The sequence below is a fragment of the Vespula vulgaris genome, chromosome 8, assembly GCF_905475345.1.
Source record: "Vespula vulgaris chromosome 8, iyVesVulg1.1, whole genome shotgun sequence".
NCBI lineage: Eukaryota > Metazoa > Arthropoda > Insecta > Hymenoptera > Vespidae > Vespula > Vespula vulgaris.
The window spans coordinates 4325796-4469974 of NC_066593.1; the positions used below are offsets into that span (position 1 = coordinate 4325796).

At 33.7% G+C, this 144179-nt stretch overlaps 4 protein-coding genes and 1 long non-coding RNA gene across 6 annotated transcripts; 3 read left to right on the forward strand and 2 right to left on the reverse strand.

Annotated features, from left to right (window-relative positions):
* Positions 1–9263: 9263 nt before the first annotated feature.
* LOC127065595 (glutamate-gated chloride channel-like) lies at positions 9264–79602 on the forward strand. Its single transcript, XM_050998142.1, is given in 12 exon segments — positions 9264–9445; positions 9769–9836; positions 18589–18701; positions 30429–30496; positions 67606–67675; positions 67813–67966; positions 68123–68205; positions 68326–68460; positions 68561–68713; positions 69023–69303; positions 70241–70459; positions 70462–79602. Coding segments are annotated over 12 exon segments (2103 nt in total). The 5' UTR covers positions 9264–9439; the 3' UTR covers positions 71215–79602.
* Positions 79603–92045: 12443 nt separating this feature from the next.
* On the reverse strand, positions 92046–95041 carry LOC127065527 (uncharacterized). Its single transcript, XM_050997974.1, has 9 exons — positions 94866–95041; positions 94540–94703; positions 94063–94175; positions 93721–93864; positions 93480–93609; positions 93131–93408; positions 92747–92853; positions 92504–92681; positions 92046–92382 (listed from the first exon to the last, which is right to left on the reverse strand). Exons 1-9 carry the CDS (start codon positions 94886–94888, stop codon positions 92167–92169), a joined length of 1353 nt encoding a protein of 450 aa, XP_050853931.1. The 5' UTR covers positions 94889–95041; the 3' UTR covers positions 92046–92166.
* On the reverse strand, positions 94320–99652 carry LOC127065526 (uncharacterized). Of its 2 annotated transcripts, XM_050997972.1 has the most exons (6): positions 99338–99652; positions 98908–99068; positions 96572–98117; positions 95942–96322; positions 95326–95867; positions 94320–95237 (listed from the first exon to the last, which is right to left on the reverse strand). In XM_050997972.1, the coding sequence occupies exons 3-6, from the start codon at positions 98096–98098 to the stop codon at positions 95054–95056; spliced, it is 2634 nt and encodes an 877-aa protein (XP_050853929.1). In that variant the 5' UTR covers positions 98099–98117; positions 98908–99068; positions 99338–99652; the 3' UTR covers positions 94320–95053. The 2 variants fall into 2 exon arrangements, with proteins under 2 accessions (XP_050853929.1, XP_050853930.1); XM_050997973.1 differs by lacking the exon at positions 99338–99652 and having other exon boundaries at positions 98908–99070.
* A 333-nt stretch (positions 99653–99985) lies between these two features.
* On the forward strand, positions 99986–102789 carry LOC127065450 (probable cytochrome P450 6a17). The gene is made up of 6 exons (XM_050997788.1): positions 99986–100224; positions 100609–101005; positions 101111–101636; positions 101753–101974; positions 102178–102429; positions 102505–102789. The coding sequence occupies exons 2-6, from the start codon at positions 100664–100666 to the stop codon at positions 102675–102677; spliced, it is 1515 nt and encodes a 504-aa protein (XP_050853745.1). The 5' UTR covers positions 99986–100224; positions 100609–100663; the 3' UTR covers positions 102678–102789.
* A 7232-nt stretch (positions 102790–110021) lies between these two features.
* LOC127065452 (uncharacterized) lies at positions 110022–113308 on the forward strand. Its single transcript, XR_007782054.1, has 11 exons — positions 110022–110384; positions 110813–110874; positions 111045–111185; positions 111853–111925; positions 111986–112158; positions 112219–112349; positions 112407–112540; positions 112606–112739; positions 112805–112938; positions 113004–113120; positions 113207–113308. It is a non-coding gene; the product is annotated as an uncharacterized LOC127065452 (long non-coding RNA).
* Positions 113309–144179: the final 30871 nt, after the last annotated feature.

The following is a 144179-nucleotide window of genomic DNA, read 5'->3' on the forward strand; positions in this document are numbered from 1 at the left end:
TGAATCATATATCTACATCACATGGATTTAAATAGATCGAAATCTGACCTAACCACTTTCGACGATCCATTTTTCATAAAACCGCCGGGGATTTTTTCTGTCTCTCTTTTTTTTTCTTTTTTTTTTTTATTTAACGTTAATTCGAGAAAGAATATGATCGTGAGGAAAATCATTCGGGAAAGATACAATTAGGTATATACTATGTATATATATATATATATATATATATATATATATATATATATATATCTGACTCTTCATAATAATTTATTTCTCTGGAATCTTCGAGGAGGAAAATAGAGAAAGGTGAATCGCGATAAAAATAGCTAATAATCTTATCCGTGCGCGAGAAAGAAAGAGAGACAAAGAGAGAGAAAGAGAGAAGAGAAAGATAGATAGAGAAAGAAATCCCCTTCCCCACCCCTATTCCTTTCTCCCGCAATTTCATCACGCGTCGCGACCACGACGCGTTAAATCCCGACGGTAATTCTCCGCGATATTCGTATCTTCCTCGTTCTTTCTCTCGTTCTATCTGGCCCTTTTCTCTCTCTTTCTCTCTCTGGTCCTCTGCTCGACGACAAAAGTTCCGTACGGTATAATAAAAATCCCACTTCAGCCGTTCCCTTTATCAAAGCCTAGGCGCAGTTGTGAGCCATTTGACCCGAGAGACCAAAGTTTCCTCCTGCGTGAGGATCCTCGTAGGAACGGTAGCGTGGGCACCCCCTGGCATCTCTCCCTCTGTCTCTGTCTTTCTTCTTCTCTCTTACTCTCTGGTCAGCTACGGGAAAAGGTGGTTATTGGTGGAACGGGTGCACCGGAGAGGACTGTAGGATCCGTAAGTAAAAGGCTCGCTCGCTCGCTCGTTCTCTCTTTCTCTCTCTCTCTCTCTCTCTCTCGCTCTCACTCTCTCTTCATCTCTCTCCATCTCTCTCTTCCGATATAGAGGTGGACGGTTAGCAGCGGCTCGTGACAGGGAAGGTTGAAGAGGTGATAGTGACGGAGAAGCCAGAGGGAGACCAGGAAGAGTAGGACGTGGAGGAGAAGCTGGAATAGAAGGAGGTGGAGAAAGAGGAGAAAGAGGAGGAGGAGGAGGAGGAGGAGGATGTGGCAAATCTGGTGTGGAGGGATACGGGGTGGTGAATGACGTCACGTTGCTAAAGCGACGCGGCAACGCTAAGCGTCTGCGTGGGCCGGTGGTGTCTGGGCCGGGATCAATAGCGCGCCAGCAACCAGGTAGTATATGTGAGTGCCTGTGGGCTCCTCAACGACGGCAGTCCAGGAGACGAACCTCCCGAGGTAAGACCCTTTACGACGAATCGAGTGGAGCTCCAGTGACACACCGGACAGCACCATGCCAGAATCACAGCGACAGAGGACCCTGATTATTTAGGACCATCTTCATCTCCAGGTAAGACGATCAAATCCAATTCTATATGGATCTTTCTCGATCGATTTTTTATTTTTCTCTTCGAATATATCCTCTGTCAGTGCTACTGCTACTAGTATTATTACGACTACTACTACTAGTACTACTATTACTACTGTTATTGCTGCTGCTGCTGCTGTTACTACTATTGCTGCTGCTACTACTGCTACTACTACCGCTACCATTACTATTGTTACTACTACTACTACTACTACTATTACTACTACTACTACTACTACTACTACTACTACTACTACTACTACTACTCGTTCTCCTTCTCCATTTCATCCTTTCTCCACCTCTTTTCATCCCCCTTCGATGCGTTCTTTGTCGTCCATCCCGCTTCGAGAGTGGTCCAGGCTCCGGGCAACCCTCCATCGCCCTCTGGGCTCGGCTACCAGGGTAACAGCGAGTTTCATGGATTCTGCGAAATTCCATTGCCCTTCCTTCCTATCGGACTATCGAACGAACCTTGCCCCGATGTATTCCTTCGATCTTACCAACAAAATGTATTAACGATAAAATTTTCGACCGAAGTGAAGATATCGGAATAGAGCGCGGGAGACGTACATAGGTATATTACATATATACGTATATGTATATATATATATATATATATATATATATATATATATATATATATATATATATATACATGCATACACACACACATACATGTAAATATCTACCTGTGCGCGTATGTGTGCATGTGTCTCTGTGTACAGAGGGTGGAGAAAGATAGAGATAGATAGATACATAGATAGACAGATAGAGAGAAGAGAGGAGAGAGAGAGAGAGAGAGAGCTAAATTAAAAGAAAGACATTTATAACGAGAGAGAAAGACAGATAGAGATCCAAATGAAGACGGTATATAAAGGGTGAGAGACAAAGAGGGGAAATACATAAAAAGTTATACAGAGAAACATGAAAATCTGTACTGGACCAAAGGGTGACGTTTACCAACGAAAAAAATATGCCTGGATTCTTGCCCTCTCTGAGATGAAAGTACAATTACCTAGCAGCGGTAGCAGTAACAGTAACAGTAGCAGCAGTAATAGTGGTAGCAGCATCAGCAGCGGTGGCAGTGGTGGCGGTGGCTGCGGCCTCTTTCTCTTTGCTTCTCTCTCTCTCTCTCTCACACATACACATATACAGACATTCTCTTGCTCTCTCTCTCTCTCACTACTCTCACATACCTTTCTGGACTCCGATCAGCGCCACGAGGTGAAAAGTTTGATCCAGGGAGTGTCGTGTGCTCTCAGAGCTTTCGTTGCTCGTTGCCGGATGTATTCTTGCTCGACGAAGCGATACGAGAGAGGGAGGGAGGAAGGGAGGGAGATTTGAAAGATTATTTTTAGAAATATAAATTCTTCCTCTTTCTCCTTCTCCTTCTCTTATTTCTTCTCTTTTTGATAGTTTCTTCAATAGCATTTGTTAATCTTGCTTTTAAACGTAGAGCGCGGGATCCAACGATAAGAATTCTTCGATAGGGAAAGAAAGTCGATCGTGTTTGTTGCTTAAAAGGAGATAAATTTTCTTCCTATGTAGGAAGTTTGATAGTGTAAGAGAATGAGAGAGGGAAAGAGAGAGAGACTGATGTTGGCACCGACTATTCGACGAGTGAGACGATATGACGAAAATAGAATTAGAAATTGTAAACTCGTCGATTAAAACGATATACAGGAAGACGTTAACAATCCTATGGTTTTTAATTCTTAAAAGTCGTAAAAATTTTCATTGTAAATATTTCCAACGAGAATGAAATAATTTCCTTGTTGATATCATCGTCATTGATGTTATACATATGTATATATACGTACATACATATATACACGTAGATAAGAGATTACGAGTAGTTGCGTTACGCCTTTTTACCTTCATTTCATTCGATTAAGTCGGGTTTAATATGGAGTATCACGTAACGTGATTATATTGTTATCAGAGTTATAAATATTCGTAATTGCCGGATCAAAGGATTGATATTTATTTCATTATACGTAGACTTTAACATCGTCATGAATTTTTCCGAACTGTCACATTATCTCGTCCAATATTTCGTTTTTTATTTTTCTTTATTTATTTATCCATTTTTTAGAAAGCTCGATCATTTAATAAGGATACTAATGATGATATATATATATATATATAAATATAAAGAAATAAAGAAAGAAGAAACAGCTCGTGTTTTCTTTTTTTCTTTCATCTTCTTTTTTCTTTCTATACCTGTTCGTACCTATGTCAATCATTTTTAAACTTCTATTATTCAACTCCAGTCAACCGTTATGATTTGATTCAAGAAAGAATTTCCTTTAACGTAAGGACAAGCGTCCCGTAGCGACGTCAAGTCGAGTCTCGAGCATTCGCTAATTGAATTCCGGTTCATACCTTTCCTCCCCCCTATTACCCTCATACCCCCTTGACGTCCCTCCCATCCCCTCTTTTCCTCCCTCACCCCGGTCCCCTCGTTAATTTTTCTTCCTCTCGTATCTTCTTTTGTCAATATGATCGAAAGAATAACGAAGAAATAAAATAATGTAAAATAAACGATTTAGAAGAGGGAGGAGAGATTGGATGGGAGAGAGGAGAAGAAGAGAAGAGGATAGGGGTGGTAAGTGGGGTGGGAGGATAGTTGCGAGGATATGGAATAGAGGATTGAGAAGTTTCGTTTGAAATTCGTCGACGTAGTAGCGAAGATAACGTTTTCGCACGGTGTGGTATCGTTTTTCGTGACGTTTGCCGGTGAAAAGGGAGAAACAGGGAGAAACGGGGAAAAACGAGAGAGGAGGAGGAGGAGGAGGAGGTGGGAAACTGGGGGAGAAACGAGGTGGTGGTGACGGCGGTAGCGCCGAGAGAATCGAGGGAGTTTGCGAGGGGTTGAGATACTAGAGAGAAGAACGCGTTGAAATTACGGATGACGGACAGACGTTTAACGCGACAAATTGACGTTGGTAATGGAATAAAGGGACTTTTTTTCGAATCGGAAGAACGTGGCGCTGATTGACGTTACTGAGATTATTTCTAGGGGGTGGTGTGCATAGGACGGGGGGAGGAGGGGATCCTGGGTGATGGACGAAATATTTTTGGAGAATAAAATGAAGAAGCGTTGTTTGTATCTTCCGTGCGCATGCATTTTTTTTTCTATTTTCTTTTTTGTTTTTCTGTTTTTCGTTTTCTGTTTGTTCGTTCGTTTCGTATTTTATTTTTTTTTATCCTTCCCTTCTTCCTCACCTTCGTTCAAATTTTTTATTATTTTTGCTTTTTTGTCCAATCCCTTTTTTGCCCTTTACAAGCTGTTATATTTCGTTGATCCTATCGACGAGAGAAGACAAGCCGATGCATCACTCTATCTTCGTTGTTAAATCGAGACCATGTCTCTCTCTCTCTCTTTATCTTTCGCTCGCTCGCTTACTCTCTCTCTCTCTTTCTCTCTCTTTCATATCTTTTTCTTCTTTTTCTTTTTCGTCCTTCATCGTGTCTCATCCTCTTCATGGTGTCTCAAACTCGATTCTTCTTTGCACCGTGTTTGGTCTGGAGCATGCTATACCCAGAAAATATTCGACGTCGAGAGCGATGCCAGCCGATAAATCGGGCCGAGCTGAGTACACGTATCGACAAAGTTTGTCCTTTCATATTAGCCTCCTGTTTGAAGATTGATTATAGAAATAATGTCTCCATAAATCTATTACGTTTTAGACCTTCCATGTTGTTACTGTATCTATGCACGTACGTACGCTGATACGATATACGTTTCGTTTCTTTCGTTCGTCAAAATTTCTAAATAAACATTTTCTCTTCTCGAGATTAACATTTTTGAAAAAGTTTCATTTCTTCAATCACTTCCTATTTCTTATCAATTAAAAAAAAAATCACTCAACTATCCAAGTTAGATTCGTTTATCATGAACTCTGTTTAATGTTCGATCCCTACCTCGGTCGTATTGCCAAAAAATATAATCCTGAAATATAGTTCTTGTGTATGTAGGGGTGGGGATAAACTGAGGTAGGGGAAGAGAAAGCGGAAGGGGTAGGTAGAGGGGTGAGAAGAAACAGAAAAAATGTAAAGAGGTATTCCTATAGTTTGGAGCTAGCAGTCAGTCAGGCAGCCAGTCAGTCAGTCAATCAGTCAGTCAGTTAATCAGTCAGTCAGTCAGTCAGTCAGTCAGTCAGTCAGTCAGTCAGTCAGGCAGTTAATCAGTCAGTCAGTTGAGTAGGAGCAAGCAATCAGTATATAATCCCTTGTCTATTGCCACAAACAGTGAGACATTTTGTTCTCGAGTAAGGGATCTTTGTGAGTCCGATTCTCAGTTCTTTCGGTTCTTTCGGATTCGAACTTGCCACTTAGAAACGGTCATACAGTCCTAATTTAGCAAGCTTTCTCTCTTCGTTTTCAAACGATCCTCTCGAGTACGTAGGAGTTTCGACTACGTAGGAAAAAGAAAAAAAAAAAAAAGAAAAGTTGCGAGAGGAAAAGAAAGAAAAATCGTTTGAGAACGTCATTCGCATGGTAGGTATCGTTAGGTATTGTTTATTAGATAGAGTGCTTCTTCTTTCTTTTTTCTATATTCTTTTTACTTTCTTTTTTTGCTTTTTATTTTTTTGTAACTCTCTTATCACTCGACACGAATGTTGCAAAGAAAATTATTTTCCTTTCGTATTCTATGCAAAGAAAGATTCATCGTCGTTCTATTTCGACGTTCGAAGTGAATAAATAAAAAAAAAAAGAGAGAGAGAGAGAAAAGGAGAAAGGGAGAAAAGAGAGAAGAAAAAAATATGTATAAAATTCATCGAGTCGCCGAAGATATTTGTAAAACGAATCCATACGGAAGGAAAAAGGAAAGCGTTCCCGAATTCTGTATTTAATTCCTTGGAAAAATCAGATTTTCTACGTTCGAAGAGCCGAACGACAGGGACGTTCTGCAAATAAAACAAAATTCTACATGGCGAGTCGGATAAAGCGCGTCGACTGACTCGCTTTCTCGTTTTTAATGGAGTTAGCGTTCGCTCGAGGATTGAGCATACAAATGGAAGAGCAGCGTTGAAATAATTTTCAGAGATAACGTATCGGAAAATCTCGGTTCTACTTCTTCGCATTACTGTTTTCATCGTTGAAGCATTCTTTTTCTTTCTTTCTTTCTCTCTTTTTCTTTTAATTTTTTGCTCTTTGTTCCTTTTCTCGTTTCTTTCTAATAACATTACTTCCTTAGGCGTCGATTTCTCTCTCTTATTCATGTTCTTCCTTAAAATCATATATAAAAGATGTCATCATAAAAGGAAATCATATATAAATCATAATAAAGAAAAAAAAAAATATGAATTATATTAGAGAGAGGGAGAGAACTCGAGGAATAGCTTTTTTTCTTCTAGTTACACGATTCTTTTTTATTTCCTTCTTCTTTTTCTTTTTCCAAATTTCAACGTACGTTAAAAGTAGGATATTTCTTTTCTTAACAATTAAAAAAAAGATAACGTTTGCATTTTGGGCAGAAATGATCTTCGCACACGTTCTTACTTACTTTCATTTTAGCTACCGAACAAATAAAATATACCAAAAAAAAAAAGAAAAGTAAAGAAGAAAGAAAAGGAAAAAAAATACAAAAGAAAAGAACTGAGAAAATATTTAATCCTCTTCGAAAGTGGTTTAAAGTGATCGTCGAAGATAATATTATGAGAAAGTAAAGAGGGACGAGGAGAAAAGAAAATTCCTAGGCAAAAGAAGGGACTCGACGTTTTCACGAATTTCACGAGTTTTTACAATTAAGAGTTCTTTTGCTCTTTCACCTTCGTCATCATCGTTATCGAATCTTAAGATCTTCGAAGTTTTACTCTCACTTTTTTGATCGTTTTAATGTTCGCGAGAGACCCACCTCCTTCCTATCTCCCCCGTCCCTTTCTCTCTTACTTTCAGTGAACGCGATGATAAAACCATTTTGAGCGTTCCTTCGTTTGTCGCAAGAAATTAATACGTTTTTCTTTTTTCTTGTCTTTCTCTTTTCTTTCGGTTTTCTCATTTTCACTCACGAACTCTGGTGGTACACGTCTTCCAACTCCAAAGGACGTGCACCACTCGCCCTCGTTAAGCAAATTGTTTTTTTTCCCTTTCTTTTTCTTCTCTCTCTCTCTCTCTCTCTCTCACTCATGCGAGCTTAACTCAAACATGCTTTATGAAAGTTTACGAGGAATCGTGGTTAGTGGTGAAAATAAACGATGGCCGGACGAGCAAGAGACGGAATCGCAAGCGGATGGTTTTTGCGAGCCACTCGGAAGTTGCTACGGTGCTTTTACACTTGTACGCTTAATAAAGCTCTATTCCGAGAAAGATGTCGTCATCGTCGTCGTCGTCGTCGTTGTGTCGTCGTAGCCGTCGTAGCTTAGTCACAGTCGTCGTCGTCGTCGTTGTCGGCGTCGTCAAAATTCTCGACAACCACGATACATTCTGTATATTCACGGCTACATTACATCTAATAAATTCTACAGAAATATCTAATTAGATACTCGATACACGGAATTCACTCTTCTTCTCGAGTACGCGTACGTAATCTTTCAAGAGTATTAAAACTTCGTTTCGGGATTAGGCGTTTCATCGCAATGATATCATTCCGTTTATATACTTACTCGTGCCTTTATCATAGAGAGAGAGAAAGAGAGAGAGAGAGAGAGAGAGAGAGAGAGAGAGAGAGAGAGAGAGAGAGAAAGGACCACAGAAAGAGGATCGGATTACTTTAATCATCGTGTTCAACGGAGAAGAAAAGGAACAAAAAAAAAAAAAAGAACAGAAAAATGAAAAATGGAAATGCATTACCTGAATGGTGCTTGTATTGAGAAAGGATCAAAAAAGAAAAAAAAATGTATTTGATGGAATAATAATGTACCAAAAGAGTTGACGTTTATGTAACAGAGAAAAAGAGAGAAAGAGGGAGAGAGAGAGAAAGAAATAATTATTTAAAAATTTTTATCCATCGATTTTGTTCGATCCTTCTCTATAATCACGAATTCGAGGAACGGTAAGAGATCGTTCAACGATCCAATTAATCGTCTGATTTTTTAATCACAATTTTTTATGATTTTTATTAGAAATGAGCAATGTCTAAGTACCTAATACGTAATAATTTGATTAGAAAAGGTACAGGATATATATATATGTGTGTGTATTGGTTTCTCGTTGAAAGTTTTGGCACGTATAGAAGCCAAAATTGTTTCCACTTTCGATCGTCTTTACGGATATCGAATGTCGTCCGATTTTTGAATTAAAGTGACAATACGAATCGTAGAGAAGTAGAAAGGAAAATGAAGGAGGAGAAAAGGGCAACTATGGATGAGATTCACTTGGAGGGACACGTAAACGGAAATAACTTAATACCGGCCAATAGAGTTTCATTCGCGAGTGGCTATTATCGAGGGATAAAGGCATGCCTGTTTCTATTAGCCAATTGAATTACATCCGCAGTCTGCTACGTCCGTTTCGTTCGTTTCGTATCGAGCCAACTGTCAAAATTTTCATCGCTGATAGTTATCCCACCTGTTCTTTTTCTTTCTCACGACGAGTTCTACTTCTTTTTTTCTCTTTTTCATTCTTTTTTCAAGTTAATCCTTTTTGATTAATTCTCGATTAATTTCCTATTTTCCAAATTAACTTTCTATTCTTCTCTTTTCTTTTTTGCAATTTTACAATTTACTCGAATTACAAATTCGAAGAGGTCAAAGAATCTCCGTTGTCAAGAATTCTGGATTTCTTTGTAAAATTTTTGAACGATCTCTTTAAATCTTTCCTGACAATTCTCTTGGCAGTAAGAGATCACGACGCGTTTATAGATAGGTGTCGTTATAGAAGGTATTTCTATCGTCTGATTTATATGTGTGCGGGTCGTATATGAACGTATGTAACTAGTTTAAACATGTCAGAAAGTCACGGAAGGAGAAGACAGATACGTTCAGTAAGCCGCGAGACAAGTGTCATACCAACGAAATTCAAGAATTTCACATTGGCGAATTTCTCACGTCTACTATTTCTGTTTCCATGATGGTAAAAATGAAAAGAGAAGAAAGCAAAAAAGAGAAAAAAGAAAAATATTTTTCCAAGAAACTTTACCTTTACCAATTAACAATTTAATTTCTCTATTTAATTATTACGATATACGATAATTATAACAATATGAGATTTAATTATTATACGATGCACATCGTTGATAATCATTCGATGTCGATTACGCTATAATACAAAATAAATAATAAAATATTTCCCATCGTTTTTATGTTTTCTTTAAAAAAAGAAAGAAAAAGAAAAAAAAAGAAAAGAATCGTAATGAAAACGTTTACCGAAGGAAAGAAATTTTTTTCTGATTTCAGGCCGCCGCGATGTGGCCTGGAGTATTACTTCTACTACTGTTACTAGCAGTCCTGCTGCATCCATCAAGGTGAGTTCATTTGAAATTCCTTTTTGTTGATTAACTTTTTTTTTTCTTTCTCTCTCTTCTCTTTTTCCTTTCTTTCTTTCGTTATCTTCGCAATCGATGTATCATTTTTTTCAAATATATTCGACGAGAGACCTTGGTCTGTCAAGGACATCGCGTATGGAATGATATAACAAATTCGCTATTGGAACGGCGTCAAAAACCTCGATGGCGTAACGCCAATTACATTTTTCCATCGTTTCTGAAGCGTCGAGAGATCTCATAAGAGATTCCACCAATTCGATTGACCTTATCGATTATGTACATATCTATCGCGATATCATCGAAACGATAACGAACGTTTGGATGATTGTGTTTTTCGCGAAAAAGAAAGACAAAGGGAAGGAGAAAGAGAAAGAGAGAGAGAGAGAGAGAGAGAAAGAGAGAGATAAAATTGAGAGAAAAATGAAACGAGAGAGGATATTTTCAGCTCGATAAAAATTATCATGTTTACACGGGAAAAAGAATGTATCGTTCATATAAACAAATCGTTTCTTCGTATTTATAATTGAAATTTTTCAACTATAAATAGTTAATATCTTTTTACGATAGGTATTAACTAACGTTTCACGTTTTACTTTTTAATAAATAGTATTTCCAAGTATCGCAGAAAAATATATTATTTATAAGCACTTATATATAACACGTTTACACGTATTTTTACACGGACACATTCACTTTATATTTTTGTACTATACGTACGTAAATTCTATTTGTCTACTACACGTACGTAAATTATAAACTTTACGTTTATTCGTTAAAGTCGGATTTTATAATGAGAAGAAAATAATTGTCAGGAGTTATTTATTCGAGTCGAACTCATACCAGAAACAGAGGAATTTCTATGTTATAATAGTCATGCACATTTCTTCTCTTGGCAGCTTCTTTGTGCGTCTATTAATATTCAACGTCCACTTATCGCCAAGCGCTTCTCAAGTATTATCCGTGTAATTTATATTTCCACTTTCAATTTTCTAATAAAATGCGAATTTCCATTGGAAAATTTCAAAAGAGCAGAATAATGGGCTACGCGATACAATTATTTTGTCCATTATACGATAGAATACAATGTATCTCACGATGGGAGGATATTAGTCTGGTACATACATATATACATATATACATACATAAAGGAAAAAAAATAGATACGCGATAGAATTTCTTTACTCGGGTAAGGGAAAGTTAACAAATTGCTTCTTAAAGCTTCCCAACGTTTTTTTCCGTCTGGAGAATCGCGATGCTGAGATAAAATGAGGAAGGAGAGAAATCGAAAGAACGTTTGTTGGATATGTCAGTAAATGATCACTTTTAAAAGAAGATTAAAACTTAAAAGCATATACATTATCGTTCTCGTAAAACGAACTGTCTTCCATGTAAGTAAGTAAGTAAGTAAGTAAGTAAGTCAGTCAGTAAATAAGTAAGTATATACATATGTATGGAAGTACCATGTATGAATGAATTTCATATAGACGCCTAACATTTTCTTGTTTTTTCTTTTCTTTTTTCTCTTAACTTTGTTTTTCCCAAAAACTCAATATTTACCGAAAACAACAATTTTGATATTGTTGTTAACGATAGTAACAATGCAAAATAAATTTCATTAACGTTTGTTGCCATCGTAAAATAGACAAAAAAAAGGAAATAAACAAACAAATAAATAAATCGATATCTCGAACCACCTTAATCGATCATCTATGTTATTTTCAGAGCTTTACTTTCGAAACTTAACAGATTTGTCAGGGATGACGGTAATCGACGAAATTGTTTACGTTGTTACGACCCGTGTGACGTCGTCCCGGCCGTCATTAAATGTATCAACCGAATCAAAAGAATATAAAGCACCTCTAGTAACTCTAGTATTTGTTCTTTTTGTTTACTTTTTGATGACTATCAAATAAAATCAATTTGATGATTCTGCGTCGGGTAATCTCGAAACAATGTTATCGAACGATAAATAAAAAATTGGATAGAGGGTTGCACGTATACACGATGATTGAATTACACGAAAAAATCCAGACGTCTTTACGGAAATGCAAATATGCATGCATAGAGAATCAGAGAAAATCGAAAGATTGAAAAGAAGGTGTGTGCATATAAATATATTATATACACATACACATATATACGTACATGTATACGTAGACTCGTATCTAGCCGTCGGTGATTTTCACTTTGCAATTAGCATCGGTTTTTACCTTGATATGCGAAAAAGCAAGCAAGAAAGCAGTTGCAGTTGCAGTTGCAGTTGCAGTTACAGTTGTAGTGGTAGTGTCGGTAGTTGCCATCGGGCATTCATTTGCAACTAATGACGAACCAGTAACATTCCTCGAGTATCGAGTAAAACTGACATCGACAAGATACATATGAGGTAGGAGATACGTTCTTCTGACTAGATAGATAAATGGCTACGAAGTAACGAGGTACGGTAGGTAGACGCTGATGCGATTCCCTCTTTGAAACCAACGACGATTATATGTTAACGCTACTACCGACTTTCGTATATTTCGATTCAGCAACGTACTCATGTAGTTCACTGTCGCTGTCAGATATATATATAAAAGTCTCACTTCGACCATACAATTTACGTGCTCACAATTTCTTTTTCTCTTTCCCTTTTTTGCATTTTTTCTCGTCTTTTTGTTTTGTTCTCTTTTTTCGTTTTTTTTCTCTCTCATTGGAATAACTTTAATTCGAACCGTCTGTAAAGTTTACAAGTATATAAAAAATTCAGTGTATGTATGTATGTATATATAGTATAATTATTTATCGTTTAATAGAACTTAGAACAAGTAAACATTTCGTAAAACACATTATTACGATCGCGGGACATTTGATCGGAATATCGATCAAATATCGATAGAAAAGAAACGACTTATCAATCGTCTGTCTCCGACGATTCGTCATCGATTTAAGAAAGCGATGAGATGTTCCGGCACGCGCTCTCGAGTTTTACATTTTCTCTTTTTCCTTTCTTTCTTTTTTCTTTTTCTTTTCCTCTTTTTCCTTTTTTCTTTTTTGTGTGTAATAAGGTTAAAAACGAGCTCAAGCGGCAATATTTTCACCTTTGGTCACAAAGCACAATGGTACTTCTCGATTCGAGGTCTTCGTGTCGAAGGATCGAACAGATGGAATGAGACCGAAGAATAGAGTAAGACAGAGAGAAATATAACGAGAGAAAGAGAAAGAAAAAGAAAGAGAGAGAGAGAGAGAGAAGAAGAAGAAGAAGAAGAAAAAGAAATTGAAGCGAACAAGACATAAAGGTGGAGCGTGAGGAGAGAAAGAGAGAGAAAGAGAAAGAGATATATATAGAGAAAGAGGGGTAGTTTCGAGATAGGGGGTTGGTGTGTTGGGGCCGGGAAACGGGGTTGAAATTTTAATACGCGAATAGAGATAAAGATGGAGGGTTGTATGTTGATGCCCATGGCGCCAAAGTCCGGGCAGGGGTGAAACAGCTTTGAATAGCCTCGGTCCGAGGCGCCTCTCCTAACTTACGGCGCACACCCTTCTCACTCTACTTCTCTTCCACCTACTACCGACCCTTCCTTCCTCTTCTTCTTCCCCTATCTCTCCTCCTCCTCCTCCTCCTCTTCCTCCTCCTCCTCCTCCTCTTCTTCTTCTTCTTCTTCTTCTTCTTCTTCTTCTGGAAGTTCAGAACGCGGCTTGCCACTACGGCTTGAGGGGAGGGAAGTTTTTCATTAGAGATCAGCCTGGAGCTACAGACTGGTTTAAATATTTCACCGGAACATCGTCAAGAATCGTGGCACGTAATAACAAAAAATCTAGGATGTCAGGGCAGCGCGAACTTTCAGCCAACACACCACACCCGCGCGTCTCTTCTTCGCGCGTCTACGCGAAAAAAAATGGAAGAGAAAGAGAAAGAGAAAGGAAACGAAACGAAACGAAACGGTATCGTGTCCTCGTTTTACCCCCTTCTCCCTCTATGAAAAAAAAGAAAATAATAAAACAAAGAGAAAAAAAAATATGACAAAAATATTCACTCCTCGAAATGATTCGAATCGGTTTTTCTCTTTTCTTTTTCTATTTTTTCCCTTTTATTTTTTGAATTCCGCGCTTCCCGTCTAACTATTTTTTACGGATTTGTTTTTGCGTTTTTTTTCGGATTTTTTGTTTTTTGTTTGTACCTTCAGGTTTGAAATTACGGGTGACTCGGCTAGAGTTACTCGGGCGTGGCTGCGATTATGGTCTTGGATCGAATAATCGCTTCGAAATAATTTCGTTCGATCAGCAGATATTTTCTTTTAACGAGAGGTTTAATGAGAGGTGAACGAATCTTAAGAAAAGAAAAAGAAAAAGTAATACACAGATACTCGTATCGATAAATACATCAGGATCTATTTGTTGAGTTTGATTACTGATTTTCCAATAGTTTATCATTTTTTGAGTATACTGATTTTTTTTTAATTCTCTTATCATTCATAAATATAAATGCATAAATATAAAATATTTCCTTTGAATAATATTACGAGAAATGAAGGAATATAAATCTGTAATTTTACTTTAATTAAAAGAAGAAAAAAAAAAGAAATATATATATATATATATATATATTAAATAATTTATAATAATCTTTTACATTCGCGAATAACGCGCCTAAGTAATTACAGAAGTTACTTTCTAATTAAAATGTATATTATAATTCGAACAAATTTTTCATCATCTCATTTTACTTTCCGTGACGTATTTCACTAATACATTTTAATCGATTTAATTTAAGTGTCGCTTATTCGACGATCTCGATACAGTGTTTCGTATAGATACGAAACGAGATTTGAAGGGAGGACGAAATAAATAAACGTGAAATAATTAAAAGTTTTTTCTCGTTCATTCAATGACGTCACCTATTTCTCTCTCTCTCTTTTTCTTTCTCTTTCTATTTCTTTACCCCCGCCCACTTGATGCAGAGAAACTCGTTCGTAAACTCCATAAAGAAAGATAGTTTTTTTCTTTTAAATTCGAATCGAACGATTCTATCCGAAGAATATATAAAAAACATTAATTATATCTCGCAGGATACGTAATGCGATGGATGATCATACATATACTGTTCACTTTTCTTTAACAAAGAAGAAACGAAAGATTTTTTCAATTGAATAAATCAGCCTTGATCCTTACATGCGTTCGATTACTTAAAATCAAAAGGAAAAAAAGAAAGAAAAAAAATAAATAAATAAAAAAGAAGGAAAGAATTGATTTCACTCTTCTCACCTATCGACGAACATACCAACAACGTTACCATGCATATTATACGTATAAATTACGTTTACATACATATATTACATAGATATATTACATACATTATGTACACGTACAAGTACGTGTAGGAATATGTGTGTGTGTGTAAGTGTTAAGGGATGAGTATCGACGAAACGAGCGATAGATATCTTTTTAATATACACCCTTCTTTGGAAGAGAAAATGTTTCGAAAGTTTACAAAAGGATCCAGGTCAGGTCAGCTGCTGGATCATCATCGTCGTGTTTTCCGTTGACAACGTTTCGGCTCGACCAAGTTCACTCGTTATTCCTTCTGACGTGATCAAAGATCATGACTTGGTAGATTCTGTCGTTGTGCAATCAATCATCCCAACAAAGCTTTGAAATTTTCAACAAGGATACGAAAGTTTGAGAAAGATAGAGATAGATAGAGTGAGAGAGAGAGAGAGAGAGGGAGGGAGATTGTTGGAAGGAAAAAGGATAGATGAAGAGTGAGGAGATGAGAAGAGATAGAATGAAAGAAAGAAATGAGGTAGTTTTGATATATACCCAAAGAGGGTGATGCATTATTCCGTAATAACTCCGAATACTCGATGGTTATGCCTGAATCTTTTGTAATCTCGAATCAAAACGTAAGTGGAGATGTTACTCGTGGTAATTCAACCGAATTGCGATTTAAATTCTATTGTAAAAGAGGAATATTCTTCGGGATATATATATATATATATATATGTGTGTGTGTGTGTGTATGTATATATAAAAACGAGAAATGGGAGAAGGAAGAGAGGTCTGTGATCTTGACCGGAAGAAACTCGTCGTAGAAGGGTGTATTTTCAAGAGTATCCTTCAACGTGATTGGTACTCTCAGACGATGAATTTCGTGGCAATTTCATGGAAGATGGATTCTCTTTCTCTCTCTCTTTCTTTCTCTTTCTCTCTATCTCTCTATCTATCTCTATCTATCATCGATATTAATCTCCCTCCGTCTCTATCTCTCTCTCTCGCTCTCTCTTTATTATCGGTCGCGTGCGATCTTCCTCGTTCTCCTCGTACAGAGAAGTTAATTAGAATCTCTTTCGGGAATTTCAGATATAATATCGCTTTAATCGCTTCGAGCTATGGATACGAGCGAATAATTACAGATCGGATCTTCAACGTTTAAATGGTAGACGGATGAATTTATTTTCCCGAGTAAATAAATACTTAGTTAGTTAGTTACTATTTCTAGTTCGGTATTATTTTCTTAGTGTATTTTGTGTGATAGTGAGGAACAACGAGAAGAAGATGGGGGTGGGATTCGAGGGTGAGGATGGGACACGAAGAAAATCAGATACCACGGAGACTAGAAGATTTACGAGATTTACACCCCTTTTGTTAGTTCTCCAAAATGAAGTTAACTCCAGATCACATCTTACGAATTTAGAAAGGTTCCTCTAGGTATAAAGGGATCTCACGAGGGGATACACCGATCCCTAAAAAGGGATATCGCGTGTACGTGTAAAGGATTCCAATTTTCTAAGACGTAAACGACGGGAGATTTTATTATCGATACGCGTATAAGATGTCCAATGTAACAGGGGAACGGAAAAATTTCATTCTTTTTCTATTTTTCTTTTTTTTTTTCAAAGCACAACGATCTATTCGAGACACTTTTCTCATATTAACGATAAATCTCGTATAAAACTTTCTTATATTTATTAATCAACGTGTAAAACCGATTCATCGTAATTTATTTTCGATCTATCAAAGAACGGCAAAGAACGAGGACCTCGTTGGTAGTTTGCGAATAAAAAAAGGAAAACATGATAGGTCGAGATTTTTCAATCAACGTTGCTACCTAAAGAGAAAGAGAGAAAGAGAGAGAGATAGACAGAGAAAGACAGTGAAGTAGAGAGAGATTGAGAGAGATAGATAGGAGAAAGAGAGAGAGAGAAAGAGAGAGAGAGAGTTTCATCTCAATAATTACCCGAACGCAGAGTACCGAGGAACGCGTTCGCGTAGTATTCCTATGCACCCTGTGATTAAAGTTAAAATTGTCGTCGGTGTTGGTAGCATTCAAGACCATTTCGTGCTTCTTTCTCATCAAGATGATATAGGAGAGTCTCTGCTTAAGTGAAAGAAAGAGAGAGAGAGAGAGAACGAAGAGAGGAGCATCGCGAGGCAACTTCGAATACGGACTGGAGCACTCAGCCAACCAAGTTCCTGCTTCTTCTTCTTCTTCGTCTTCTTTTTCTTTTTTCTTTTTTTCTGCCCGTTTTTTGGCCGTTTCGTGCGCATTTTCTTGTCCCTTTGAAGGACGAGAGTTAAATCGAAAAGCATTACGACATTTCGACGAAATTCCATTTTCATTGGAATCGGTTCCAATGAAAATGGATTCGTTTATTATCGAAAATTACGATGGTTAAACGAGATAGTTATTTTTATGTATTCATAGATTTATTTATTTATTTTTTTTAATTAAATTCGATGCATTTGTCAAACGCATTGATTCTCCTTTCCATCAATATGTTTTCTACGTATGAAAAGCAAAGTACAGCAGAGATTTTATTTTTCGTAATCGATGAAATATTTGTGCGAATGATTTGAAACAACTTTTAAATTTGCGATGGCCATAAATAAATGAATAAATAAATAAAAATGATGGATGTAAAAATGCGGGCACATTCAAACATCGGGGCATAATAGGAAAGGTCAATAATGAAATAAATATATCGAAAATAAAAACTCACTCCTCTATCTCGCTATTTTCGTAACAGTGATCAAATAGGTCACAAGTGATCGAATCGATGTTACAAGTTATGATTTATATGCAATTTTCATTTGCATCAATCATCTGTCTACAAAATCGTACACTCGTATATCCATCATTTAATTAATATTTTAAATAAAATTCGAAGAGTTTCGATATATTACTTACTTAGTTAAAATAACCATTATGGTTCCTATCTCTAGATTAGGTTCTTTTGAAATATTCTCTTCCTAGGATCCGAATGTCTCCATTTTTTTTTTAGATTCTAGGGGATTGAACCTAAGTACCTATAAATTTCGTTTACTTAGGTCGGTAATTCGAGAAGCATTAAAGGGAGATAAGAAGTTTAGCCATTGTTTATAGCATCAAGTTTAACGATATCGCTGGCAACCAGCGATACAGATTTATATTCTTTGAAAATTCAAAATTTTATAATACGATTTATAACATTTTATAACGTTGAACTATATGACTTTACATGGCAAATTGTTGGACTATAAAAAGAAAAGAAAAAAAAAAAAGAATGAATTTGGCTTCGAAAACTTTTCCCTCCACTTGACCTGCAAAAGAAAAAACAGAAAATAGTTCGCTCTATATGATGATACTCTTCGTATTAGACAATTTGTAAAAAAAATTTTCTTCATAGATATATATATATACACACATAGGGAGAGAGAGAGAGAGAGAGAGGGGGACGAAGAAACTCAAATTTAAAAATATTCATTTTTGTTTCAGATGCTCGCAGGTAAAAGTGAATTATCGAGAGAAGGAAAAGCAGGTGTTGGACAACATCTTAGGGCCAGGAAGATACGACGCGCGTATCCGGCCGAGCGGGGAAAATGGAACAGGTGAATATAGAGTATCTCCATTTCTACACAAACACCTTCCTATTTTTCCATATATTTGTCGAACAGTGTAATATTATAATACTAAGACTTACACATCGAGAAACCGTAAATAAAAACGCGTTGATAGTGCAGTGCGGGCATAGGAATGAAAATCTCAACGAAGAAAGAAAATTGCAAGGAAATTCTCGATATGATACGATAAACGAGAACGGATCATCGATTAGAGAGCAAATAAAAAAAATTAACGAGAATAAGGAGGATTATGAAAAACCAAAAAAAGAAAAGAAAGAAAAAAGAACGAAAAAAAGGAAAACGAAAACACGACGAAAAAAAAAATGGAACGAAATGAAAAATACGAGAGAAAAAAGAAAACGGAAAGAACCCCGTACCCCTGTTACCCCCCTGCACCCCCACCAGCCCCGCCCACCGCCACCGATCGCTCTTCGAAAGCTTTTATTATATCGATACGTCGAGAGTATTCATCGAGAGTATATAAAAATAAAAAATAAAAAAGAATAAATAAATCCAAATAAATAGAGAAAAAAGGGACAACGAAGGGAAAAAAAAAGAAAAAAATATATATATTTATACAAAAGAAAAATCTGATTCTTGATTTTTCGATGTTTGCGATCTATCTATCTATCCATTTATATATATATATCTGATTTATCTTTTTATATCCAGCGATTTAGATATTTATGTGTAATATACTTAACTTACAACTATCAAATTTTTATTTTTCCTCGAAAAATTCTAGAAAAGTATTTTTCTAGGATAACATTTTTAGAGGACGTTACGTACTGGGCGGCGCAATTTCGCGAATACCACGATATTCGTATCGTTCAAAGGAAACTTACAGCTTTTTCCGTAACTGGTCCATAAACCTCCTCTCTCTTCTCTCTTCACCCTACCTTATCCATGCACTTCGAGACCGTCGATTCCCGCCCACACTTTTTTCCCTTCCTTTATCTATTTATCTATCCTTCTATCGCTTCGTATAAAATCTACCCCCTGTAGATTTCGTATAAAGCGAGCTTTTACGCTAGACCAAGGCTATACCCGGAAAAACGGACGATGCATCGAAACGCACTGATAGAATTGTTTCTATTTTTATTTTTACCCCAAGTCATTTCTATTTTCACTCTAGTTCCGCTCTTCGAAATTCTCTTTCTTCTATATAAACGATTTGTATCCTACTCTCTCTTTCTCGATTTGAAAAAAGAAAAAAAAAGAGAAAAAAAAAGAGAGAAAGAAAGAACTTTGAGATCGAACAGAACTAACTTTTTAATTACGTTATCCATTTGTAGCATCGAGAATATTCGTACATTTTTTTTTTGATATTTTCGACATATCGGGATATCCCATTTGCGAAAGAATTTATTTCTTCTTTACGAGAAATCCCCGAGCTTTTACAACGTCATACGTTTCTTTTGTATCCTTTTAAATTGTTTATCTTTTAAATTGTTTATTTTAAATTTCTTTATCATTCTCGTTCGTCGATATGATCTTCGATTTTATACTACTTTATTGTCTATAATGAATATGACGATTTAATTACGATAAGCTCTTTTTTTGGATTCGTTCCTGCACGTACGTCATATTTCCTCTTTCAAAAATTCATACAAATCGAAATGCTTCAAAAAAAAAGAAGGAAAATGAAAAAAAAAAAAAAATAGAGAAAGCAAAAAAGAAAACAAACACGATCGATTAGAATTAATCCAAAAGATTTATAAAAAAACGCATCGAGCAACATATTTTATAATCCTCAGCAAATCAAAAAATTTCAAAATATAAACTCTTTTGTCCTTTTTATAAAAACGAATTCGATCCTTAGATTAGAAATTTCGTCGTTTAATTTAAAAATAGAGTCGAGAAGGGGAAAGGTAAGATACGCGTTATGGGAGATCAAAGTATTTTCTGTCTTTTTTTTTTGTTTCTTATTTCTTTCTTTCGGTTTCTTTTTCTTTTTTTTTTTTTTGCTTTTTTCTTCGTGAAATCTTCAAGAGGCCTTATTTCTTATTACGACCGCGCGAAAAAAAGATTTTAACTATAACGAATGCGCGCATGTCGGATGATGCGCCCTAGGATTGAGGATTTTCCGTGGAAAAGATCGCGAAATCTCCGGCTTTCGTAGGGTTGGTCCTTTCAAAGAAATAACCTGCATGTAGTAATACGAACGTTATATACATACGTCGATGCTTCCGCATCATTGTCGTGCCAAGCACAGAATGAATAGCTCTCTTCTTCGCAGCTGGTGACCATGACACATAAGACGCAAATAACACACAGAAAGAGAAAGAGAGAGTAAAAGAGAGAGAGAGAGAGAGGGAGAGAGAGAGAGAGAGAGAGAGAAAGAGAGAGTGAGTGAGAAAGAAAGTGTAAACGTAAGCGTAAGTGTAAGTGTAAGTGTGTGTGTATACGTAGGGGTAGAAGAGGGTAGAATGGAGGAAGGGAGTGTATGTGTTTAAGAAAGATAAAGCTCGTAATGACGCAACGTGTAAATTAGAATATATCTTGTCGTGAAAAATCATTAAAACATTTCTTAATAACTGATATATGTGTATGTGTGGGTATTTCGTAGAATTGTTAAAGAAAAATCACGATGAAAGGAACGTTCGAAGTACGATATTTAATGAAAGGAACTTTCATTAATTTCAAAGCATCATCAGCGATGCCAAAGTTAAAGAAAAAACGATGTAGTAGTTAGTTTCGACTCAGGTTTTCTTTATCGTCCATTCGCGTTTATAAAATTTTAGAAATATATTTCTCGAAGGATACGGTCGATTAGTTTCTGTATTTTCGAGTATTAACGTAGGTACTTACTCGGATTAATTGCAGATTTAAATTATATTTTTATTTCCTTTTGTATTTGTTCTTTTCTTTTTCTTTTCTCTCTTTCTTTCTCTCGATCGATTTCTCGCTGATTTATCTCGAATGACAATGAGGAACATTTTGATCGATATTAATTCGTTATTAAACGTTGATCCGATAAAAATGAGAGAGAAAGAAATAGAAAGAAGGAAACAGAGAAAGAGAGAGGAAGATCGATAAGAAAATAATTCCTAAAAGAGCTAGACACCGTGGTATCGTTCGAAAAATGATGAATCGTGCATTTTTTATCGGGATGATTTACATTTATGTACATTGCAAATCGTTTATAAACAATGCACTACTCTTCCTACCTTCGACGACGACGATCGTGGTAGAGGAGCAATGAAAAGCGGAGAAGTAGGGGGTCGAAAGAAGAGCTTGTTCTAACTGAAGAGTCATCGCAATTTGTGTACTTCGCGCGTCCTACGACGAACTTGCGCCGTCCAACGTGTTTAGGTATCGATTGCATCCTATAAACGATCTATACCAAACTGGTTCAAAATTAAATAGGATTCGAAAATCTATATAAGATTTTCCTTTTTTGTGCTCGCGTGGTATAAATTTTTCTTTGATTTGTTTGACTTGTGTTTGACTTGTTGACGAGACAAGAGAAGGTTTCATTAACCTTCTTCCATTTCTATTTCTTTTTCTCTCTTTTTTTTTTTTCATCTTACCGCTTTCTTTTACTTTTCTTTTTATATGACTTTACTTACTGTTCTCTCTTCTCTATATACTATATATAAATTTTTTTCTTCTCTGTTAATTATTAATTCTAAAGCAACTTATAATTACTTTTTTCTTTTTTCGTTTCCTCAAGACGCAAAATAAAATATTTTTTTACTATATTTCTAATATTTTCTACGTGCGAATATGTACGAGTCAGATTTCCCCTATCCATCCTTACCCTCTATCCCATTGACACCTCATCCACTTCCACCCTTCTTTACTATCCCTTTGCTACTCTATTTTTTGCGTTGTCATCGATAAATTTTCAGAACCCTGTGTACGCATTACGTATATACGTATATACATACGTACGTATGTATATATTAGTGCATCAAAAAAAAAAGATTTTATAAGTTGGATAATAGGAACAATGGAACAAAACGACAAATGTTGTTTCTTTGTTAAATGAATGAAGATCATCCTGAAGGAAAGATCGTCAAAAAGAATACAAAGAATAAAAAAATAAAAAAATAGAAAACAAAGAAAAGAAAAATAAGGAAAATAAAATACTTGTTCGTTCGAATCATATGATAGAACGAAATATCGAATGAATGCAATAATTATAATTATTTTTCTAACTATTTTCGATTGAAAATTAATCTTTCAGAGGTTCTCGCTCGCACCATATATTTACTCATTTTTTTTTTTAATATATATAACTACGTATTTTTGCATACTGCTTTCTTTCTCGTACAAACATGTGTATATATATATATATATATATATATATATATATATATATATATACACATAAGTACGACCACCAAAATTAGGTTTAATAAACATCATCGTCCCTACCAACATTAATGATCGTCAACTCTCTGCTACTTTCTTACAGACTGCCCTCAATTTTTCTTTTTTCTTATTTTTTTCTTCATTTTCCTTTCTTTCTGTCTTTCTTTATTCATTAGCATTCATTTTCATAATTTGTTGGTTGCCTGTCAATTCTAGAATTCTAGGTCATACCATCCCCACTGTCCTTGACACCGTTTAGGTATTACTTAACTTGTATGTACCCAGAAGTACTTTTGCATCGCATTCCTCTTCCTAAATTTCATGCCTCGTTAACTTTCCGTTGATCTTTTAATTTTCTTATAATTTTCTTTTGATTATCTTTTCTTTCCTTTTCTTTTCTTTTCTTTACTTTACTTTAGTTTACTTTACTTTACTCTTCTTCTTTTTTCTTTACTTTGGCTTTCATTTCGTTTCATCCATGAAACCAAAAAAAAAGAAAGAAAATATCTCCCCTTATTTCAGACGGACGAACGACGAGCATATCGAGTTGTATATGCGTATAAGATGTGCCTTTTATTTTTGGAAGGGAGGGTTTTTACCATAACACAATTTCGATTTCATTATTTTATTCACGATATTATTCTTGCCTTTTTATTATACGATCGATATCGATGTCTGACAATTTTTACTCGTTCATCCTTAATCCCCCTCGACCTTATTCACTTGCTCGTCTTCGAAGCAACGAAATGAGTCATGTTTTTTGTTTTTTTCTTTCTTTCTTTCTTTCTTTTTTTTTTTTTTAATTTGTTCGAACGAGAGCCATAAGTAGGGAGATGCGATTAATCAATTAGATTTGTATTACAGAGAACACACACGAGTCTCAGGTAACGATCATTTAGAAATATTTTCTGAATGCTTTAAACACAGTTATGCCATATATATATATATATATATATATATATATATATATATATATATATATATATATATATTATATACACATTTAACGATCGCTAGTCTCGATCGAAAATTTTTTTTTTATTAAATTACCATAAGTTCTTGCATGTACCCTACCAATATATAAAATGATCCGGTCCAGCCCCGACCCCCTGGCCCTCAGCCCCCCTAAACCCTTCTTAACGAATTCAATTACGAGTATAGAAAAAACACGATAGTGAGAATAGTTAGAACTTATGAATCACTATATACATTTTATTTCTTGAAATATACAAAATTCATAGAAATCTTTATCTCGTAGAGATTGGTACTTTACGTTTAATTTTATACTTTTAATTATAAAAATGTATAGATAATATAAAACTAATGATTAAACTTGACGATAAATATAATCGTTCGAAAATATCGGAGTATTTTGTATTTCTCCGGCATTAATTCGAACGTGCTCATTTACGTTCGTATTGGTAACAATATTTTTCACGACGACTATTGTTCGCGTCGAAATATAAAAAAAAAGAAGATAAAAAAGGAACTAAAAAAAAAAAGAAACTCTATTTTTATATGAACTTTCATTTCCTGCGAGTGCATGCCACTACAAATGTATATATAAATATATAAATATATATATATATATATTTATATAAATATATATTATTTCAATTCCCATTCATTACGTTTAGTATGTCGACAATTACTGCTAAACGCTAATTTTTTGTACTTGGCTTAAAGTATATAAATTTTAGGAATACTATCACATTATTTTCACTTTTACGTTATTACTTTTTTAGCAAAAGACGAAGGACTTAGCCTTCTTATTATAATAACTAATACAATAATAACTAATAAATTTATTATAACAACTAATAAACAAGATATGTAACATTATCCGTTAGTCAATGGATAATTATTAACATTAAAATCTATCTATCCTTGGGAAGTGATAGGGAATAATATGAAAAATCGACACCGATCACTTAATGACTTTTATTTTTGGTTTACTTTCTTGCAAATGTATAATTTAAGAGCAAATACGCAGATGATAGTATACTACACGCCTCTGCCCGCCCTATACTTATTAGAACGTGATAACGTATAGTTAACAACAGTATAGTAATTCATTAAGTACATACATACACTCGAATAATCACGATATATTACTTGTCGACATAATGTACTCAATATCGATCTGAAAATTATTCAAGTGGCATTGACAAATTTGTCAGTATACTTCATTTTCATAATTTAACAAACTGTTTTATATCAATCGCTTAGCAATTACTTATATGTATTTAACTACATATATGTAATTTGCTAAGAGTACATACACACATGCATATATATATATATATATATATATATATATATGCATGTGTGTGTATAATTTAAATAGGAAAAGAAAGCTGATTGAGAAGGACTTTCGAAAACGAAATCTAAATGCTCTTTGCATCCATGCAAATCGAAATTCCGTAACCCGTTCTCATTTTCTTTCCCATTTCCCGATTAGAATTGCTAGTACAACGTCAAATGTCTTCCAATTTAAAGTCACCATCTTATCACGACTTTCTAATTCCGACGATACCGATTACGATCAACATTCAACTGATTCCGTTCGATCTAGATTTATCAGGAAATAGAAGTTCTCAATTGCTTCGATCGTACGCATCAATATTACGTAAACGTGAGTCCGCCAAAGAGCATATTCATTTTCCTTTTGCATTCACCTTCTACTCTACTTTCCAATTCTTTTCTTTTCCTCTCTCTCTGTCTCTTTCTCTTTTTTTTCCTTCCTTTTTTTTTCAATAATTCCCACAAAAACCTCTCATCGAAGGTATCTACATTTCTCCGTGCGAGAAATGGAACGAATTTCTACCTCGTTTTCACCTGGAGCAAGAGAAAGAGCGTGAAAGATGGAATATGAGAGAGAAAGAGAGAGAGAAGGTTGCCTTTTCTTTCGTTTTTCTTCTTTCTTTTTCTTCCACTCATTCTTCCAGCTCTCCTTTCCTCTTCTCTCTCCTCTTCTTTTCTTTTCTTTTCTCTTTTTTTCATTCTCTCTCTCTCTCTCTCTTTTTTCTCTTCTCTCTTAACGAGAGGGAGAGGAGCACTTTATACAACCCCTCGTAATCCTAGCTACGTGTACCGACGTAGATAGGGTTTGTGCGAAAAGAACATCAAACGCTCTTTCAGAAAATTGCGAAGCTAAATCTCGAGGGAGTCATGGTACAGCGCCATGGTTACCTTATCTGTGTATCAATGCAATGAAGCCGCCCCTTACTTAAGGCCTTTCGCTTTTCGCGATTATATCATTTATTATCTTAGACGACGATCTTTTGGCATAGTGCGAGCGTCGCATAGAACCAAGAATCGGGATCGAGCTTTGAGAAAGAAAGAAAAAAAAAAGAAAAAAGGAGGAGAGAGAGGGAGAGAGAGGGAGAGAGAGAGAGGTGCATTAGACGAATCTATTCTAACGAGATTAAGATCGATCTCTCTCTATCGCGATAAAATGTTCATTTTGAGTATCTATATTCGTGTAAACCGGGTATTAAAATTTCATTAAAATTAAAATTAAAATTATATATATGTGTGTGTAAAATAAAATAAGGGAAGCATTTTTTTAATAGGATTAAAACGGGATCTACTCCAGACGGATTTCTATTCCAACGACGTTAAGATCGGATCTTTTACAAGATAGTTAGGATGAATTTTCGCATGGAGATTACTTGAAAATAAATTTTGAAGAGCCCTTAAATTTATTTTTATTTTTAAGCACGTACGGTTCTTTTTGGTATCGTTTTATTTTTCTTTTTAACAATTCCATCGTTACCTTTTAATTTCTATTCGCTTTTTTTTCTTTTTCTTCTTTTTCATACATATATATATATATATATATATATATATATATATATATGTATTCGTACGTGGAGATAGATCGAACGAGAAAAAAAGAGATAAATAAAAAGAAACAAAAAAAAAACAAAAACAAAGAAAGAAAAGAAGAAAAAAGAAAAAAAATATAGAACGTACGTGGGCGCGCATAATGTTTGTAGAACTTTGTTTACCTAATATAGTCCGAACGTGTGCCAGATGTATGTATGTATGTATGTATAAATTTACGATATATAGCTACATACGTACAGTACAATAAAACACGTACAATGATACATACATACATACGAATTAAAAAAAAAAAACCTACATACATACATGCATACATGTATTACACATACGTACATACATATAATAAAATACAATAAAATACATGCATATATACGTGTATCACTTCGTCCCTAGGAGAGATCTTGCAAAATCCCGTAGGTGGAATGAAACACAACGTGAAATAGGCTCAACGCGAAATGTACATACATAAATAGATACATACATACATACATACGTAACGGTGGTTTATGAGAAATGACGTAAAAGTAGAAAGATCGTTTTATAAAGCATTAGGCAGCGTGCCAAATGCGATATGAAAGGCAAAGGTCTTATACTCTCTCGACCTTTACCGTCCGTTTATATTTCGTAAATATTTCAAAAAGGTTGAGAGAGTTTTCCGCGGGCTTGGTCCCTTTCCCTCTCTTTCTCTCTCTCTCTCTCTCCGCTTTCCTTTTGCGAACCCTAAAACGTATAAGGGCTCAAGTTTCCCCTACATCCGTCTTCCTACCTTTAATGCATTTTCATTCATATTTTAATAATTCTTTTAAGTAGAAAAAAGAACAAAAATAGATATTTGTCGCGACAAATCGACATTTTGACGGTAATTTCAAATTAATTACTTCGAGATCCTCGGAAGACATTAGGACGTTAAACAAGACCACGGTTTAATAGATCACGTAATCCAATCTTCTCTCCCCCCCCCCCAAAAAAAAAGAAAAAAGGAAAGAAAGATTCAGTCGATTGACGTTTTTTGTACGACCTATAAGTACGTTAAGTAAGTAAGTACTTTACTTACCTACCTATGTACGTATTATTTTTTGAGTTTGAATGTCGACGTGTAAAAAGAAAGAAAAAAAAAAAATCGTACGAAGAAAATCGCGAGAATTCGTCGTCAAATTAATAGGTTAGTCATTGTCATAGGACGAAATCGTGAAATTAGAGCGACCGTCTTCCCCTTTTAATTTTGTCCTACGAACCGTTGAAATTAGGCTAAAGTCGACGTGAAAGGAACTACGAATGCGTTATCTATCTCACATCTCTACGAACATATTAGCCTTTGGGTTATATAATAGGTAATAGATACCGTTAGACATTATACAGAATCATATTTCCGTTCCCCAATTGTTCGGACTTCCACGATCGGTTTGTTTATCGTTTCCTGTTTAATACTATTATATTTCATGGATGATCTATAATTTATGTATTGGATAAATCATCAACGATGCTTATCGAAGTTGGTTAACAAATTATCGTTAATACCTACGTACCGATCGATGATCGATGTCTCTTCCGTTTTTCAGTCGTTGGATTGTTTTTTTTTTCATTTTTTTTTTATCTTTTTTTTGCTCTCTCAAGTTCATCAAGCGATCTCGTCGTCCAGGAAAAACTAATGCAAGAAGAAGAGCAGGAGGAAGAGGACGAAGATGAGAAATAAGAAGAAAAAAAAAGAAGAAGAAGATGAAGAAGGAAAGAAGAAAAATTATTTTAGAAAAAAAAAGGGAGAAAAAAGATATACATAAATCTCGTACTTTACTTGGCTACTAATTAGATTCTACGACGAAGTTCATTTATCGATTTAACTTCGGTATTAATAATATTTCTAACATTAAATGGCAAGAAAAAGAAGATGAAGATGAAGAAGAAGAAGAAGAAGAAGAAGAAGAAGAAAGAAAAAAGGAACGAAAGAGGAAGAAGACAAAAATAAAATAAATTTATATCGTCCATTGACGAGTTAACATCGATCGAGAGATATTACGAGGACGACGATAACGACTACGACTATGACGACGACGATGACGATGACGATGACGATGACGATGACGACGATTTTTTTCGTTAAACCTTTGATTCGTTGTAAATCGGCTCGTCGATCGTGCTTTTGGAATAGCAAATAGAACGGAACACTCGACTAATTTTTCATCGTCACGATTTTGTGGAGCGGGTTTTCTACGCGATAAAAAGAGAAGGAGGAGGAGGAGAAAGAGGTATAAGAGGAGGAGGAGAAAGAGGAGAAAGAGGAGAAAGAGGAGAATGCAAGAAAAAAAAAGAAGGTGAAAGGTTTTTTCTCTATCCTTCTAATTAATGTCGAATCCAATGGGTTAATCCGCCGATACGAAATTCCAAGTACTACTTGGGATATCTACGTCATTGGGTTCCCTTATGACCGCCTAACCCGTTTTATTTTTTATAAAAATACAAGATGGTTTAAGTTATGGCAGGTCATGAAAAAAATAGAAAAAGAAAAAAAAAAAAAAAGAAAAGCTTGGAATAAATATCTATATATATTTATATATTGAACGAATTTGACGAAGGACAGTTTAAAAATTGTTTTTTTTTCTTTCTCTTTTTTTCTTTTATTTTTTTTTCTTTTTTTTTATACAGTATCGTATACATGATTATAACGGCCATGTGAATTCGTATGGATACAATGTATATATATATAAATATACATATATACATGTGTGTACGTATATATCTGTATATAGATATGTATATTTATTCTCTTCTCTTTCTTCTCTCTCTCTCTCTCTCTCTCTCTCTCTCTCTTTCTTTTTTCTTTCTTTTTTTTCCTTTGATTTTCTTTTTATCCGAGGCACACTTTTCAAGGCGTTTCTACTCGTCGCTTATAAAAACGAGAAAAAAGGAAAGAAAAAAAAACAAAACAAAGAAAAATAATAAAAGCCTCTGAGAGAATTGTACGCCATCTATTTTCTTTTTTTTTCTTTTTTTTTTGTCCGACAGTCTATATACATATATTTATTTACATATATATATATATATATATATATATATATATATAATACACAGATATTTTGTGCGTTTATAAAAAGTGATTACGTGCGTATTTTTAATTGTAAAAAAGAAAAATGAAAAAAAAGAAAAAAGAAGAAAGAAAAAGGAAAGGAAGGAACGATTTCTACGCGCACTTAGAAACGACAGAGAGAAAGATTTTATAATCGTTCGCACGAAGAATTTCGCGAGTTGAGTGAAAAAATACAGGACTTTTTAAGAGCCCGTGAACGAAATGGAGAATGTAAGAGAACTGAACAAACAAACAAACAAACAAACATACAAACAAACAAACTAAACTGAACTAAACTAAACTAAACTAAACTAAACTAACCAACCAACTAACTAACTAACTAACTAACTAACTAACTAACTAACTAACTAACTAACTATCTAACTAACAACCAAAAAACACCAAAAAGTAGAGTATGATATTGATTGAAAATAGAGCCGATTGAACTAAAAGGGGGTCTGTTTTATTGTTTTTGCCCTTAGATGGGCCGGCCATTGTCCGGGTAAACCTGTTTGTGCGAAGCATCGCGACAATTAGTGACATCAAGATGGTAAGTATGCACAAGACCAATATTCAAAAGAAATAAAAAACAATAAAAAAAAAACAAACAAACAAAACAAATCCTTAGAACAAACAACGAGTCACTTTATAAACCATCCTACGAATCGTCGTAGTTCGTTTCGCAAACGAATAAGCAAACACAAACAGGCGGCGAAACGAGACGAAACAAGACGAACACAAAACTAAAAATAACTAAAAAAAAATGAGATAAAAAAAGATAATACGGAAAACAAAAAAAAAAGAACAAAAAAAGAAATAAAAGGGAAAAGTAACGAAAACTGTTGACTTTCTTGGCGGGTGTCCTCCCTTTTAATGTCTTCCATTTATTTTTTCCCTTTCTTTCTTCTAGTTATTTATTTATTTATTTATTTATTTATCTCTTTTCTTTTTAATTCATTCGTTCGTTCTTTTTACTTATTGCTCTTTCTTTTTCTTTTTTCCTTCGAAACTTTACTTACTCACTCTTCGCAAGACATTTATCAACACGTAGGCACAAGAAGCAGCAAGCAAAAAGGAAAAGCATTACGTAGCAATATGTAGTAGGTTTTTTTGGGGCTCTACTTGGAGACGCCTTGACACCCCCAACTCCACAACAACAGCACAAGCCACCGGCCCGAAATATTATATAGCTTGTCCTCTTATGAAACAACTCCTCAGCAACTGCTACCCCTCGCAGCAATAACTCACCTGCCACTCTCTTTTTAAATATTTTTGATACTTTCGTAATTTTTTAATTTGTGTTTTGTTACTGTTGTTTGTTGTTTGTTATTGTTGTTTCGTTTTTCTTTCTTTCTTTCTTTCTTCTTTTTCTCTTTAAACAGGTGCACCATAGTTACTAGCGTTGCTACTACAGCCAACACCAATGCCAACACCATCACACCACAACCACCAACGTACTACCCTTATTTTCACGAATTTATATGCGTAGATATTATTTATCCTTTTACGTTAGATTCCACCACGATCGAAAATATAACACCCCCGCCCGAATAAAACCCCCTGACCCCTTCCGTTACTATTATTATTAATGAAGTTTAGCATTCTAGCATAGACGCAGGCATGTGGCGTTACAAGCTTATATAATATTACGTTATACGTATTATAGACAAATATCATAAATACGTTATATTGCAGGTATGTTTTATGTATAAACATATACATACATACATATATATATACATATATATATATATATATATATATATATGTATATATACACACACCATATGTGTACATATTTTCTGCCGCAAGAGGGGAAAAAACGTAAGACAAGCTACATAACACGTTCGTTCTTCCAAAGAGGAGAGAGAAGGGAAAGAAAAAAAGATACTAAATACTTAACTATTTTCTCATATTTTTATCTCGATGGATACCGGATATTAACCGTATATTAATGAAACACGAATCTCTTATTAATCATCTTTTCCATCATTATTTCCTTCAATTTTTTCCCCTTGATCGTCCCAATTCAAGATCTAACGTTCTACATATTCTCTTCTTCGATTAACTCACATCGATTATTTAATTTTTTTCCAAGAAACAAATTTTCGATCGATCGATCAATCAATCAATCAAACAACTTTATACTGTATGCTTTTCGATGATTAAAAAATCATATAATCTAATTGATATCAGTTTGATTAACGTGATTTTTCATAGATCGAGATCACGTATATTCTTCCCATCTTCAATTTAAATACTCCCAAGGACTTTTCACAGCTCTTAACACGTTTAAATGCTTGATGTTATTCTACAAGCTGCATCTAGGGAGAGCAATGAGCCACGAATGAGGAAAACCGTTCGTTCGGTCTCTCTTGATCAGTTCGCCGTAAAATATCCCATGTTCGACCGCAAAAATAAAACGGCAATCGATGATCATTCGTACGGAACATTTTGCATTCGACTCTTAACGATCGTAAGAACCGACTTCGTCTTTTCGTAATTACCCTCCCGTAATTTAACGTTAAGTTAACGTAATATCGCGTGGATTATTACGGATTTATTAACCGATAAAATTATCATTCTCGATTAACTCGAATAACTTCGAAGGAGAAAACGAAGGGACAAGAGATAGGGTGTTACGGGAGAAGGAGTGATGGAGGGGGGAGGTTCGTTATTAAAGTTAATTAAAAAGCAGGAGAACGTGTTACGTCTAAGGATTATGAAAAATGTCGTTCTCTCGCTCTAACGACGATTTCCGTGCTTTCTCCAAGCGGATATTTAAAAAAAGAAAAAAGAAAAAAGAGAAGAAAAAATACAACCCCTTTGATAATAACAATTAACCTGATACTGTATATATATATATATATTTTTCTCTGGTCGAGAGTAATATCGTTTAATAAACGATATACATATACATATATACATTTATATCATATATATCATTGAACGAAGAATCTTAAGGTTGGTTTAATCAACTCCCATTTTGTCTTCCTTTTTCTTCTTCTTCTCTTTCTATTTCTCTCTCTCTCTTTCTCTCTCTCTCTCTCTCTCTCTCTCTCTCTCTCTCTCTCTTTTCATTTATTAGAGTTCTTCAGAATTTGTGCGAATGGTCGGTCGGTCGAACGAATTTTCTGAAAGAAAATTCGAAAAAAAACAAGAAAAAAGAAGCAGAGCAAGAAGAAGAAGAAGAAGAAGAAGGGGAGAAAAGCAAAAAAGGAGAGAAAGAAAGGAGAGTTGGGGGAGCAGTAGAAAGGGGAAAGAAATGTGAAAGAAACGTCGTGAAACCGACACGTAGAGGGCAAAAATGGAGAAACGAAGCCAGTACGCGGGCTCTTTCAAAGGTAGCGACTTGGTTTTCCTTGATTTTCTTCTAGCTTTCGATGTTTTCGAACGCGAAAATTCACTCTTTCTCTCTCTCTCTTCCTCTCGTACTATATTTCTTCGTACGAGTCCGACAGTATTTGAATATTATATGCATATATATAGTAGCATGTTTCAGAAAAAGAAAAAAGTTGTGAAAAGTTAATAAAAAAGAGAGAGAGAGAGATCGTATTCATTATCAAGCTTATTACATTCGTTCACATTAAAAAACATATTTCAAAACATAATAATTTTACTATATTCGATAAGAAGATATTATTTAAATAATGACGAGTTTTGAATTGAAACATCTTCGAGATCTAGTTAGATATATTGCAAGCTGTAGATAATAATATTAGCAGATTGGTGTTGGTAATCGTCGAAAGAAGTGTAAAACACAGACTGGAAATGTTTTCGGACATGAAAACTCTCGAATCGTTGTCGTCGTCTTAGGCCGTCGTTCGGTAACTAGGTCGGATCCATTGACGCACGGTCGCTTATTCTCTCACTAGGAACATAACCAACATAGCCGGTTAAGCTTAGTCCGTATGCGTTTCTATGTGCATATTTGTGCTTGTGTGGGTGTATATCTATATGTATATATATGTGCGTGTGTATGTGTATGTACGTAAGGATTTCCGAGATATAGAGTTCCATAAAGTTCAATTTGCATACGATAGAAATTCTATTTTGCGATGGCTACATAGATATCTGTGTTATACACACACATACACACACACACATACACACACACACACACAGACACACACACATATATATATATAGAAAAAAATAGAGAGAGAGAGAGAGAGAGAGAGAGAGGGGAGAGAGGACGTCATTCCGCAAAGCGAAATATACGGAGACTTTAACTTAGTTTTTATTCCCAAAAGAATCGTTCTCTTTTTCGTCAAACGGTAATTTCTTATCTCACGAATCTCTCAAATTTTTCAAGGACGCCATTTAATTTTTCCTCGAAGAACCGATCCTTCTTATCGTCGATAAGGATTCTTCTCGATTCTTTTCTCGTTCGTGCTATGTTCGTAGAATTAATTTCATAACGTGAAATCAAATTAATGATTTTTTTAATTTCGATTGTTCGTCAAATCGTCGAACGATTTTAGTCGTGTTTCTATATTTTTCTTTTTGTTAATTAAGTATTGAGAAAAACAGTGTCCAAATCGATTTTTCTTCGAAATATGAAACCCTTCATTGCTCTTGTTAAAGATGTGTATTACCTTCTGTGATAGAATTTAGAACATCGAAGATTGTTGTTAAATTAGATTGTTAAATTAGATCCAGATTTATTGATTGTGTAGACCCAGATAATTAACACAGAAAATTTCGTGCACCGTAAATTAGTATGCAGCTTAAAGAGACTTCACAAAACGTTATTCTTGCACGATATTTTTCTTTGAAAACGGGCACCAAGCGTCAAAATTGTTCAATAAAAACGATAAACAAAAAAATGAACTACATTCTCATTAACATCTTTATAAAAATTCTTTCCCTGTCGTATTTCGATCTAATTCGAAGAATTAAATTAAAAAGTGTTTATTGGGAGAAAAGAAAGTCACGAAAAGATAATATTTTTATCTCGAAAATCATGCTGAAATCCTATACTATTATATCAGTTTCATATCTTTGATGATATTCCTATTTACAATGCAGAAATGAAAGGATGAATAATAATAATTTAAACAATAATATGAATTCTTCGCAAACGGGTCAAAAGTCTTTTTTTCATAATTATTTTTTACGAATTAGAAAACAATACGATACTATCCGAGGAATTAAGCGTTCGGCCATTTTTCTTTTCTCTCTTTTTTTTAATTCTACTTTCGGACCAAGAAAGAAAAGTGAAAAGCAGAAGTAAAGAAAGAAAATGTAAAAAGCGGAAAGATTCGATCATCAGGATTAAAGGATGTACGTGTGTTCCTCTCGTTATCGACTAAATTCGCGTGTCCGACGTCTTGTCCTGGTTCGTGTAGGGCGAAATATTATTTAAACACTCTGTATGGTTCAGGACGATACGCCTGGCTCGCATACACTGTGCACAGATTTCGAGAAAATCTTAGAACATTCATTTAATGTTAAGACGATGTACAAAGATTTAATATTAAATATGTAAATTGTCAGATATGTAAATTTGTGTATATGTACACGAAAGTAAATAGATAAAGAACAATTAATCTAAAATGACAATTAATTTATACGTATATTCATTAACATAAAATATAAATGATGTAAGACGCGTAAACGTGAATAATTTCAAACAAGTCTTAATTGGAAATCAATCGATCGTTAACTCCTATCTCTTTCGATCATATCGGTAAATAACTATAAGCTGTGCTGACACGACGCACGTCGTCTTAACGCATTCAATTTTCTTCCCCTCGATCGAAATGTAATTTAAAACGAGAACGTGAACGGTTATGCAAGTTTTCCCCTCAAGATTTTACGATCTTGCAGTTAATCCCGAATTTAATTCACGGAAAACGTCCCACGCTTCCATTTTCTGACGTTAATCAAAATCAATTGTCAATCTTTTCTTTTTCTTCTCCCCCTTCTCTCTTTCTTATTTTTTTCTCTCTCTTTTTTTCTTTTCGTCTCATCGAAACGCCATAAAGTTTTTAACGAGAGATCCTTTTATGCGAACGTAAATATCTACGTACTCCGTATATATTGAATAATAATGGAACGAATAGCGTTAATTTAAACGTTAAAAAACGTTAAAATCATCAAATATACATCGACGTTCAATTTATAATATCTACATCAAAATTAAAATCGTTAATGAACAATAATCGCTGCGACGAATTGACTATACGTTTAAAATGCATACGTTAATTTAACTATCGATTTTTCAATACATTCGACTGTTACGATTCGGAGTCTCCTCCAATCGGAAATAATATTTCCTCTCTCGTACGAACAACACTTACGTTCGTATATTTCTATCCTTCGTACTATATAAAATATAGGCAGAATAATATCGATTTGATACTCCGATTGAAAGATATTTGGAGATATTCGCGTAACTCGTACTACAACTGCGACTACAACGATTCGAAACGATCGTATTAGCGTAACCAAGCGACACTGTATATACACAATATGTACCGTCGTGCGTTCTATTTCTCGTTGAATGAAAAAAAAAAAAAGAAAAAAGAGAGAGAGACAAATAAAAATAACTTTCTCGATCGCGAATATTAATAAAGATTATAAAGTAGTAGCGCAGCAAACTGTTATCCCGATAAAACGTATATGACGGGCTCGTAGGACTCGCGATAAGATTTAATCGATCGTGTCACGTCGACACGAGCGAAGCCGAGTGATTTTTTTTTTCTTTCTTTTTCTTTTTCTTCTTTATTTTTTTTTTTCTTCTTTTTTCCCCTTAGCAACAAAAATATCGTCATCGAAAAAAAAAAGGAAAAGAAAGAAGAAAAGAAAGAAAAAGAAAACGCCGACAGGAATTGTCATCCCTCGTAAATGGTATTTGGCGATAAGGAGAAAAGGAGGGTGGAAGATAAAGAGAAAGAAAAAATACAGTTTCTTTCCCCTTACTTTTTTTTATTTCTTTTTTTTTTATTTCTTTTTTTTTCTTCTTAAAGAAAATGTAACATTCGCGTGTCACATACCACGAGTATATTTTATCATAACATCGGGAACACTGTACTGTTTCTTGTAAAATATTTTCCCGACACGCCATTACGTAGCTTTTTCTTTCTTTTTTTTTTCCTATTCACTTTTATCTAACGAATGACTAATGATAAATAAAAACGTGAGCACAAATTTATATCGTTTTCCGATGCGACAATCGCAATCTCTCGAGGTATAATATTCATAGGGTATAAATAATTTGCGACAATTGTCGACGATTAAAAAACAATCCTACAGAAGCATCGAGAATTTTTCTCGATCGACATTTTCTAAACGATAATCCTGATCGACTACTCTATTCGTAATCCGCGATTCTTTATCATTTCTCGAATCAACGAACGGCGTTTTAACGACCTTCGAAGGTCGTGCCATAAAAACGTGTTTCAACTTTTCCGCTTATCACATTTATCCTCGCTTTTTTTTCATCGATAAATTTTATCAAGAGAAGAAAATACGTGCTAGTAGAAAAATGGGAATAATTTAGTATCTAAATGCTGTTCCTTAAACATAGGTCACTCAGTCGATAACGGGAAAACATCCCTTAAATATTTTACGGATCCATATCCCTTCAGATAGTCATTTCCGGTGCGCTCGTACATAAAATATAAAAACTCTTCGAGCTTCGCTCTTTAAAAGGAAGAAAGAAAAGAAAAAGAAAAAAAAAGAAACACAAAAAAAAAGAAAAGATAGGGAAGGACGCAAGTTTTCAAGTTGGTAAATTTATAAACTCTTCGTTCCGACCTAGTTTGTTACTTCTTTTTTTGTTTAACATATACACATACATATATATATATACATTTTTTTTTGGAATACATCCCTGGATCGTCACTAGTAATCGCGAAAGTGATCGTCGATATCGACGAAACCCTTTTCATCACCTTTCTTGCTTTTTTCTTTATCTACCTTCTTGTTCCACCTCTCTCTCTCTCTCTCTCTGTCTCGCTCTCTTTCTCTCTCTCTCTCTCTTTCTCTTTATCTCTATCTCCTTTTTCTTACCAAGTCCATTCCCCCGAGTTTATATATTTATCAATTTGTCCTAGGTATTTAATTTATTCTGTCGATCTGTATCTTCTTCCTCCGGGCATTCGAGCAACGATTATCGATTTGTTCGTTGCCAGTTAATTTCCTACGGGATTATCGATTTGCTCATTGCGAGTTAGCGGAGTAACCTAGAATTCATTATGCGACGACGTTAGTGAACGAGGCGGCGAAGCCGCGCCAGCCCAGCCCAGCCTAGCCTAGCCTAGCCTAGCCCAACCCAACCTAGCTCAGCTCAGCTCAGCTCAGCTCAGCTCAGCTCAGCTCAACTCAACTCAGCTCAGCTCAGCTCAGCTCGACTTAACTTAACTCAACTCTCAGTTCAGTTCAGTTCAGTTCAGTTCAGTTCAGTTCAGCTCGGTTCAGTTCAACTCAGCTCAGCTCAGCTCAGCTCGACTCAGCTCAGTTCAATTCAACCCATCCTATCCCACCACTCAGCCCATCGTTACCTCTTACCACCATCGTCATAATCATCACCAACGACCGACAACATCACTTCTAACTACCACCAACAAGCTTATTCATGAATGAAACCAAAACGTCTAGCTAGATCCAAATCAAAATTTCATAACGAGCACGAACTTTTGCATTTCTCCGCCATCATCGTCGCGTCTTTTTTCCGCTATATTCTTCATCAACTCCCTCGCGTTCCATTTCGTACGCGTTATCGTTCAACTTTTCCTCCCTTTTTCTTCTTATATGTCTCTCTCACTCTCTTTCTCTCTCTCTCCCTCTCTCTCTCTCTCTCTCTCTCTCTCTCTCTATCTCTCTGTCTTATTTCCTGACAACTTTATTTTCGAATATCGAAAAGATTTTCGATTATTGCCGGGAAATCGATACTTACTACGCCGAGCGAAGCTCAAAGCGATTTCTTCATATTTTCCTCTTTTCACTTTACCTTCTTTTCCCCTATCATCATCACGCACAACGCACACATATACCCATTCAATTCACCATCGTACCACCCCAATCCTATATCCTCTATCCTATTGTACCCCTTTAGCCTGATCTTCTCTCGCACTTCCTTTTCTACTTTTTCTACTTTTTCTACTTTTTCTTCTTCTTCTTCTTCTTCTTCTCCTTCTTCTTCCTCTTCTTCTTCTCCTATTCCTCTTTTTTTTCTTCTATTTCTTTTTTTTCTCTTCCATTCGCGCTTCCTCGCCAGAACATCTTAATTTTCATTTCTCGCGCCCGAAGAAGCAGCTCGTTAAGGAGGGACATTAAATGGGACCACTTGACTTCTTGAGCAAATAAAAAGTAAAGCATCATAGGAAGAAAGTGTCGCTTCGTCGACTACCACGATAAAGAACGCGATGCATTAATGATGATGATGATGATGATGATGATGATGATGATTATATATGTGTACGTATATGCTATGTAGGAAAAAGATAAATTAATTAATTAATTAAAATGAAGTAAAATAAAAAAATTAATATAAAGTTAATTAAAGATATTAATATATTATTAACATATAAAAGAAAGAAACGAAAGATTTTCAGCATATATGTAAAAAAAAAGAAGTAAAAGAAAAAGCGAATCGTAAGTAAATGTAAACGCGTATGCGTTTTCCTGATGGTTTTAAACATGATACGTATAAAATATCACATGCAATCGCATCCTTTTTTTTAAATCTTTTTTTTATACTTCATCATCTTCATATTTCTTCCCTCATTATTCTTCTACTACTACTACTACTACTACTACTACTACTACTACTACTACTACTACTACTACTACTACTACTACTACTACTACTACTTCTTCTTCTTCTTCTTCTACTATTTCTTCTTCTTCTACTTATTTCTTTATTTCTTTTTGTATTTAGGAAAAAGCAAGCCAATAAGAAGAGCAAACACACTCGTTGAACGTGGTCGTTAAAAAATTATTTTCTTTAACCATATCGAATAATTCGATTGTTACTTGCTCAGCGATTGATTAATTCTTTTTGTTCTGTTTGCCATGTTAGATGGGCCCGCGGTTGTCCGCGTCAACATATTTGTTCGAAGTATCTCAAAAATAGATGACGTTACTATGGTAAGTTAACAAAATGAACCCCGAAATTTTCACACAGACACATTATTCTTATTATTATTATTCTTATTTTTATTATTATTATTATTATTATTATTATTATTATTATTATTATTATCACCGTTTTTATTATCATTATTATCAAATCATGCTGAGTATTGGTAATCATACAGTTTATCTATAAATATCTTATATACATACCCACAATGCAAAACTATAAACCACGATCAAATGACGTTCTTACATCAATACACGTACTTATAAACATGCGTGTCCTTTTGTATATGCGTCAGGGCTCGTGGCTATCACACATATTACTTCCCAATCTGTATATAGAGTTTGAGTTTCTCATTTTAGATCGAACACCTAAATATTTCTTTTTGTTTTTTATGAATCGCGTTGTAAAGAAAAAAATTTTAAGGAACGAAGCTTGCACCGTTCGTAAAAGAAGAATTACGATAGAATACCACAAGTCGTTTTTTTCTTTTTTTAAGGTAATAAAGTCATCGGTATCTTCTTTTTATTTTATTTTTTTCCTTTATTTTTTCTTTTTTTTTTTTAAGTCACATCTTATCATTCTGCAAATTGAATATAATAAATGTTCGAAATGAATTTCCTTTTGCGTCATCACATTTTCTAAACGAACCTTTTAAGATCGACTGAGAGTTAACTTTCCAAGTTCGCACGTTTTAACGACACAATATTTTTTTTCATGTCTTGCGCAAGATAATTGATCGTTAGTGAGGGACATAATTTTTTATCTTTCTCGACATAAAAGCATGAAAGAACAAAGAAAAAAGAAAGCAAGTGCAAAGTAAAAAACGAATCTAAAAGTATTAAGTCTAAGATGATCAAGGCAGGCCATAATGTCTTCGTGATGTTCAAAAAAAAAAAAAGGAGGAGAAAAAAGAGAAAAGAAAAAAGAAAAAAAATTCTCATTTAAAAATTCTTTTACTCTGCGGAATGAGTTTGAGAATCCATCATGATGATAGCACGTCGTAGTGCGAACAGCAGATGATACATTCTCTAACAAGAATTGTTAGCATTTTCGTCAATAATTTTAGATATTTCTCAGCGATTAATATCCCATCGATAAAATAAGATAATAAGATCCCCATTCCCGTTATCCTACTCTTCAATAATTCGACTATTCGCTATCTAGCAATTAAATTTTAATTATCCTCAATCTTTTACACTTTTACACTTCTCATTGCGGATTTTTGATCGATCGATAATGCATACTCCATTATACTCCTCCATTATAATCCCAATAGAATATACTGTGGAAACAATATCACAGTATGTTTTTATATATGTCTTAGAAAATATATTGATACGAAGGAAAGACATAATTACGAACATTTGTTATAATTTGGAAAATAATAGTTTCAACTGAAATACGTAAATATGAAACATATCGAATATGTTTCTTCTTTGGTAGGAATTTCATATTTTATGAGCTATCAAATTATGATAAAGAGAGAATACCGTTCCATTAAAAAAAGAGAAAAATATATAAATAAAGAAACACCGATGTCCTCGATATCATTAAAAAAATGACCCATTGTATTCAATTTTTTTTTTTTCCTTTCGAATGATGCAACTATGTCCATGTAATATTTTTTTCTTTTATAACGATGTAATCCAAAGGAAAATATTTGTAGGTATTCGGTTTTTAAATGAAAGACCATGTATAACTATATGTATATGTATTTTTATACATATTCATTTACTGTAATCATTAATTCGCTAATATATCCTTATAATACTATTATTCTCGTCTCACAAATGTACAGAAAACACATTTTTCTCTCATATCTCTGTTTATCTGTCTGTCTATTTATCTCTGTCTCTTTGTGTTTCCCTTTCTCTCTTTCTCTCTTTCTCTCTTTCTCTCTCTCTCTCTTTTCCTATTATTTCGTCACTTTCTTTCCCTCTCTGAATCTGTCTGTCTCTTTCTACTTTTCTATCTAAAATCATCCATCCGTATATTTCTCTCTTAAGATCCGCTTAATCTTAATTATATATACTATATATTAAATGAATCTTAAGTATGTGTATGTAAATATGCATATCGTACATATATACATACATACATACATATATATGTATATATACTATGGCAGTTTTTAATATTTCAAGATTGTATTACGGCATGCGAGTAGCACCATGGAAACTCGAAGAAAAGTAGAGATTTGAATCTAAATCGTGCGTTGTCTCATACATACAGACATATATATATATATATATATATATATATATATATATGCGTGTGTATATATATCCCAGTAGTTATATTTCAGATAAAATATAATAAAAAAAATCTTTTTCACCTTATTACTATGCACAGATAACGCGTGGACATTTCTTTTGTTTTTGTTTGTCTATTTTTCTTTTCCTTTTTATTTTATTTCAGTAAAACACGAGTAAAAGATTTGAATGATATATATATATATATATATATATATATATATATATATATGTGTGTGTGTACATATTTTTGAATTTGTTTTTCCTAATAGCGTTAGTCTTATGAAGATGAAAAGTAAATTCGTTGAAATTGTTGAAATCGTTTAAATATCTATGGCTAGTCATTTTGTTAAGGTTCTATTTAATTTCAATACATTCTCTTTTCTTTTCTTTTTGGTTTTATTTTTAACCTTTAGCAAGTATTACTTCCAATAGGTATTTCGTTGTTACGATATTTTTATTAGAACGTAACACGTTAACAAAGATTCCTCAAACCGCAAATTCAGAAAATTATGAAACTTCGCGAAATATGTGGAGCAATTTACTGTTTTCTTTTTGTTGCTGCTTGCTCAGGTTCATTCCGCGTGATAGAATTTTTATTTCAAACCTTTTTTTCTAATCGTATAAAGGACTTAGACAATTATACATCATCATTCATCGTAATTAAAGAAAATAATTTTCGTCGTCAAAAAATTCTCCTTTTCTAACACTCCTCCTCGACCGATTTACAAAATAAAATTGAAAATATAGTCGAACGTTTCATCGATCATTTTATTTTCCCTCTTTTGGAATGAATCTGTGTAGCGCAAAACAAAAAAGAGAACTTACGTAATACATGCATACCCACGTACACATACGTTCCAAATATGTATCTCTAAAAATTTCATAACATTCTAAATTTACGGATCGACAGTTTTTTATTTGTTAGTCAGTCACCTACTACTACTGTGTGATAGTTAAATAATTCAATGGACTCGCACTGTCTTTTTTATTGTTTTCGTTATGGATGGGTTTGTGTAAAGTATATTTGCATAGTGAGTGCACACACGAGCGCACACACGAGCGCACATACTTCAATATATGCGTGAATATATGTATACGTAAAAAGAAAGCAGAAGAAAAAAAAGAAAGGAAAAAAGCAGAACAAAAAAGAAGCAAAAAAAAATAGGGAAAGGAAAAAAAGAACAAGAGCAAATAAGGTTACCTCGTGTCCCCGTCCCTTTATACGTCTGAACGCATCAATCGTTGTCTCCCGACGTTTATCGCGCACGTAAATGTATTTATTTTTCACCCTACTGCCTCACACGCAAACACCCTTACTCTCGAAAGCAAACTCAGAAAGCAAAGTCGCTCGCTATACGTCTTCTTCGTCTCTGGACCCTTCTCGTTGATGCATCATATAACTCTTGCATCAGATCTCGCTGTCCTTCGTCGATCCTCACTTGATTTTCATTGTTCCGATAAGTTCACCAATTTCTTGTCAATAATGTTTGCGTAAAATCAAATCAAACCGTAATTTTTCTAAATGAATCATTATCAAAGAAGATATTTAAAAGGTTGATTACGATTTTGTTATAACATCGTAAGTACAAAACCAACCCGTTAACAAGATTGTATAATATAAGCACGTCCAAAAATATTGAACTTTATTAATAACTTAATTAATAACTTAATTAATAATTCTTTTTTTTTTGTTTTTTTTTTTTACGTCTTTTACGGATAAATTTTTTTTCTTTTCAGTTCTCCTTTTCTCTTCTTTTTTTTTCTCTAGGAAGGTTCAATCCAACGTCCGAGAAAATCGATCAGAAAGTTCGGTTAGTATTTCGCGATTAAAAAATTTCATCTAGGTAATCGTTAAATGATTTTTAAGGATTTCCTTATCAATATATATGTGTATATACATATATATATTTTTTTACTAATTTAAACACTGAGAACCTATTTTACGGTCGATGCAAATATGATCTTCATGTTATATTATTTTCCACTGGTAACATCTGCCAGAAATTTAATTAACTTCTTGCCTTTCATCCTTTAACTTTCTTTGGCATTATATCAAAGGTGTCAGGGTGTATTATCAAAATGGGTTTTGCGGAGTGTTGTTCTACAGAAAGTTTGTATGATGATAAAGAGAGATTAAGAAGAAAAAAAAAGAAAGAAAAGAAAAGAAATTTATCACGAATTCTTTGTGAAAAATCTCTTTCGATTTGATCTGATATCACTGGAAATTAATTACGGAAAGTTTACATAGAAAATTTATCATTTTTATTTTACTTTGCAAACAAAAATACGTTCACACGTTTTTCTAAAAATTTTCAATCTTTCTTCAAGAGGAAAAGAAAATAGGAGAAAATAGAAAAAACAGAGATGATCACGAAGTGTAATAGAAGGATTTGATCTCTCTCTTGCTCCCTCCCTCTCTCTCTCTCTCTCTCTCTCTCTCTCTCTCTCTCTCTCTCTCTCTCTCTCTCTCTCTCTCATTTCAACTTGATTCACTATCTCTTTTTCCCATTGATGACCGATTCGAGTGACTCTCACTCTATTTATTTACGATTTCATCGTAATTCTTGGCAAATAAAGCGAACAAATTAGTTTTTCACAAAGAATCAGGATATATAGCGATTAAAAAAAAAAAAGGAAAAAAGAAAATAAATGTGCAAACAATGGAAAAATGGGGAAGAAAGGATAAACGAATTGAGAGAAACCAAAGGTATCGTTTAAGGAGGAAACATTCTGCGATATTCGAGTAGAAACTTCGTCCTACGCGAAACTACGTTTAACTGCAATAACAAAGAAAAAGAGAGAGAGAGAGAGATAGAGAGAGAACGAAGAGAATGAACTTCTCGTTTGCCAGTTTCGATATTTCAAACAACGAAAGAGAAAGAAGTTAAGTATAAAGAAAAAGAAACAGAAAAAGAAAAAAGGAAAAAAAATTTATTGACAAAGAAAGCAAAAGATATAGGATTCTTAAGAGGATAGCAAAGAATCTATCGAATTTTTCTTTCTAATCGAATAGTATACGGAAAGAATTTGTTCGGGATCGGGGATTCGCTATGAGATAAGTTAAAAGGGGGATGGAGTGTGAGGGGAGTTAGGTAGGCACTTTTCAAGACAAACAAGACGCGAAGGAGTCGGAGAACTTGAGCTTGAACGATTTTCGTTCGTTAAAATTTAAGTTGAAGTTAGCTCGAATCAGACGAACGCTATCGAAAGCTATGTGCGAACGAATGTAAGTAAGTACGTAAGTAAATACCTATATTTAACGACGGAGGGATGATAGAAGTAGGGTTGAGGGTCGAGGGTGAGAGAATTGGAAATGAGAAAGTAGGATGGAAGAAAGTGAGGGAAAGGAGGGTAATTATGATATCTATTCTCGTCGTACAATCTCGAACCGTCGTCCGTCAGTAAGTTTGATTGGCGAACCGGAACATCAAGATCGTACACGTAATATTGACGTAGAAATAGCTACGAAGGGTTTTTTTCTCGATATTTTACGAAAATATGAAATTTCCGAAAGCCAATCGAACTTTTGCTTAACGTATAACATAACGTTGGACGTTCGAATGAAATTTTATAATTAGTACCTAGCGAACCTACTTACTCTGAATATTTCGATACATATAGAATACACAAACATGAATACGAAGTACGAATTCTTTTTCCTCCCTATTGTGCTTACGAATCATCTAGATATCCAAGTGAATTTAAGTGATACATTCGAAATTAGATCAACTAGAATCATCGCCAATGAAATATAGCTAATATGGAAATATCACTGGAGATAACATTTAAGATAACGATCCTGGGAGGAGAGAGGGTGAGAGAAGAGTGAAAAAAGAAAATTGGTAAAATCTATTAAAATAGAAGGAGATTTAGAAGGAAGGAGTATCCAACAAGGGGGATAAGGCAAAGCGAGGGAACGTAACGTCCTTTCCTCTCTATCTCTCTCTCTCTCTCCCTTCTTCCTTTTCTTGACATGTTGTTGGTTCGATGCCAAAGTTCTCCGATGTTCGCGTTACAGGATAAGAGATATCAATGGAGGAACGAAAGGAAAAAAATATAAAGAAAAGAAGGGAAAAAGGAGTGAGATTGATAGAGATAGAGATAAAATAAAAAAGAGAGAGAAAGAAAGAGAGAGAGAGAGAAAGAGAGAGAGAGAGAGAGAGAGTAGGAAAGAGGATGATCTCGTAAGGAAGGAAAGGTTGGCACGAACGATGCATAAGCTGATCTTGTCAACAGCCGTACTTTCCGATTCTCTTTGAACTTTGGCCGCCCTAAGGGAACGTCGGAATCGGCCCCACGCGATTTCCTTCCTTTCCTTTCTATCCCTCTTCCAGCAGAAGCTCATTCCTTCTATCCATACACCCACACGAACCATGCATTCGCATACGTATACACACACGTATATATATATATATATATATATATATATATATATATATACATATATACTTAAATACGTACGTGGGTACGTACCCTCCCAATACGTATGTACTTACATACGCGCTCCAGGCGAGCCAACTTGACCTCCATCACGAAAAGAGAGATGGACCACGAGAGGGTAAATTCAGAGTTATCGGTGCAGCCCGATCGATACACATCGCACGAATGGGTAACGAAGGACATATAGACGCGTTGGATTTCCTCCATCGTCTGTATGTATACACGTCTCTGTTATATCTATGTGTGTGCGTGTGTGTGGGAGGAAGGGAGTTTGTGTATATGTGCGCGCTTAATCTCTCTCTAGGAGTTCCACTAATGGATCGTCGATTATGGTGTAGTTATACGGCGTGATAAGGTCACCGAAGTTTCTCGGTGATACTACTTTTATAATTAACGCGAATCGACCGTCCTACAAGTGTTACATTTCATGATACTTTTCGTAGCTATTTTATCCGATGGTAATTCTCTTTTTAGGTTGATTAGGAATATATGTAGATAGCATAAAAAGTGTTCTGAGTTCGAGTTATTGACTCTGATGTTTAAACGATGTTCTTAAAACGACTTGTTCTTAAAATAGTACTCGATTATCGAGTCCTTTTTGGACAAGTGATTTTTGTCTTCTCTTTTTTTTCTTTCTTTGTTTCTTTCTTTTCTTGTTGTTATTGCAACATGTTGCAATTGTATTAATAATTATGAATATCATCGGAAGCATCCATCGTGTCATTACATATCGACAAATTTTTTAAAAGCTTTTTTAGGTTTGTTTTCTTTAAGGCTTAAATCATCTATGTATTGTACATTCACTGTATTATGAACAATCTCACGAATTGAATCAGTAAAAAAAAGAAAAAGTAATTAAGAACATTGTAGGACGGTGCTTGCAATAAGGATGATATTATTAAGAATATTAGCAAAAATCTCTAGAGTCCGAGAATAGATAGTATCAGGTCTATTTCTATCTACTAAATTTGTTGTTTTCTTCTTCTTTTCTATTTCCTTCCCAAAAATCGGGATCATCTCATCTCGAAGACCGTATTATCAATTACTACAATTAATATTTTCAATATATATCTTTACAATACTACTTATCCTATCTTTCGTAATATAAATAATGATTAATTGATTAAAAACAAAATTTTCTTTCCGAATTTCTTCTTTCCTTTTTTGTTCGTCAGTATCACGGAGCAAAAATCGAAATGAAATTCGTAGTTTCGGGCTTGTCATACGTCGTATTCAACATTCAAGCGAAATTACAAACCTAAGAGGCAATATCTTCCTCTTGACTCGCATGCCAGATTTCCTCTCTCTCTCTCTCTTTCTTTCTCTCTCTCTCTCTCTCTCTCTCTATTTCTATCTCTATCTCTATCTCTATCTACTCGCGAATAACCTTGTCGAATTCATCTCGATTCTTTCCACGATACTACGACAACCGCAAGAATATATATATATATATATATATATATATATATCCACGTTTCTGAACATTGAACAAATCGAAAAGTGACGAAGAACGTGTTGTTACCATTCTCGCTACGTGTTTCTTAGGATACTAAAAATCCATCGTACTGCGATAAAAAAAGTGAAAAAGAAAAGAAAGAAATAGAAGAAGTAGAAGAAGAAGAAGAAGAAGAAAAAGAAGAAAAATCTATCTGGCGTCTAGCCAAGAAGACGTCTCGCGAATCATTCTCCTTCTCGTCTAATTTTCAACTATTATTTATACAGGTATATACGAGGTTGACGTTTCGATCGTATCATCCATCGTTACGTAATACTCGAAAACCAATTAGAATTCTTCCGATATCGCTACCACCAACCCCTACCCCCAACTACCCCCAATATGATTCGTACGATTCATATGATTCATTTTCTAGCTTCAAACAATACCCTTTGCGTTTCTATTTCTATCTTTTTTCTTTTTTCTTTACATTCTTTCTCTTTCTCTCTCTCTTTCTCTTTCTCTCTCTCTATCTATCTATCTATCTATCTATTTATCTATCTATCTTTATTTCTATCTCTTTCTCTTTCTACTTCTATTTTTCTCTTGTTCGATACATCAGACATTACATCAGACATCGCATAATCATTAGAAGACCTTGTTATCAATGACGAGTTTTATCACAAATCGCATAAGGCTATTATAATGACGAATGCTAATATGCATTTGTTTTTATAGCAATCTGTTAAATCTCTTTCTCTCTCTCACTATCTCATTCATTTCACTCCCCCGCCCCTTTCTCTTTCTCTCTCTCTCTCTCATTCACTTTTTTTCATTGATCCTAGTCGTTATTGAAAACACCGATCGTACGAAGACGATGACTTCTACCTATGATTAAAATAAAGAAGATAGCATCGACGACATAGCATCGACGACATAGTCGAACGATCTCAGGAGGATGTCTGAAACTTTCAGAAGAGAAAATCGATTCATGATATCCGAAAAGTCGTTCCATCGCTCTATAAAATGACGACGTGCTATAATATAAAATGACGTGCGATTCGTAACGAGCGCGTTGCATACTCTTTTTTTTCCTTCTTCATTTTTTCGTTGTTCGTTTTCTCGCTCGTTCTCCCCCACATTTTATATTATCGTCCCATTTCGTTTACGAAGTGTCGCGCGACTTCGATTCAGATACCGCGAAAAGAGATTTTTCTTTTCTTTTCTTTTCTTTTCATCTTTTCGTTTTTTTTTACTTATGCAAGAAAACGTGCAACGAACGTACATGAAAGGGGAAATAAAAAAAGGAAAAAAAAACAAGGGTCGCAAGAAAGAATTTTCAATGAAATAAAAGAAAAGAGGAAATAAAGGAACGAAAGGAGAGAAGGAGGATATGCACGAAAGAAACGGAGAAGGATAATAATAGGGGAAGCTACAAAATATTAAAAAAAAAAAAAACTAAAAAATAAAAGAGAAAGTATATATATAAAACAAAAAAAAAACTACAGGAATTCGATGCGACGGGGGAAATAAAAAGTAAAGGCAAAAAAGTAAAAACAAACCAAAAAAAATAAATAAATAAATAAATAAAAAGATAAAATGAAAAGCAAATAAGCAAAGCTCGGTTCACGAGAAGCGACTGACTTAATTAATCGATTTGTTTTGTTCTGTTCCGGTCGACGTATTAGATGGGCCGACAAATGTGAAGGTCAACATCTTTCTCCGCTCTATCAGCAAAATAGATGATTATAATATGGTGAGTGCAATATAAATCATCATCAGCAAGGCCTATATATACCAGTCTGTATATCTACACATATGTATATCTATTATCGTCACGTATCTATGATGCCGTAAGATTTGCACTTCTCTGTATTTGTACCTGTATTACGTATACATATATATGTATATATATGTATATATGTATACACATAGGTATATTATGTACAGGATGACCCAAGATCGAAAAGCATTAATAAAGTGAACGTTCTTCGTATTTAAATAAGTTAAATGATATTATGGTCGAGAAAACGCGTCTCATAAAAAATTATTAGAGGAAAAAAACACAATCTTATAAATCTTCAAAATATGTCTGGTAAACATTGTCAAGACTCCGCTAAAAAATTGAAATGTATGATTCTATTTTTTTCTATATATACATAAAAAAAAAGAAAACGAAATAGAAATATATATATATATATATATACTTATTTACGTCTTCATCTCAAATGTATTAACAAAATGAAATATTCAGGTGTGTCGTCTCGTTTTTAAAACCATACATAGCCGTGTTCGATACGATTCCAAAGGGAGAAAGAGAGACAACAGTGAGTAGGAGGAGAAGAAGGCCAAGAGAAAATAAAAGATGAGCGAGAAAGAATAATGGAATCTCGAACGGTAGTCTCGTCCAACTTTAAAGATTTCAATTAGACTCCCTCGATTTTTTCCGAAAAAGAAAAGAAAAAAAAAAGAAACGAAGCACGTTTAAGCATGCAACGACCTTGGGACATCCTGTATATCGTAAATGCGAGCAACCGCACTAACAGTGGATGTGTGCTATTCAGTCAAAATCTCGTGTTGATTTTCTCGATGTCGTTGATTGCCGTATTATACATACATGTATATGTATATCTACGTATATATATATATATATATATATATATATATATATATATATATACACACACACACGTATGGAACACCGCTCGACGTGGTGATATATATAAATATATACATTTATATGTATATTATAATATATGTATATATATATATATATATATATATATATATATATATATATATAGGTAGATAGATACATGCATAAGATCAGCACATGTCTCTGTTACATAATGATTGTTAAAAGGATCGATTGTACGCTGCAACCACATCGTCGTCTGTGCCTTGCTGAAAAGCCACGCGTGCTAGAAAGACAGTACTAAACAATATGTATAAAAAGCAGACACGATATATATATATACATATATAGAATACCTCGCGAGAATTCGCATAGCTCGAGTATCGATGCGCTTTATCGGTGAAAATATCGCAGATCCGCGTTATCGGTAGAAATATCGCGATTCACGATACAAGGATGGTTTTACTTCATTTCTTATTCTTTTTCTTTCCCTTCTATATTCTTCTTTTTCTCTACTATATTCTTTTCTTTACTATCGGGAAAGACGAGCATGGAGAGCATACGATATGTAAGTACAATACGTCGTCTATATGTACGAGATACATTTATAAAGTTCAAAATCTCTTAGTTATTTGAAAATATGAAATATCATTTCACTTCAATTCTCATCGAGTTTTAAATATTGCTTCGCGTTAATTAAAAACTTCAATTTCTCAAAACATCGTTCATACTTATTAATTTTATTATTAACAAGAGTTAACGATTTTATATTTTTATTATTATTATTATTATTTTTTTTATAAAATAATCAAGCGATAAAATCGTATATATTTTAAATTCTTTTCGAAAAATAAAATTAAAATGAAGTGGATGATATGCATACATGAACGAAGAATTCATTAAATTTCAATCATATTAGTTTTTAGTCGAGTAACATTTATAAAGGTAACAATTTAAATACGATTAAATTCATATACTATTGTAATATTATATTGCCAATTAAATTTTTCGTCTAAAACGTTTTCATTCAATTATCTCTTCTTGTTTATTATAACATATCTATGTCTATTTAACAACGATAAATTTTCGGACTTTTTAAATATTTTCATTAGTTTCAAATTTCAAATTCATAAAATATCATCTCGAATAAAATCTTGTAGAAAAAGATTATTAACGATATTGATCGCATTTAATAACATAATAATAAATGACGATGTATTGCTATAAAATCTTTTTATATTTCTCAACTATTTATTAAAATATCTTCAATACAATCTATTTTAGATTTACACCCTATATACATATATATATATATATATATATATATATATATATGTATGTATGTATGTGTATATATAACATATATATATATGGGGATAATGTCAAGACGTTTGTGCAGCTTGAAGTGCATGGATCGTTCTGTCTAAATATCTTGTAACGCATGAAGTCATAATTCAGTGATTATGTAAAACTATTAATTTAATTTTTCAGTAATGACAGAATATATTCTTTTTGTTTTTTTACTTTCTTTCTTTTTTCTTTTGTATTTTAAGAAATAATATTAAAAAAAAAAAACAATTATAAGAAAAAATAAAATGGAAGTCATTTATTATAATTATCTTACATTAATCGTATTGCTCGTATTTCTTATTTCTTTTTCCAACGTTAAATTCATTAAAACGAATTTATAATTTTTCATACAATTTATATATATGTATATATAATCTTTTTTAATCACATTAAAATGAAATCGATCCTGCATTTTAAGCATCGTAAAAACGTTCATAAACCCATTATGGTTAACAATCCATTGCTCGTCGATTAGTACGGTTCGTTGGACTGGAATATTTTATTATCTACTTAGTGAAAAAAGAAGAAAAAAAAAATCAAAAGTCTCGTCCGTCATCACGAAACTTTTCCCGTATGGTATAATTCTTTTTCTTATTTCTTTCTTTTTATTATTATTTTTTTTTATAATTCTCTTTTTATCGTTCGATTTTCGCATTTCTTTATATCGATACAAACGTTATTTAATTCGACTTTGATCACGTGTCGTTTAATACTTTTATTTTAGTCGAATATTACAGCGGCAAAAGCTTCTTTCACTATATCTTAGTTTCTTTATTGCGTTCACACTTTAATTTCGTTTGCTTTCGTTCTGTAATAGCTTTGACTTTAATTTTGTCGGATTATGTATCGCTTCTATGTCACTTATGCTAATTTTAAAGTAACGATATCGCACAGTCGCCGATAATAGATAATAAATAATAAACGAAACAAATAAAAATAAAAAACAAATATATATATTAAAAAAAAAAAGAAAACAAGAAAATAAAGAAGAAAGGATTGTCTCGGGATAATCGTTGTCACGAGAGATCGATATATACGAGAAAAAATGAAATTAAAGAAGAAAAAAAAGGAAAAAATAAAAAAAAGCGACGGGACGCTTTCCTTTTCTCTTTTTTTTTTTTTACGATTTTAAATTGAATCATCGATCTAGCAGGAGAGAGAGAAAATAAGATCTATCATAATTGTCATTATATTATCTTTGAATAATATGTAATCTTTTTAACGTTTACGTTAAATACGTATAATCATAAATATGTACTTATTTCGCACAAATATATATATATATATATATATATATATATATATATATATATTCTTATCATCCTTTTCATAAATCATTCTCTAATCACGTTAATAATTTATTATTATATTATATAAAATATTCTACGATACTCAAATGGAATAGTCGAGATCTCGTTGATATATAATAAAATTATCGTGAATCACAATTCGATTAAATAATAATATGTCAGTCATAATAAAACAGAATCAATCTCGCACAAACATCATTTACATCAATTCCCCAGAAACAAGATCGTTGATTCAATTACCGTAATCATGTCACTTTTCTACGATTTCAATCAGAAACTTTGCGACGATAAAAATCCTTTGAGCTTTCAAGTATATATCTACATATATATAATATATATACATATATATGTATGTACATATACATATATATGTATATGTATAAGTGTATATACATATATCCATAATTCCATGTCGCGTGACTGAGTCTGAGGATATTTACCGTGAAATCGATTAGAAAATACGACGTTGACGTGACGTTTTACCGTGAAAAATCGTTGTTTTTCTTTCGACACGTCACTACGTTTTAAGAAAATAACACATGCATACATACATGCATACACATATACATACATACATATCATACATACATATCATAGTTAGCTACGCTCAATTGGACGTCGCATTTACATCGTACATGGAAATATATGTATATGCGTGTGTACGCGTTTTATTCATACCTATTGGGTTTCAATATTTTTTCTTTTTCATTTTTTTTTTTATTTCTTTTCTTTCTAAAAATATTAAATATTGTAACTTTTCGTCGAACTTATTTTATTATGGATGAGATTTGAAATTTTGACGCGTAAAGTTTTTTCCTTTCTTTTATCTTCATTCCTTTTTTCCAATAAAATTTATATTTATTAAAATTTATTTCTAACGTTCGAGTGTGATCCCTTGAACAATCTTTCTATTACATTAGATTAAAAACAATTTTTTAATCAATTTTTATTATCGAATACGATCTTGTCTTTACGTTGTTCTCATATTATCAATGTTCAGCTATCATGATAGACTTTCTCCAATTAAAATATTTGCGTACACATGCGAACAGAAATGACGCGAGTAAAGAGAATGTTCTCTTACTAGTCGGCCAAATTTTTGTTTTATAGTGAAAATAAAAAAAAAAGTAAAAAGTAAAAAATCCCTAAACCAATGACGTTTATCTGAAAAGCTAATTAGGACAAATCAATGATGGTGATTTTACTCCATCGTCATGATTAATCGTAAACAATAAAATCTAAAGAGGTAATCTCTTTCTCTCCGAATTAAAAAAATTTTCAATCAATCACTCACGATTCTGCAATAATTGCATTTAATTAATATTCAATATTCATATGATTCGAGTGCAGCTCGTACAAATTACCTTCGATTATTCATTATTTACGAATAATCGTAACGACGAGAGAATTAACATCGAATGTCCATCACGTTTAAAAATTACCAGCACGAATCGATTAATATTTTTTCTTGTTTTTCCAATAAAATCAAAGGGTTGACAGATAAAATGTACAGTACAAAAGAAATTTGGCCGAATGTATACGATATATCTCAACTCATGCGCCATTTTTATTCATGAATATACATACACGCGTAATTATTGTACATAATGCAAAATAATATCGAATGAAATGGAAAAAGTGAGTAATAGCGATAAGCAAAGAAAAATAAAAAAGAAAAGAAAAAAAATAATAAGATAAAATCTCTCCACGCAATCGTCTTAAAGCGACGAACGGACTGCAGTCGTCGTTTACAATCAACAGAAACATTGTTACCACTCGACACCACTCATGAGCTCTTATTCTCTCAACAATTGCATGTCATATATACATACATATATCTTCCCTTTCATAACGTCTCTCTCTCTCTCTTTCTCTCTCTTCTTTATTTATTTTTTGTCTCTCTAAATCTCAAACAATCTAAGATAAATCTCTTCTCATGCTCGAAAAAGAACTCTTAAAAAAAAGAAGAAATAAAAAGTTTCCTCCAATCAGCATCTTCTTCGAGGATCGAAATGATTTTTCTTGGAAACCAATTACCTCTTTTTATCTTTCACTCTCATTCTTTCTCTCTTTCTCTCTCTTTTTCTATTTCTATTTCTATTTCTACTTCTATTTCTATTTCTCTCTTATTCCATCGTCCATCCAATCATCGGATCGTTTTCCATGTAACTTCGTTGAAAAATAATCTAAAAAGTATCGCTCGAGAATCGTGCAAAGAAAATACTTTACAAGGATAAGATATAGAAATGAAAAATATTTATTTTATAACAAAAATATTTATATATATATTATATATTATATATATATACACACTTACGATGCATTGTGATAATATATATAAGTATATATTATTCTATAAATTAAATATATGTACATTACATAATATATATCGTATCATGTTTGATTCTTATTTTTTCTTTTTTTTTTTTTTATTTATTTTTTGACGTCAGCTTTCAAAGCATCCAATAATATCTTTTTGTGAATGAAAGTGAGAAAAGAAGAAAAAGCTATTCGGCGATGAGCTAAGACGGGCACTACGAATTTGATTGACAATCTCTCTATTGTACTGTATTCTATCTCCTACTCGTAAAAGAAAGACCGTTCGTTTCCGTTACTAACGATTCATACTTTTTTCTTTTTCTAGGCGATTGTTTAGGTGACATTCGTGTATTTCTCCGTGTGAATTCGCGCCATCATTTTCTACTTTCTTTGTATAATTTTTGCCTAATTATCAAAATGTCCTTTCTAAAAAAGGAAAACATTCGTAAATGTATTATCGTTACGGTTGTATAATCACAAAATAATGATAATCGTAATCTACAAGTTATTTTCATTATCACGTAGAGAAAAAGAGAGAGATGGAGTGAAGTTCTTAAATTGGATGTTTTCTTTTTCTTTTTTCTCTTTCTTTCTTTTCGTTCGATGAAACAAACATTCGAACGCTGCAATGATACACCATCGTGTTATTCGTCGATCAATGCAACGATGATCGTACGCGCACGTCATACTTAGTGATCATTGAGATATTTTGGGGTTTCTCTCTTTTCTTTTTTCCTTTCTTTCATTTACTTTTTTTCCTTTTCATTTTTCACATTTTCGTATCGAAACGGTATGCGATGACTATGCTCCTTGATACTACGCCATGTACGTGTATAATAATACTAAAGATAATAGTATTCAGGTCACATGAAGATTATTTTATGAACGCTGGTGTAGAAAGGTATTCTCGAAAGATGATCTCGTTAAAACTATCTCGACTTTTTTTTATTTTTATACTCTTCATAGAGTATAAAACTTTCAATATATTTTCTTTTCTTTTTCCATTCGTTCATTCATTATTACGCTATATCAAAGAAAAAAAAATAGAAAGAAAGAAAAAAGAAAGAAAGATTTATTCAATTCATTAGCATCTATAGATTGCTCCTTCAAACAAGTTCATTGTTGCACATATATATTTATAGAGAAAAAAAAAATCGAATCATATCGTTCATACATCGATTATAGATACAGTCAATATCTGGTTATATAATTTTATTTTCTTTATCTTTGTGATACCAAACGAGAACATAGAAAAAAAGAAACGACTTGAGATCTGCATTTATCCAAATAGAGAGAACGGTAGAAATGTGTCCGATAAATTTCTTGAATCTCTTTCTATATGCAATAATAAGAATGTGTCGTTCAAGTTAACACACGAGACGTAAACGTACGCGAAAATAAATGATAGGAAAACTTAACAAAGAAAAAAAAAAAAAAAAAGGAAAAACAGGATCTGTTCGGACTGAATGAGACACGGGATTGTCATACTACATTACTCTTCCTTTATTTACGAATAACCGATACAAACGCGAACGAGGAAATTATTGTTTTCTCTTTTTCTTCTTTTCTATCGTCGCGTTCATCCGACGCGTTGTTTCTTTTCTCTTTTTTTTATTTATTATTTTTTCTCTTTATTTTTTACCTTTCCTATTACACACTTTCTTTCGTAATTGGTACATATATGTACTTCTATACGTATATACATATGTACGTACGCTTCGAAGAGAAACCACGTATCACGTTATCTTTCCGAGAGTAGACATTAAAGGGAAAGAAGAAGAAGAAGAAGAAAAAAAAAGGGAAAAAGGGCCAGGAGGTGTTAATAAAAAGATCGAAGAGCGACGCCGCCATCGCCATTTCGTACTTGACTCCTCCACTTCGGCGAACGATTGGCAGCGTTCTACTTTACGTTTGATTTTTACCCGCTGACGCAGCCCTCGGCACTGGGCACGTAGAAATTAGGAGAAAAGTTTTTCGGTTATTTCTCTGTGTCTGTGTGTGTGTGTGTGTATGTTTGTACAGCTGTGTGTGTGTAAATATGTTAGCGCGAGTGTGTGCATGAACGGAGATCCACTTGTCACCGCAAATCTTCTGATAATAATACTTCAAGAATTGATATTATAATCCGATGTGTATGTGTGTGTATGTGTGTGTATGTGGAACAATTGGATAAATCGAAGGATACGTGTGATGATACGCAGGATTATTGAAAAATATCTCCTATTTATGATTTTATTCGTAATCGACGTTTTAAATCAGTCTCCATTAGCTTCAAATTCATCTCGTGCGTTTTACTTGACAACGAATATTATTTAATTTGAAGAATATTTTTATTATCAATTAGGATCAATAAATATTTGGGTATACCTATATCGAAATATTTCATCGACCTACGATATCTATGTAGCAGAAAGAATTTGAAACTTAATTTCTTTAAAGCAAGCCATCCGAACAACTAACTTAGTCGATTATTTTCGATGATAATTTTCCAATCATGTTTCTCCGATTCTTAATGCAATGGAAAATAATTTTCGATGGAAATGCATTAACGATTTATTTATGGAATTGAATGATGATGATTCCCCCTCTCACTTCGCTATTCTCCCCAAAAAGCTTCTTTCGCGACAAATTCGAAATGTTAAAGGCGACTTAGAAAATAGAATCTCATTCGTACGACAATGGAAAACAGACAATGGAAAATTCGTTCGATTTATTTTCTTTTTTTTTTACCTTAGTTCACTTTCAATGTTATAATCACGTTTACGTGATTGTATAAGAAACGAGCAACGTAAAAGTCTATACCAGTGTCCACCTACATTTGCGTTCTCCTTTAATTGTTTCATTTCTACGACATGTTGCACCATTATTTCTAACAACTCGTACGTACGTACGTAATGTAAGTAAATACGTACCAATACGCATGGACACGCGTCGAACGAATAATAAAAAGGAAGAAAAACTATTCGCGACGTCGATTATACATACATATATGCCCGGTTTGATTCATATTTATGCGCGCTCCTATGTACCTACCTATGTACAAGCAAATGAATAATACAAAAGCAAGGGAGAAAGGGAAACGTGATTTAATACGGGTTTTTATACCCTCTCGTATTGATATTTAAGATTGAAGTATGCAACGGCACGTAATTAAAATCGCATCGATTTTTTAATCACCGCAAGACTTCGGCTCATTTTTTTTTCCAGGTTACAGGCAATTTTCTCAAACTTCTGTCACGTGCACCGACGTCTTATCGTTTATTATATTTATTCTACATTTCTCTATTTAATTCGTATCGTTCAATATCTTAAATATTTTTTTCTTTTTTTCCTTTTCTTTTCCACCCTTCGACAAATAATAATAATAAGTAATATTGCATACGTGTACCGATTAAACGAGGACAGCAAACATCTGATAAATCATGTGGACTGAACACGGTCAATGTTAATGCAGCTTATGTTGTTCACCCTACATCAATTCTGGGAACTAACCTTGGTGAGTTCAAACGACTAGTACGTGAACAAAAGAAAATAGAAAAAAAACGATATTAAAAAAGATGAAAAAATAAAAAAAAAAATGAAAAGAAAAATATTAGCGTGTCCTGCGACACGTAAGTAGCATAGAGTAAAGTAGTCAGTAGCGATAGATAGTATAATTATAGTTGTAGTATACAGTACTAGTAGTAGAGACGGTAGATCGATTCTTTTTCTTTTTACGAACGAAAGTTCGTGGAATCATCCAATCGATCAAAATATATCTACTTACGTTATGTATTTTTCGAAGTCGATATATTCACAATGTATAATCGCGAAAAATCTCTTGAGAGATGAGAGCGTAACCTTTATCACAGTTTTTCTTATATATATATACATATATATAGTAATATATAACATTTCTAATCTTTCCATACGAAGTCTCACGGTCAATTAAAACATCGATGTAACTTTTAAACGAAAAACAAACGTAGCAACTCATCAATGAAAAATAAAAATCATCAAATGTCACGATTCGTTAGGTTTCGCGTGTCTGATTACAAATAGATTTCAGTAACTAATTTTTTGTTCCTCTCTTCTTTTATTCTTTTTTTTTCTTTCTTTTTCAAATAAATAATCTATGAATTAATGACGCAAGGTAATATGGAAAAAAATATCGCACGACCGTGTTGGATTACCTCAGTGCCGGTAAATAGAAGCAGGAGTGTCGATCGAAAGAGAACAAACGATTTAATCGAACAAATCTATCGATTAATCGATTAATTTCCCTGTTTGAAAATATTTTCCTTACGTGTAAATTCATCATCTAGGAAAATCAACCATTTTACAATATTATGTCAAATCGTTTGTGTATACATAATACACACACCTATAAACCAAATACGTAATCGCTTGTATAAAATCGAGATATTCCGAAAGAAAAACTACGAACGAAAGAGTTGAATTAATTCCTTGTCGGAATTTAAACGATTAGTTTTAACGATCGATTTTCATCACCAGTTAGATCAACTATTCCTCGATAGGACTTTCGAAAATCGATTCTCGAAAATCGGATCGGATTTTATCGGCAAACAACACGGATGACAACGTCCGGAGCCAATCGAATGAAAATTTATTTGCTCAGAAAGAGAGAGAAAGAGAGAGAGAGAGAGAGAGAGAGAGGGAGAGAGAGGGAGAGAGAGAAAGTGAGAGAGAATGTTCGTTCGTTTGCTCGTCTGTTGAAATTTGCCTGAGCCATTTTCGAAATAAGATATCCAAATCGTCTTTAGTTTAGCAAAAATCTATTGTGAATGCAGTCTCTGTTCGTGCGACGGCGAGGAACACATTTAAAAATGAACGACGGTAGGAAACGTGTTAATGGGACAGAGTAGCAGTACCGGCACTGGGCGTTTATATCTCCGCACGTACTTACATATGTAAGTGTTGTATTCGGTGACACGCAAGAATCACGGATGCAGAGAGGAGGAGGAGACATTCACATTTGGAGATCTACAAAGGGATAGTAGTATATCCGTATATTATACTATATACTATGCCATAAAGAGAGAGCTACGCGGGAATAATACACGGACAGAGAGCGAGAGAATGGCGCAACGTAAAACAATGCTTTTTTTCCTCCGGCTTAAACCACCCCTCGGGGATAGGCGAAAAGGGAGAAAAAGAAAAAGAAAAAGAAAGGAAAAGGAAAAGAAAAAAAAAGGAAAAAAAAGAAAAAAAGAACGGGTCCAAATAGTTGAACGTGCGTAAGTGCTAATTGAGAGGAATTATAGGAACGAGGGCCAAATAATGAACACCTATAATCGCGTTTTACCTCTCTGTCGACTTCGGCTCTTACGCTCTTTCGTACCCTTATATTCTCCCTTTCTTTCTCCTCTTTTTCTCTGTCTTTCTATCTCTTTATCTCTCTTTCTCTCTCTCTCTCTCTTTCTCTCTCTTTTACTCTTTCTTCCTACTTTATACTCTTCGTAAACCTTTCCCACTACTTTTCTCCCTCTCTCTCTCTATTACTATTTCTCTCTCTCTCTCTCTCTCTCTCTCTCTTTCTCTCTCTCTCTCTTAAACACTTACACACGTTCCCGCGCGCACACGTTAAACTCTTTTTCCAGCCGTCACTATCACCACAACAAACTACACAACTTATGATTTCCCCTGAGAAACACACGCTGATTCACATTTATACACGGGGCGCAACACACAAATATATATATATATATATATATAAAATACAAATATATGTTTGTGTATATATATATATTACTACATAGATAATACATGCGTGTACACATATATACGCCGTTGTATTTTGATGGAACATAGCTTGAAATTGGGCTAACGTATGTGTCGAGAATGCGCTCTGTCTGTGCCTGATCATTTTTTGTTTATACGTTTTCATATGTATATGTATGTGTATATATTTCATTATTATCTTACCAAGGATATACAGATTACAAATACGAACGTATATTATGTATACACACCCACACACGCATATATGTGTATATTCGTTCATACAGTGACACGATATACATATACATACATATTATATATATATATATATATATATATATATATATATATATATATATATATTGGATGTATTGGACTTCTTTGTGTATGGACTTGGTTGGTGGATGGTTTTATTTTCTAGCATTTATTGCCACGTATGTGTGTAAGGTGAACGATACTTGACGATTTAACAGCAATTTGTATTATTTTTTCTTTTTTTGCGATACATGTTTCAAATCGATAGGAATAATTCCTTCGAGATAAAAGGAATACATGAGGAAACAAGATTATTTGCTGAGACGGATCGTTTCTTTAAAGGGATGAAAGAAAAATAAACGAAGCATGACCCTTCCAAATCATTTTGATTCGTCGATTAATTTTTTCTCTTCTTTTTTTGAAAATTAAGAAAAACGAGTGACGAAAACGAAAACGTAATATATTGGTTGTTGGTTTTTTTTCTTGTTTTTTCTCTTCTATACGAGCGAACGACTTTTATGGTGTCGAGATTATTGTTAAATCATTATAAGGATTTCAATTAATCTTTACCGATCCGTTTACCAGTTCCCGAGAAAAAAGAAAAAGAAAAAATCGAAAAAGAAATACGAATGATAGATAAAAGAGCGTTCAAACTTCGCTTCCAAAACTCATCGAACACATTTACTATACTTTTCATGTTTAATGTGAAAATCCTTCCTCGTTTCTTCATTTTAACATATTTAAAATCATAAAATATCAATGTACGTACAAATAAGGAATCATTTTCTCTCGTTCATTACATTCCTTCGATGTCGTATTCGTGACACGTTAAAAAATTTTTATCGATCACTTCAAATCTTTAGAGAATAAATTTAATTCCGTACAAAGTATATATTTTTTAGAAACAAAAAATTTCCATTTATTTTAATCGGTTTATCTCGGAAAAACGATGTTATTTATCGATCTTTCTTTTTAACGAATATCCCCCCCTTTTTCCTCTCTACAAACACGGTAAAATCTATCTTCCACGTTTAATCGTCATTATATCAGTTTTTGGACTACAGTTGCGACGTAATTACGAAAAATACACGTTAATACGAAAGCGAGTTATTTTTTTTTTCATTTTACGCTTCGCAGGCAGATAAAAAGGAGAATTTTAATGATCATTACGCGATCGATCCCCCAATTTCACGAAGCTCCTCCTCCATAAAGTCGCCATAAATTTTCTGACGAGGTATTAAAACATTCATTGACTCGCGAATGCATATGCACAGAATGTACACGCGCTAGAATCTGTAAATATATATTATACCGTTGACGATGATTACGTGATTTATTGTGCGTGAAAAAAAAAAAGAAAAAAGAAAAATTAGAAAAAATCGATGGAGCTTAACCTTCCTCCGTGATAGGTGTACACGAAACGTGTGCGGAAAGTTAACGGGCTCGTACTTACCTACCCACACAGTGATAAATAGAAGTACTTAAGTTCTAAACGCGCGAAGCGTGTTAACACTCGAGGCAAGTAATACAAAAAAAAAAAAAGGAAAAAAAGAAAAAAAAAATACGAAGAATTACCGAGCGCGAGTCGACATTGAATGGAGGAGAGGTAAGTCGCCTTAATTACATAATGCGGATGAATCTCGAGTTTAGACTCCGCGTGCCGGAACAATGCTCTCCACAGAATTTTTCTTTTTTTTTTTTAACCCTAACGACATCACCCATGCTGAAAGGGTTCTAAGAGAAAAGTTAAGAAGAAGAAGAAGAAAAAGAAGAAGAAGAAGAAGAAGAAGAAGGAAGGAAGGAAGGAAGGAAGGAAGGAAGGAAGGAAAGAAGGAGGTTTTGTAAATCTACTCTCTCTCTCTCTCTCTCTCTCTTTCCTTCTCATATTTTACAACGCGTTTCTCAATTTCTCATCGAATTATCCTTACATTTTTAGCGACGTACGAAAAGTGGTTTTAAAAAATTAATGAGAGTTACGGAAGAACGAACGAACGTGATTGATATCGTAAAAATGAAAAAATTTCGGCCGGCTTAAACGGATCGGTTTTGAAATTCGTTGAAATTTTCGAGACTGTAACGTTACATTTTCCCAATCCGGTTCCACCCGCCTCTACCAGCATCCTGTCCCTTGTCGTAGAAACGAAAGAAGCAAATTATTATAGAAGAATGAATTTTTCCAGAGAATTTAGCGATTCGATAGTTGTATAGATAAAAAAAAAAAGAGAGATGACAAAAGAGAAAATATAAAAAAGAAATATTCAAAGAAAAAAAAAAGAAAAGAAAAAAGAAAGAAAAGTGGAAGCACTTCTCCCTTCCCCCTCTGAAATAGGGAACGAACGGAACGCAGCCTATGGACGGTCCATCCGAAGCTGGATCATAATTGTGAACCGTGAGCCAATATATGCATGAAATTAATTTCTTTGAGTGCTTATAAAAAATAATAATACGTATATGTATTATATATACATATATACCTAAATGTATTCCTATTATATATCTTATTTACATATAACGTTGCTTAATCGTTCGAATTAATCATTTTCTTTTACGATCTCTATATATCGTGCTAATTAATCGCACGACACAGTACGTAATTTTATATATATATATATGTGTGTATATTTATGTATATGTATGATACAAGCCTTTGTAGTTTTATAGTGTAGACGATTGCATCTGGCACACCTTTCTGCTGCATGCGATTAGTTTTTAAATTTTATGCTCGAAAAAAAAAATAGTAACATAACATAACGTAACGTATAACTTTCTTACTCCCCTCGTCCCCTCTCCCTGTTCACCTCGCCACGAACAAAATCATTAAAAAAAAGTGGCTCGAATCCAACCGTGCGTGCATTTGATCGCCTTGGAATGCTTGTTTTTTTTTTCACTCTCTTCTTTTCAACTCTTCTTTTTCATTTTTTTCTAAACTAGTCCCTCTTTCTTTTCCAAAATCAGAACGAAAAACAATCCAAAAGAAAAAATGGAAGAATGAAAGAACGAAACAAAAACTGAAAAAAGAAAAAAGATACAAAAAGAAAAAAGAAAATTCCTACCAACACAACACCCGCCATGTTCGCGAACTTTTCTTCTCTGTCGCTTCTCCGCTTCCTCGGGGGAGTCGACGTACGTTTTTTTTTGTACTTTGGATAGAGTAAAAAAAAAAGAAGAAGGAAAAAGAAAGGAAAGAACAAAAAATAAAATAAAAAAGGAAAAAAAATAAAAGAGTACAAATAAGAAAACACATATACACAAAAAAGAAAAAAAAGAACGCTCGTGGAAGAGAAAAGAGAAAAGAGAAAAGAAAAAAGAAAAAAAAAAAGAAAACAGAAAAGAAAAGAGGAAGAAAAATCACTGTACCTTTGGCGAACAATCAACGGGTGATCATTATATCGTTGCTAGTAAAAGCTAGCTAGTTAACTAGCTAGCAAGCAGTTAACTATCTAGACGAGTTCTTCGCGTGTCTCCACCACCTTATGTCCTTTGGGACATCCTGATTCGTCGACTCGTGAGTGCATGCAAGATACTTGTTATATCTATATACATGCATATATATATATATATATATATATATATATATATATATATATGCATGTACGTACGTCGATTGGATTAATTAGTGCAATGGTTCCGTCCATTTATTTTATCGGAAAAGAACGGGTCAACGAATCCATGACTATCGTCCGTATTCTACCCTGTTTCTTTTTCTTCTCATTTTTTTATCGACCTCCACCACCCACTTTCTTGTATCTCTTATCGTTTACTAGCGTTGTCCGCACGCGTTAAATGCATTATTCAAAGAATCTTCCCTTCCATTGCCATCCTTGACAACTCCATCACAACCCACTAGTGTGATTTATTTGTCTTTCTTTCTTTCTTTTTTCTGTTTTCTTACCCCTATCGTTTCACCCTCCTCTTTGACGGAGCATATACATAGTTCTCACTGATTCGCGACAATTCTTTATAAATTCTTCGATATATTACGAATGTCCTGTATGTTTTATACGAGATGACGTAAAAAGTTAAGCTTTCTTTTCTCTAAGTTTTTTTTACAAATCCTTTTTTTTATTTTGATCGGAAAGAAAATGTGTAACTTCGATGATTATTTTTGTATTCGTTTGATATGAACCTGTAATTCGTTTAACGTGAACTTTCACGATACCAAAATATGTAATTATTTTATTATTGAATATCGTTTAATTTTTGTTCGATTGTATCAAAAGAGGAAGGAAATAGTTATACCCTCAAACAAGCCACCCTTTGCATCACTTTAATTATATCTTTCTCTTTTTATCGGATACACGAATGAAATAATTACACGACAAAAGTGAACTTTTCTGTCGCTACGAATGATCGATTTATCGTTTCTATTTGTTCCTTCGATAAGACGAACAAAAATAATTTGATTTTCGATAAAACGTGACACGTTAATAAATAACGTGAAAAGGAAATACCATATCGACTATTTCGAAGACTTCGTTAAAAAAGGTACAGTGATTTCCTTCTCAATCGTATTTATAAAGTGACAATAATTTATAAAAATATGTATATATAGAACAATATATAAGTTTATATATATATATATATATATATATATATATACACATATAATATAAAAATCATTTACTTTTTCATCGAGTCATCCAAGTGCAGTATCAATTATCACTGCGATCGAGGATTGATCCTGCACGCAAAAGTTCGACGAGCTATTGGATTATAAAAGAAAGAAAAAAAAAAAATATAAGAAAAAATAAAGAAAAAAGGAAAAAGAAAAGTAAGGCGCCAATGACTTTTCAGCGGCGTCAAGTTAAGTGACCATTCAAGAGAACGTTGACCGAGTTAACGAGAAAGAAAAACCCGGCTGGAAGCATTGCATTATTTCATTTCATTATGAAGATTCGATATGAAAAAGAAGAAATATAAAATAAAATGGACGATTTTTTTATGAACGGCTTAAATTAAAAGAAGATTCGAAAGAATAAAGAATGATAATGAATTTTCGTTGGTCCATTAAGATGATTAAATGTAAAAGTTTAATGAAAGGAAAAAAAAATATAACCTAGCGTAACCTTTTCCAGATTTAACACTCCTCGAAACGCTGATTGATTTTTGACAAATTTATAAATCATTAAGATAATTACAAACGATCAACACGGTCAACACGGGCAAGTTTGTTAATGACGTTAACGAGGTCACCGAAATTACTGTTGAATGGTTTTGTCAAAAGTAGATCGATTGATTGACAGAATTATCGCCAAATCGTTGCTGCAGTAGAGAATTTTATTTCATTTTGGATAAAAAAAATTAATTTCCTTTTTTAAGCGACAATTCGTTGACGATTTTCTATATATTTAATGCTTTCTAATTATCAATGAATTTTTTCAATTCGTTCGAGAGTAATATCGTCAAATTTCAATCTATCAATAATAATAACAACGATCTGCGTTAGAAATGTTTCGATTCTCAAACGCAGATTGAAATTTAACTTTCAATTTTAACAAATTCCTAGTTTAAATGATGATCGCGATAATTAAATCACGAAATCTTCGTAAGTACATACATCAAATTTATAACTTTAATTGCTCTTTGTCACAGAATTTCATTCTGATCTCGTGCATTTCGAACGTTAATTAAAAAAAAGAAAAAGAAAAAGAAAAGAAAGACAAAAAAGAGAAACTACATTAAATTTTAACATTAATTAAAAAAAAAGTGCTCTTATCGTTTGTCCCATATATTTTATTTTTTCTTGCTCGGAGTTATACTTTCCGTATAACCCAATAATCGCGTCCACGAGCGTGTTCCAACTTTGTTGAACTTTGCGTTTCTGAAATACGATTATGTGCCTACAGGAATACTCCGTACAATTAACATTTCGGGAACAATGGTTAGACGAGAGACTACGATTTAATGACTTCGGAGGTACGTACAACGAGTGTTATTTTTAATGATTTAGTAAAAAGGACTCGTTTCGTGTTTGCATTTTTTCGACGATATCGTAATAATCTTGCTAGATTTGTATACAAGGATATATAGAACGAATTTCGTGCTTGTTTCAGGTCGACTGAGATATTTAACATTAACAGAAGCCAATCGCGTATGGATGCCGGATTTATTCTTTTCAAATGAGAAGGAGGGTCATTTTCATAATATTATTATGCCCAACGTTTATATACGAATCTTTCCAAATGGTTCGGTTCTTTACAGTATACGGTACGTATTAATTCTTTGAAATTATTCCAACGATATAATATTTTCTCGCTTGTTCATCGATGACTAACTATAACGACCGTATATTTATACGGTGCATCCCGTAATTATTTCACGCGATATAAATCCATCATCAAAGTTTCACCTTACTTCCCGCAGAATATCATTGACACTCTCGTGCCCCATGAATTTGAAATTGTATCCTCTGGACAAACAAGTTTGCTCGCTACGCATGGCCAGCTGTAAGTTTAAATATTACAAACGAACAGTCGTAGTACATTCGTATCAGTCCTAATCTCATTCAGATAATGCTCATGAAACGTTCTTTTTTCTTTCCTTTTTTTTTCGTGAACATAATTTAGACGGATGGACGACTACCGATTTGGTCTTCCTTTGGAAAGAAGGTGATCCCGTCCAGGTTGTTAAGAACTTACACCTGCCTAGGTTCACCCTAGAAAAATTTCTCACCGACTATTGCAACAGTAGAACCAATACCGGTTAGTATCGTACGAAAATAATAACCCTCTAAACGTTACTCGTATAATAAAAAAGAAAAGAAAAGAAAAGAAAAATCCAAATTTTTCATCGACTTTTCAGGAGAGTACAGTTGCCTGAAAGTAGACCTGCTCTTCAAGAGAGAATTCAGCTACTATCTCATCCAAATCTACATCCCCTGCTGCATGCTTGTCATCGTCTCCTGGGTCTCTTTCTGGCTGGATCAAAGTGCCGTACCTGCTCGAGTATCGTTAGGTCAGAGTAGTATGAATCGATAATACGTCCTACGTCAAGTTTCTACGATCTTATCCATTTCCTCGTACGATACTTGTTAGAACCCATCTAGACAACCTCGATCGTTTTTCACGAATATCTTCTAATATTTCTCAACATTCCAACGCCATAAATTCGTAACGTCAGATCGTATAAGATTCTTCTTTTATATACATAATCTGCGAGAATTGGATCACGCGTTGCGTTTATTGATTATCGTGAAACGTGACGTTACTCTTGTTCTAACCGAATGGGAAATGTTAATTGAATAATTCTTTTATGTTTATTCAGGCGTGACAACACTACTGACTATGGCCACGCAGACATCGGGAATAAATGCCTCACTGCCACCAGTCTCCTACACAAAGGCCATCGACGTTTGGACGGGGGTATGCCTGACCTTTGTATTCGGTGCGCTACTCGAATTCGCCTTGGTGAATTATGCATCGCGCAGCGATATGCACAGTGACAACATAAACAAAAAATTCCCACCGAGCGAAATGGAACACTCCTCCTCGGTTGATCCAACATCGGAGGTCCTCGACGCGGACGGTTCGGCGAATTTCGCCATGGTCAGTATCCATCCTTGCAAATTTTCATTACGAAGGATCTATCAACGATCATTAAGTTAACGCATTTTCGATAAAGATACAGAATCGTATCGAATGAGAATCGTATCATTGCTTCAGCAATCGGATAGATTAATTCAATTTTAACGCCGATTCAAAGGCCGATATGGTAGTACACTTAGCGTCGTTCCAAAATCTACAGCTTTCGTTCTGATCTAACGTCGCAGGCTGCGAATTGTTTTATGAACATATCATTTCAGTTAAAAATATGTATAATAGAAACAGTCGACGATGAGAATTGAATTCTCTATCCGATTCATTTTTATTATTATCGTTTGAAGCATCGACCAAGTATTACACGTGTTCACCACGTTTTCGTTAATTACTCCTTCATTTTGACGAAAGAAAAAGATTGGAATTTCATTGGTGAATAATAAAGTAACTTTGCTTATAGCATCTATCGCGTACCATTTCATCTTGGTTCGATTATAATAGTTCCACAATCGCGAATGCGTTAACACGGAAATAAACTTCAAATATGGATGAATAAAAGACAAAGATTTGCTCTTAATTCATGGTGGATATTAAAAATTTTTCATTCTTAATACCCACTACGAAGAGTTAAATCATTATCACCGCCCGCATCTATTTCGATCGACAATCCATTCGAGCGATTCAACCGGGACCTAATAAATGAAGAAAAGAAAGACTATATAGTGTCCTGGCACGGTTGATCCTGGCAGTCGAGCGGGATTTGAGAGGAGAGACGGGAAAAATATCTAGGGATAGCCGTCAAATAAAGGAAAGGGGGAAATGCCTGCTCGATGACCAGGAAAAGAAGAGAGAAAATAAAAAAAAAAATAAATAAAAAATAAAAAATAAAAAGGGACGGACCTGAGCTCAGTCGACTAACGGTTCAATACCGACCGAATTCTTTCAGAAGCCTCTGGTCCAACACCCGGAGGATACCATGTCGATGGATAAGATGCAGCAGTGCGAAATACATATGCAACCGCGAAAAAAAAACTGCTGCAGGTCGTGGCTGTCCAAGTTCCCGACGAGGTCCAAGCGCATCGACGTCATCTCACGAATCTTCTTCCCCATCGTATTCGCTTTCTTCAACCTGACGTACTGGTCCACGTATCTGTTCCGGGACGAAGCGGAGGGCGAGTAAATCTCGAGGAGGAAGCGCTCGGATCAAGGGACGTGGCTCGCGGCCATCCCCACCATTATTCCCACGGAAGAACACATCGTTCGCGTCCTAAACATCGACACTATCACCATCACCAACACAATCATCAACATCAGCATCAGCATCAACAACAACAGCAGCAGCAGCAGCAGCAGCAGCAACCGTCGCAACAGCAACAGCAGCAGCAGCATCAACATCAGCAGCAGCAGCAACAACAACGTCGTCATCATCATCGTCACCATCATCACCACCACCATCACCATCACCATCATAGAGAGCAACAGCAAACGTTACATGCACCACCACCACCTCTACCACCCCAACAAACACCTACAGGGTCGTCGTACTCGCCCGTACAGACGCTCGAAGACGATCGTTACTCGCCGAGAACCTCCAGGCATTCCTGCAGAAGCTCGACGAGATCTTCGCAGTCGCCGTCGCTATCACCGTCGTCGAGAACGGCGACCCCGTCGCCACCGTCGGCGCCCGTTAGGCCGGCACCACCTCAACGTTTTCATCACTTCCCGCAATTTCCTTCGTCGCGTACCATGAGGTGCTGTTGGGGTCTAATAACGTGCAGGTGGTTGTCCTGCAAGGCCAAGGGTAGCGCTAGAATCGACTTCATATCGCGGGCGGCCTTTCCCCTCATGTTCATCCTCTTCAACCTAACCTACTGGTCCGCTTACCTCTTTCGAGGTGAGGATACCGTGGGTTCGAACTAGTAGAGATGCGTTCCGATTGCGAAGAGAAAAAAAAAGGGAAAGAGAAAGAAACAAAGAAGGAATGAAAGATGATAGATAGATAGATAGATAGATAGATAGATAAATAGATATCGAATGAACGAGGATTAGCTTAATGGATGGAATACAACAAGTCAACGAAGTTTGAAGACATGAAACTACTCTATCTTGCTCGAAAAAGGGAAGAACGTTCTTTGGCCGATTTTGAGTCGGTCATGCGACCATCAAGCGAGGGAAAGTCGAAGGGAAAGATAACTCTTTCGAAGATGGAAAACGGCGGACAAAAGTAGAGGATGAAAATGAAGATTCTCGGCGACGACGGCGGTAGGGAGTACTTCGTCATAAGGAAAAACGATGTGGGACAAGTTGTTCGGACGTGAAAGTGATGGGAAAACTCTCGCGTTGTCTTTCCATCGAAAGAGAACGTGAGAGATTGCGGAAACACACACTGATACACACGCACGCGCACATGCGCACATATACACAGACACACATACACGTATGCTGGTGCCATTATACTCTCGACTCATAAAACACACACATACAAGCGCATGAATAGACGGGAGGGGACACACGAATACATATTAACATAGAGAGTTACATAACACACACGTACACATCTATTTACAAGCGCAAAAAGATTTACACACACATACACACTCGGAAGACCGCGTGCCACAGAGACTGAAGAGAAATCAACGCAGTGGGCCCTGTATAGCCACGGCCTGTTAACAATTTACAATGCATATAAGTTTATAAATACTATAAATCTAACGTATTGAGACAAGTAACTCGTTATTGCAGTCAGTGAATCCTTTATATATGCGTATATATAAATATATACATATAAATATATAAGCATACAATCGTAAGATTTCCAGTCTCGTGATCGTCATTGAAGGGGAGGAAAAGATAAGAGAAAACAAAAAAAAAGAAGAAGAGAAAAAAGAAAAAAAAAGAGCAAAGGAAACAATGGTTGAATTACAAAATAATATAAAATTAAATGAGGTAAAAAAAGAAAGGAAAAGAAAAAAAAACCAAGGAAAAAAAAAGGAAAAAAGATAAGACTAAAGGGATAAGAGAAAATACGAGGGAAGGCAAAAGAAAGAAAAAAAAAAAGAGAAAAAAAAAGAAAAAGAAATGAGGAAACGAGACCATCTTAGATAAAGGACACACACTCTCTCTCTTTCTCTCCCTCTCTCTCTCTCTCTCTATTTCTGTCTCTCTTTCTTCCACCCTCCATCCCTCTTGTTTTTTTCGTGTCTCATTTTACTGTCGTTTCGAAGAGACGCTTTCTTCTTTTTTTTTTTTTCTTTTTTTGTTGGAATCGACGAAACGTAAGAATCGGGGATGAAGACGTCGATTCGGTGCGGCAATGAAACGATAGATAGCGATGAAAAGAATGAAAATTTTCTTCGAAGAAAACAAAGAGATGGATGGTCGTCGTTTGTCCTCCTTCTCTTTCTCCTCCTCCTCCTCCTCCTCCTCCTTTTCCACCATCCTTTTCTTTTACCCTTTCACCCTTGCTTTTTCTATCTCTTCCCTCTCTCTTCTCTGTCTCTCTCTTTCTCTCTCACGATATATCAAAGATCGACAGGAGTTAAGGTTCTTAAAAGGCTTGATCGTAACGCTCGAGGCTGGAAATCTCGCACGGTAGATAATACGAATCAATAATTTAATCGTCCATAAGGACATGATGTTTTCCGTCAGAGAAGGAAGATAAGTGTACAAGTATTTTCTCGTATAAAGAAAAATCTTGATCGATCGTAAATTACTAGAATGAGTGAAAGAGAGGAACGTACATATATACTTATTATATACATACATATATATGTATGTATGTATGTGTGTTCGTGTGAGTAGATATTTACGTATCGACATACGTATTTACGATCGATGATATAAATCTAACTAAGATAAGAAGGATTAAACAAATGATAAAAAATGATAAAAAATGATTGAAAAGAATAAAAGGATAAAGAAAAGGAAAAATATTTATTTCTTATTTCGTATATTAAGTCGGAGACAGGAGAAGAAAAAGCAGAATTCTCGTTAAAATAATGTGGTACAAATCTAATACAAAAAAAACAGAGAGAGAAAGAGAGAGAGAAAGACCAAGAGAAAGAGAAATAGATAGATAGATAGATAGATAGAGGCAGAGAAAGGAAGAAATAGATAGATAGTAGAAAAGAGGAAAAGAATAATTAGTATAAAAGAAGATGATGAACTTCGATGAAATTCGAATAATCGCGTAGAATTAAACATTATATCTAAGAAGAATCTATGCAATCTACATGGCAATCAGTCAACTGTAATTGGATAAGACTAGATGGAGAAAAAAGGGACGAAGGGAATGAGAAAAAGAAGGAAAAAGAAAGAGAGAGAGAGAGAATGAGTTTTATTTCCTACGAAGAGAAATATTCGTTTCGTTCTTCATAGTCGTTTAATTACAGAAAAACGAACGCGCATTAATTGGTGGCGCAAGCACGTATGTACACGAATATATATGTATATACATATATACGTCCGTATATACGATAAATTTTTTAATTGGTTTTAATATCGAACGAACGGATCTGATGTCAAGCAAATTAAATCAAAAAAAGTACAATTATCGAATGCTCGAGCTTAAGATTTCAAGAGGATTGCAGATAAATAAAATTGAAATCGTTAAAATTATCTTTTTTTATCCTTTTCTATGATTTTTTTTTTTTTTAAGCCGATTAAACAAAATGTTCGATTGCTATTGGTCTCTTCTCCTTTTTTTTTAATCAGTCTGTATGAAAGAGATAGAGAGAGAAAAGGGGAGAGGAGACAGAGAGAAAGAAAAAGAGAGAGAGAAAGAGAGAGAGAGAGAGAGAGAGAGAGAGAGAGAGAAGGAAAAAGAGAGAGATACACACGACACATACAAACACAAACAAGTAAAAAGTTTAAGAACGATGAATTCAAAATAATGCGATTTCGTTGCCGATCCAATTGATGGAATTATGTCGTAAAAAATCCGACGTATTACGTATTGTATATATTTAGAAATAAAGAGAAAACAGTGTTTATTGTTAAAAGAAAAAAACAAACAAACAAAATTCATCGACGAGATTATTCATCGTCGCGTTGGTGTAAAGAAATATATATAAAAAAAAAAAAAATGAAAGAAAGAAAGATATGGAAAAAAAAAGGATAGGAAAAAAGCCGCAAGGTCGAAGCTCAACATTATTTTATTCCAGGGATTGTGGAATGATCTGTCCGAGGAAAGTAAAAGAAATAAATAAATAAATAAAAAGAAAACTTGAACAAGAGTTCGTTCATTCGTTTAGAGTCATGGGGGATTTTCGAAATCAAAAATAAAAAACTATGGCGAATTGGCTAATGTTATAATAGATCATTCGTTATATGATCGATCGTTTGCTTGAAACTTCATGCATAAGAAAAAAAAAAAGGAAAAAACATTACAAATTTTGCATCTGGACGTATAAAACAAAAATATCGTCATCACTCCGATATCGAGAATTTTAATTTCCATCACGAACGTAAAATTTACTTTTTCAAAATTTATTAGTCGTTTATTCTCGATTATTCGACGACATCGACGATAACAAAAGCACTTTGGATCGGCCATTAAAAATTATTTAAATTAAATCTATGAATTCATTATACGCATTAATTCGTGCTTGATCTTATCAATCCTTCCGATGGATTAAAAAAAATGTATATAGAATTCCGCGAATGAGAAATTATAATAATAAATACATGGTTCGTTTTGCGAAGTTGTCATCATTTAAGTAACTTATTGTTAGTACTAGATCAATCGATTGAACGACATAATATCGCTTTTTGTTGATCTTTCGCGTGAATTTCGGACAACAACAAGAAACAAGATAGAAAATTAAAAAAGAAAAAGAAAAGAAAAAGAGAAGAAGAAACACACGTACACACATGCGCACACGTAAAATATAAAAAAAAAAGGAAAAAAAAAAGATTTAAGTGACTCGTAACGCGTCTGTACATAAATCGCAAGGAGAATGAGAATGGTTAACGCGTTGCGACTCATACTCGACACGAATTATATTCGTACGCATCCTTTTATCAATATCTCGATTTAATTGTAAACGAATGAAAAAGAAAAAAAAAAAGAAAAAAGAAAAAAAAATCACTTTCATCGATAGGACGGAGAAATCAGTATTAAACGAAAACAGACATTTTAATCGCATTCGAGTATTCGTACGTTAAATCCTTCAACAAAAAAAAAAAAGAAGAAAAAAGGAAAAAAAAAAGAAAAAGAAAAAAGCCATATACAATGTATATAGTACAATACGAGCACGTACGGTATATAAATAAAAATATTATATTAAAACAGTTATTGTAAACGGTACGATACTATCTGAAGTTAAAAACCAAAAAAAAGAAAAAATAAATAAATAAAAAATAAAAAATCGTCGATGTAAAACACAACTAAGAAGTGGGAAAGGGCATAATAGAATAGTAAAGATAAGAAAAGAAAGGAATAAAAAACAAATAAGAGAAATGGGAAAAGATGGAGAAAGAAAAAAAGAGAGAAAGAGAAGAAGTTAGAGAGAAAGAGTGAGAGAGAAAGGGAGAGAAAAGAAAAAAGAAAAGGAAAGAAAGTTCGCCGTATTCCTGTATACATAATATTATCGCAATATACATAAATTAATAGAAAACACTCGTTAGAACTTCGAAAAAGAGAAATTTTCCCTCGATCTTGAGAGAAACGATTTCAATTTTAACGTCGACGGAGAACTCTATGAAAGAAACTCGCTTTTTTTTTCATAGTACATATAAAAGAAAAAATATCGCCTAATAATCTCTCTTACATCCCAATCCTTCATATAACGTGTAAGTATGGACATAAGCAAAGGAAGTAAATTATTATTGGAAGAAGGATGGAAAATTGTTCAACGATCGTACGAATTTCGAGTTAAAAAAAAAAAAAAGAAAGAAGTAGAAAAAAAGAAAAAAAAGAAAAAAAAAAGAAAAAAAATAAGAAAGAAAGAAAGGAAAAAAGAAAAAAATTGATCCTTCTCGGTCCATTTCCTCGAATTAATTTTGATTGTACCTATAGTTAAGAATATAATCTTTACGAACTGTTAATTATAACAACGTTCCGACTAATCTTAGCGTCCACGGTTGCACGGTTAATTGGCTGACGAACTGACGTCATTCAAAATATAGATACGTACATATGTATGTACATACATATAGGTATATATGACGTCCGTACGCGTAGGATTAATCTTATAACATTAATGACCGTGTTTTCTGTGCCATTGAGCTTGGATTCACGCGTTAATAAGGAACTTTTAAAAAGCATATTGAGACCGTCTAATAAAAATTTCCTGTACATATACTCCGCGAAAGGATTTAAAGGATTTTATACGTAAGTATGTACGTACATACGTATCTATGCACAAAAAGAAAATTAAAAATTCGTACAATTTATCGCGGTCTACGAAATATTTTCAATTATATAAAGAAAGAACAATATGATTCATTTTAAAGTGTCAACCTATCGCAGAAGTTGGGTTCTTATGACTCTTTCTTTTTTGTACGTCATACGAACTCATAAGTAAGTACTACGTGCATTATAGCAAGTAGATATTCTTACGGGAGTTACAGAAAAAAAAATGAAAAACAAAAAAAGATAAAAGATATATCCAACGGAGAAGAGTATGACAAAGAAGGTAAACAAAAAAAGAAATAAGAAAAAGAAGAAGAGGAGGAGGAGAAAGATACAACTGAATAGATGCATATAAAAATAATATTCGATTGTTTTACCGTGAACAATTCGTACGTTACATATTCATCGAATAGATTTTTCTTTGCCATCGTGAAATACATAAGGCGATACATAAGTAAGAACTTACGTAGACCGATTAGAACTCACCGATCGAATTCGTTCGTTTTCCTTGATAAAAAATATTTCGTAATGTGTGATAAAAAGGACTGATCGTTTGGTTTTCATCATACCGACGATTTCATCTTTCTTCCCTAATTCCTTTTTCCTTTAAAATTTTCATTTGTACGATAATATAAACGCATTCCCTACAATCTTTCGTGCGATATTAGAATAATAGATATAAACGATGAAAAAAAGAGAATAAAAATGACGATAAATTAAAAAGTGTCTCTTTCGACGTAAATCGTATTAATTATATTATTTAAGGAGAAAGACGGAACTAATTGTATCGTTTTTAATCGAAATAATAAAAGTAAGCACTCAATGTAACCCCTGACCAATGTAAACCGGAAGTAGGCGAACGATTAACGAAAGAATTGTTCAAAGTTACACAGACTTCGAACATGTCGTTTGTGTTGTAAATAAGAAAACTATTCGTAAATTAATATCGCGGCTATAAAGATCGGAGGGGAACGGAAAAAAAAGATAAACGAGAGGAAACGAAACGACAAACCAGTTCGAATCGATTTATTTAAAATTTTACGCAAAAATACAAGTTCGTAAAAAGATAGACGGACAGAGAAAAGGAAAATAGTAAATTTCAATAAACTTGTATTGTCAGAGTCGCGAGAACAATTAATTGATAAACGTATCATTAACAATTAATAAAAGATTCAATAAAAATGCCAAAAGACGTGATTTTAAAAAGTTAAAATTATTCATTCCCACGAGAAAAAAGGAAAGAAAGATAAAGAAAACATGTACTACGCACGCAAAATCGTAAAAGTTTCGTTTCCTCAAAGTTTAATGTAGATTTTTATTGGAAAAGATCTAACAATCTTATTTCTTTAAAAAAGGTCGGTTTTGCTTGATGATAAAAATCTATGATGATTGCAACAGTGAGAGAGAGAGAGAGAGAGAGAGAGAGAGAGAGAGAGAGAGAGAGAGAGAGAGAGAGAGAGAGAGGGAGAGAGAGAGAGAGAAAGGAAGGGAGAGTGAAAGAATGAGCGAAAAGAAAGAAAAATGAAGAAGAATCGTCGCCATTGACGAACGAATGAAAAAAAAAAGAAAAAAGAAAAGAAAAATTTGCATAACGGAATCCGTTTCCTTGTCTGATCCTCACTTTTTCCCGATACTACCGCCGAAATTAACGGGACGAATTGAAATAAGGGATGAACTAGGAGAAAGTTTGCGCGAAGTTGGCATATTTTAATTAACGTGCTTCGTCGGATCTGCACCTCGGTTTTAATGAAAAATAAATGCAAAAGAAAAAAAATAAAAGAAAATATACACGCGCGCGCACATACACACGATAAAGAAAAAATGAATAAAAAGATAGAGATAGTGAGAGAAAGAGACAGAGAGAGAGAGAGAGAGAGAGAGAGAGAGAACGTCAAAATTCTTCGAGATCTCGTTAATAATTCCCTTATCTTTATTCGCCCTGTAATTATGTAAAAGTAGATTAAACGTTGTCCACGTAATCCTAAGGATCGCTGTAAAAACCCTTTTATGAAAAAAGCGAGGAAACTGTCGGCTCGAGGAATCGAACTCGCGTGAATTCTTTCAATTCGGACGCGTACAACGAGAAAACGAAAACGAAAAGAAACAAAATAAAACAAAACTTATGAAGAAAAGGAAAAAAGAAAAAAGGAAGAAGAAGAAAAATGAGAAAAGAAGAGACCGTGAAATATTTCGATTGCGTAAAATAATTTACAAAAAGAAAAAAAAAACAATCAAAACGAAATCGAGACAAATGATAAATATGTAAGAAAAGTCGACGGCGCATAGTCCCCAATGGTCTTGCATGATTTGCGAAATAGAACTAAAATCGATTAGACTGTCAATTAAGTATCCTTACAAATGTATATGTGCTACAATACTTATACATTCGACTGGCCGATTTAATTGTTTTCGCATAAACTTAAACGAGAATATGATCAAAATTGTACAAAAAAAAAAAAAACACAAAAAAGAAAACAAAAAAGGTAAAGGTAAGGTAAGGTAAAAAAAAAAAGGAAAAGAAAAGGAAAAAGGACAGAACCGTTAACTATTCGTATCTCGACGTTTTCCACGGTTTAAAAATTGGACATAAAATAGAAAATACAGAGAGAGAGAGAAAAAAAGATTAGAAATTTAACGATCATTTTAATCGAAACATGAAATACGGAAAAATATATGAAAAAAAAAAAAAAAATAAAACTTGCGCCGTACAATTTGCCAAAAGTATTTAATTAAGAGATACACGCACTATGAGAGAACGTGAATTCCTCGATAAAATCCCGTAACAGTATTCTAAAATTAACATAAGAATTTTAATTACCATCATTGTAATTACGGAAATATTAAATGACAGAGATGAAGATTGATGTTTATAGAGGGAGTCCAACCTTCGAGGTCATTTTATCCGAAAATTATCGTTTAATAAAAGGAACGAATGCGTTCCTCTCGTCTTTTTATATTTTCTACGACGCATCCCTCCAATTTTTTCTTTATTCAGATGATATCTCGTATTTGTTAATTTGTCTTCTACGGTTTTCAATTTGTCATATTTTCACTTCCTATAATTTTTCTCCTTTTAATATTTCCTACTGCTGCATAATAATGGAAAAATCTTCATAACTACTATTCTACTTGATATACAGGTAAGGAATAACGAATCTCTTTTTGTCTATACTCTAACAATGTTCAAATACACATTTAAAATAAATGGAATGAAAAATTTCTTTGCATTTCATTATCGAAAAAAAATTCTTTAACTTCTATCAAACGATCAAACATTTTAATCGTGTCTATATTACTAAAATGTTTTTAGTAGAGGTAAAATTTAAGTAAATTTAGGTAAAATTAAAAAATTTGTTTTCCTCGACTTCGTGTCATCATATATATATATATATATATATATATATATATATATATATATATATATATGTATGTATATATGTATATATTACATATGTATACATATATTACTGCAATATATATAATAAATTTGACACAACGATAAATCTGATAAAGATGAAATAGCCAAATAGACAGGAGTCAAAGTCAAATAAAATGAAAGATACTTTCAATGACTCAGTCTAATATATAATTTGCGAATATTGTCGAAGTTGAAATGATGATATGATGAAAAAGTTGAAGTATTGATGGCCATGAAGAAAAAGATAGTAAAGCTGGAACGAATTTCTACATTATGAAGGAAACATCAACTACAAGCCTCAATCTACGATCAGAAAATGGTATACTTAATTATTCAAATATCTTGTCTCGGAAGTATTAAATTAATTTATTTTCTGTCTCTTATTGAAAAAATCACTATCAAACAAAGAAAGAATCTTGCTACTTTCCCGAAGCCTCGGTTAGTATTACCCGTCTTGTAAGTTATCATCTTAAAAGGCAAATTTTGATGAAAGGAGCCACGGTTACTTCCTGTGGACGTAATTTAAGATAGTCAATTCTTGATCAAATCATGGAACTCTTTACCAGATATAAAACTCAAGGCTGTTCGTCCCGATATCTCTTGAAACATGTGTGATTCCAACAATAAATTCGGAAAAATAATGAACTAAAAAGAATGAAATAAAAATATTAAGAGAACCATATCCCCTCTCTCGATTCATCGTATCGGTGTATACACTCGTACAATAGTTAAGAACCTCATATTGCTGGCGCCAGTAAATTAAAGAGCTGAGCTAATAATGACAAATCAGACAACATATTTTCTCGTTAATTATTAGATATTAATACATATTCCGTACGAGAAAGACAAAACATACGGTTTCTAAATCAATGTTGACATTCTTCTCATACTGGCTTGACGTATTCTTTTTTTTTTTTTGAATCTGCTTAAAACAATTTATTATAATAATAAACTGGTAATAAAAATATTACTTAGAGGAAGAAATAAATGCATTTAAATCCTGTTGCAATTCTTCATCCTTCGTTTATCTTGACATTATTGTTTTTCAACCATGAAGATTGAAGATGAGACTTGATTCAAACTTGAAACTTGATTACAAGATTAAGAGTTTTTAATTTCTTGATACCTTTGATGTAATCTTTTATTCTGCAAAAAATATAAGACACACATACTATATTATACTTACATATATATAATTATTGCAAAAAAAAATATGTATAATAAAAAAATATTCTATTGAATATATGTATATAATTTCAAAACAGACATAATAACGAATTGGCCAAATAATAAAATAATCATCATAGAACATACTAAATTTTGATTGATTTTAAATGCAGCCATTGGCACGACAGTACTTGCGTTATTAGACTTATCATATATCGCAAGTAATATCGACCCAGGTCTCACCACTTGGAGGTTGCTGCATACGGAGACCCACGGGCTATGACTCTACTATTAATATCAATTACTTTAGAATCAATTATATAAAATCCTTATTATAAATTTACTAATAACTACTATAATTTGGAAAAAGAAATCAAATCAATCGCGAAACGGATCACAAATTCTTTTCTAATCAATCGAGAATAGATAAAAATTTATAAATCCGTTCATATCGACCTACCTACCCGATGGAAGAGAGCTCTTTAATCATTTTTTATGAGACTCTATTCCTACCGCGCATGTATACCATGATGAAACTGAAAATAGAAGACAGTGGATTACAATATACATAATCTATTTATATTAAATAAAGATTATGTATTATATTATTTTTACTATGAAAGAATTTCATAATAAAAATAAACAATATTATTAAAAAACACCCTTATTATTTCAAACGCAAAAGAAATAATTTCAAGACTTAAGGAATGTCTTTCAATTTCTTCATATGATGTAAACAGTACTTTCAATTTCTTCATAAGATGTAAACACCATAGTTAGTTACCTGTGAACATAAAAGATCTGAAACACTTTATAGTTAAATAAGAAGCAATCAAAATAATATGTGTATCTTATATAATACATTGGCAGTCACCTGTGAACATACACATCAAAAATATTTTATAATTAAATAAGAAGCAATCAAAATAATATGCGAATCTTATATTGTATAACAAATCAACAGTCACCTGTAAACATAAAACATCAAAAGCATTTTATAATTAAATGAAAGTAATCAAAGGAGTATGTGTATTTTATATGATACATCATCAGTCACCTGTGAACATAAAATATTAAAAATATTTGACACTGAAATAAAACGAACGAAACACATATGCACATTTTATGTAATGAACCAGCAATCTGTGAACATAAGAAATTTAAAATATTGTTACTTTGTGGAAATAAAACGTATATTAATATAAATATTATATTACAAACGCACACACTCACAGAGAAGAATCCAACAACCAATGAAGAATCTTGGAATTGAATCTTGCCGATTAAAATAATACTTTCTGAAACAGAAATAAATTCTGCATAGATTAATAAAAAATTCGTTCAAGAAAAAAAATTATAAACAATTCATTCTGCATTGCTTTTCATTTTTTTTAATACTAACTGTTCATTCATCAATAATTAAATGTCATTCATATTATATTCTTTTGACTTTTACTTGGCTAAAAGATACGAAAAACCTGAAACAAAAATCAATTTTATATAATATATTTATAATATTTACTAATCTATTTTTATGTCATATATGATAATATTACAAACCATGAAACATTATTTTCTTCTTTTTACACTCCTCCTAATACCCATTGATAAAAGGATACTTCGCAGTATGTAGCCTTGAAACTTTAAAGTAACATTCTCTGTAACAAAAAGCTATATAAAAGGGCATGTGTGGAAAAATGAGATTGTATACACAATATAAAAAGCAAACATTAAAATAGTGAAAAAACTAATACTAAAAATTTATAATTCTCAGTGCATTAGAAAATGTGTTTTAAATTTGGAAAAAATTATGAAATTATGCGTGACCTTTATGGACAAATATATAAATCGAAGAAAAAAATTGCATATCAAATTGTCAAGTATTTAATACACTTACAAATTAATTATGAATTTAATTTTTATTCAAAAACACTGCAAATTATTCAAGACACGTAATGAAAAAAAAAATTGTGAATATTTCACAATAAATAATTAATTAGTCGCGTTAAAAAAAAATAAATAAATAAAAAAAAATAAAAAGAGAAAAAGTATACTGCTTCTTGTGTCGTATTACAAAATGCATACACAATTTTGTATATTGCCATAAACATATCCATAGCGAGATCAGATTTATATTTAATCGATAGATCACTCATATCTTATCATATTACGTTTTGCACTAACGCGAAATATGCAGTTACATCAAGTGTCTGATGTATATATTACATCGTTAATATATAAAACACCTCTTTATCTATTAAAATATAAAAAAATCCAATAATACAATTTCACAATTTTAGAACCATGTACTTTGCATATGTATATGAAATAATAATGGAATACGAAATCTGAAAGAGAAAAATAAAATTAAACATAAAAATATCACATATATTACAGACAAAATAGATTTAATATATTCTTGCAAATACTAATTCTTACGAATTTATTTTATAAATTTATTTTATCGTCACTGCTTGCTTTAACAGATCTTGATTTGCCTAACTACATCAAGTCTTATAGATCTTTAATCAGAATAATTAAAATATATAAAAGATGATGATGATATATCAAACAAGTTATGTAAAATGACTCTTACAATAATTAAGCCGTTTTACAACTTGTAAAAAAATTTTATTGGCATTAAATAAAAAATATATATATATAGAGATATATCATCATATAAAGCGAACAGATATAAAAAAGATAAAGAAAGAATTATTGATTTACTAATAATTATAAACAAATTTTTAAATCATTCTGAAATAAAAATCTACATGCTTGAGTATCCAGGTGCATTCCTGAATGCAAACCTGTCCCTATTCTGAACTATTTTTATCCACACTCCTGAGTGTGAGCCAGCCTTTTCATTCGCTTTATTTATATATCAAGACTTATACAATTTTATTCCGTAAAATAATTATATTTCTCTCAAATATGAATAAACATTTGTTAATAATCTTTGTATTATTATATATTCTTAATCATATCAATTCGTTGTATCATATTCATTATATCTTCTTAATATTTCTTATGAAACTTTCATATATATAATAAAAATACTCCCTCTTTTTCTCTCTCTCTCTCTCCCTCTCTCTTATATATATACTTATTAATTCTGTCATTTTATATTCACTTGTTGATACTTTCGAAATAAAAATGTATACCCTTGACATATTTTATGCACTCCTGAGTGCAAGGCTGTTATTTTTCTATCATATCGCTCGCTTAGTAAGATTTATACATTTCTAATATAGAATAATTCAAATTTTCTTTTCATTCACTTGCACTCTATTTAAATACAAATACGTTTTATTATATTAGAAAGAGTATGAAATAATCTTCATTTATTATTAAATAAATATTATTTCTTTGAAAAAAAATTATGTAACAATAGAATATTTAAATATTTATTTATTATATACTTTCATATGTGCATTTTCATTTTGATCATTCTCAACGAGAAATGTATATCCTTACTATAATATATTCATCTGCATTCCTGAATGCAGGCATGTACTTATTATGACCTATCATATGCACTCCTGAGTGCAGGCAAGCCATTTCAATCGCTTCATTTATATACCAAGACTTATACCTTTTTATTCCAAAAAATATTTATATTTCTTTCAAATATGTATAAACATTTATTAATAATCTTTATATCATTCGTTATATTTTCTTAATATTTCTTATAAAACTTTCATATATATATAATAAAAATATTCTCTCTTTTTCTCTCTTTCTCTTTCTCTCTCTCTCTCTCTCTCTCTCTCTCTCTCTCTCTCTCTCTCTCTCTCTCTCTTTATTAAGTCTTTCATTTCATATTTATTTGTTGATAATTTTGGAATAAATATGTATACCCTTGATATATTTTATTATGCACTCCTGAGTGCTGGCTGCCATTTATGTCGCTTCATTCATCTAGCAAGATTTATACATATCTTATCGGAATATACCAAATTTTCCTTTAATTCATTTGCACCATTTAAATATCATTCAATTATTATATATGGAATAAAATGAAACTTCATTTATTTATTGTTAGACAAGTTTAATATCGTATATTGAAAAAAATATCACCTAAGTTCGACGTATTTATATATTTCTTCATTAAGTATCCTTATTAGTGCATTCATTCATCTTTGATTATTCCGAATGTGAAATGTATATCCTTACTATAATTTGTTTATTTGCATTCCTGAATGCAATCATGTACTTACTATGAACCTTTCATATGCACTCCTGAGTGCAGGCAAACCATTTTATTCGTTTCATTTATATACCAAGACTTATACCTTTTTATTCCAAAAAATATTTATATTTCTTTCAAATATGTATAAACATTTATTAATAATCTTTATATCATTCGTTATATTTTCTTAATATTTCTTATGAAACTTTCATATATATAATACAAACACTCTTATTTTCTCCCTCTTTCTCTCTCTCATATATATTTATTAAGTCTTTCATCTCATATTCATTCGTTAATAATTTTGGAATAAAAATGTATATCCTTGACATATTTTAATATGCACTCCTGAGTGCTGGCTGCCGTTTTATATACTCATCTGCATTCCTGAATGCAGGTATTTCAATTCGTCATCAAGTCTTGTAGATTTTTAATCAGAATAACCAAAATAAACAGAATAATCAGAATAATTAGATTAATCAGATTAATCAGAATAATCAGAATTATATTGCAAAAAGATCATGAGGGTGAGGATAGAGATGATAACGATAATGATTACCACATAAGAGTCATTTCGCAACTCGTGGTAGAGCTGTGTTGACATTGAAATATGCATATATCTCGTATATATACATACACATTATGAAATTATGAACATGAAAAAATATGATTAAAATATGATTATTCTGAATTAAAAATCAACATGCTTGGGTATCCAGACGCACTCCTGAGTGCAATGCTGCTGCAGGCCACGGATGTCCACACAATATTTAACGAGCGTGACTCTATTTTTATAACTAAAAATTTACTTTAAAAAAAAGACTCTACTTTAAAACTTTAAAATGCAAGGACTCGACTTTAATTTAAGAAGAAAAAATGCAAGGACTCGACTTTAATTTAAAATGAAAAGAGGGAGGGCTTGACTCTAATTAGAAAAAAAAAAATAAAAATAAAAATAGAAAATGCAAAGGGCTTGATTCTACTCTGAAATGAAAAATTGACTCTACTTTGAAAAAACTGAATGACTCGACTTTACTTTAAGAAAAAGATTCTATTAATAACTAATTGTAAAAAATTCAATACAAAAATTCTATTAATAAACTAATTGTAAAAACTTGATTCTAAAAAAAAAAAAAAATCCAAATTTTCACGAACGCGAGTGCGGAACGCCGTAGTAAGGAGATGGAATGGTCCATCATCTCCATCCAGGAACAAACTACTACGAGCATAAGTGTCAACGTGGTAAAGGGTAAAAGGGTTTTGATAAGACCACAAGCCATTAACGAAGGGTTCGACATACCGATCACCTTTGAAAAATGACTTGTAGTCGATAGTTGCCCTCTTGAGCCACATTATGTGGGGGCCTCTTCAGCACATAGCCGCTTCTTGCTTCGTGCCCTAACCACTGCATTGGAGCATTCCTTACGTGCGACGCAAGCTAAGTTTACGCATCAAAAAACGCCCTACCGTTCGAAGCAACGCACCCACAAAGATCGACATACTGCAGTGGTTGCTACTACAAGAATGAAATCGTCCCTAAGCTAAACCGACCTAATCCCGACCTGATCTCACTTTACGCGACAAGACTCAAACCACTCGTGTAAACGCACGCATCAAACGAGACGCAATAGTCGCAAGCTAAGGAGTTGGGAAGTGAAAACACATTTTCGCACGCAGGTTTGTTCTGTTTTTGTCTTTTTTCTTTTTTTTTTTTTTCTTAACCTAACGAGCGGTAAGCGCTTGCAACGTAAAGTATCGATTTCTTCTAAATAGTATAACCACTGCAGTATGGCAAAATTCGCGAATGAATCACCCCAAACGGCACTGACGAGTCCCAACACGTATTCTCAACTGCGTTTTCTACTCTGCCTAGGTGCGTCTCGATTTTCTAACGATCTTTATTTATTTATATATTTATTTAATTCATTAAAAAAAAATAAAAATAAAAGATTCATATAGAAATATGTCAACTAACCCGTAAAGATATCCTAGCCTGCGGACAATCAATGGACTCAAAGAATCCACCAACCGTACACAATAACACAGGCACATTTAATCGAATGCTCCAGCAGATATAATATTCATTCTATTCGATGAACCTATTACATACTAACATTAACTCGTTGCACTTAGAAGATAGATATAGTTTCGGTAAAATGTCAAGATCACAAGAATTGTAATACTTCCATTTTACTTATGCAGATATATTCTATTTCTAAATAAGAAATATATAGATTGTAAATATTTTAAGAATCGCGAAGTGCAAGAATTAATTTAAAACTAAGTATCGAACAAATTCAAAATCCTTTGCTAAGTTCAAAAGATATGGGATGTATCTGATGTTCTCATTGGGTGCAAAGTTTTTCGAATTGTTTGATACTGATATATCGCGCGATGCAAAGTGTCAGCAAAAAATGTAAGAAAAAAAAATTAAAAAAAAAAAATAAAAAGATAAAAAAATTCAGCCATGCTGAAAGATTGTAAAATTTGCTGAAACTTCACAAATCCCCGAAGAAAGGACTTCCCACTTCTGAGTGGGAATCGCATCCTTACCCGGTCCCTACCTACTTAAAATTAATTGAAACATTCACTCAGAAAAGTATGCTACCTGCCTGCCTATGACCTATATTTAAAAAGTGCAAACATTCACACCAACACATACACTCCACGGTTCTCTCACACTCCACCAGGGTGCAAAAGCCTACACTAGAGAGCATGCCCCGGGGCACCTCCGACACCCTAGTTCAACCGCGTATTTTTTCTAATATATGAGGAGTACGTACCAGTTGCTGAAATCGACTGCCAAGGCTAATGATTATTGCATATATGACTAAAGCAAAAATACTAGTACATACTAGTATACATACAGATACTAGTAATATATACGAGTATTGAAAATTTTCCACAAAAATGTGGTAACTATTATGCAAATCGATATTGATATAATTATATATTAGATATATAAGATGTCTATTAAAAAGTTATCGCGAAACGATGTACAATGCACTTCCTAAAACGCACATACAAGTGCAAGGTACACCGTGCAATCACGAGCACAATGACAGTCGCTGAAAAGGAAACTTAAAACTAAATCCACACTGACTGTTTCTCACCCACACGAGTAACACCTGGGTTAAACGCATAGATGAGAACGCAGAAAGCATGGGGGGAGAAAGGGGTATTAGTATATTAGTGCTGAAAATCCTGAGCTAAAAAATGATTAATTTATAATATATATAAAAAAAATATATAAAAAAAAATATATAAAAATATATATATAAAAAATTTAAGCGGACTGTGACTCTAGAGTCTCTTTGCACGTCTTATTAGCAAGAGCTCAAGCAAGGATGGATGATGGTAGGCGGTCACCACATATGAGTGTGACCACCACATATGGGTTTTACCACTAAAAGTGGTAAAAAAATAATAAGTGGCAAAAATAGTTTTGCAACCCCACCTGTATGCACCGCTTAAGGGCCTTTGAGCGACCCGCGGTAGGCAGTCGTTGACATGGAGGGATGAAATATGCACATAGCTCATATATATGCATACGCATTATGCAGTTATGAAATTTCATTATTAAGAAATATATAATTTTAATAAAAAAAACCTCGGACGACTCCTTTCATCAAATGGCTGTTCTTATGAAAGAACGGGATTATAATCCACCACTTAACTGACAGAATCTATCCGTCGCGAAAGGGGTTTGTCTTCTTGCTCATTTATGGATAAATCGATATTTTGAAATATCGAAGTAAATCGCGATTAAATGGACTAAGTACGAAGCAATGCATGTAACGTAAACCACGTTATATGCTTTATTTGGACGAAATCGGGTAAATGAATGCCCGATTTCATTACTAATATCGCGAGCAAAATCGAAAAGAGAAAAAAGTGCTAATAAACAGCACTGTAAATTAAACGACTTTGAAACAAGAAGACCCTGGCCTGAGCTATATATATATGCACATAATAATAATAAGAAAAAATTCACAAGAAAAGAACTAACTACACATATGGGGAACCACTCGTGAATAAAATCAAAGATCTTAATCACGGACACTTTTGCTCGTTTCGGACATGGGACATCTGCGAATACAACCAGTAACCCGTGCCGATAAGGACCTTTCATCCTCGGCATGATGGGTACCGGAGGAACTTTAAATTTTTTCACTCACTACTTAAGAAGTTCTGCGATGGCTCCAAAACACTCGTCCCCCTCGTAGGAGGTCGAATGATGTCGTGAAGTTGGTTGAAATTATCATTGAATCGTTGAATAGATGAATCGATGAATCGTTGAATCGATGAATCTGTAATACAAAAAAAAAAGATTAATTATATGTTACATATCGAACCAATATATTTGTGAATGAATGAAAATGATAAAAAATATATATATATGATATAAACGACGAACGAGAGAAGTTATGATTGAAAGAAAGAAATATACTTACATGTAATTGTATCCAGACGAAGCTTTACAATCGTCGGTAAAGATGAAGTGGATGAATTTTTAAATTCACACTTTCGACCATTACAATATTTATCGCAACGCAATCCTCTTCTCCCGAATAGGCCGAAAGTGTGTTAATGATTCTAACAACGCGGCGAACATATAATTTTAACAAGAATATAACATAAATTCTTGTCTTTTGATTTACTAACGCGACCGAGAAATTTTTATCGGCGAACAACACTGACTCTAATTCGCGATTTTAGTTTATTTTATTTTTAAAGCAACCTGTTTGGTTGCAAAACAATCAAACTACTTCGAACAAGCACTGACTCTATGATCGCATTGCGCGCGATCAACAACTGAAGACCTGTTGAATAAAAATTGTTAAAGCAAGCTGTGGCGTTTACTTTTATAATTTATATCCTATTAAATATTATATATTAAATATTAAATATTAAATATTAAATATCAAATATCATATATCTATTCAAAGTATATGATCTGAAATTATGAACTTGTATTACATCTTTTATATGCCATAATAATTAAAAGAAAAAAAAAGTCATTCAAAAGATGTAACTGCAAAATTGGTAAGCTATATTAAAATAAATAAATATATAAAAGTAAACGATCAAAATCGCGTTGTATCTATGGTTTAAAAATAAATATGATCGCGATAGGGATATGTTCACAGAAATATACTAATTATGTAAATACCTATAAATTAAAATAGATATAGCATTAAAATAAAACTAGACAAGTAGCAGTAACATTGAAATTATAATATTTATAATATTGATTGAACGATTAAACGTATCTTGAAATTTTATTCTACTTTAATTTAACTTTTATTATACTCTGAATTTTCATTATTCTCGGTGCTTCTTAATGTTCTTTAAAATCAATGTAAAATATGTTTCAAAAAATTTTTAATGGATTAAAATTTTATTAAAAATATTCTCTAATGCACCGAACGTCAGCCATTGGCCCGGCAGTGCGTACGTATAATGTAAAATACATAAACGTTCGCAATACCGATTTCCGAATCCCACCACATGGAGGTTGCTGCGTATGGGGATCCATATATAAATGTTGTATAATAAAAGTTCTGTATGAGATATTCAATTTAAATGTCTTAACGATATTATAGTACATACTTGCATACGAGGAGCAACAGGAAGTATATGATAACTGCTATCGAATGTCCAGAAGTCCACAGATTGGTTGAATATGATAAATAATAACCTGAAAATATTCGAAATATTATTAATATAGAGTGAGATTAAAAAAGAGAGAGAGAGATTTATATATATAATATATATATATATGTGTGTGTGTGTGTGTATAGTATGTAAATGTGTCTGTATATTCACATATAAATGCTATATATATATTGAAGATTAATCTAATATAAAGTAGAATTAATAAACTACAAATGATTAAATCTAACTTATAAAATATTATATGTAAAAATATTATACTTACAAATTATTAAATGAGAATGAATTAGAAGTCGGAGCAGGTCTGAACACGTCTGGAAGGTTGCGTAGCGAAAAGAGAACTGCGGAATGTGTATACAATAGGACGAACGAGAGTCGTGCTAAGATCGATCTCTTGAAGGTCCTTCGGTTGTTTATATGTACTTTTGTTAATATTTCCAAGAACTCTGAATAGTGAGCGGTATACATTTATAAACATATAGATATACTTGTTATAGAATATTAATACACAAGACTGTTGTTTGTTTTGTTGCTTGCCAAAGACTGGAAATGAATTTCTAAGAATATTATGACGATTGGTGGGGGAACCTATACCCTAATGTTATCTCTTTGTCTGTTTTTCTATTAAGGATCTCGCTGTATACATTAAAAATAAATAAACTTTCATTTGCGTGTAGACTGGTGACGTCAACACTATTTCTAACATATTGCGTGTATTTGTAGGCTTTCTAGAATATTATATTATATTTTGGAATATTATATATCGATATTATAAAATTGTATGTATGCATATATATATGTACTTACGTATATATGTATATGTATGTATAAAAATCGTATTTAAGAAAAAATTTAATAGAACTAATTAATGAAATATTGTTAACTAGAGTATCGTTGATAGATGAGAAAAGTAACAATATTGTAAAAATATATACGAACTTAACAATTGTCTAAACGGATACTTTATTAGTCCAAACTATAGAAATTAATTACAAAGAGAAATACATCGTAATTATTTTATACACTTCAGAATAAAATATTTTTACATATGACATTGATTATATTTTAATCTTGATTTTGTTGCATTGATTTTAAATTACGACAAAAATCTATGGTATCCGCGAATGTTTCAGTAACATTGATTCTCAGTGATAATTGATTTATTACTCTCAAGGCTTCGATAAATTTTTTCATTGTCATCAATCTGGTTGAATTTATTGAAACAATACTGATCGCACGATTATGACTGTCTGTTGGATATATCATACATCCTATTTTTTCCTGCAAGATTAATAGGTATATATTAAAAGTAGTGAATATATATTTTTAATGCTTCATTGATCCTTACTAATCTTAATTAGTCATAAACTTATAAGTAAATAATTAAATATTTAAATAGTACCTTATTGTCATAATATATTTGATTTTGCTTGCAAAGATTTATTAGAGTACTTCCACAGTATTTTGACAAACCAGTGCCAAAAAGTTTACCACAGCAAATAGCGTATCTATTAGTTTCAGTCAATAATTCGGTTATGTTTTCAACTTTTGATTCGCTTGTAACATTTTTTGGAAAATAACTGCAAGTTAATGTTTATAAAATTAAAATTTGAATTATCTATTTTTAGTATAATAGAAAATTTACCTCTTATTTTCATCCTTTCGTGGACCAATACAGAATTTTACCCAGTCACTAAATGCTATTAAATCAGTATAATATGGATCAATGTCCACCACCCAAGAATGTTTATCCTATTTCAAAAATAATACGATGAGCATCATTAATTGCTAACACGTTAAATGTCATCCGTGTTACCAAGGATCCATATTCGAATCTTGTATTGATTCATTCATGATGAAACAATCAAACGAACTTAATTTTTTATCATAAAAAAAAAACATTTACTTTATAGTAAAACTAAAAGGAATAATAAAAATAATAAAGCAGTCATATTAATTTATATAAAATTAGGACAACAATTAACGTGTTGATATAAAATGTTAAAAAATGTTACGTGTATATTCCTACATCGAATTCATCATGAAAAATAACAACATCGATGCCAAAGTATCCCACAACGTGTTCGTTTCGCAAAATTATCCCAACTGTTTCTACCAGCTGATCGAGCTCGGTTGGAACAATTTTATTTTGTGGTAAAAAGTATGCCATGTCGTTTCTAATATTTCTACCAAAATGAATTACTTCCGCTGCGGTAATAACAATAGGTTTAGCCAAATCGTGTTCGATAAACACACCGACACTTAAAACATCGTAGTCATTGTTTGGACAAGCTTGTATAATACCACCTGATCAAATTCAATGAAAGTTTAAGTCACACAATAGTCGTGAGCGCGCACGCGTATATAATACAATTTACCAAACATCTCTAAATCATGGAAAAATTCTTTTTTATTTTTATAAATCGTCTTTTGAACTTGCAGTTGAAGCGGCAAAGTTTCAGCCAACAATTTGCATAAATAATCCTCATTTATAGTGCACGTCCGTTCCTTAATTTCAACAAATAAAATATTATTCATTTAAATGCCATCCTTGAATGATATTCTTAATAATAAAAATTTTTCAAATAGAAATTTTAATATCACGATAATAAAACCTACTATATTCTTGATCGCGCTTCCAAGTATACCTTTTTTGAAACAAATAATCGCAGTTTGGTATCCATTAAAACCGTTATCTATCTTTACGAACCATGTCTTGTACATTGGATATTCGATAACCATTACAGCCATACCTCTGCACAACTATATGGTAATTTATGTATTATACGATTAAATGAATCACTAATTATGAAAGTGACTTTGAAATGACATTGAATATGAAGTTTTTGATCTGGTGATATAACTAGACAAAAATTGTGGATCAACATACAAAATAAGTCAAAAATGTTGAATGATTACGAGTAATTAGAGATAACATAACGAGTAATCTTATTTGATCACCTGGCCGAAGCTATGAATGTGTATGAAAGGAGGATGCTGGACTTTATTAATATCCAATAGCTGCATTATGTAAGACTTTTTCAATAAACGTTTTTGAAACTGCAATGGCAGACCTGTTCAAATTATTTTTCAACAGATAAAAAATTAGAGATTAGATGTAGGACCATATTAAGTGAAGTATTTCAATGAATTATTATGGTTTCACAGGATGCAGCAGAGAAACAGGGAAATACATTATTTAAGAAATTATAAATATATTATCTTAACAAAAAATCATTTTATTGTGTGAACACGACAATAGTCACGCTGTTGAAATGATGACGAAATAATCACGTTATCCAAAGATGTCTGAAAAAATCAATTTTTATAACCACCCGTTTCTCTGTCTTATCTTGTACGGCTATGATGCAATCATTGCAATTGACCAAATGAACCGAAATAACAATTTCGTATGGTAATGATTTTACAATTATTTACCCATTATCGGTATTTGTAATTCGCAAGCAATGAAGATATTTTTTTGATCTATCACTCCGGGTAAAATGAAAGCATGTCTGCCAGCTGTTAAGTATCGGACTCTTCGATAGACGTCCGACGAAAAAAATAAATTGGCGCTACCGCTAACACAATTCTTCAAAAGACTGCAAAAACAAACGATCTTCAATGAGATTCACATTCATATTCACAGTGTTGCGTTTTACCGTGATATAACAATTCTCTTATTCTGTAGTATAAAAGAGAGTCAATGGTTCATATGTACGTACATAATTCAGTTCGGCTTAAATTTAAACAGAAAAATATACCATTTCGGTTCCGGTTCTAGCATCCACAATCTCTTCGATATATCGATATCCGGACGTACACTAACTATTAAATTTTTCAAGATCGTCAACAATTCCTCGCTTTGCGGTGTCGGGAAAACGTAAAGTATCTGAACGTTTGAATCATCTAACCATCCTATGCGACCTACCTGCAGAAAATCGTGTGTTCTTCATTTTGAAGTTTGATGCGAGAATAGGATGTGTAAGACGTTGGTAACTTGAATGTTTTGCAAAAAATCGAAGGTCTTTCTTGCTCTACACCTCAATTTGTCGGAGTAACTCAAAGAAGGTAAATGGACGACGATATAGGGATGACTTCTTATTTCATTCCAATTTTTTGATATGCAATGGACCCTAAGAAAGAAATAAGAAGTTAAGTTGAAAGTATAATGCAGTAATAGGAAATTGTAATTGGAATAATAAATAAGTTAAAATAGCAAACCATTTAAAAAGCTTTCGACAGAGTTTAGCAAATCCACAACTTCCAATATTTTCAAATCTCTCCAAATTATCAAAATTATCACCGCTAATACAGACGTCATCAAGACCGACTCGACAAATATGCGAGGATCTACTGCAAATATTCTTACATACGTCCTCTTCGTGTTTACATATATGCAATTTCGATGCGCATGGTTCATCCAAGCCACACACATGAGTTAACAAATATTTCTCTTCGTCGCCGTTCTCGCGCCTACAAATAATTTCTCTCGACTCTTTTTCAAGTTGTTCCATACTAAGACCCATTTCTTTGCATATCTTCAATTTTTTGTTTTCTTTCATTGACGACGAATTGAACATGCTGCGACACTTGCCCCATTTTGCAACTTCCTCTGATTTCTTCGTATATGATTTTTCCAAGTGTTCTTCAGCTCTTCTGTCCGGACAGGATACATAACTGCAATTATGATCGAGAACGATGGGTTCTCGATGTTTACACTTTGGCGAAAAATCGCAATATACCGTTGGCTCAGCTCCATTACACTTAAATCAATATAATCTTTTGTTAATGCTTAAAATTAAGTTACAATCGCAAAAAAAATAAAAAAAAAACTTACTTCGACTAATTGTGAGCAAATCGAACTCGCGGAGATATTCACAGAATTATTGCTGTCAATTATGCATTGAGAATAATGGAAAGATTCAAGAGTATCCAAAGAACTACAGATGCTTTCAGATTTCTTCGATTTGTTTTGACACACGTCGATCTGTTCGTCCTGCGCACCAAAATTAAATGGTCCAAGTACGAGAGGACCTTTCAAACTATAATTCTTTGTCATACACGGACAAAGTGTCGCCACACAATAATAAGAATTCTTCAGTTCGACCGTATCATCACAGCATAATTTCTTTCGAAGATTCTTCGTAAGTTCTTCCCTCAATTTCAGATCTATGAGCTTCACGAATTCACTGATCTCCTCGTTTTTGTAACCTTGCGACTGATCAAATAGTTATTTTAAATAAATTGAATTTTATTAATGATATATATTCAAAATTATTACGATATTATATTATTATGATATTATTTGATGAATCTATTACATATCTATTGATTTTTGCTACAACTATTAATTTGGCGAATACTTGGAAAGAGAAAACAGTTGGTCCATTATAATTTTGAATTAATGTAGTTCTGCAATAACAATATAAAAAAAAAATAATTATTAAATCATTAGTTTAAAGTTTACCTTTAGTTCTATGCAAGGTACAGCATTGTCGATGCCACAGGGCCCACAAACTTCCGGTTTGAACATATTCTCTTCTATGCAAGGTACAGCATTGTTGACGCCACATGGCCCACATACTTCTGGTTTATACCTATCGTTCGTTTTTATACAAGGTACAGCGTTGTTGACGCCACATGGCCCACATACTTCTGGTTTATACCTATCGTTCGTTTTTATGCAAGGTACAACATTGTTGATGCTACATGACCCACAAACTTCTGGTTTATATCTATCACTCGTTTTTATGCAAGGTACAGCATTATCGATGCCACATGGTCCACAAACTTCTGGTTTATACCTATCGTTCGTTTTTACGCAAGGTACAGCATTATCGACGCCACATGGCCCACAAACTTCTGGTTTATACCTATCGTTCGTTTTTATGCAAGGTACAGCGTTGTTGACACCACATGGCCCACAAACTTTCGGTTTGTGCGATCTATAATATTTCTTGAACTCTGTCCAAGCCGCAGAGAGAAAATCGTTTCTACATAAATTCTTTGTGGATTCAAATTCATTACGACTTGATGAAGATTCGCACACATTTGAATTTCTCCATTTTTGTTCCTTCAACGAATTTTCGAGTTCATTAGCACGGGCAGCTCGTAAAGTCGAAGCTATTATTTTCTCCGGGTCGTTACTTTTTCCAATATTTATCAAAGAGGCTTTGATTATTTCTAAAAAATTCTGTTTACATTGCTCGATATGTTTTATTATAGATGGTATACGTTCGCAGACATCAGGATCATCCAATTCGAGGCAACCAAACTTTATACACGAATTTTTTTTTGGACAAGTGTCTTCGTAATCCATTTTTATTTTTTCCAAAGAAAAATTTTTACAGACGTTATTACGATCCCCATTCGTAGAATTCAACGAAGATAAAGAAGCGTTACATTTATTATGTGGAGCGTTTTTACACGCTTTAATTCTTTCGCCATCTTGACAAACATCAGCTTCAGCCACATGATCTCTTATACATTTTTTGTTTCTTATACATTCAATCATAGGTTTTTTACAATTCTCTGATCGAACAAATTGTTTTCCTTTTGAACAGTCAGCTTCAGCCATATTATCTCTTAAACATTTGTTGATTCTTGCGGATTCAATCATAGGTTTTTTACAATTTTTTGCAATTGATTGGATAGATCGTTTTCCTCTTAGGTAGTCAGCTTTAACCACATGATCTCTTATACATTTTTTTATTCTTGTACATTCAATCGTAGGTTTTTTACAATTTTTTGCAATCGATCGAACGCATTGTTTCCCTTTGAGCCTATCGTAAGACGTCAAGGACGATTGACAGGTCGATTCTTCGGAATATTTTCTATTGCAACATTTCGTATCATTTTTCTTCGTTTTATCGATGCACACCGTATCGCAACTGGGAAAAGTGAGGCGACCACAGCAATCACAATTACGTTTCACGTTAACGACTTCTTCTTTAATGCAAGCCAAACTGAAGTCATCCTCGTTTATTCGAACCATATTTTTTTTTCTTTTACTTCTTTATTTACCGATAGAGTGATAAAACGAGAATAGATAAAAAAATTATGAAAATATTACGCTATGCAAATGAAAATAATTAGGTTATCCGATACGTTGAACGTTACAGAAAATTTAGAAACTGACATATTACGATCCGATATCGATTTTGCATGCAATTGTAGTATTGTGAGTATCGAGTGTCAGTTCTTTTTTTATTTGAAAATATCTTTCATGTTTACGACACATGTTATAATTAAAAATAATACGATAATGAAATTTCTAGAATTTCTTTTTTGAAGTTTAGTTTAGTTAAGAAAAACTTGATTGATGTTTAATCTTTTACTTTTTAAATAATTTTTCTTAATAATTAAGCTTGATAGCACTATGAATATCGTTCCATCCCAAATTCAATTCAGATATTTAAATTATCTATTTTTAGTATATATTTTTAATGATTTTATATGCGCAACGAGCGAGATGTTAACAGATTACTTTCCAATGAGTAAACATTCAGTATATTATCAAAAAATAAATCGACAAAACAACATTTATACGCAAGAATCAGATCAATGATCCAAACAAGTAAGATTATGATAATTCTAAAATAAACTTTAATTACAATAATTAATTTTTCACTTCTTAAAATAAAAACTTGCGTTTATAATGATTTATTCTTTAATAGATATTATATCCCAAAGATATTTCTTTAATTTGTCTATCAATATCAAGAATAAAAACCAATTGCCTCGACTTATCTCAAAATTCTCTAATATAAATGTAATTTATTAATTTATTAAAAACACTTTTACCTGTGTCGACTTCGTCAAAGGTCACAGAATGTTTGTCATCAATCAAATACAATTACTCATACAATCTGATGCCGTACATATTTAGCACTCACACCATTAAATATATTTCAAAAAATTGTTCTCTTACGCCGGTTAGATCATGTATTATAATAAAAAGAATACTAGAATATTAAATCGAATTATAGTATTAAATTATACAAAATAATATGATATATAATTAACAATATGATGTTAATATATTAATAAAGAAAGACTGCGAACGCAGTCATCAAATAATTTCGATTGAATCAAAAAAATCATAACACTTTGTGGATACATAGAAAATCAAATTAATAATATATGTGTATGCGTGATAAATTAATTTTAATATTTTTATTCGTAAAAAAAAAAAAGACCATAAAAAAATTTATATTTATTTTAAAAGTTTTACAATCAAACGTAATCGAAATCATTAACACAGAAACACTGTATTTCTTTCTTGAGTTTGCCGTTATCAAAGTAATCTTCAAAGAACGATTTGATAAGTAACCCGCATATACTTATGTTATTCAATAGACATTTCATTATTCTTTAACGCTCAACCGCACATCTTACAAATACTCCAAACTCCGAATTTAAATTTTGTAATTTGCTCACATTCATAAAACCTCGAATCTACAAATTAACACTTGTTTAAACATATCAAGTATATTTTAGTCAAGTAATCTTTCTTTAAAAAAATTAAGGAAATAATAGTCAACGACATTCTCGACGGATTTATTAGCATGTAAATGACATTAATGTGTTATGTCTAATGTAATTTAATTCAATTAAATAAATACTTTTTTAAACAAAACTATATCATTTCTTAAAAAACTTTATATATAACTACAGTTAGCAATACATATGTAGTACTGATTGTTACGTATAAATTAAAATTTTATTGTGAGATAAGAAGAACGTTCTTTAATTACATTCATCAAGCCAAATGAGTAAACAAACTTTCTTAAAATTAATACAAGAAAGTTCGAACATGTGTTAGCACACATATACTCACGAATTGCGTCTATAAACGTAATATAAATCGTAACACTACAGACGTCATGTTTAATCAATATTACCCAAATTTTCGAAGACATTCTACTAGAAGAAAAATTTTCAACTCAGAGTCAGACTCGTTCTGCATGTCAGAAAGTTCAAAGCTTAAACTTAATAGACTGATACGAAAAAAACTCAAGTTCTCGTACGAAAGTATTTTTGAAGAGAAACTAACAATAAATTAATAGTTCAATAATAACGAAACTAGCCATAGCCGTTTGAACCCTACCACAATTAATAGTAAGTTAAAAATTTTTTTATTTAATTATTTGTTATTAGATATATTTTTCATTTATGTATTCCCTTTGTATGTATAAGATACTATGTATTATGTTATTTTTTAGCTATCACATCGGTAAATAACAGTAGCAAAAAATAATTTTCTATTATTTAGAATTTTATCCGAAATTTGAGTTACAAATAACTTAAAAATAGTAATTTAAATTAACTTCCTTTCTACATCGCTTTTTCATTCCGATCATATACAGAATTAATTAGCAAAAATCGTTAACTATTTAATTACACTTTACCAGATAATTATCTAATATCTATCAAATAAAAGCAAATATCATGTTGATAACAAATGCATATAGAATTAATAAAAAATTTGATATCCCTTTTCAGAGATAAGAATATCATACAAAAATATCGAAACGATTATCACACATCGACTGTCAATATGGCGGGAATTTTTGAAATACTCAGTGGTCTCGCTGTGATTCTTCTTCTTCTCTATTACTATCTGACCTCGAACTTCGACTTTTGGAAGGTTCGTGGGGTGAAAGGTCCACGACCCATTCCTTTATTCGGTAATACTAAAGATGTAATATTTCAAAACAAAATTTTGGCACAATATTTGGAAGAACTTTGTCTTTTGCCCTGTTACAAGGATGAGCCGTACATCGGTATCTTCGTTAGAAATACACCGATCCTTATTCTGAAAGATCCGATATTGATAAAAGACGTCTTGATCAAAGACTTCACCAGTTTCTCTGAACGACACACGTCCGTGACTAAGAAGGCATGAAATTTTCTTATTTTATAATTATAAAGCAACATAAATAATATTTCTCATATTTTTGTAATTTTTATTAACCATTATTACATTTTTTTCTCGCTCTTTCAGGTAGAACCTTTGTCGCAACATCTTTTCCATCTCGAAGTAGCAAAATGGAGACCGTTAAGAAATAAACTCTCACCTGCGTTTACTTCCGGCAAACTAAAAGAAATGTTCCCTTTGATAGTGGAATGTTCTCATCATTTGGAACAATATATAAACAACATGCCTGATAATAATACCGTAGAGATTTATGAATTAATGGGTAAATTTAATACCGACGTGATAGGTAATTGTGCATTCGGCATCGAAATGAACGCGATCGCCGACGATAACAGTGAATTTCGTAAAATGGGTAAAGAAATATTCCACTCCAGTCTAAAAAGAGAAATAAGAGAGGCTTTGCGTACCAGTTTTCCAAAGTTGTACAATCATCTCAGCTTTCTTTTCGATTATTCGAATCTTACTAACTTTTTTCTGAACATAGTTAAGGAAACGATGGAATATAGAAAAAAGTATAATTTTATTAGACACGATTTTATAAATATACTGATGGAACTAAAAGAACAACCGAACAAGCTTGGCGAGGAAATTGGTAAAATATAATTTTTTTTTTTTTTAATCCACCTGAAATTTCTTTTTATTTTATCGAAATTTTTAGAAGATATTAAGATATTCTCTATAATAATGTACGATATATAAATATTTCAGAACTAACGGACTCCCTTTGTGCCGCTCAAGCGTATTTATTTTTCGGAGCTGGTTTCGAATCGTCTTCCTGGACTATGAGTAATGTTCTTTACGAATTAGCTCAACACCACGATATACAAGACAAAGTTCGTAAAGAAATTAAAGAAGAATATAGTAGAAATAACGGTACCATAGTATTTGAATCGATAAAAAGAATGAAATATCTACATGCGGTATTCCAAGGTACGTATGGCAATTTAATTCATTGTCATATAGATTTTATGCCAATCAAATAAAATAAACTTTTATCTTTAACAAGCATTATTCATACATATTATAAATATTTTAACAAAAATACCTATTGAATTGTATCTAGTCTGTTTATTTCTTTTTAAAATTTTTAACAAACACTCATTTATATCTTTTTTTCTTTCTTTTTTTTTCAGAAACATTAAGAAAACACCCACCGGTTTGGAACCTGTTTAGAAAATGTACAGCATCTTCTTACACTTTCCAAGGTACTAAACTTACTATACCTAAAAATCAAACAATCTTTATACCGATATTGGGGATCCATCACGATCCAAATATTTATCCTAAACCAGAAGTTTTCGATCCAAAACGTTTTATTGACGAAAATAATATAATTAACGATACGACATATATACCTTTTGGCAGAGGACCTCGTAGCTGTATGGGTAAGAAAATTTCGATTATCGTCAAAATTTAATCGTTCTAAACGCACACATAATATAATTTTTATCATTGCGTAGGCGAAAGATTTGCAGATTATCAATCAAAAGTGGGACTCGCAACATTTTTACGGAATTATAAAATCGATGTGTCCGAGAAAACGGAAATTCCATATGGGATAAGACAATCATCATTTTTGTTACATCCAACAAATGGAATATACTTAAAAATCAGTAAAATTAATGAAGAGTAATAGAAATTTCTTTTTTATAAAATTCACTGAAAAGTTAATTCGTTTATTAATTATGTACTTTTATAATCTGTAAGTTAAATCAAATAAAAAAGGATTCTAATTTTAAGAACAACACTGACTTTAATTCACGATTTTATTTTACTTTATTTTTAAATTCAATTGTAAAAGAATTTATTTCTACAATTTATATCTATATTTATATTTATACTATTTATTTATACATTGTAATATAGATAATATAATATTCAAGTAAGAAACATACTACAATATGCAGCCATTCGCCCGGTATTACTTGTGTTTACAATTAGATTTACATAATTTACAATTAAATTTCGATAGATCGCAAGTAATACCGACTCAGATCTCACCACGTGAAGGTTGCTGCATGTGGAGATCCACGGGCTAAACAACATAGTGATTAGTCGCGTTTAATGAATCTTCTATCGACTCGATCGTAGTCGATCGATGGTTCATCAACCGCAACTTTGCCCTAACCTACCCGAGAAAAAGTCTGGATTCTTTATTTATTATTTTAAAAATATCTTTACAGAACTACACAACTATCCTGATATAATTAAAAGAATTTAATTAGAATTTAATAATTATATTAATAATTTTTACATATGTAATTTGTACATCCCAAAAATATACGAAGTACATATATTTTATAATTATTATTATGTTACATTTATAATTAATTAATATATAATTATAATTAATATACTGTGTTATTTATAAACGTAAAATTTGAGATATAAAAGTTGAATAAGGTAATTGGGAAAATTATGAAAAAATATTATGTTCATTGATAAGTAAATGCCATTTATAACTAGTGGCACTCATCTATGAATGAAACCAATATATATCCAGGCTTTTTAAACTATCTTAATTACTAAGTGACAGATAATTAATCGATCTGCCATTTCCGCTTTAAATTAGCCTTAAGCTTAGTTAACTTTAAAACTAGAACTATCTAATAGTACTATTAAGATAAATTTGCTAAAGCGTAAGAAATGAAGCATTAGGAACCCAACATGCATCATGCACCATCGTAATTATATCCTTATCAATTAACATGCATTACAATTATGAAATAATTGAAAAATAAGCACTTACTAATATACTTTACCAATTTCTAAAATAGTACATAATATGAAATTATTCTCTATTAGATATAGATAATTTTATTATGCAGAATAGCTTTGCTCTAATTTTATATTACTTTTTTTCAATACCAATTTGCTCATTATCAAATACCTGAAAAATTAAAAATAGTATATATACAATAAATCATAAAAATAAACAAAACAAAACTGCAGAAGTATGCAATATTTTTCCGTGTGCCTGCCGATATTATTAATATAAAAAACAAAGCATACATAAGATCCATTAATGAGGTTGTTGACCTGAAACATATGTTTTCATTAATTATACATTTTATTAATAAATTCTTAAAAGTCTTACACTCCACAAATATTTGAAATCATATTTGTTATAGTTAATACTAAAGTTATATTTCATAAAAAACTATAAATAATATTTAATAATTAATTATATTAATTTTAATTTTAATTATATTAATTTAATATTAATTATATTAAATAATTATATTTAATATTTTGTGTTTGCCTTCAAAAATGCATATATATATAAATATATAATTTAAATAGCAGCCATTTTAGGCGCTGTAATACTTTTAATACGAAAATTGAAAAGGACTGATGTTAATTAAATCCAACGACGGTCACCTGTAACAAAAAAGAAAGATATATTAATCATACAATCAATATCCAAATTTGACCTACCAATATATGTAGATGCACTGTTCAATTTAATTCCCTATCTAATTTTAATGAATCTCTATATCACGTTATAATAAGATAAAATTTAAACACGTGACTCTATGTTACAATATATAATACTTAAAAAATTTTTTAATTGAAAACAAAAATTGCAAATAATATTACTACTAATCAAAATAGAATATCAAAATAGAATAATTATATTACAAATTGTATCTTTAGCGATTTATTTATACGAAAGTATATAAAGAAATATTAAAAATAGTAAAAAAATAATTACTATAATGTTAATAATAATTAATTCATTAAATCTAATAATAACCTAAAGCGAATCTAAATATTTTTGATTTTAACTAACTAAAAAAAAAGAATTTGTGCATCTGTTGAATGATTTAGGCACATACTTTATATGCCAAAGAGATGGAATTATAAATCATCTCCAGTTATAATAATTACTACTGACGAGCAAAATGACAACGTGGTGAAAAAATAGAAAAATATGATAAGACCACGAGCCATTATTTCAAAGAAACATATTATGATCCTCTGAAAAAATGACTCGTCATCGATAGTTGCCCTCTTCGTCCACAATTTGTGGGGGCCTCTTCGGCATATAGCCTCTTCTTTGCTTCGTGTCTAACCACTGCAATAGAGCATTCCCTAAATGCAACGCGTGAAGAAAAAAAAAATTAAAAATAAAAACTTATTATTTCATGAACTATCCTAGCCTGTGGACGATTATTGGATCGAAAGAATCCAGCAATCGTACGCATTTACACAGACACATTTACTCGAATGCTCAAGCAGATATTTAATCTAATCGATGAACCTATTACTAACACTTCGCATTTAAAACTTAAAAAATTATCGAACAAAATCTGAGAAATCTACGCATCCTATCGATATCTCTTATGTTTATAGGATCACTTTAACTTTATATCATTATTACTTGTACTTTACTGTATCTACATATATAAAAAATTATATATTCTTTATAAAAAAGAAATCACGAAAGAGAGTGCGAAGTGTTAGTATGCTTAATACTAAGTATCCAACACGTTTAAAAATCTTTGCTAATTTAAAAGAAATGAATTTCTAAAAAAAATGCAAACACTTTTAAACTGTTCAATACTGATCGGTATATCTTGCAATACAAAGCATCAGCAAAATATGAAAAAAAAAAAAAAAAGAAAGAAAGAAAGAAAGAACAGACATGCTGAACAATTCTAAAATTTGCTGAAACTTTGCCTAATACCCGGATACGGAACATTTTACTCCTGCATGAAAATTATAACGCATTGTATCCGGTCCTACCTACTTAAAATTAAATATACAATCACACAGAAAAAGATATGCTACCTGCCTGCCTATAACCTATATTTAAAAAATAGCAAAGACATTCATTCCAACACACACACTCCACGGTTCTCTCACATACCACCAGGGTGCAAAAGCCTACACTAGAGAGCATGCCCCGGGGCACCTCCGACACCCTAGTTCAACCGCGTATTTTTTCTAATATATGAGGAGTACGTACCAGTTGCTGAAATCGACTGTCAAGGCTAATGATTATTGCGTAAATGACTAAAGCAAATAATACTAGTACATGCTAGTATATATACATACTAGTGATATACGAGTACTTCCATACAACATGTGATAATTCTACTACGCAAAACGATAAAAATAATAATATATTACTATAGTAGTATATATATTCATTCAGAAGTTATCGCGTAACGATGTACAATACACCACCTAGCACGAACATACAGATGTAAGGTACACCGTGCGCAATCACTAACGCTATGACAGTCGCCAATATGGGAAAATATAAAACTAAACCCACACTAACTGTTTCTCACCCATACGCGTAACACCTGGGCACTCGCATAAATGAGAACGCAGAAAACATGGGGGGGAGAAACGGGAATTAGTTTGTTAGAAGCTGAAAATCCTGATCTAAAAAATGATTAACTTATTCTAGGGCCTACGGACTATGACTCTACAAGTCTCTTTATTTTTTTCATTAGCAATGACTCTACTCGACTTTTTACTCTCAAAAGCAATGACTCTATTGAGACTTTTCTTTTGTCAACAAAATTGATTGAAAAATATTTAATTAACTTTTCATATAACAATAATCAAAGTACCTCGGACGATTCCTTTTAACAAGTGGTTATTTTAATTAAAGTATAAGATCATGGTTTATCACTTGTTTTCCAGAATCTATCCGTCGCGCTTGTCTTCTTGTTCATATTTAATTTAATATCTCAACACATGGATATTGATATATGAAAACAGACGAAGTACGAAACAATACATGTAACGTAAATCGCATCACATGTTTCTTTGACGAAATCGGATAATTGAATGTCCGATTTCACCACTAATATCACGAGCAAGTAAGACCAAAAAAAAGTGCTTATTAATTGCACTATTAATTAATTGAATCGACGAAACAAGAAGACCCTATCCTGAGCTAATAAAAATAAGCATGCACAATAGATATAGATAATGAAAACACATAGATATAGAATAAAAATGTACCACTCGTAAGTAAATCCAAAAGAGGAATTACTTACGGTCATGCTCGTCAATAATTTATTTAAAAAATTACAACCAGTAACTCGTACCGATTCGGACCTTTCATCCTCGGCATGATTGAGCACTGGAGGGACATGAAATATTTTCACTCACTACTTAAGAAGTTCTGCGATGGCTCCAAAACACTCATCTGCTGGTGAAATTGAAGTTGTTGATCCATAATAAATTGAAAATGAGCTTGGTTGACATCATAGTTGAAAATGAAGTAACTCTGCGAAGACTGATATGGCATAATCCCAATGATAATCTGTAAAAAGATTATAAAAAAAGTTTTATTAAATTTATTATCATAAAAAGAAATTTTGAAATGATTAAATATGAAATTTACAGAGTTACTTACCAATATTTTTCTATAGAAGAAGTGTATTCATTTCTCTATTATCTTCAATGATGCACTGACTCTAATACGCGAACAGTCAATGTCACTGTTTAAGAAGAAAAATAATGTTTTATACGAACAAACACTGACTCTAATTCGCGAATTTATATTAAATATAATTTGACTTAATCAACTTATATAAATATAACAATAAATAGCAACTATACGAACAAACACTGATTCTAATATTTTATCAGTACTGAAAAGCTGAAACATACAACAAATTATAGAACAAGAAAGAATAAAATATTTTCTGTGAATCATCTTTGAAGGCAACACATTTGAAAATATATTAAAACAATGAATAACCTGAAAACTATACAAATTTGTATATTATTCTATGTAATAATGAACTTACTATAATATTAAATTAATCCTGATAAAATTAAAATAAAAATGTTCGGTAATAAATTGTGTAATTAAATTGAAATTATCACTTATTGCGTAGAATTATACTTGCCAAAGTACTATATAAGAATGAAGACTTATTTCGTATCCTTGAGAGAGTCAAAGACACGATGTTTTTGTTTTGTTCTTTACCGAAGTATTTCCTGAAAGTACATTAGTACAACATATATAAATCTATCTCTCTCTATTAGACCTCTCGCTCTACGTTAATAAAAAGAAATAAACTTACTTGTGCGTATGTAAACAGAAAAAAGGACGCATACGAACAGGTATAATAGTGTATTATACTCACTCATAGAATACTGGGAAATCTGAAAAAAAGATATCATATTACAAAGGTATATGAAAAGTGTATATGTCACGAATATTCACAGTGTGTACATGTACTCGTGATGTGTATATGTGTATATGTGTATATGTGTATATGTGTATATGTGTATATGTGTATATGTATGTGTATATGTTATGTGTATATGTTATGTGTATATGTGTGCCTATACTGAGTATATATGAAAATTGAATATGAATAAAAATATCAATCGATTACAATAAAAAACAAAATATTAATCAAGACGAAGTTTAAAAGCAAAAAAAGTATCAATATCCTAAAAATAAAGCTAGAAAATAGGAAAAAAAAAGTATGACGCAATAGTTTTCCGAGACGATTTACGAGATCGATTTTATTTTCACGAATATCTTTTAAACGCAATAATGTGCCGACTTAAAAATGCGGCCTCGTAAAAATTTCGCGTTCAGCTATCGATTGATATATTGGAAGAGGGTGTACGTTAGAAAAAAATATTCTAATTACCTGTAATAATGCGGAGCGATGAAACACCGTGTGCACTTGTGTCAAACTGTATCTAATATGGCAACAAGGTCAACAGGACGGAATAGAAGCGGACTTCGTAGTTCAAGTACAACGCTAATCAAGTCAAATATTAATTATTTCAATGAAAAATAATAAAAAATGTGATAAAAGTACGTAGATAATACGAAATGGGTGACAAATGTAATTAATTTGAATTTTAAATATAGACAATAATTTTTTTATGAAATAATTATATTTTCTAGTGATATAGAAACGTTAAATAGATATGCACTTGTATCACAAGTACATACATTATCCTTATGCTTTACATATTACGCGCGAAATTATGATCAATTATAAAAGCGAAATAATTTGAATTATGTATTTACGCTTTTACACAATATCTATGATACATATATATGTATGTATGTATGTATGTATGTATGTATATATTGTATTTGAAAAAACATAATCGTTGAATATTTATTTATGCATATTGAATAATTACATTATTTATGATCGAAATAATGTATCATAAGGCATATATAATCGAGAATGCTAGACTATCGTAAAAAAAGGAACGAAGAAAAAACGATACATATGTAAATAAGTATATAGAGAACTAATTATTGAAATATATATAAGCAATGAAAATTAAAAAGTGATCACGAAAACTATGACATATTTTTTAGACAGTACTAACATATAAACATTGCAAAAACTGGACTGTCTTACTGAACTATATTATTTCCTAAAAAAATATCTGTATTGGAAGCGAAAGCAAATGACAAAAAAAAAAGAAAGAAAGAACTCAGATACTTATGCAAAGACAGTAAACACATGCAATACATACAAACTCGGCGCAACACACCAACACATTCGTAATAACGTACCACTCCATATGCACGTATATACGTATATCACACATGCATAAATCTATAAAAAGTCGACGCTTTCAATCGCATAATATAGACTCACAGATTATGTTTTTCATTTTTCACAATTGCTTAAGAAACAAAGAAAGAAGTTCACTTACCGGTAGTAGCCGTTGATCCTTCACACGACGAATATCTTCTTAATTCCGGAATACGAAAAACGGTACACTGACAACACTGATTCTAATTCGATTCGCTCTGTTGTCTAATTCGAGAAATTCTGCTGTCTAACTCGTGAAATTCTGCTGTCTAACTCGTGAAATTCTGCTGTCTATCTCGTGAAATTATTAAAAATTTCTGAAAAGTGTAAGATCTCATATTAATACAGGACAGATTAAAAGAATGTATATATGTTTATGTGTGTATAATGTGTAAAATATCCACAGAGTACGATGATGTGTCGTGTGTGTGTGTATGTGTATATATATGGTATATATGAAAATCGAATACAATACAAAATATCGATCGATTACGATCATAAACATAAAATTATTGATCAGGACATTATTAAAACTCGAAAAGAAGTTTCAATATCGTAAAAATCAAGCTGTAAAATTGAAAAAAAAAGTACGACACATCCGGTGTATTCACGAGGCTGATTTTATTTTCGCGAATATCTTTTATGTTCCAACTTGCGAACGTGGCTTCTTGCAAATCGTGTGTATATTGGAAAAAATTTAATTACCTGTACTTCGCGAAAACGACGGGGAGACATGTTTCCTTGGTACGAAATGACACAGCAATAACGTCATCTACATCGTGAAGGTAGTTAATTTCACGAAGTATATATTCATATTGCGTCATTTTAGAAATATTATGCACTAATAAATATATTAATTTTTCTTAACAGTTTATTAAAAAACAGCACAGAATATAATATTCAATCGTAAAAAAATCATAAAAAGTTATTAATAAACGTCTTATTATCTTTTATGAAAATATATTATTTTCCCGCCAAATACATGCATTCGCGCCAACTACATAGATTCTCGCGTAATATACACACGTACATTCCTTCTTTCTTCTACTTCAGGAGTCAAAAAATAACTGATTAATAAATCGGATAATCAAAGAATGTATCTTTTTTATGATCCATATCTTTTGTAAATGCTCGCATAGAATGATATTTAATTATACTTGCTTATATATTGATTTATAAATATGGAGAGTATTTATTATGTAATCGTTGGTAGGCAGAAGTTCTAATGGCTTTGGAAGAAGAAGCTGCAACGAAGAAAAAATTCATGGGAATAAGGTAAAAAAAAAAGAAAAAAGAGAAGAATATTTACTCTAGATTTTCGAACATTACTGATCTATATAAAATCTAAAAAGCACATCGATCAATAACATTTTTTGCTAAAAATATCTGTATTTCATCGCAAACTATGCAGACAAAAATATTCACTCTCGTTTTCTGTCACACAGATGCTGCACACATCCACACAAATCATGGATCGAGTATAATAATGAAGAACATTGTCTCCGAACTGTGAATACTACTTACCTGTGTAAATTGATACGCTGCGTACATAATATTTTAGAAAAATTAGTACTTTTAATGCAAAGGTAAGCAGAAGCCAATATTTTTTCATTTGTTTACATATATTTACTATACAGCTATGTAAGAATTTCGAATTAGTTTTCTTTTGTATTCCGACGAATGAACATCGAAGATATATCTTTTCAAAAGGTAAAAGCTCAGAAATTCATATTTTCGATAATTTTACAATTATTTAAACGGTTTTTAATATACATGCTATACAAAAAACTAATATTTAAACAATAGTACGTTCATTTAATATTACAAAAATCGTAACGCGAGAGAAACTCAAAATAATTTTAATTAAAAGTTACAATACCTAAAAGTTCTAACCTCAAAATCATTAACCTCGTGTAATATAAACATATACGACTTTTATTAACTTCGACGAAAAGCCAATAAGTTTTCTTTTGTACTCTGACGAGTGAGCATCGTAACTTTCTCTTTCCGAACGCGACAGCTCAGAAATTAATGTTTTCGATAATTTTACAATTATTTAAATAGTTTTTTTATGTACATGGCATACAAAAAACTAATATTTAAATAATAATACATTCATTTAACAACACAAGAACTATAACGCGAGAGAAACAAAATAATTTTAGTTTATAATTTAAAAATTTTCCTTTCGCGATCATTGGCCTTGTATAATACAAACATATCCGACTTTTATTTACTTTAACTATTATTTAGTTAGTTTCCTTTCGTACGCCGACGAGTGCACATCGCAGGATACGTTCCTCGCAAGTAATAACGGAAAGTTAATGTAAGTACATAATTATATCGCTCATCCTTTCAATATTCTATACGATTTATTTCGTTTTAGAATTACATTGTGGAGTGGGGACACTGGGCTTCGTGAGACGACAACAAAGTCGATTTCAGTCGGTCTTCGACCGATTTTAATGGTTAATGGTTCAGTCTTGCTATGAATTTCGACGAGTAAACATCGCAGTTTTCATAGTACGCATTCTCCACAAGTAATAACAAAGAGTTAATGTAAGTATATTATTATCACTCGTTCTTTCAATATTCTATACGACTTGTTTTGTTTCAAAGTTAAATGACGTAGTGGCAAGCATGACACGATACAAGCGCACCAATTGACAGTCAATGGTTTAATCTTACCATGAATTTCCACGAGTACACATCGTAGTAATCGTACGCATTCTCTGCAAATAATGGGGAATGTACGTATATCATTTTATCACTGATTCATTCAATATTCTATACGATTTTTGTTTCAGAGTTAAATGCGGTAGTGGGGATACACTACCACTCGTGAGGCGATATAAGGGACCGACTGACATTCAATGGTTCAATGTTTCCACGAATTTCAACGAACACACATGATAGTACTCACAATACGCATCCTCTACTAGTAATAGCTGATGTTCATAATTTTATCACTGATTCATTCAATATTCTATACGATTAATGTTTTAGAGATAAATGCGGTAGTGGGGATACACTACCGTTCGTGAGACGATATAAGGGACCGACTGACATTCAATGGTTCAATGTTTCCACGAATTTCAACGAACACACATGATAGTACTCACAATACGCATCCTCTACTAGTAATAGCTGATGTTCATAATTTTATCACTGATTCATTCAATATTCTATACGATTAATGTTTTAGAGATAAATGCGGTAGTGGGGATACACTACCGTTCGTGAGACGATATAAGGGACCGACTGACATTCAATGGTTCAATGTTTCCACGAATTTCAACGAACACACATGATAGTACTCACAATACGCATCCTCTACTAGTAATAGCTGATGTTCATAATTTTATCACTGATTCATTCAATATTCTATACGATTAATGTTTTAGAGATAAATGCGGTAGTGGGGATACACTACCGTTCGTGAGACGATATAAGGGACCGACTGACAGTGAATGGTTTAATCTTTCCACGAATTTCAATGAGTGTACATCGTAGTACTCGCAGTACGCATCCTCTACTAGTAATAACTGATGTTATTTCATAATTTTATTATTGATTCATTCAATATTCTATACGATTTTTGTTTCAGAGTTAAATGCGGTAGTGGGGATACACTACCACTCGTGAGACGATATAAGGGACCGACTGACAGTGAATGGTTTAATCTTTCCACGAATTTCAACGAGCACAGGTCGTAGTACTCGCAGTAATAAAATAACAATCTATGCTATTTCTTTGGTTTTGATTTCGACTTTACACTCTCGAAGGACGTTCATCGTTTATCTCCAGAAAAGGACTTAGAAACATACACTAAATGCCACTGGAGCGAGTATTGACGACGATTTTACGCAAGTACAATGTGGTATCATTCATATTTTGCACATTCTATACTATTTCTTTTGTTTCAGACTTCGTTCTGCTCTTTGGAAGGACCTTGACAGTGTATCTCCACGAGTGAATTTAGAAATTTTCACGGATACCATTCGTGTAAGTATTGATGAACAGTTAATTCAAATATATAACAGTTTATTTGATTTTAGACTTAAATGCGAAGTGGGGTAATCTCCCACCCGTGACGACAACAAAGTCGGTTATTTGACCGACCCTTATAGTTACTAGTTCAGTTGTGCTTTGAACTTCGACGAGTCAACTTAGAAATTTTCGGACTTTCGAGGGACTTTGAAAATCTATCTGCACGAGTGAACTTAGAAATATTCACGGATGTCATTCGTGTAAGTATTAACGAACAGTTAATTCAAATATATAACAGTTTATTTGATTGTAGACTTAAATGCGAAGTGGGGATACACGGCTTCGAGGGACGACAACAAAGTGGGGTCTTAGGCCGACCTTTATAATTGCTGGTTCAGTTGTGCGTTGTACTACGACCAGTGAACTTAGAAATTTTCACAGATGCCATTCGTGTAAGCATTAACGAACAGTTAATTCAAATATATAACAGTTTATTTTATTTTAGACTTAAATGCGAAGTGGGGATACACTCCCATTCGTGACAACAACAAAGTCGGTTCTTTGACCGACCCTTATAGTTACTCGTTCAGTTGTGCTTTGAACTTCGAAGAGTGGACTTAGAAATTTTCGCGGATGACAATCGTGTAAGTATTAACGAACAGTTAATTCAAATATATAACAGTCTATTTGATTTTAGACTTAAAAACGATGTGGGGGTAATCTCCCACCCGTGACGACAACAAATTCGGGTCTTAGGCCGACCTTTATAATTGCTGGTTCAGTTGTGCGTTGTACTCCGACCAGTGAACTTAGAAATTTTCGAGGATGCCATTCGCGCAAGTATTAACGAATAGTTAATTCAAATATATAACAGTTTATTTTATTTTAGACTTAAATATGAAGTGGGGATACACTCCCACCCGTGACGACAACAAAGTCGGTTCTTTGACCGACCCTTATAGTTACTCGTTCAGTTGTGCTTTGAACTTCGACGAGTGGACTTAGAAATTTTCGCGGATGCCATTCGCGCAAGTATTAACGAATAGTTAATTCAAATATATAACAGTTTATTTTATTTTAGACTTAAATGCGAAGTGGGGATACACTCCCATTCGTGACAACAACAAAGTCGGTTCTTTGACCGACCCTTATAGTTACTCGTTCAGTTGTGCTTTGAACTTCGAAGAGTGGACTTAGAAATTTTCGCGGATGACAATCGTGTAAGTATTAACGAACAGTTAATTCAAATATATAACAGTCTATTTGATTTTAGACTTAAAAACGATGTGGGGGTAATCTCCCACCCGTGACGACAACAAATTCGGGTCTTAGGCCGAACTTTATAATTGCTGGCTCAGTTGTGCGATGGACTTCGACCAGTGAACTTAGAAATTTTCGCGGATGCCATTCGTGTAAGTATTAACGAACAGTTAATTCAAATATATAATAACTTATTTGATTTTAGACTTAAATACGAAGTGGGGATACACGGCTTCGAGGGACGACAACAAAGTGGGGTCTTAGGCCGACCTTTATAATTGCTGGTTCAGTTGTGCGTTGTACTCCGACCAGTGAACTTAGAAATTTTCGCGGATGACATTCGTGTAAGTATTAACGAACAGTTAATTCAAATATATAACAGTTTATTTGATTTTAGACTTAAATGCGATGTGGGGGTAATCTCCCACCCGCGACGACAACAAAGTCAGTTCTTTGACCGACCCTTATAGCTACTCGTTCAGTTGTGCGTTGAACTTCGACGAGTGAACTTAGAAATTTTTACACGTGCGAGGAACTTTGACAATCTATCTCCGCGAGTGGACTTAGAAATTTTTACACTTTCGAGGGATTTTGAAAATCTATCTCCACGAGAGGACTTAGAAATTTTCACACCTTTGAGGAACTTTGAAAATCTATCTCCACGAGAGGACTTAGAAATTTTCACACCTTTGAGGAACTTTGAAAATCTATCTCCACGAGTGGACTTAGAAATTTTTACACTTTCGAGGGACTTTGACAATCTTTTTCCACGAGTGGACTTAGAAATTTTCGCGGATGCCATTCGCGCAAGTATTAACGAATAGTTAATTCATATATATAACAGCTTATTTGATTTTAGACTTAAATGCGAAGTGGGGATACACGGCTTTGAGGGACGACAACAAAGTCGGGTCTTAGGCCGACCTTTATAATTGCTGGTTCAGTTGTACGTTGGAACTCGACCAGTGAACTTAGAAATTTTCACGGATGCCATTCGTGTAATTATTAACGAACAGTTAATTCAAATATATAACAGTTTATTTTATTTTAGACTTAAATGCGATGTGGGGGTAATCTCCCACCCGTGACGACACTAAAGTCGGTCATTTGACCGACCCTTATAGCTATTCGTTCAGTTGTGCGTTGAACTTCGACGAGTGAACTTGGAAATTTTCGAACCTCTGCGGGACTTTGAAAATCTATCTCCACGAGTGGACTTAGAAATTTTTACACTTTCGAGGGACTTTGAAAATCTATCTCCACGAGTGGACTTAGAAATTTTTACACTTTCGAGAGACTTTGAAAATCTATCTCCACCAGTGGACTTAGAAATTTTTACACTTTCGAGGGACTTTGAAAATCTATCTCCACGAGTGGACTTAGAAATTTTCGAACATCTGCGGGACTTTGAAAATCTATCTCCACGAGAGGACTTAGAAATTTTCACACCTTTGAGGAACTTTGAAAATCTATCTCCACGAGTGGACTTAGAAATTTTCACACCTTTGAGGAACTTTGAAAATCTATCTCCACGAGTGGACTTAGAAATTTTCTCAGAATGCTATTCATGCAAGTACCAACGAAAACTTTAAGTAAGTATATTTCTTTATCACATATTTATTGAATTATTTTTAAAGTCTTATTATAACAATGATACTAATTATTTCGTTTATATTTCTGTTTCAGAACCTCGTTGTAAACCCGCGCATAGCAATGAAGTAATCGAGTATTTGGATCACTAAAATAAATTTATCGCGAAGTAGAAGCAGTGTTTGTTCGTTCGCGTTTCGCGATTTAAACCATAAGTGTTTTTGCATAGACTGCGTGCAATGCAGTCCTTAGAGTCAGTGTTTGTTCGTAAAGTTATTTGCTTTGTTAACAGTCGCACAGACTGTACTTATAAAAGTTAGTAGAGTTTCGCGAAATAAATTCAGTGATCGTTCGTTTTAATAAATAATTACCGCGAATTAGAATCAGTGCATCATTGAAGAGGATCTCGACCTACTTCGATGTCGACCTACCTCATGTTCAACCAACTACAAATCGTCCACCCTCAATTTCGACCTAAATCGCGGTCCAGTGTTTTGGAGCCATCGCAGAACTTCTTAAGTGGTGAGTTAATTTTTAAATCCCTCCGATCACTCAATCATGTCGAGGACGAAAGGTCCGAATCGGCACGGGTGATTGGTTGTAATTTATTAGTAGAAGAGCAATGAGTGACCACGGGTAAATTTCTTCGGAGATTTACTCGTGAATGGTTCCTTATTTTTTGATTTATTTATTAGATCAGGATAGAGTCTTCTTGTTTAAACGCGTTAATTATAATTAATTGAAAATTTGAATATTTAAATGCATTGTTAAATACTTTTCTCTCGCGGAAATAGTAAAGAATCGCGATATTCGCGAATTTTAATGATGAATAAGCAAGAAGACGTTCGCGATGGATAGTCTCTGAATTACAAGCGAGATTGTGTAATTTATTTTCTAATAATTAGAATAATCGCTTGTAAGAAGGAGCGTCCAATAAATTTTTATTACATTTTTAAATAAAGATTAATCAATTTTATTAATAAAAGAAAAGTCTCGATAGAGTCATTACTTTTGAAAAAATAAAATAAAGTAGAGTCATTGCTTTTTAAAGAATAAAGTAGAGTAGAGAAAAGACAAAGAGACTTGTAAAATCACAACGCGTAGAATATAGAATAAATTAATCGATTTTTAGCTTAGGATTTTCAGCAATTAATATATTAATTCTCGTTTCTCTACCGATGCTTTCTCGATTTTTCGTTTCAAGATTGGTTTAGAATTGCGTTAGATTTGTTAATATTTTTCGACGTTTTAGAATAAGAGATAGTTCTAATTTTTTGACGATAGTTGACGATAGTTCAAATGTTCTATAGTAGTTGTTAGGGCACGAAGCAAAGAAGAGGCTATGTGCCGAAGAGGCCCCCACAAATTGTGGCTCAAGAGGGCAACTATTAGACTATAGAGTTATTTTCGAAGGTTCGACAAAGCACTTCGAGAATGACTCTTAGTCATATTTTAATTATACCATGTTGTCACTCAAAATGCTTTTATATAATAATAATATAATTTTCAGAAACTAAGAAGATCTATTCATTCCGTGTCCCATCTCACATTGCCACGCGTTCGCGAATAGAAGTTTTACATATTTTATACATTTTTATTATTAAAGTCGAGTAATAAATTTTTCCCATATTTCTTTTCTAAAGTTCAATTAAATGCGTAATTTTATTTTTATAAAATCAAGTTTTCTATAATACAGTAATAATTTCGAAACGTATAAAATATGGCAATTGTGAGGACAATTGAAAGTGCACTGAATAAAAGTGCACATGGGAATGAAACAAGAACATTTAAATACGTAGCATATTCTCCGCTCACTTTTACAAGAAGGATACCTACCAGGATTCCAGTACTACCCAACGTATAGCTTCATATTGTAGATTGAACAATTATTTTAAACAGTTGAATAAATTGTTCATTAAGTCTTCTATCATCTCTCGGGTGGGACCCTTGGGAGGGGCCCTCGGGTGTGGGCCTTAGGCGGGTTTCGTTCTTTCACTAAATGAAAAATTGAATTAAATTATGATATTCTGATTTTCGTCGACTGAACCAATCTTTGAGATACACACGCATCTTTCGGAATTCTATTTTTTTCACTCGTAAATACGCAAATTTTCCCTTCTTTTTTCTTTTTTCATTTTGTCTTTTCTTCTCTTATTTTCTTTATATCTGTATCTCATTTTGTTTTATACTTTTTCTGTTTCAGGTTAGATCATCGAAGAACCGATCATCGAGGAACAGACCATCGAGGGACCGATCATCGTGAAATTAAATTTTTACAGGGAAGCTTTTGCATATAATTTTATATATAATTTTTATTATACTTTTAATTTTTGCTTTTATATTTAACTTTTATTAACTATTTAATTTTTGCTCTTATATTTAGCTTTTATTTACTTTTTAATTTTTTATCTAATATTCAATTTTTATTAACTTTTTAATTTTTACTACTATATTTCATTTTTACTGTCTTTTTAATTTTTACTCTTACATTTATCTCTTCTTTCATTTTTGTTCTGTTTCAGATTAGATTATCGAGGGATGGATCAACGTGGGATATTTACACGGAAGTTAATGGAACCTCTCTGCATATAATTCTTATTATATGCATAGAGGGTATGTCTCCTTGCTTCCGTACGCGAATTATAGGGAAAACACTCACGCGCGTGACGGCCGGCACGCGCGTGGGTGTTCGCGGACGCGAGATTAAGTCCTGCCGAGGACTACGTTTTGATTTTTGAAATCGAAATATAGACACGACCGGTCGTGTCTCGATATGTCTGAAGCCGACGGTGTGGACAGTGGAGCAATCTGTAAGCGGGGTTTTATACATCTCCAGTTTGCTGAGAAGCCCGAAGCTCCCGAAGCGGAAAGGCATCTCGGATCGCGGATTTTAGAGTAAAGTCCCCGTTAGCCCGCGGGTCTCTACATGCAGCAACCTCCACGCGGTGGGACCTGGGTCGGGAATACTTGCGTTACATCGAAATCTTATGAGATACAAGTATTACCGAGCGAATGGCTGCACGCTTCAAAGACTTTTCCAACATCTTTTCTATGTAATTCCCAATTATATATCACATTGTTTCGCATATCTTTCGTACATTCAGCAATAAGTTCACAGTCATTTTTATTCATTGATTCGCATAGCTATGTAATTATTGAAATAATCATTCAAGACTAATTATTATAGTTTCTCTCGGGTGGGACCCTTGGGAGGGGCCCTCGGGTGTGGGCCTTAGGCGGGTTTCGTTCTTTCACTAGAGAAAAATCGAACTCAATTATTATACTTTGATTTTCGCCGAGTGATACGATCTTCGAAATGCACAGCCATCGTTCAGAATTCTATTTTTCTCACACGCACTAAGGCAAATACTCCCGGTTTCATTTATTCTTTTCCTCTTCTTCTTTTCTTTTCTTCTTTTCTTTTTGTCTTCTTCTCATCTTTTTTTTAACCCTTTTATGTTTCAGATTAGATCATCGAGGGAGCGATCATCCAGGGAGCGATCATCGAGGGACCAATCATCGTTAAATTAAATTTTTACAGGGAAGTTTTTAAATATAATTATCTTATTGCATTTAATTTTGTATATAATTTTTGTTCTTACATTTAATTTTCATTATCCCTTTAATTTTGCTCTTATATTTAATTTTCATTATGTTTCTAATTTTTACTGTTCATTTAACTTTTATTAATCTTTTATTTTTAATTTTTGCACTAATATTTGATTTTTATTATCTCTTTTAATTTTTGTTCTTTTTTTTTCTCTTGCTTCATCTTTCTCTGTTTCAGATTAGGTGATCCAGAGACCGATCATCGAGGGATTTTTACACGGAAGTTAAAGGAACCTCTTTGCATATAATTTTTATTATATGCAGAGAGGGTATGTCTCCTTGCTTCCGTACGCGAATGATAGGGAAAACTCTCACGCGCGTGACGGCCGGCACGCGCGTGGGTGTTCGCGGACGCGAGATTAAGTCCTGCCGAGGACTACGTTTTGATTTTTGAAATCGAAATATAGACACGACCGGTCGTGTCTCGATATGTCTGAAGCCGACGGTGTGGACGGTGGAGCAATCTGTAAGCGGGGTTTTATACATCTCCAGTTTGCTGAGAAGCTTGAAGCTCCCGAAGCGGAAAGTCATCTCGGATCGCGGATTTTAGAGTAAAGTCCCCGTTAGCCCGCGGGTCTCTACATGCAGCAACCTCCACGCGGTGGGACCTGGGTCGGGAATACTTGCGTTACATCGAAATCTTATGAGATACAAGTATTACCGAGCGAATGGCTGCACGCTTCAAAGACTTTTCCGTGATCTTTTCTATGTAATTCCAAATTATATTTCACATTGCTTCTTATATCTTTCATTTCTTCAGCAATAAGTTCACGGTCATTTTTATTCATTGATTCGCATAGCTATGTAATAATTGAAGTAATCATTCAAGACTAATTATTATAGTTTCTCTCGGGTGGGACCCATGGGTGGGGCTCATGGGGGTGGGCTTCTGTGCGGGTCTACTTTCATTACCGAATAATCGAGCTGGATTTTCGTACTCTGGTTTTGCTCTGGTCTGTCTTTTCTTTTCTTTTCTTTTCCATGTCCATCTTTTCTTCCAAATTTCATCTGTTTCTCACGTGCATGTGTTCCATTGCATCTTCCGGATATCTTTTCTTTCTTTCTTTTGAGTTCTATCTTTTTCACGTGCGCGCATGTTCCGGCTTTCTTTTCTACTCTTTCTCTTCTCCTCTTCTTCCCAGATCTCGATACATCGGATCAGGTCCTATGTATCGTCCAAAGGTTCGTTTCATAATCCATTGTTAGACGCGTATACGGGTAAGATAGAAAGAACACTCTCGCGTGTGTCGGCGGGCACAGGCGCGGTGTTCTCGGGCGCGATTAAAAGTCCTACGGTAAAGGACTTCGTTTGATTGCTAAAACGAATAAATGACCGGTCGTGTGTCGGTTCGTGTGCTGCCGAGCGGTATGGATTGCTATCCGTAAGCGTGGACTGACCCTCCTCCAGTTAGCCGCCTGAATTCTCGGTTGGTGCGTGGACGTCGCGAACGCGAATTTAGAGTAGAGTCACCGTTATTCTAACACTCCCGGGAGTGTTCGGGCGCGATTAAAAGTCCTACCGGGGACTTCGTTTTATAGAACGCCGATAAGTTGATCACGCCGGTCACGCGAGTTTTAGAGTAGAGTCCCCGTTAGCCCGTGGGTCCCCAGATGCAGCTACCTCCACGCGGTGGGACCTGGGTCGGTAGTACTTGCGATATAGTGAAATCTATATCTAAATTATTTTTTAAATCTATAACTAAATTATGCATATAATTATAAAAGACAAGTACTACCGAGCGAATGGCTGCAAATTTAAATATTTTCACAATATCTCTCGTCTGCCTAAGTTCAATTAAACGTTAAATTGATTACATTTTAAATTAGTTATATTTCTACAGACAAATAAATTTGAGTGTAACAAAATTTTTAATTAATTTTCTAAGAGAACGTACAGAAAACTTTTCCGTCGCACTTATGTTAGCTATCATTCCTATTTAACCTTATTTACTTTTATTACTTTTTCAATTTAAATAATTATATACTTTTGATAATTACATTAATTATATACTTTTATTTAGTATATGAATCACTTTTATTAACTTTTATTAATTTGTTAACCTTGGGTGGGACCCTTGGGAGGGGCCCTCGGGTGTGGGCCTTTTGGCGGGCTGCCATCTCGGCATCTTTCAGTGCTCTTTTCCTCTTTTTCTTTTCTGCTCCTCTTTTCTTTTTTCTTTTTCTTCTTCTCTTCTATTCTCTTCTCTTCTTCTTTCACCCATTTACTGTTTCACGTTAAATGATCCAAAGATGAATCGTCGTGGGGCCGATGATCGTGAAGTCTATTTATTGAATTATTTTTCATTTCCATTAATTATATTGATTTAGATTCACTATAGATTTTTATTAATCCTATATATACCTATTAATTATATGCGTTTATATTTATTTATGCATTTCCATTTATTATATATATTTCTATTGATTATATTATTCTTTTCTCCTTTTTCTCTTTCTCTGTTTCAGGTTAGATCATGGAGGGATCTACCATGGTGAAATTATATTCTTACAGGGAAGTTATTGAATAAAAATGTTTTTTGCATATAATTTTGTATGTAATTTTTACATGGTTATCTTTTCTTCTTTTATTCTTTTTCTGTTTCAGGCTAGGTAATCGAGGCAAGGATCATCGTGGGATTCTTACACGGGAGTTAAAGGAACCTCTCTGCATATAATCTTTATTATATGCAGGAAGGGTATGTCTCCTTGCTTCCGTACGCGAATGATAGGGAAAACACTCACGCGCGTGACGGCCGGCACGCGCGTGGGTGTTCGCGGACGCGAGATTAAGTCCTGCCGAGGACTACGTTTTGATTTTTGAAATCGAAATATAGACACGACCGGTCGTGTCTCGATATGTCTGAAGCCGACGGTGTGGACGGTGGAGCAATCTGTAAGCGGGGTTTTATACATCTCCAGTTTGCTGAGAAGCTTGAAGCTCCCGAAGCGGAAAGGCATCTCGGATCGCGGATTTTAGAGTAGAATCCGCGTTAGTCCGCGTATTTCTACGTGCCGCAGGACCATCGGCCAAGGACCATGGAGGGATTTAGATTTTTATACGGGTGTTTAAAGAATCTTTCTACCTCAGGCGTAGAAAGATTTCTTTTCTCCCGTTCGGGCAAGATAGAAGGACACTCGCTTACGTCGGCTGGCATAGGTGTTGGTGTTCTCGGGCGCGATTAAGTCCTAAATTGGCTCTAACGCATTCAACATATTCGCGTGAGTGTTTCCGGAATGCTCGCGTAAGTATCGTGACTGCGGTAGATTCAATTTTGGGTTCCGGCGTTTGTCGCGAAAGCACGACCGGTCGTGCTCAAGTGGTGATCGAAGCTTCCGATGTTGGATAGTTGAGCTATGCGTAAGTCGGTTCCCAAATGCGGAGACGCATGGGGCTGCAATTTTAGCGTTTGGAGGCTTGAATTCGTCGGGAGTGGAGGTCGCCCCGTTGCTTTGCTTTCTTGATAGTAGTAGTAGTAGTTAAATGTAGAGTCACCGTTAGTCCGTGGGTCTCCACATGCAGCAACCTCCACGCGGTGGGACCTGGGTCGGCAGTACTTGTTCTGTGTCGTGATCTTAGAAGCTGCAAGTATTTCCGAGCAAATGGCTGCACATTTCAACATTTTTCTAAGGTCTTTTCCATCGAATTGAAATTAAATTTCGGAGTACGTGCAACTTACATTCTTTCTTACATCTTCCATGTATTCAGCAATAAATGCACGGTCACTTCGATTTACTGAAACGCATACCTATAAAATAAGAATTCGAGATTAATCGTTATAGTTTCTCTCGGGTGGGACCCATGAGAGGGGCTCATGGGTGTGGGCTTCTGTGCGGGTCTCCTTCTTTCTGTACCGAAAAATCGAGCTGGATTTTTGTACTCTGGTTTTCGTCGGGTGTTCGGATAATCTATGTCCATCTTTTCTTCCCAATTTCATCTTTTCCATACGTGCATGCGTTCTATTGCATCATACGGATATTCTTTTCTTTCTTTTCTTTTCTGCTCCATCCTTTTCACGTGTGCGCACTTTCTGGCTTTCTTCTCTTCTCATTTTCTTCTCCTTTTCTTCTCTTTCTCTTCTTCTTTTCTTCTTCTTCGCGAATCTCGATATATCCGCGCGGGATACGGGTAGGATAGAAAGAACACTCGCGCCTGTGTCGGCAGGCACAGACTTGGTGTTCTCGGGCGCGAATAAAAGTTCTACGGTAATGGACTTCGTTTGATTGCTAAAACGAATAAATGACCGGTCGTGTGTCGGTTCGTGTGCTGCCGAGCGGTATGGATTGCTATCCGTAAGCGTGGACTGACCCTCCTCCAGTTAGCCGCCTGAATTCTCGGTTGGTACGTGGACGCCGCGAACGCGAATGTAGAGTAGAGTCACCGTTATTTTAACACTCACGGGAGTGTTCGGTCGCGATTAAAAGTCCTACCGGGGACTTCGTTTTATAGAACGCCGATTATTTGATCACGCCGGTCACGCGAATTTCAGAGTAGAGACCCCGTCAGACCGTGGGTCTCCAACTGCAGCAACCTCCACGCGGTGGGACCTGGGTCGGAAGTACTTGTGTTTCATCAATATCTTATGGTGTGCAAGTATTGCCGAGCGAATGGCTGCGTTCTGTAAGACTTCTCCAAAATTTCTCCTGTGTAATTCCAAATTATACATCGAAGGATCTACATTTTACATTCTTTCTTACACTTTCCGTATATTCGTTGGTAAATTCACAGTCATTTCTATTCTTTGAAATCGTTAGCTGTATAATAATTGATATAATTATTCGAGATTAATTATCATAGTTTCTCTCGGGTGGGACCCATGGGAGGGGCTCATGGGCGTGGGCTTCTGTGCGGGTTTCCTTCTTTCAGTAACAAAAATCCAGCTAGATTTTCGTACTCTGGTTTTGGTCGAGTGCGGCGGTGTTCTATGCCCATCTTTTCTTTTCAATTTCATCTTTTTCACACGTTCGTGCACGTGTTTCTTTGCACTTTTCAGATATTCTTTTCTTTCTTTTCTTCCGAGTTCTATCTTTTTAACATGCGCGCACGTTCCGGCTTCCTTTTCTTCTCCTCTTCTTTTTCTCCTGTTCTTCACGGTCTTCGATATATCGGTACAGGTCCGATGTATCGTCGAATGGTATGGTTCACATTCGATCGTTAGGCGCGAATACGGGTAGGATAGAAAGAACACTCTCGCGTGTGTCGGCGGGCGCAAACGTGGTGTTCTCGGGCGCGATTAAAAGTCCTACGGTAATGGACTTCGTTTGATTGCTAAAAACGAATAAATGGCCGGTCGTGATACGGTCATCGGATGACTGTAGAGTGAGACGGTCTATGTGCTACTGAGGAGGATGGTTTATGGCTATTTGTAAGGATGTTCAGTCCGTTGACTGACCCACCTTATATCTATAGTCACCTGAGTCCATGGTGAGGTGTATGCAACCCCGCGGGACCGCGAATTAGAGTAGAATCACCGTCATTCTAACACTCACGTGAGTGTTCGGGCGCGATGAAAGGTCCTACCGTGGACCTCGTTTTATTGTTCGAAATGCGAAAGGCACGGACGGTCGTGCTTAAAGGCGGGATGTGGGCATCCGAGGCTGACGGCCTCAACGTCATCCCTAGTAGGATACCGTTGCGGACTCGATGTCTCTGTTCGCTCATGTTACCTCGCGAACGCCGGGAACACGGATTTTAGAGTAGACTTGCCGTTGTACTAACACCACGTGAGTGTTCGGGCGCGAATTAAGTGTCCTCCCGTGGACTTAGTTTTACTTGCTTGATATATAAATAAGATTACGCCGGTATGCGTATTTTGGAGTAGAGTCATTCGGACATTCACGTGAGTGTCCGAGCGCGATTAAAAGTCCTACCGGGGACTTCGTTTTATGTTCGGCGATTATTTGCTCACGCCGGTCTCGCGAATCTTAGAGAGTAGAATCCCCGTTAACTCGTGGGTCCCCAGATGCAGCTACCTCCACGCGGTGGGACCTGGGTCGGTAGTACTTGCGTAATATCGAAATCTATGTCTCAATTATATCTAAAATCTACAACTAAATTATATATGTAATTATAAGACGCAAGTACTGCCGGGCGAATGGCTGCATATTTCTGTATTTTTCCAAAATCTCTTTTCTGTCCAAGTTCAATTAGACATTAAATTAATTACATTTTATACTGTTAGTAATATTTTCACAAATAAGTAAATTGAATATATCAAAATTGTAAATTAATTTTCTAAGATGACGCACAGAGAACTTTTCTGTCGTCTTTATGTTCGTTATCATTCGTATTTATTCTTATTTATTTTTATTAATTATAAACTTTTCTTAGTTATATTAGTTATATACTTTTATTCATTTTATACTTTTATTAATTATTCTGATTATTTATTTTTATATTATATATTAATTATTTTTGTTAACTTTTAATTGTGCTTTGTTTCTGGTGGAACTCTTGGGAGGGGCCTTACAGTGTGGAACTTTGGGCGGTTTACTGTTTCAATATCTTTGCAGTTCTATTTTTTTCTTCTTCTTTCTTTACCTTTTCTCTTTTTTCTTTTTTTTCTCTTCTTCTTTAACTGTTGACAAGGCAAATGGTTGCATATTTCAATGTTTATTCAATAATGGAGACATATTGTATTTTAAAATTAAATTGTGAAGTGGTGATAATTTTCTTTGTGAGTCGAAAACAAAAACGGACCTCTGAATGACTTCAACAGTTACTAGTTTAGTCGTGCGTTGGTAATCGACGAGAGTACATAGAAATTTTCGCGGATGCCATTCGTCCAAGTATTAACGAACAGTTAATTCAAATATATAACAGCTTATTTGATTTTAGACTTAAATGCGAAGTGGGGATACATGGCTTCGAGAGACGACAACAAAATCGGGTCTTAGACCGACCTTTAGAGTTCCTGGTACAGTTGTGCGTTGGACTTCGACCGGTGAACTTAGAAATTTTCACGGATGACATTCGTGTAAGGATTAACGAACAGTTAATTCAAATATATAACAGTTTATTTGATTTTAGACTTAAATGCGATGTGGGGGTAATCTCCCACCCGTGACGACAACAAAGTCGGTCATTAGACCGACCCTTATAGCTACTCGTTCAGTTGTGCGTTGAACTTCGACGAGTGAACTTAGAAATTTTCACGGATGACATTCGTGTAAGGATTAACGAACAGTTAATTCAAATATATAACAGTTTATTTGATTTTAGACTTAAATGCGATGTGGGGGTAATCTCCCACCCGTGACGACACTAAAGTCGGTCATTTGACCGACCCTTATAGCTATTCGTTCAGTTGTGCGTTGAACTTCGACGAGTGAACTTAGAAATTTTCACGGATGACATTCGTGTAAGGATTAACGAACAGTTAATTCAAATATATAACAGTCTATTTGATTTTAGACATAAATGCGATGTGGGGGTAATCTCCCACCCGTGACGACAACAAAGTCGGTCATTAGACCGACCCTTATAGCTACTCGTTCAGTTGTGCGTTGAACTTCGACGAGTGAACTTAGAAATTTTCACACCTTTGAGGAACTTTGAAAATCTATCTCCACGAGTGGACTTAGAAATTTTCGAACATCTGCGGGACTTTGAAAATCTATCTCCACGAGTGGACTTAGAAATTTTCGAACATCTGCGGGACTTTGAAAATCTATCTCCACCAGTGGACTTAGAAATTTTCACACCTTCGAGGAACTTTGAAAATCTATCTCCGCGAGTGGACTTAGAAATTTTTACACTTTCGAGGGACTTTGAAAATCTATCTCCGCGAGTGGACTTAGAAATTTTTACACTTTCGAGGGACTTTGAAAATCCATCTCCACGAGAGGACTTAGAAATTTTCACACCTTTGAGGAACTTTGAAAATCTATCTCCACGAGTGGACTTAGAAATTTTCGAACATCTGCGGGACTTTGAAAATCTATCTCCACCAGTGGACTTAGAAATTTTCGCATCTTTGGTGGACTTTGAAAATTTATCTCTACGAGTGGACTTAGAAATTTTCACAGAATGTTATTCGTGCAAGTACCAACGAAAACTTTAAGTAAGTATATTTCTCTATCACATATTTATTGAATAATTTTTATAGTCTTATTATAACAATGATACTAATTATTTCGTTTATATTTCTGTTTCAGAACCTTGTTGCAATCGCGCGCGTTGCAATGATGTGATCGAGTGTTTGTATGACTAAAATAAATTTATCGCGAAATAGAAGCAGTGTTTGTTCGTTCGCGTTTCGCGATTTAAACCATAAGTGTTTTTGCATAGACTGCGTGCAATGCAGTCCTTAGAGTCAGTGTTTGTTCGTAAAGTTATTTGCTTTTTTAACAGTCGCACAGACTGTACTTATAAAAGTTAGTAGAGTTTCGCGAAATAAATTCAGTGATCGTTCGTTTTAGTAAATAATTACCACGAATTAGAATCAGTGCATCATTGAAGAGGATCTCGACCAACTTCGATGTCGACCTACCTCATGTTCAACCAACTACAAATCGTCCACCCTCAATTTCGACCTAAATCGCGGTCCAGTGTTTTGGAGCCATCGCAGAACTTCTTAAGTGGTGAGTTAATTTTTAAATCCCTCCGATCACTCAATCATGTCGAGGACGAAAGGTCCGAATCGGCACGGGTGATTGGTTGTAATTTATTAGTAGAAGAGCAATGAGTGACCACGGGTAAATTTCTTCGGAGATTTACTCGTGAATGGTTCCTTATTTTTTGATTTATTTATTAGATCAGGATAGAGTCTTCTTGTTTAAACGCGTTAATTATAATTAATTGAAAATTTGAATATTTAAATGCATTGTTAAATACTTTTCTCTCGCGGAAATAGTAAAGAATCGCGATATTCGCGAATTTTAATAATGAATAAGCAAGAAGACGTTCGCGATGGATAGTCTCTGAATTACAAGCGAGATTGTATAATTTATTTTCTAATAATTAGAATAATCGCTTGTAAGAAGGAGCGTCCAATAAATTTTCATTACATTTTTAGATAAAGATTAATCAATTTTATTAATAAAAGAAAAGTCTCGATAGAGTTATTACTTTTGAAAAAATAAAATAAAGTAGAGTCATTGCTTTTTAAAGAATAAAGTAGAGTAGAGAAAAGACAAAGAGACTTGTAAAATCACAACGCGTAGAATATAGAATAAATTAATCGATTTTTAGCTTAGGATTTTCAGCAATTAATATATTAATTCTCGTTTCTCTACCGATGCTTTCTCGATTTTTCGTTTCAGGATTGGTTTAGAATTGCGTTAGATTTGTTAATATTTTTCGACGTTTTAGAATAAGAGATAGTTCTAATTTTTTGACGATAGTTGACGATAGTTCAAATGTTCTATAGTAGTTGTTAGGGCACGAAGCAAAGAAGAGGCTATGTGCCGAAGAGGCCCCCACAAATTGTGGCTCAAGAGGGCAACTATTAGACTATAGAGTTATTTTCGAAGGTTCGACAAAGCACTTCGAGAATGACTCTTAGTCATATTTTAATTATACCATGTTGTCACTCAAAATGCTCTTATATAATAATAATACAATTTCCAGAAACTAAGAAGATCTATTCATTCCGTGTCCCATCTCACATTGCCACGCGTTCGCGAATAGAAGTTTTGCATATTTTATACATTTTTATTATTAAAGTCGAGTAATAAATTTTTCCCATATTTCTTTTCTAAAGTTCAACTAAATGCGTAATTTTCTTTTTATAAAATCAAGTTTTATATAATACAGTAATAATTTCGAAACGTATAAAATATGGCAATTGTGAGGACAATTGAAAGTGCACTGAATAAAAGTGCACATGAGAATGAAACAAGAACATTTAAATACATAGCATATTCTCCGCTCACTTTTACAAGAAGGATACCTACCAGGATTCCAGTACTACCCAGCGTATAGCTGCATATTGTAGATTGAACAATTATTTTAAACAGTTGAATAAATTGTTCATTAAGTCTTCTATCTTCTCTCGGGTGGGACCCTTGGGAGGGGCCCTCGGGTGTGGGCCTTAGGCGGGTTTCGTTCTTTCACTAGAGAAAAATCGAACTCAATTATTATACTTTGATTTTCGCCGAGTGATACGATCTTCGAAATGCACAGCCATCGTTCAGAATTCTATTTTTCTCACACGCACTAAGGCAAATACTCCCGGTTTCATTTATTCTTTTCCTCTTCTTCTTTTCTTTTCTTCTTTTCTTTTTGTCTTCTTCTCATCTTTTTTTTAACCCTTTTATGTTTCAGATTAGATCATCGAGGGAGCGATCATCCAGGGAGCGATCATCGAGGGACCAATCATCGTTAAATTAAATTTTTACAGGGAAGTTTTTAAATATAATTATCTTATTGCATTTAATTTTGTATATAATTTTTGTTCTTACATTTAATTTTCATTATCCCTTTAATTTTGCTCTTATATTTAATTTTCATTATGTTTCTAATTTTTACTGTTCATTTAACTTTTATTAATCTTTTATTTTTAATTTTTGCACTAATATTTGATTTTTATTATCTCTTTTAATTTTTGTTCTTTTTTTTTCTCTTGCTTCATCTTTCTCTGTTTCAGATTAGGTGATCCAGAGACCGATCATCGAGGGATTTTTACACGGAAGTTAAAGGAACCTCTTTGCATATAATTTTTATTATATGCAGAGAGGGTATGTCTCCTTGCTTCCGTACGCGAATGATAGGGAAAACTCTCACGCGCGTGACGGCCGGCACGCGCGTGGGTGTTCGCGGACGCGAGATTAAGTCCTGCCGAGGACTACGTTTTGATTTTTGAAATCGAAATATAGACACGACCGGTCGTGTCTCGATATGTCTGAAGCCGACGGTGTGGACGGTGGAGCAATCTGTAAGCGGGGTTTTATACATCTCCAGTTTGCTGAGAAGCTTGAAGCTCCCGAAGCGGAAAGTCATCTCGGATCGCGGATTTTAGAGTAAAGTCCCCGTTAGCCCGCGGGTCTCTACATGCAGCAACCTCCACGCGGTGGGACCTGGGTCGGGAATACTTGCGTTACATCGAAATCTTATGAGATACAAGTATTACCGAGCGAATGGCTGCACGCTTCAAAGACTTTTCCGTGATCTTTTCTATGTAATTCCAAATTATATTTCACATTGCTTCTTATATCTTTCATTTCTTCAGCAATAAGTTCACGGTCATTTTTATTCATTGATTCGCATAGCTATGTAATAATTGAAGTAATCATTCAAGACTAATTATTATAGTTTCTCTCGGGTGGGACCCATGGGTGGGGCTCATGGGGGTGGGCTTCTGTGCGGGTCTACTTTCATTACCGAATAATCGAGCTGGATTTTCGTACTCTGGTTTTGCTCTGGTCTGTCTTTTCTTTTCTTTTCTTTTCCATGTCCATCTTTTCTTCCAAATTTCATCTGTTTCTCACGTGCATGTGTTCCATTGCATCTTCCGGATATCTTTTCTTTCTTTCTTTTGAGTTCTATCTTTTTCACGTGCGCGCATGTTCCGGCTTTCTTTTCTACTCTTTCTCTTCTCCTCTTCTTCCCAGATCTCGATACATCGGATCAGGTCCTATGTATCGTCCAAAGGTTCGTTTCATAATCCATTGTTAGACGCGTATACGGGTAAGATAGAAAGAACACTCTCGCGTGTGTCGGCGGGCACAGGCGCGGTGTTCTCGGGCGCGATTAAAAGTCCTACGGTAAAGGACTTCGTTTGATTGCTAAAACGAATAAATGACCGGTCGTGTGTCGGTTCGTGTGCTGCCGAGCGGTATGGATTGCTATCCGTAAGCGTGGACTGACCCTCCTCCAGTTAGCCGCCTGAATTCTCGGTTGGTGCGTGGACGTCGCGAACGCGAATTTAGAGTAGAGTCACCGTTATTCTAACACTCCCGGGAGTGTTCGGGCGCGATTAAAAGTCCTACCGGGGACTTCGTTTTATAGAACGCCGATAAGTTGATCACGCCGGTCACGCGAGTTTTAGAGTAGAGTCCCCGTTAGCCCGTGGGTCCCCAGATGCAGCTACCTCCACGCGGTGGGACCTGGGTCGGTAGTACTTGCGATATAGTGAAATCTATATCTAAATTATTTTTTAAATCTATAACTAAATTATGCATATAATTATAAAAGACAAGTACTACCGAGCGAATGGCTGCAAATTTAAATATTTTCACAATATCTCTCGTCTGCCTAAGTTCAATTAAACGTTAAATTGATTACATTTTAAATTAGTTATATTTCTACAGACAAATAAATTTGAGTGTAACAAAATTTTTAATTAATTTTCTAAGAGAACGTACAGAAAACTTTTCCGTCGCACTTATGTTAGCTATCATTCCTATTTAACCTTATTTACTTTTATTACTTTTTCAATTTAAATAATTATATACTTTTGATAATTACATTAATTATATACTTTTATTTAGTATATGAATCACTTTTATTAACTTTTATTAATTTGTTAACCTTGGGTGGGACCCTTGGGAGGGGCCCTCGGGTGTGGGCCTTTTGGCGGGCTGCCATCTCGGCATCTTTCAGTGCTCTTTTCCTCTTTTTCTTTTCTGCTCCTCTTTTCTTTTTTCTTTTTCTTCTTCTCTTCTATTCTCTTCTCTTCTTCTTTCACCCATTTACTGTTTCACGTTAAATGATCCAAAGATGAATCGTCGTGGGGCCGATGATCGTGAAGTCTATTTATTGAATTATTTTTCATTTCCATTAATTATATTGATTTAGATTCACTATAGATTTTTATTAATCCTATATATACCTATTAATTATATGCGTTTATATTTATTTATGCATTTCCATTTATTATATATATTTCTATTGATTATATTATTCTTTTCTCCTTTTTCTCTTTCTCTGTTTCAGGTTAGATCATGGAGGGATCTACCATGGTGAAATTATATTCTTACAGGGAAGTTATTGAATAAAAATGTTTTTTGCATATAATTTTGTATGTAATTTTTACATGGTTATCTTTTCTTCTTTTATTCTTTTTCTGTTTCAGGCTAGGTAATCGAGGCAAGGATCATCGTGGGATTCTTACACGGGAGTTAAAGGAACCTCTCTGCATATAAAATTTATTATATGCAGGAAGGGTATGTCTCCTTGCTTCCGTACGCGAATGATAGGGAAAACACTCACGCGCGTGACGGCCGGCACGCGCGTGGGTGTTCGCGGACGCGAGATTAAGTCCTGCCGAGGACTACGTTTTGATTTTTGAAATCGAAATATAGACACGACCGGTCGTGTCTCGATATGTCTGAAGCCGACGGTGTGGACGGTGGAGCAATCTGTAAGCGGGGTTTTATACATCTCCAGTTTGCTGAGAAGCTTGAAGCTCCCGAAGCGGAAAGGCATCTCGGATCGCGGATTTTAGAGTAGAATCCGCGTTAGTCCGCGTATTTCTACGTGCCGCAGGACCATCGGCCAAGGACCATGGAGGGATTTAGATTTTTATACGGGTGTTTAAAGAATCTTTCTACCTCAGGCGTAGAAAGATTTCTTTTCTCCCGTTCGGGCAAGATAGAAGGACACTCGCTTACGTCGGCTGGCATAGGCGTTGGTGTTCTCGGGCGCGATTAAGTCCAAAATTGACTCTAACGTATTCAACATATTCGCGTGAGTGTTTCCGGAATGCTCGCGTAAGTATCGTGACTGCGGTAGATTCAATTTTGGGTTCCGGCGTTTGTCGCGAAAGCACGACCGGTCGTGCTCAAGTGGTGATCGAAGCTTCCGATGTTGGATAGTTGAGCTATGCGTAAGTCGGTTCCCAAATGCGGAGACGCATGGGGCTGCAATTTTAGCGTTTGGAGGCTTGAATTCGTCGGGAGTGGAGGTCGCCCCGTTGCTTTGCTTTCTTGATAGTAGTAGTAGTAGTTAAATGTAGAGTCACCGTTAGTCCGCGGGTCTCCAGATGCAGCAACCTCCACGCGGTGGGACCTGGGTCGGTAGTACTTGCGATATAGTGAAATCCATATCTAAATCATTTTTTAAATCTATAATTAAATTATATATGTTATCTAAAATCTATAAAGAAATTGTATATATCATCATATAGCTCAAGTACTACCGGGCGGATGGCTGCATATTTCAATGTTCTTCCAAAGTCTATTGTCTGTCTAATTTCATTTTAAATTGTTAGTTATATTTCCACAGATAAATAGATTGAATATATCAAAATTCTAAGTTAATTTTCTTTGAGAACGCACAAAAAACTCTTCTGTCGCATTTATGTTCTCTTTCGTTCCTATTTATCCTTATTTACTTTTATTAATTACATACTTTTTATTAATAATATCATTTATATCCTATTTTTCTTTATATTAATTATTTTTATTAATTTTTATTAATGATTTGTCTCGGGCGGGACCCTTGGGAGGGGCCCTCGGGTGTGGGCCTTAGGCGGGTTTCGTTCTTTCTAGAGAAAAATTAAAATTCTTACTAAAGAAAAATCGAACTCAATTATGGTACTCTGATTTTCGCCAAGTGATACGATCTTCGAAATGCACAGCCATCGTTCAGAATTCTACTTTTCTCACGCGCACTAACGCAAATACTCACGGTTTCTTTTATTCTTTTCCTCTTCTTCTTTTCTTTCCTTCTTTTCTTTTTGTCTCCTTCTCATCTTTTTTTTTTAACCCTTTTGTGTTTCAGATTAGATCATCGAGGAGACGATCATCCAGGGAGCGATCATCGAGGTACCGATCATCATTAAATTAAATTTTTACAGGGAAATTTTTAAATATGAACATCTTATTGCATTTAATTTTGTATATAATTTTTGTTTTTAAATTTAATTTTCATTATCCTTTTAATTTTGCTCTTATATTTAATTTTCATTATGTTTCTAATTTTTACTGTTCATTTAACTTTTATTAATCTTTTATTTTTAATTTTTGCACTAATATTTGATTTTTATTATCTCTTTTAATTTTTGTTCTTTTTTTTTCTCTTGCTTCATCTTTCTCTGTTTCAGATTAGGTGATCCAGAGACCGATCATCGTGGGATTTTTACACGGAAGTTAAAGGAACCTCTTTACATATAATTTTTATTATATGCAGAAAGGGTATGTCTCCTTGCTTCCGTACGCGAATGATAGGGAAAACTCTCACGCGCGTGACGGCCGGCACGCGCGTGGGTGTTCGCGGACGCGAGATTAAGTCCTGCCGAGGACTACGTTTTGATTTTTGAAATCGAAATATAGACACGACCGGTCGTGTCTCGATATGTCTGAAGCCGACGGTGTGGACGGTGGAGCAATCTGTAAGCGGGGTTTTATACATCTCCAGTTTGCTGAGAAGCTTGAAGCTCCCGAAGCGGAAAGGCATCTCGGATCGCGGATTTTAGAGTAAAGTCCCCGTTAGCCCGCGGGTCTCTACATGCAGCAACCTCCACGCGGTGGGACCTGGGTCGGGAATACTTGCGTTACATCGAAATCTTATGAGATACAAGTATTACCGAGCGAATGGCTGCACGCTTCAAGGACTTTTCCATGATCTTTTCCATGTAATTCCAAATTATATTTCACATTTCTTCTTATATCTTTCATTTATTCAGCAATAAGTTCACGGTCATTTTTATTCATTGATTCGCATAGTTATGTAATAATTGAAGTAATCATTCAAGACTAATTATTATAGTTTCTCTCGGGTGGGACCCATGGGTGGGGCTCATGGGGGTGGGCTTCTGTGCGGGTCTACTTTCATTACCGAATAATCGAGCTGGATTTTCGTACTCTGGTTTTGCTCTGGTCTGTCTTTTCTTTTCTTTTCTTTTCCATGTCCATCTTTTCTTCCAAATTTCATCTGTTTCTCACATGCATGTGTTCCATTGCATCTTCCGGATATCTTTTCTTTCTTTCTTTTGAGTTCTATCTTTTTCACGTGCGCGCATGTTCCGGCTTTCTTTTCTACTCTTTCTCTTCTCCTCTTCTTCCCAGATCTCGATACATCGGATCAGGTCCTATGTATCGTCCAAAGGTTCGTTTCATAATCCATTGTTAGACGCGTATACGGGTAAGATAGAAAGAACACTCTCGCGTGTGTCGGCGGGCACAGGCGCGGTGTTCTCGGGCGCGATTAAAAGTCCTACGGTAAAGGACTTCGTTTGATTGCTAAAACGAATAAATGACCGGTCGTGTGTCGGTTCGTGTGCTGCCGAGCGGTATGGATTGCTATCCGTAAGCGTGGACTGACCCTCCTCCAGTTAGCCGCCTGAATTCTCGGTTGGTGCGTGGACGCCGCGAACGCGAAGGTAGAGTAGAGTCACCGTTATTATAACACTCCCGGGAGTGTCGGGCGCGATTAAAAGTCCTACCGGGGACTTTGTTTTATAGAACGCCGATAATATGATCACGCCGGTCACGCGAGTTTTAGAGTAGAGTCCCCGTTAGCCCGTGGGTCCCCAGATGCAGCTACCTCCACGCGGTGGGACCTGGGTCGGTAGTACTTGCGATATGTGGAAATCTGTGTCTAAATTATATCTAAAATCTATAAACGGAACAGATAACTATATAACGCAAGTACTACCGGGCGAATGGCTGCAGATTTCAATGTTTTTCCAAGGTCTCTTCTCTGTCTAATTTTCATGAGACGTTAAATTAATTATATTTTAATTTGTTAGTTATCATTTCCACAGATAAGTAAATTGAATATATCAAAATGTTAAGTTAAATTTCTAACAGAACGCACAGAAATCTTTTCTGTCGTACTTCTGTTCGCTGTCATTTCTATTTATTCTTTAATACTCTTATTAATTATGTACTTTTGTGAACTATATTCATTATATACCTTTATAAATTATATACTTTTATTAATTATATACTTTTGTGAGCTGTATTAATTATATACTTTTATAAATTATATACTTTTATTACTTATACACTATTATTTATTGTATTAACGACTATTATTAACATTTATCAATGATTAGTTTTGGGTGGGACCCTTGGGAGGGGCCCTCGGGTGTGGGCCTTTTGGCGGGCTGCCGTCTCGGCATCTTTTGGAACTATTTTTCTCTTTTACTTTTCTTCTCCTCCTTTCTTTTAATTCTTTTTGCTTTGCTCTTCTTCTTTTATTCTTTTTGGTTCAAGTTAGATCCTCGAAGGACTGATTATCGAAGAATCTATAATCGCAAAATTTAATTTTTACAGCGAATTTATTGAATATAAATGAATATAATATGTATGTAATTTATTATGTAATTATTGAAATAATATTATTTATTGAATTATATTATTTATTAATATATTGAATATAATATTAATGTCTTTTTGCATATAATTTTTGAATATAATTATATCACCTGCTTTTACTCTTTTTCGGTTTCAGGTTAGATCATCGGGAGATCGATGGACGTGAAGTTAAATTTTTACAGGGAAGTTTTTAAATATAAATGTGTTTTTGCATATAATTGTCTCCTGTGCTTTTACTGTGTTTCAGGTTAGGTCATCGATCGATCATTGTGGGATTTTTACGCGGAAGTTAAAGGAACCTCTCTGCATATAATCTTTATTATATGCAGGAAGGGTATGTCTCCTTGCTTCCGTACGCGAATGATAGGGAAAACACTCACGCGCGTGACGGCCGGCACGCGCGTGGGTGTTCGCGGACGCGAGATTAAGTCCTGCCGAGGACTACGTTTTGATTTTTGAAATCGAAATATAGACACGACCGGTCGTGTCTCGATATGTCTGAAGCCGACGGTGTGGACGGTGGAGCAATCTGTAAGCGGGGTTTTATACATCTCCAGTTTGCTGAGAAGCTTGAAGCTCCCGAAGCGGAAAGGCATCTCGGATCGCGGATTTTAGAGTAGAATCCGCGTTAGTCCGCGTATTTCTACGTGCCGCAGGACCATCGGCCAAGGACCATGGAGGGATTTAGATTTTTATACGGGTGTTTAAAGAATCTTTCTACCTCAGGCGTAGAAAGATTTCTTTTCTCCCGTTCGGGCAAGATAGAAGGACACTCGCTTACGTCGGCTGGCATAGGCGTTGGTGTTCTCGGGCGCGATTAAGTCCAAAATTGACTCTAACGTATTCAACATATTCGCGTGAGTGTTTCCGGAATGCTCGCGTAAGTATCGTGACTGCGGTAGATTCAATTTTGGGTTCCGGCGTTTGTCGCGAAAGCACGACCGGTCGTGCTCAAGTGGTGATCGAAGCTTCCGATGTTGAATAGTTGAGCTATGCGTAAGTCGGTTCCCAAATGCGGAGACGCATGGGGCTGCAATTTTAGCGTTTGGAGGCTTGAATTCGTCGGGAGTGAAGGTCGCCCCGTTGCTTTGCTTTCTTGATAGTAGTAGTAGTAGTCAAATGTAGAGTCACCGTTAGTCCGCGGGTCTCCAGATGCAGCAACCTCCACGCGGTGGGACCTGGGTCGGAAGTACTTGTGATATATCGGAAACTCGTAGACTACAAGTATAGCCGAGCGAATGGCTGCGTTCTTCAGGACATTTGTTCTATTTAATTCGAAATTGAACATCTTAGGACGTACATTTTACATTCTTTTTTACGTTTTCCGTATATTCAGTAGTAAATTCACAGTTCTTTTTATTTCTTAAAACGTGTAGATCGATAATAATTGAAATAATTGTTCGAGATTAATTTTAATAGTTTCTCTCGGGTGGGACCCATGGGTGGGGCTCATGGGCGTGGGCTTCTGTGCGGGTTTCCTTTCAGTACCGAAAAATCCAGCTCTATTTTCGTACTCTGATTTTGGTCGGATTCGTCTTTTCTGTTCTGTTCTTTTTAACGTCCATCTTTTCTCTTGAATCTCATCTTTTTCACATCTGCAGGGTGTTTCCTTGCACCTTCCAGATATCCTTTCTTTCTTTTCTTTAGAGTTCTATCGGTTTCACATGCGCGCACGTTCCGGCTTTCTTTTTACTTCTCTTTCTCTACTTCTTCTCCTCTTCTTCGCGGTATTCGATACATCGGCGCAGGTCCGATGTATCGTCTAATGGTTTGGTTCATATTCGATCGTTAGGCGCGAATACGGGTAGGATAGAAAGAACACTCGCGCGCGTGTCGGCGGGCGCACACGTGGTGTTCTCGGGCGCGATTAAAAGTCCTACGGTAATGGACTTCGTTTGATTGCTAAAAACGAACGAATGACCGGTCGTGATACGGTCATCGGATGACTGTAGAGTGAGACGGTCTATGTGCTACTGAGGAGGATGGTCTATGGCTATTTGTAAGGATGTTCAGTCCGTTGACTGGCCCACCTTATATCTATAGTCACCTGAGTCCATGGTGAGGTGTATGCAACCCCGCGGGACCGCGAATTAGAGTAGAATCACCGTCATTCTAACACTCACGTGAGTGTTCGGGCGCGATGAAAGGTCCTACCGTGGACCTCGTTTTATTGTTCGAAATGCGAAAGGCACGGACGGTCGTGCTTAAAGGCGGGATGTGGGCATCCGAGGCTGACGGCCTCAACGTCATCCCTAGTAGGATACCGTTGCGGACTCGATGTCTCTGTTCGCTCATGTTACCTCGCGAACGCCGGGAACGCGGATTTTAGAGTAGACTTGCCGTTGTACTAACACCACGTGAGTGTTCGGGCGCGAATTAAGTGTCCTCCCGTGGACTTAGTTTTACTTGCTTGATATATAGATAAGATTACGCCGGTATGCGTATTTTGGAGTAGAGTCATTCGGACATTCACGTGAGTGTCCGAGCGCGATTAAAAGTCCTATCGGGGACTTCGTTTTATGTTCGGCGATTATTTGCTCACGCCGGTCTCGCGAATCTTAGAGAGTAGAATCCCCGTTAGCTCGTGGGTCCCCAGATGCAGCTACCTCCACGCGGTGGGACCTGGGTCGGTAGTACTTGCGATATATTGGTATATAAATCTTGATTATATAACGTAAGTACTACCGAGCGAATGGCTGCATATTGAAAGAACAATAAATGGTGAACTGGCTTAATATTCTCCTCCATTGGTCATACGAACGCAAATATGCTGATCATGGAAGCTCCGAATTTTATTTTTGTCTATCTTCTTTTCTTTTCTTCTTTTCAAAAAAATATTTATCTAAAAAATGACAACACATGATTTCTTTAAACTTTTTCACTTCATTATTATTACTAAGTACGTGTCTTGCTTTCGACGAGAGGGTAATATTATCTTATCGTTAAATTTAGTATCTTCTTGGCTCGGTGCTATGCGATTTCCAAGGGTAAGTAATAATTTTCCTACTGAGGGAATTACTGAAGTTACGAATCATATTCTTTGTCTTTTACCTTTACCCCATATGATAGTTCGCATTTCCGGGTTATTTGCTACGAATATTAGATGATGTAATGATCATCGATCGACTTATGTATAAGTAAGTACGCTTGGTCATTTCCCTCAGAGAAGAACACATTTCCTTTTTCCTACTATATCTCCTTATCTTCTAGTCAATTCACTATTTTCTTTTTTATCATATTTTATTGTTACTCCTTTTCCTACTGACCTAATTAGAAAAGCTGTTACCAGTAATCATGTGATGTAATAATTTATTAATATGAAACACTTACGATTCGATCTGTGTATAATGTACGGATTTCAATGGACGAATATAAATATAAAATTTATTATTAAAATTATTATTAAATTATTCGAAATTCATTTATTGTCGGTTTGAGCAATACACATATTGTTCCGTTGTATTGATAATGACAATTACATTGAAATAAACATTCAAATAAATAAACATTGAAATAATTAGATTCTAATTGATAAAGTACAAATCACCTTTTTATTGGTAACCGTCGAACGTCACTAATTGGTTTTATGATAAAGATTCCTGTCTTGTTCATGGCTAACGAAAAAATTCGCTTATGAGAGAATACATGTTTATGGATTGTCGTAGAAAAACATATTTATCGTCTACCTCTCTTAGATCACGTGACGTGATTTATACTTTACGATAGGTCGTTGCGCGCCCACATAATCTAGACCATGCAGTTAGTATTATTGCTATCATTAGCATTAGATATTTGTTTTTATCCATTTTTCCTTATTCATTTTTCTTTTGTCGTTGTTTTTTAATCAATTTCGTTGAGTCCACTATCTGTGTCTCTCTATGAATAATGACGCAATTCGTAAAGTAAACAAAAATCCATGACCATAAATTATTTTTCTTTTAATATAAAGTATCTTCTTTTAAAATTAAATAATAGTAAGACTATTTTATTCCAAACATCGTGATAACTTAGTCCACCTACATATCTCAAAAAGTTAATAGTAATAGCGAATATGACGTATTTTCATCTTTCTTTTTTATTATAAATAAGAAAAAAAGAACAATTAAAAATGAAGATCATATACTTTTATAACGCTTTTTCATACTTTGAATATTGATTTTGGCACTTCGATGTTTCTTGTTTTAAAACTCCTCAACACTTTTTTTACAATAATAAATACAGAAATACAAATTATCTTTTTCAATCAACGCCATAAATTATATTTAAGCATTTAGATCTTTTCTCATATTTATTTTCTATACTTATCTCAAACCTGTTATATGACATCATATAAAATCGAATATCATTCGCTTAAGCAAATTATCAATTCATCTTTAATTTGTTTATATAAATTCTTTTCTTGCATTGTAAAATATGTTCGTTAATAGTATTGCTTAAAAAATTCTAGTTATACCATAGTCTTTAAAAAATTTGTAAGTCTAACATTTTTCATTAGTCTTTTTTAACATTTTTCCTAATTCACTCGAAAAGATACTCTTGATGACAAATAACGAATAAGTATAGATGCTAAAATAAATATGCATTCTTACATATTTAATAGAGATTATATCTTAACATGTTCTTTTTCGTTTCTGCTTCTCTTTCTTTCTGCCTACTTAAAAATAAAGTAGGAACAAAATATAAAATAAATTTTGGGCTCAGTGATCCAATCGGTTTCAAACAGAGAAGTAAAAGTTACGTAATTAAATCCCTCTTGTAGTAACACAGAGAGCTATGGTAAGTAATATTACATATAATAAGATAATCCAGCATCATTTTCATCTCCATTTCTTGACTCAATATTACTATTAACAATCAGTCTGCTCGTTTCATGAATATATTTAAATATTTTTGAAATAGAATAACATTGACACCAATTCATATCTTAAATTACTTAATATTACAAATCGGTCGTAATATATTTAATATTACTTATGATGGTAACCACGAATTATAAAAATAATGTTGTAAATTATTTCATATAAAATATTAATCCTAGTTCAGTTTTAAATTGAGTGTGAAATAAAAGGAATGATTGAGATAACTATGTACACATCTATAATGCATTACAGATATAATGTTGTACATCGCAATCGTAATAAATTTATGCGTTCGCATAAAACAGGAGCAATTGAAATTGATATCTACTTGATTAATCCTGATATATTTTATTTTGTCTCTCGTTATTCATTCAAAAAAATAAAAAAGTATTATACTATGTCAACATTCAATTTTATAGTTTGTACAGAATAATTGAACAATAGGTGCTAATTAATTTTCCTGTAAAACTTAAATTATCTATAATACTTTTGGTAAAATAAAAAAAAATAAAACAGCTCTTACCAAAGATTATTCTCATAAATCTATGCAAAATTTTACAGTTAACTAAATATAATTAGAATTAATTCTTAACTTCAGTATGATTAGATTCTGATTATTAAAGAACAAATCACTTATAATAATCGAAATTCTCGTTAGTCCGACTAAGATAATAGTGATGCTCAAAAAAAACAACGAAAGTAAAGAGAAATGATAAAATTTAAGAAACAATCATTAAGAAACAGTAAAGCCAATTATTTTTAAAATATTTCCATTTCTACGTTTGAAAGGATTAATCCCTTCACTTGTTGGACTTGTCCATTTACGGTGACTAAGAGTTACTACATATATTCTTATCAGTAATATACTAAATAAATAATAAATATTAATAAATCTTATAAAGTTCGTCGGCCGCTAATAATTAACTTTATTATAAATAATTATGAAGAATGAATTATAATTAATTCTGAATTCATTTTCACTTTTTTATTTCTAACGTTTAGATGTCACTGATTGATTTTATGATAAAGATCACTGTTTTATTCATGGCTAATGAGCGAATTCGTTCACGAGATAATACATGTTCATGGATTATCATTAGAAAATATACTTAACGTCCATTTCTCTTGGATCATGTAATGTGATTTATGCATTATGATAAGTCATGCGTGACCACGTAATCTAGACCATATAATTAGTACTATTGCTATTATTAACATTAGATATTTGTTCTTATCCATTTTTCCTTATTCATTTTTCTTTATCTTTTGCTATTGTGTTTTAATCAATTCTGTTGAATTCATTATCTATGTCTTTATATGGCGCAATTAATAAAATAAAAAAAATGCAGAACATAACTTATCTCTCTTCTAATATAATCTTTTAAAATTAAATAATAATAAGTCTATATTTCTATTTCAAACAGTTGCCGTTTCAAATTACACGTTAATTCCAGTCCATCATCTTTCAAATCATCTCCACGTATCTCAACAATTTAATAGTAGCAACAGTGAAATTGGAATGTAATGTATTTTCATATTTTGTTTTGTATGTCTGAAAAAAAGAACAAATAAAAAGGAAAATGATATACTTTTATAACGCATTTTTATACCTTGAAAATTTGTACAGACACTTTGATTTTTGTTGCTTTAAAACTCCTTAATACTTTCTTACGATAATTTCTAAAACAATATTAATTTAGTTATATTTTATTATAATTATATTATAATTATAATAAAATTATTTTTCTCAATCAACTCCATAAATTATATTTAGACATTTAGTCTTTTCTCATATTTATTTTTTATACTTATCTCAAATTTGTTATATAAAATCATATAAAATCGAATATCGCTTAAGTAAATTATCAAATTTATCTTTAATTTATTTATATAGATTCTTTTCTTGCATTATAAAATATGTTCGTCAATAGTAATGCTTAAAAAATTCTAGTTACGCCATAGTCTTTAAAAAATTTGTAAGTCTAACATTTTTCAGTAGTCTTTTTAACATTTTTCCTAATCCACCCGAAAAGATGCCCTTGACAACAAATAACGAATAAGTATAGATGC

What these genes read in the sequence shown, in the direction of transcription:
- LOC127065527 (XM_050997974.1), bottom strand. Translation starts at nt 94,888, where the DNA reads ATGCTAGAACCGGAACCGAAATG. An exon ending in ATTACAAATACCGATAATGG is followed by an intron (nt 94,176 to 94,539) that starts GTAAATAATTGT and finishes TAATTTGAACAG; the next exon opens with GTCTGCCATTGCAGTTTCAA. An exon ending in ACATTCATAGCTTCGGCCAG is followed by an intron (nt 93,865 to 94,062) that starts GTGATCAAATAA and finishes ATTACCATATAG; the next exon opens with TTGTGCAGAGGTATGGCTGT.
- LOC127065526 (XM_050997972.1), bottom strand. Translation starts at nt 98,098, where the DNA reads ATGGTTCGAATAAACGAGGATGACTTCAGTTTGGCTTGCATTAAAGAA. An exon ending in TACCTTGCATAGAACTAAAG is followed by an intron (nt 96,323 to 96,571) that starts GTAAACTTTAAA and finishes CTATTTGATCAG; the next exon opens with TCGCAAGGTTACAAAAACGA. An exon ending in TTTGCTCACAATTAGTCGAA is followed by an intron (nt 95,868 to 95,941) that starts GTAAGTTTTTTT and finishes TATTGATTTAAG; the next exon opens with TGTAATGGAGCTGAGCCAAC.
- LOC127065450 (XM_050997788.1), top strand. Translation starts at nt 100,664, where the DNA reads ATGGCGGGAATTTTTGAAATACTCAGTGGTCTCGCTGTGATTCTTCTT. An exon ending in TCTACATGCGGTATTCCAAG is followed by an intron (nt 101,975 to 102,177) that starts GTACGTATGGCA and finishes TTTTTTTTTCAG; the next exon opens with AAACATTAAGAAAACACCCA. An exon ending in AGGACCTCGTAGCTGTATGG is followed by an intron (nt 102,430 to 102,504) that starts GTAAGAAAATTT and finishes ATCATTGCGTAG; the next exon opens with GCGAAAGATTTGCAGATTAT.